We start from the raw sequence: 144179 nt of genomic DNA on the forward strand, positions 1-144179 counted from the left end.
TTTTCTAACCTGGGTGCCCAAAGTTAGGATCTAAATCTATATTTAGATACCTAAATAGCCGTCTTCCATGAAAAGAAAGTGTTCTCCAGAAAATGTAATGAATGGGCCAGATTGTTTCTCAAGGAAATGACAGAAACATCAGTGGGCCTGGGGCTGGCATCAGTGTGGTCTGAGGGAGTAGGGTGCTGTACTGTATGTCAGTATCCCTGAGTTCTGTTCCTGATTCTACCATTAACCTGGCAAGACCTTTCCTCTCTCTCGGTCTCAGTTTGCTCATCAGTAAAATGGGGATAATGATATTTATCTTCTTTTGCAAGGCACTTTGACAGAGTGGGAGTAGCCTAAGGCTGTAAGCTTCCCTGCAAGGGCTGAATTGGGGAGATAACTAATTAAGGACTGGGTGATTGGGGGAGGTTTAGGTTGGATATTAGGAAAAACTTTTTCACTAGGAGAGTGGTGAAGCACTGGAATGCATTACCTAGGGAGGTGGTGGAATCTCCTTCCTTTGAGGGTTTAAGGTCAGGCTGGACAAAGCCCTGGCTGCGATGATTTAGTTGAGGATTGTACTAGATGACCTCCTGAGGTCCCTTCCAACCCTGATATTCTATGATTCTATGATTAACCAGTTAATAAGGGGATTCTGCTCATCAGTTAGGGATGGTTGAAAGTGGGTGGGGGGGAGGTGTGAGGAAAAGGAAGGGAAAAGAAACCCAGGATCTCAGAGGGGTGAGGTCTCCCCACTATCTCTCACCCTGTACCTAGGGAATAGGAATAGGGTGAAGCTTGGGGAAAGACTTGGACTGTGGGGACAGAAAACTGCACAAAAAAAATTTGTAAATAAAGCACACTGTGGTGAACCTACATAGGTGTGAGCACTGCTTGCAAAGCGAGATGCAGGGTGTGGTAAAGCATACTCTGTGAAAAGTCAGGGCTTGTCTGGGATATTCCCCTTCTGGTGTAGGAGAAAGGCCAGAAAGGAAAGTCACCCAGAAGGCACAGCGGAGCGAGCACCATGGAAGAACTTGTGCACTGGATAGTTGAACAGCAAAAGGAGTTACAGAAAACTCTCCAGGAATTTCAACAGACCCAGCAGCAGGGGAGACCATCCTTGTTGTCCTGGCAAGTTGATTTTAGGCCAATTGCAGGTGCAATGACAGTTCTTGGAGAAAATGGTGTGCCCCCCAGTAAGGAATGATAACAGAATGATGGGCATGGGACAGTGCAAAATGAGCCCAACAGATGACCCCGATGCCTTTTTGTTAATGTTTAAGAAGGTGACTTCAGCAGTGGGCTGGGAGAAGAGGGTATTGGCCTTCTGATTGACTTCCTACCTCTGGAGAGAAGCGTAAGCTAATTATATGGCTGAGTATGATGCTGTAAAGGTGGCCATTTTCAGTGCTGCCAACCCCAAATGTTCAAAACTAATGTTAGGCTCCCCCAAAATCATGAGATTGGCTTTTAAATCATGAGATTATGTAAAATAATAGATCTGGTGTTCTTTGTATTTGCCTTCTGCTCTTTGAACCTTTAGGGTGCACTGCGGTCGCATTCTGAAGCTTTCTCCACAGCTGTGAGGGTTAGAAACATACTTTTTCTTTAAGAATGAAGACTGACATCATCACATTTCCATTTAATTGCAGGAGCTGGGGCTTTAAGAAAAACAATTATCAGGAGACTCATGACGAAATCATGAGAATTGGCAACACTGCATTTTAGATGGGATGGGTCTGTCTGAAGAACAATATAGGCAGAAGCTTCAAGCTGTAGAAGACCTACTGTAAATAGAGCACACTATGGTGAGCCTATGCAGAAATGCTTGTAAAGTGAGATGCAGGCTGTGGGAGCATGCTCTCTGACAACCACTTTGAGATCTTGGTGTGAAAAGTATTATGTAAGATTTTCGTAAGTATTGTTGTTGTTTATTAAACTCCATTCAACGCTTCCTAGCATAGTGCTTTGGAAACATAAAGCAAAAATTATACATATTATTTATATTCCAGAGCTGCTGCTATTTATTACGCACACCCCTAAGTGTTTCAACCCAGCCCCTACTCTCCCTTCCCCATGTTCCCTAATGATTCAGTCCAAATGATGGAACACTTGTGACCAGAGTTTCTGGGACAAGGCATACATGGTCACTTTGTTGCAGAATTCTGACTTGATTAACAGTAGAAAGACAGGAACCAGAAGAGACCCAGGACTGCTGAGCTGTTGCCCAGAATGCTGTGCTTGTGAAGGAAACAGTGAGAACGGCTTTAGTTGTAGCTCAGTTTAAATTAAAATCATAGGGGGATTGGGGTGGTGTTTAATATTTAAGAAGAGTCTATCCGGTTAATGTTTTAAGGCATCCGTGTGCTCCTAGGGACCTCACAAAATTAGCTGTGCAGAGCAGTTAAATGCCATCAGGCAGTGCAGCAACTTCACTTGGCTTCAGTGTTGCAAGGGGAGGCAGTTGTCACAGGAAACGGGCCTTTATTATAGTGACATTAGTATTTTAATGCAACTAAAGAGGAGCTAGATTGACTGTAATTTAGTATCTAGTTCCATGGCCTTGTGCAGTCTTCTCAACACTGCTCCATGGGGTCCAATTGTACTTACACAGTGCACTCTGGAATCTAATTGGATTTACATGCAGTAATGTTTTCATATCACAGTGATGACTGCTATGTAAGAGCCATAAAATTCCAGTGCAATTAGTTATTTATACAGTGGCTACAGTTACAGGATAATGAACGGGGCTGATGGCCCATGCAAGCGCCAATACTATCAAAATACCATATGGGTCACCTTTTTTTCGAAGCCTTCCTGTCAGGCAGAGTTAGTGAGGGTTTAAGATTAAACTGGGCCAGATCCACCAAAATATCTCCCCTTCCTTTTCCACCATAAAGATACTGACCTCTTGCAAACATCCAGAAGGGACATGACCCCTAGCTGCTGCCTGCCCCTCAAAGGGGCATGTGGACCTTGTGTGTGTATCCATTTCCCTACATCCTGCACAGACAGCGCACATGTGGGGGAAGGACTGGCAACAGCTGGTTGAACTGATGATCTGCTGTATCAGGATGCCTTGTCACTACATGACCCAAAAGCCAATCACCTGGCCTTTAACCCTGCTCTATGAAGTGTCTAGGAATCTATAGTGTGGGAGGGGGCTCAGGGTAGGGGGTTGGGGTGTAGGAGGGTGCGGGCTGTGGCAAGGGTTTAGGGGCCTCAGGGAAGGAGTTTGGGGTGCGGGGTGCAGGAGGGGTTCGGGGTGTGGGCTCTGGCCCGGCGCTGCTTACCTTGAGCAGCTCTGGAGTGGCAGCGGCACACAGCGGAGCTAAGGCAGGCTCCTTGCCTGCCCTGGCCCCGCGCCACTCCCAGAAGCGGCCAGCACCACGTTCCTATGGCCCCTGGGGGAGGGGGGGGCAGAGGGCTCCACACGCTGCCCTTGCCTGCAGGTACCTCTCCTGAAGCACCCATTGGCTGCGGTTCCCCAGCTCACTGTCCCCACCCCTGCCCACACACAGACACGGGGGCCGCAGGGACATGGTGCCAGCCGCGTCCAGGAGCGGCGCAGGGCCAGGCCAAGCAGGGAGCCTGCCTTAACCCCTCAGCGCCACAGCAGGTGGCAATCCCGCGGGCCGAATCCAAAGCCCTGACAGGCCAGATTCGGCCCACAGGCCATAGTTTGCCCACATCTGCCTTAATCAAAGACCCTTCCAGGGAACTGAGCTCAAAGCAAAGGTTTGGGAATGAGGAGGAAGCGGATCAGGAAAACTTGCTGCAGTGGTGTGAGGAGTTGTGTGACATGATAAGGCAGTGTGTCGAATGTGTACGTGCTTACCAAGACGAGGCAGGGTGGCCTTGGGATCGAGCCTTCCAAACAAGGAGGCGTGGCATCATCCATAACTCTGACACTCCCTGTGTTTCTCCCAGAAACACTAATTAAATCTCTTCCTGTTTGAGTCTCAGGCCCGGTAAGGTGACCAGATGTCCTGATTTTATAGGGACAGTCCCGATTTTGGGGGCTTTTTCTTATATAGGCACCTCTTACCCCCCACCACCGTCCCGATTTTTTACACTTGCTATCTGGTCACCCTAGGCCCTGTGGTTTTACACTTGCTATAATTTGCCTTCATGACTAAATCATAGTGATTAACCTGAAAGAGTCTGTTTCACAGGGACTTCCTGCCCTTCCAGACCACAGAGTGAAGGTGGAGCCTGCTCTTTTGTGTCATCTGTCACTTTCTTTCATCTCTAGTGCCACAACGCCTGCTGCTATCTACTGAAGCATCTCAGTTTTTCCTCTGTGTAGTATTGTAATTCCTTTAAAATATTGTGATTTAAGAAAATATAAAATTTCCCCTCCCACGCAGGCCTCTGAAGACTTACAGCGGTGTAATTATATGCATCCGCAGCAGGAATAGGAATCCTATCAGTCTCATTATTTTCTTAATAATAGGGTTATATAGCATAGCAACATCTCCAAACTAAAAGTTAGAGCCATCTTCCCTGCCAAGCGGCACCTACCCCTGTACTTCTGGCAACACATGGAGTGAGAGTGTGAAGAAATATGCCACTCAAACGGGCAACATTAAGGATGGAGCTTCGCAAGAAAAGAGAGAGAGTGTGTGAACCATTGAGGAACAGAGAGAGTGTGTGAAAGCAGAGGGAATAATGCAAAAGAATGTGAATATTAATTACATTTTAAAATGAATTTACTTCAATCACATTGAGCCCCTTTTGTGTTCACTTTCCACAAGTATTAAATGATAGAGTTTTACTAGCAGAAACCTTCACAGGAGGCAAATCTCAAAGTCATGTACACAAGTATTTGTGGAAAACAGATTTTAAATTTGCACATCTGAGTATGCACCTTCATCCAGTCAGGGAACAGGAAATAGCCCTGTATGATTTATCTGGCCACTCCCAGCTAAACAGCCCAGCTTGGGTTTAGAAAATCTGTGATCAAGCCACAGACTAAAAACGATTTTGAAAAGATTAATTTGAATTACAATGATGCCTAGAGGACCCAACTGAGGATCAGGGTCTTATTGCAGTAGGTGCTATCCAAACAGTTTTATAAAAGGCAACCCCTCCCACAAAGCGGCCACAGTCTCAGATTGTGACCAGATTAAACAAATGGATGCAACAGGTGAGAGGGTGAGCAGACAAAGAGGAAAGTAACTAGACTGTTTTCATAACTGTAGTCTCAGCTCACCCCCACCTGTGCAAAAGATGTTTACTTATATTTGAACAATTAAGATATCAGAGGAGTTGTGATCTGCTTCCAGATACTACTTGAGCAGAAATGAAAAGGTTAAATTCACTGAAGAAATTTAACTGTGAATTATTTGCACAGCTCTAGTATGTCAGTCTGAGTGTCTGCGTCTGTCTGACTAGGTCTATGTCTTTCTGCATACACTTGTTTTTATAAGGCCTTTTATTCAAGTATCTCAAAGCATTTAACAATAATTAGTAGTATCATTTATGCCCCTTTTATAGATGGTGAAACTGAGGTACAGAGAAGTGAAATAATTTGCCCAAGTACGCATGAAAAGTCATTTCCAGAATCAAGGCTAGACCCCAGGAATCCCAATCTGCTTCTCTAATAACTAGACCACACTTAATACAGAGACATTCTACAGCTGCTCCTCTGCCTCTTTCATTTTCCCAGTAAATGACCTGTAAAGTTACTGCAGATTCAAGTTTGCATAAATATCCTGTAAAATGCTGAAATGCTGCTGTTGTTAAATCTAATACTGTAGTAGGGTGGGTGTGTGTGTGTGTGTGTATAGATATATATAGATACGTAGATATGGTCTGTGGATATTTAAACCACTCTGAAGAAATTGGATGCTTTTCAGGGTGCTAAAACCTTTTCATTATTGCTAATGTGCACCAAATTAAGGACGCAATTAGACAAAGTGTATTCATCAGGATGGTATGTTTTTATAAATGGTTTATTCAACATAATTGTATTTTATTGACTGTTGCAGTAATTGAATATTTATTTCTTATAGGACAAGCTTGGCCAATAAAAGATACATGGAGTGCACCGCTCATTAGAGGTCAGAAAAGAAATCGTGCTTGAAGCCTCAAGAGCTACATAGGTGAAGTTTTTAAATTACTCTTCTGCAATCCAATAGGCTTTCTCCAGCATCTATTATGTATGTGTCTGCTGTTCTTCCGAGAGGAATATTTCTTTCTCATAAGGAGCTTCATGGGAGGTACGAACAGGTTGTAGTGTGTTTACTTGGTGAGAGATTCAATAGTCATAGGGCTGGATTCCCAAACTAAATCCAGCCCACTTCATGCTACTAAGGTGGCATAAATGGGCTGAAGCCAGGTAACAGAGAATTCCTATGTCAACGGGGAACTCCCTGCTGGGGCAGGTGTGCTGAATCCAGTCGCTGTGCCTTTGGGCCTGCCTGCCTCCCTCCCTCCTCCAGATACACCCACACACCTGGGTAAAGGGGGTATGCCTGGCCCGTTGTTGGGGTAGGGATATGTTGGAGCTACCCTATACTTCATCAGTCCTCCACTGATATAAAGTCCTTATCCTACCTTAGAGCTGCCTAGAAGCAACTCCAAGAGGCATCCAAGCCAGGGCTAGTTCTGGGAATTGGGGCACTGGCCCAGGAGAGGCACTGGCCCAAAATGTCCAATTCCCTTTAAAGGCTAAATGGCAACAGGAACAGGCTTGGAATATTCATTCCTGAACAGGCTGTTACACTTCAATATTTGTAGTCTCATAACACCTAGAGGGCACAATCAGTATCAAGACACCATTGTGATGGGTGCTGCACAAGCATATATGAAGGCAGAGGGCATACATGCTGCAGGGAGCTTATGATCTAAGGAGACAAGTGACACATGAAGAGTGGAGGACAGAGGGACTGATTTGTAGTTATATAGATACAACTGTAGTTTTTAAACGGAGTTCAAATATGTAAAATAGGTGTGAATTCTCAGGTACACCTTAAGCCATCAGTAATAGACTAATTTTTATTGGAGTCAGAGCAGATGAGATTCTTGAGGAGGAATTTGAAAGGAGGGGAAGAGTGGCCTTATGGAACAGTTCAAGGAGGGTATTCATGCTTGAGGAAGGTACAGAGATGTCTGCACAAGATGGGTGCACAACTCACGGGACAATGTGATAAGAGATGAGAAGAGAAGCAGGGAGAAATCAAGTTCCGAAGGACCTTAAGATGAGTGCACATACTTGAATTTATTTGAAGTAGTGAAACAGAGGGCGCCAGTAGAGAGATTAATGAGTGGAATGATCTACTAAATGATCTGTGCACGTGTGTTTTGAATGGACTTGCGGGGACGATGTGGAAGTTACAGTAATCAAGGCTGAAGATGATGAAAGCCTGAATAAGAATTCTGGCAGGTTGGCAGATCTTAGAGATGTTGTGGAGGAAGAAATAGCCAGAAGATTTGGACGTGGCCTGGATCTTCTGGGCAAGAGAGAATCATAGAATCATAGAATAACAGAGTTGGAAGGGACCTCTGGAGGCCATCTAGTCCAACCCTCTGCCCAGAGCAGGACCAATCCCAACTAAATCATCCCAGCCAGAGCTTTGTCAAGCCTGACCTTAAAAACTTCTAAGGAAGGGGATTCCACCACCTCCCTAGGTAATGCATTCCCGTGTTTCACCACCCTCCTAGTGAAAAAGTTTTTCCTAATATCCAACCTAAACCTCCCCCACTGCAACTTGAGACCATTACTCCTTATCCTGTCATCTACTATCACTGAGAATAGTCTAGATCCATCCTCTTTGGATCCACCTTTCCGGTAGTTAAAAGCAGCTATCAAATCCCCCCTCATTCTTCTCTTCTGTAGACTAAACAATCCCAGTTCCCTCAGCCTCTCCTCATAACTCATGTGTTCCAGTCCCCTAATCATTTTTGTTGCCCTTCGCTGGACTCTCTCCAATTTCTCCACATCCTTTTTGTAGTGTGGGGCCCAAAACTGGACACAGTACTCCAGATGAGGCCTCACCAATGTCGAATAGAGGGGAACGATCACGTCCCTCGATCTGCTGGCAATGCCCCTACTTATACACCCCAAAATGCCATTGGCCTTCTTGGCAACAAGGGCACACTGTTGACTCATATCCAGCTTCTCATCCACTGTCACCCCTAGGTCCTTCTCTGTAGAACTGCTGCCTAGCCATTCGGTCCCTAGTCTGTAGCGGTGCATTGGATTCTTCCGTCAAGAGCGGAAAGTCAAAGCTGAACACCAGACTACAGACATGAGTGATAGGGAGGATTGTGACAGTGAATGGGAGTGTGGAGGGAGATTTTCAGAGGAAGAGATAAGGAGCTGACTTTTGGTCATGTGGAAGTTTAAGGTGGTGGCTAGACATGCAAGAAGAGATGTGTGAGAGAGAGAGGGAGATGTAGAGCTGGAGGGAGGGAGATGGAACAAATTTCAGTATTTCAAATGCAGTGCATTTTTGTCTAAGGTTATTATAACACCTGGAGCACATCTCCTGGCTAGTCTGCTTCTTTGTGAGCTTCACCACCACATTGTAAGATACAATTCGTAGAGGGGGAGACAGGAAAAAAAAGTAGCATGCACAGAAAAGTAAAACACTTGGAAACCATGAATGAAGGCAAAAGTGTCATGTAAATGGGAGAGTTGGAGTTTGGACAAATTAAGGAAAGTTTACACTAACTTTTGGACTTCTGTCTGTTGCTTAATTAGAGGGTCATGTAATATGAACCCCTCTCCCACCCCGCAGAACTAAACCTGTTGTATATTTAGGACACTAAAGACATTTCTATGGGGTATAGTAAAACATGGGGCCAGATTCTGACTGCATTGGTGTAAATTTGGAATAATTCAAAAGGCATTGTGTGTGATTAAAAAATTAATGACTTTCAGTGAGTCAGAACTACCCTCAGTAATTTAATATCAGTGATTTTATCTTAGGAACCTATAATCAATTATCTTCTACTAAAAGCCTCTGCTTCAATCAATATACAGTAGTTGTCGTTAAAACGTCAGCAGTTACCACATGGAGTGATCAGAAATCCCTCACTTACTAAAATACAGCACAGTACAGCAGATACCACTGTGTTGTAACTCTGGGTAATTCAGTGGTGTGTTCTCTGGTGACACAAACCAGTTGTACACACATCTCACCTGTCTAGATAAACCAGGATTATGGTTGATTTACATGGCTGGAGCATTCCAAGCAGACAAGGCACCCTGGAGTTTTTAATGGTGAGCTCTTTTCAGATTGGTATCTGTAATAGAGATTTGAAAGGGCTCTGTAAGTGAGAGGTTGAGGCTCTCTGCAAACTGCAGGTTGTAGAACTGCAACCTGAACCCACCTCTGATCCTTTCACAAATCTGTTCAGTGGGGTGATGGTGTCTGCATTGCATTGATCTCAAATGACAGACAGACATGATGGCTCTGATATATTCTGTTCATGGCTTCACCAACAGAGACCTTGCATTGTTGCTGCTGATTTGTATGTGTTTGAACATGAGTTGAAGGATTTTTTGAATTTTTAAAGTCACACTGTGTCTGTTCCCCATCTTGCAGCAGTGCCAAGTTGGCCCTCTTGTTTTTTGTTGTTTTGCTTTGTCTGTAAAGCCAGGTGGAATTGAGTACTTGCAGAGGTGAGTTCAGAGCCCAGACTTGGCATCAGCTCTGAGGGTATTGGCTGCCTTAGTCAAACTAGAAAATAACCACCTGTCAGAGCTCAGTCACTAAACATTTTTGCTGCCGTTGGCTGACTTCATGTGACAGCCGTCCCTGGCAGTCATGTTTTCAAGTCTTGAATACTCATTAGATATGGAGTCTGGCTGCCCTACTCAGCAACAAATGCTATCGCGTGCAGAACAGGCATAAATATATTAGGAGCAAGGTATGGAATTGTCTATTTAGGTTTAAAAGAAGAATAAGCTAGATCCTGGCTGTAATAAATCAGCAGATCTCTGAAGAATTCACTTCTTGGGCAGTAGGTAAATATAGATGGGGAGAGTGAGACAGGGAGGTGGTGTGGCTTATGCAAGTCTATTCAACATGTCAATATTAGAACTGGCATTAGACTCAGGAGTTCCTGGTTCCAGTCCTGTGCTTAGACCACTAGGCCGTGCTTCTGATGGGGTCTGTGCTGTGACAGAGATGTTTGTAAAGTAGAGTGGCTGTGGCTACAATACAGCTAGGTTTGATATCCCCCTTATCTCTTTTTCCTCTGGAGTCGTCATAATTTAGAGGACATAGGTAGGCATTGAACTTGCAGGGTATTAAAGGGTTCCCTGGTAATTTTCAGGACCTGCATGATGTGATGATGATTCTTCATAACTTGTGTCACAGCATCATGACTTTGTGTTGTGAAGTATACTCCAGGGTGCCATTCAGTCTGGGGGCTGCTGAAGCACCAATGTCCTGTGGCAGGATAGCAAATCTGTCTAATCTATCCCTCATGTGGCCCTTACCACCATAATATCGGAGTACCTAGTTCAAGAGAATTGAAAGCTTACCTTCCTTCCTCATGAACCTAAGAATTCCCCTACTACCTTTCCTCCTACACTGCCCTTCACCTCTTCCCATGATATCTGGTGTAAGGGCTCTAACTCCCCTGGGAATCTTAAACCTCACCCCTGCAACCTTAGATGACCCACATGGACAGCTATCTTTGTCCCTGCCCGCTCCCCTCCCACACACACACACACACTTGTTCTCTGGATTAAGCCATTATTGTGCTAGGTGGTAAAACGTCTCCATGGTCCTGAGGGGAGCATTGTTGATATTAATAACTGGGTAGATGTTCGCATCCCCTGGCACAGATTGGTACGGTACTTTCAGTTTTCCCGTCAGTGTAGAATTGGATAAATACTCCTCTGTCAATGTCATGAAATGCATCCATAAGCACTGCCAGAAAAGAGATGGAAAAGAGTTTGGGAGCCAGCGTGCAATCTTGTTTGGTGCCACTGGTGACTGGAAAGGGGTCCGATATCTCACCATTTCCACTACTCTGGCCATCATCCCACCACGGACAGACCGAATGGCAGAAATAACATTTCGCAGAGCATCCAAAGATGAACAATAGAGTCCAGAGTCCCTCACAATTCACAAAGTCAAAAGCTTTAGCTAAGTCAATGAACCCCACGTTGAAGTTTTGCTACCTAGGGAATATGTGGTCACAGAATGCTACAATTGATGAGATTACCAATTACACAGCTACGGCCCAGCTCTGCATTTGGAATGCTGTCACACCTCCTATGGAATGGTAGGGGCGTTAAAATAAGTACTAAGCTAAATGTCTATCAGGCAGTCATGCTTACAACACGTTGCCACCACATTAGGAAACTTGATTAGTTCCATGTGCACTGTCTTTGGTCTGTTTGCAGGGTCAAATGATAGAACAAGACTGGCAATATCTAAATCCTTAATTGTTGTTGGATGTCTGGCATCCAAAGCATGTTCATAAAAGCTCAGCTAGGTTGGTCTGGATCTCATTCCTATGGCTGACTCAAGAATACCTAAGGCCATATTTCCTGGTCAGCTAAAGTAAGGCGCCCGTTCTCGTGGTAGCCGGTACAAACAATATAAAGACACACTGAAGTCAAACTTGAAAGCGTCTCAAGTTGACCCAAGCAACTGAGAAGCAACAGCCCATGACAGAGCAAGATGGCATCAGGTCTCCATTAACGGCTTTGACGCAAGGCCCATTAGCGCTTTATGGATAGCACAATGCAAAGAATACAACAGCCTGCAGCGGACGCAGGCAATCTTGTCTGTCCCACACGTAACTGTGTTCGCAGTTCTTGCGCTGGTCTGACTTTGCATATACGTGTTCACCTATAGCGGCTGCTGCATCCTTGTATGGCACAACTGATGTGAGGCTCTGTCAAGTCATTGTTGGGTGGAAGAGTCACTTTTCATAGCAGTCAGTAGATCAGTCTTTTAAGAAATACATAGCCCCTGATTTTCAGGGCCCCCACAGCTTCTGTGTGTTGCTCAAGCAGCACAAAGAGGCTATTAAGCTAACTTAATTAGTCTCCTGAAGATTCTCTCCCTGTAGGGGAAATCCCAGGGTGGTACAGAGCCACATGCATAGCAGGAATCCATAGCACCTTTGCTTTTTCAGGCATGCACGTGTGTATGTATATACGTACGTGTGAGAGTATGCTGCAGAAGCCCCTGTTTTACTACAAAGACACAGGAAGGGACTAGTTTAATTTTTTTAAGTGGTCAGATGCTGTGCAGCAAACAAAAACACTGTGAACTCTGTTGTTTACCTGAGGCAGCCCCTTGCTGGGAGAGCAGCCCGTCAAGGGCTTCTCTGAGCAGCTTTGCTATAGCAAATCAGTTACCATGGTCACGGAGGGAAGGACCATGGTGTGACAATACAGCAGCTTCAAGTTGTGTGGATTAGTAAAAACAACGAGGGAGCGAAAGGACAGGATTTATCGGGGTGCTCGGTGATGTACCCACCTATGTGGAGACACAGTCACCTTGTCACACTGTAAGACACTGGTCCCCAAACTGTGGGGCATGCCCCACTGTGAGAAATGTTCAGGGGACACAATGAGGCCAGCCGCTGGGGGAGCAGGAAGGGAGCCCCACCCAGCCCTGCTCTGCCCCCAGCTCTGCTCCGACCCAGCCGCAGCTTGGGCCCCAGCCATGGCCCTGCTCCCAGCCCTGACCATGGGCTGCGCTCCCAGCCCAGGTTCCAACCATGGCCCCCTCCTCACCATGGCTCCCGACTGCGGTTCCTGGTGGGTGGGGAGGTAAACAGGTTCCATTACGTATTTGGGGATCACTTCTGTAAGCTCTTTGGGGCAGGCGTGGTCTTCCTCTGTGTTCTAACAGCATAAGGGAGCCCTGGTTGGGCCTCTAGGTGCTGCAGTGTAAATGCTAAATTACTGCCAGGGGAGCTTGCAATCTACTTCACACATGGAGTTGCACAACCAATTCAGCTGCGTTTGTATTTTTCTTTACGAACAAATCCTGCCACATCTGTATCCATGGGCTGTTCCTGCAATAGGACTGTGCAGGATAGCGTGTGGGGCACCAGGACTGCAGTGGAACTATGGCAATTTACACTAACAGAGAATAAGGCCCTCTGCTCCCAGCCTGAGTAAATAGGCTGTAGGAAAGAATCAGTGGATGCCAGATCAGTTACTGCTGATCTGTGAATCCTGCAGGCTGATCCTCCTAGTCATGGAGCTAAAATCTCCACTCCCACTTCTCCTTTAGCTTCCAAAATCTGCCTGGAACATTTCTTCATCCCTGTTGCCTTTCCTCTGAAGAATGAGCCTGTACAGAATGGGGCTTCATGGGATACAGGCATTGTAAACCCTTTGAGTGGGCACCGCGCTCTCTGTGCTCCACTTCCATATGGTTGTGTTGAAGTCACCGGAGTGATGCGATTTATGCCTGAGCGGGATATGGCTGAGGATTTGCTGGTTAGTGCAGGATGCTTAGGCCATGTAGTCAAATGTGCACAGTGCCCCACATTTTGGTAGGGAGTCTGGCTGGACAAAGGGCTGAAGGGCACAAGGATTATTTGTGTTGCTCTGCTTTATGAGCAAGGGATTGTTTCAATCTGTTGCAATCTTTACCTTCTGTCCCCCATTCCAGTCCCCACACTCTGGGGAGAATATGCCGGATATTAGCAGTGATCATTACCTCCTATTATCCTGTATCATGATACCTTGTTCAGCTAAGAAATGAGCCCTTCTGTGTAATGAACTCCATAGGGCCTTGGGGAAATAGTAGGGGAAACTGGCTTATGTCACTCAGGTAACAGGAGTATGCACTAAGGAAGCATTGTTGTTTTGCAGGAATAATTGGATCGAGCAGCCTGGAGACCATGGAGGGGGATTGTCTGAGCTGCATGAAGTACCTGATGTTTGTTTTCAATTTCTTCATATTTGTAAGTGTTCTGGAAATCTCTACCCCTGCGTGCTCTCTGTCTCCCACTGCACCCCATCTCTAAGTTTCTGTCAGTCTCTAACTCCTTGGTGTTCCCCTTAGATGAGCTGACAGGATCTGCTGTGCTTTGGCAAAGTTGCCATGATGCAGAAAGATCCCTTCAGCTTTGTATTAACCCTGACTTAAAAGTGTACAGCTCCAGGTTCAGCTAGCCAGCGCAGAGTTTGACTCAGCTGGCAGTGAGCCCATGGAGAGGATACAACTGCTAGCAGCTAACAAGGCCGATGTTTGTAGCACCTAAGGAATAAGGTTCTAGTCCAGGCTGGTGTAATCACTGGCTGTTTCTTCCCATGTAGGGGAAGCACAATAGCTGTTGAGGGAGGGATTTCTTTCCCTTCCCCGCTGGAACCCTCTCCTGTACATCTAGGGAGTCAGGCTCTGCACAGAGATGAGGACTTGGGTGTGTGACTTTAGGCAGGGAATATACAGCTGGCACAGGTGACATGGTAATCTTAAGAAACAAAGACGCTGCTTGCTGTACATGTCCCCAGTAATGGGAAAATGAGGGGAAAGAGCTGTGGAGACTGCACTGTTCGTAAGCAGAGTTACATGCTTTACAGAGAACGTTTGCTGTGGAGCAAGAGCACTCAAAGGGAACTTCTTTGGACAAAATCTGCTGAAGAATCCAGTCTATCATCGGACTATTAACTCTCTGCTCTTCTCCTCTCCTCTCTCTCCCATGGTAGCTGGGAGGGGCCTGCCTGCTGGGCATTGGGATCTGGGTCATTGTAGATCCTACAGGATTTCGAGAGATTGTGGCTGCCAACCCTCTGCTCTTCACGGGGGCGTACATCATGCTGGCCATGGGAGCAATGCTGTTCCTGCTGGGCTTTCTCGGCTGCTGTGGTGCTGTCCGTGAGAACAAATGCCTCCTGCTTTTTGTAAGTGTCCCAGCATTTCCTCTGTCATTCTAGTGTCCTCGGAGAGCATGGGCTATGGTGTTTTGTTGGGGAGAGTTATCGTGTGATACTGGATCCATGTGACCATGTCTCATTGCAGCCTTTCTTCTGTTACATAGTTAGTAGTGTTTAAAGCACTTTAGTATACAGTCAGAAATGCAGACAGCTTGATTCTCCCCTGCACCCAGTCTCTGTGTGGGCCTAGTGGAAATGGGGGCCTGACTCTCTGTTGCCCAACTCTGGCATAAGTTAAAGGTGCAGGGGCCAGTTTTAACTTCTGTCACTGACGCACAGTCCCTCAAGAACCTTATGCTAGTCGCGAATCGGGTGTAGTGGAGTCTCACTCTACCACAGCCCTCCCTTTCCTTGCAACACCCTCTTCCTTCCTTTCCCCAGAAGGGAAGTACAGGAGATGGGGAGATGCCTCTGCCACTTTGTGCCAGCAGAGATTTTCCCTGTCCACAGGGGGAATTCTCCCATGTGAATCACTAAATGCCACATGACAAAATCCCAAATCTTCCGAGTGGAGGAGGAAGTCCTGTCACCACTATCACAAAAGGAAATAAGCAAAATTAGTTGTTAGTCATTTAGAACATGGCTATCTCTGGGGTTTGTTAGACTTGGGCATCGTCGGACCTGCAGGGGCAGTAAGTTCCAAAGAGCAGGGCCCCCAGCTGAGAAAGCAGTTCTGCCTGTTCCAGTGCATTCTGCTCCAGTGACCATCAGCAAGAGCATCCCTGCTAATCTTAATTGCTGTGATAGGATGTGAGGTAAAAAGCAGGCTTTCTAATAAACAGGTTCCACACTTTAATGATTGTCCCCAACACCTTAAATTGCACCTGGCAGCAAGCAGGGAGTGTGGACTGGAGTTTTGTGCGTATAGCATCAGGCCCAACTGAGGGCGCATGTCATTTTACACTTGTGTGTTAAGGACATATGCCTGTTTATCCTGAATGCACATTCATATTGTACCAAAACTGTGACCACCGAGCACTTTTAAGACCACTATGATCTCTCAGAACTTCATGGCAGCAGCAGAGGAAGAAGTCTAATCTTCCAACACCTACCGCTTGAGCTAGAGGAGAATCTCCTTCAGCTTTCTACAGTAATAGGGCCCATCACACACCGCTGAGGAGTTTTGATTCCTTCTAGCAGAAGGCCGTAGTGTGAGCACAGCCTTATACGAGCCAAATCATTGCAACACATACTCATGCACGTAGAACCACAGATTGCCCCCGCCCATTCCCTTCTGATGTAGAACATGAACATTTTCCTTACTCTGGGCATAGGAATCATTAAGCAGCCCTTACCAGTATTTTACAAGCCATGTAAGTAGATACTGGGCAAGTCATGAACTTGTGGGTAGATTTCCTACTGGGCCATTTCAAATAAAGAGAACGTGCAGAGTAGAGTATCTTAACAGGGTCCTATCAGTTGGTATAAACCTCCCAGCTCAGATCTGCTTGGTGGACTTTCCATTGCATCTTTAGATGGGTAGCTGATCCTATATACATCCTTCTCCACTTCTTACTAGTCCCAGATTTAAAAGTTTCATTGACCAATTTTCCCTTGAATTACAGGGTTAAACCTTAAACTCTGTGTGGGCATCATGCACTGTTTAGAAACTCTTAACCACTAAAATAACCATTTTTGACTTCTGCCGCAAGAACTGATCCTGCAGGGTTTCCTGCCATTATCTCTTACTGGAAAACATTCCCAGTTACGTGACTGAACACAGAGCTCTGTTGTTTTGTTTCTTGTTTTTATCAAGTACAAACTTCTGTTTCTCCCTCAGAGTTTGTTGGTTGTTTTTAAACCTTGGTTTTTCAGTGTGTTATGTAATCATATCTTACTCACAGAGCCTTGCAAAAGCACCAGCAGCTGCTGCCCCACAGCACAATTTACCAGAACACGAACATTAAACTGGCTGAAGGAGAAGCTGGCAGTATCCCTGGAGATCTGACAGACTCCACTGAGCTAAATTCTCCTTTCCTTTCCTTCCCCACCCCTTCCCAAATTCCTCCTTTGATGATAGCACATGCTTCCCTTCTGGGAGTCAACTGGTTTGAGCCTTCCCTCACTCACCCCTGGGGAAGACCAGGAATAAATCCATTGAAGTCAATGGTGCAACACCAGTATGAACTTGATGTAATGGAGTGGAGAATCAGGCCCCATAAGTATGAGACTAATTGAAATCCAGTCCTTATGAGAGTTAGAACTTCAGTCATGTGAGGAGATATCTTGGGCTATTTTTTGGTATATGAATGGTGCAATCTCTCTTTAATTTAGGACTTCCAGGCTGACCTCAGTGGAGTTGCACCAAGCCTGAATATTGTCTCTAGTGTTCTAGTTATATTGCAGTGCAGGCAATTTCATGGTTATTACTTTTCTGCTTCTCAAAGATAGTTCTAAGCCCGGCTGCTTTATTTATTTACTTTTATTATTATTTTATTTTACACTGGGAATCTGAAAAATAAATGGGGTGAAAGTAACATAGGGCTATGCAGCAGGGATAGTTAAGTGTAACCATCTAGTGAGGAATTAGCATGCTCCCTTGTTCAAGGCAATCCAGGATGTTTTGGTAGCAAAGTCAAATTGCTGTTTAAGAGGATGTGGTGACGTCCCATTCCCTATTATCCCAAGTCCACTGGCAATAAAACACCTGTTTAAGTGGGTATGGTGAGGTCCATATGGTATCAGATGCATTCCCAGCATGTACTTTGTTACAGACCACACCAGATGCACTTGGAAAATTTGAAAGTGTGGGAACCAAGAGTCTGGAGGGAGTTAGGCTTTAGTTGATGGAAATGCAAATAATCTGTAAATTTTTCCTTGTGAGGCTGGAATATCCATGCAGGAGTTGGGGAGTGGTGTGGTTCCCAAGGTAGTAGGATCGGGGGAAGGTGCTTGATAAAATCAAGTCCATGTACAAGTTGTTCAAAAATTGATGAGTCAGAGCTGCCTGAGAGAGATTTCACACTGATACATAATGCATGTCTGAAGCTTTTAGCTCAAATGTACACAGGAGGCAAGAGGGTCACAGAGACAAGGACAAGTAAGGGAGATGCTTCTGCAGACAGGTTCTAGATTCTGGCCATTGTTTTTGCAGAACCTTTTGTTTTTTTTGGTGCTGTTCTATTTTGGTAAGAAACCTCACTGTTGTATTCAACCTGTTGCCGCAAGCACCAGGCTGCCAAGTGCTTCCGGCCACCTCAGGCTATCCCAGCATTGGACACACAAAGCAGCACGCTCAGGCCTTTTGCACATTAGAAACAAACTAATTGGTGGAATGTCCTAGAGCTCTTAGCTACTGCTGCCCAAACTTCTCAGAGAGAATGTGTGTCTTACACAAGCACATGAACACACTTCAATTTTTTATGATTTTTTTTTTTTTTTGCTTGTGAATAACATTTCCCCATTGGTCCAAATTCAGCCCTGGCATAAGTGGTGCAACTTCTGTTCACTCCAGCTGGGTGGATTTAGCAAAATGTGGGTATGTATACATGCATAATTTTTAAGAAAGGGAAGAATGATATATCATCAGTCCCTCTTTCTCTCTGCTCCTGCTCCCAGCCCCTGAAATTGTCACCCTGAGGTTTGTGTCCTTTGAGAGAGAGTTGCTTTCTCTTTCAGGTGACTGGGGACTGTATTGCTGAAATTCTGGCAGAGCTAAAATGTCAACTGGCAGTTGAGATGCAGTGATAAGAGATTCAAACATGCCAATATGTCAAAATCAAAAGTGTTTATGGAAACGTATGACTTTAATTGGGAAGATTTCTCAGGTGGGATTTCTGGTCAAAACAAGATAGAGACTCACCACAGAATAGCCAACAACAAGCTGGCTTGGGTGGTCATCTGGGATGTAAATCATGCAGAGCAGGGATTTGAACCGGAGACTCCCACTGGGCTATGGGTTGTTCTGGGGTGAGTGGAGTGGCTGTTCTCTCTTAGTTTTAACACACAAATATTTAAAAAACTCTCCTTTTTGTTCTGATGCGAACAAAAACAAAATTCAAAACCTCAATTTTTTTTGCAAAATAGAATTCTTGTTTTCTTCCCCTAACAATCACTGTTGACATTTTTACAGTGAATATGGAAAGTCCAAGAGGTCTGCACTGTTCAAGTGCAAGCCAGTTTGGGGATGATAACTGATGCATTACGATCGCTTAGATAATCTATGAGCAGCTGCACCATTGCTATGCTGGCCCTGCATTAGTGTTTGGGTGAAAGTGTATCTGCCAGTAATCAATAAACGAACATGTAATTAATCCAACAACTCTGCTAATCACTGATCACCTTAGACGAAAAACATTGGAGATCCTTTGATGGATGGTGCTGTAGATTTGCATAGTATCTTTCATTCAAATCACTACCTCTCTGCCCTCCTCTTGTGAAACTAAAAATAGAAGCAATTTTTGAATGGGGGGAGTGAGCCATTTAGCAGTCTAAGGCAATGAGAACAGATTATAGTTCAATGGGCCAGTGGGTCAACGAACAGGAACTATTAAATTTAAAGCCCTGCTCCTCTAATCACTCCTGTTCTGTCATCTGACTCCAGGAGCTGTTTCTTTTGCTTCCCACTCAGGAGCAGGAAGGGAGATTTGAAAGGGCAGTGGATACAGCCCTCTAATAGGAAAAAGCATCTACAGCTTTAATAATTGACACAAAAAAAAGGTATCCTGTCCATTCCAAGGAGGGAGTTTGAATTCTCTTTCTATTGCTGAAAACTGTTGCTAAATCACAGGCAATATGTTCCAGACATCATTCATAACACATGGTCTAGGGATCAGAAAAATCCTTCTGGCCCCATCCAACTTACTGCTGTGTCAGAAAGGCCCTCACTGCTCTCCTTCCACAGAAACAATTCCAGGTGTATCTTGAGTTCATTTCTAGTTCTTGCTTAAGCCACCTGCATCAGTAACTTGTTCCATATGTTTATTATTCTCTGTGTCATGCAGTCCTGCCTGTGTCCTCTATTTACTCCTCATTTCCCCATATCAGGCCAATCCTAAATCATTACTGAGTTCTCACTCCAGTATTGAGAGCATCCTGAGGTTCTTAAATCTTGAAGGAATTACATTTATACTCCCTTTAAGGATGGAGCCATGTAAAGGGGCCATATTGTAATGAAAATCAGGCCTTCAAGTCTTTGAATCCTGTTCTCCTTCACGGTTATGGTTGTGTTTGCGAGTTAGGGCTGCGGGATTTAGCCTACTTAGGACTGGCCTTTCTACAGCATTTGTACAACTTTATATCAGTTTAGAAATCAATGTTGTTAAAGTGGTTCAACCCCTTAGTGTGGAAATAGTTCTAGCACTACAAAGATGCTCATATCAGCCTATATAAGTACCCCTACATTTACAGGAATAAGCTGAGCCATGTAAACACTTTTATACTGGTATAACTTCATCTGCACTAGGGAGTTGTACTGCTTTAATGATATCAGTTCCTAAACCAATACAGTTGCTGTTGTACAAATTCTGTGTGTAGACCAGCCTTAGACTGTCCCTAGTTTATGCCCTTTCACTGACCCACACACACACACACTCACTCTCTCTAAAAAAAAAAAAAAAAAAAGCTTCATTCTCCATTTTTTCCATTGCTTTGGTGATTCTGAAAACCTTTGTTCTTACTGTTTGTGACATATACCTAATGGCCGTCTGCCTCTTTTCTTTTTCTTCCAGTTCTTCATGTTTATTTTGTTAATCTTCCTGGCAGAGCTCTCAGCTGCAATCCTGGCTTTTATCTTCAGAGAACATGTAAGTACTATGTTGTGGACATGATGGAAGCACTCTGAGCCCCTGTGGGGTTTTGCTCAGGTGGAGCTCAGCTTCAGTTGGTGGTTTGTGTGTCTGCTGAGCAAGTGTTTGTTTAGAATATCATCCAACCAGACATGTTATTACCCTTGGCCTGAAGAATTTCCAGCCAGTGAATATAAACTAACCTAACTTGTGCTAGGTAGCTGGTTTATATACCTAAGAGAGATGCTGTGAGATACATAGGAGAACGGCTGAATTTTTCAGAGTCCAGATTCATGTGCAGGGACATCACTGTATCAGAAGTTACAAATATCCTTAAAAGTTAAAAATATCCTTAGATATTTTTAAGGTCAGGCTTGACAAAGCCCTGGCTGGGATGATTTAGTTGGGGATTGGTCCTGCTTTGAGCAGGGAGTTGGACTAGATCACCTCCTGATATCCCTTCCAACCCTGATATTCTATGATTCTATGATTCTAAGTTCATTTTGAGCCTGGGCATCAAAGTTTGGATTTCACTTCAGAGTTGTACACTTACTACTGAGCTGAGAAGTGACATTTTCCCAGATGCTACCTGAGGGAACAAGTAGAGCCCACAGAGTTATTAGTCATCTCTTCTCTCCCTGTTGTCACCATCTTGGATTCGACACTCAGGGGGCAAGAGCCCAAATAAACACACCAACTGAAAAGTGTGGGTGAAGCATAGGTGGAGAATTTGGAGTGTGTGGGAGTGTAGTTGAGTGTGGGAGCCCATCAAACTGCGTTGTCATTAGCTATCCTAGAATAACGATGCTATTTTAATATTTGTACCATATTTTGTTGTTTTAATTGTGCGGTGCACCTAGTGTGGCAGGTGGGCCCTATGGAATCTAAGTAAACAAATCCCAAATAGAACTAAGTCTGACCCTCAGTTGTAAGAACTGCTGCTGCAGTATATACTCCATCAGTGGGGAGGAGGCTGCCTTTCTTGCGTGCTCGAATGTGTAATCCATGGATTGGAAGGAGGCATATAATCTCTAGCCCTCCTGATCAGAAAGGCAAAGCACCAAGTTGAGGATGACCTTCAAGGAGTGTTATGAGAATCAGTTAGATAACGTAATTTCATTTCTTATTATATTTCCTATATAAATGTTTCAGTATATTGTATATTTACAAAAGAAGACAGGGAGCTTAGGGTGTATGTAAGGGGACCTAAAATCTAGAAGGTAATCAGATACCATGGTGATCACAGTGGTATAGTATGTGCTTGGAAGAATTTGGATTAATTGAAAACCCAGAATCCTCTCTCTAGGCTTGTGATGGGGTGGGACTCACCACTCTGGCGCCTCCCTGCTGGTTGTCATGGGAATTAGCTCTGCCCATCAGGGTGCCCTCCTCTGGTAGTGCCTCGCCACTGTCACTTTCATTCCAGGACCCACACTACTCCCAGGACTGCAGCATCCTCTTCAGTGACACTGCCCTCCAGCTGTGCCCCACTCTGTGTTCTCTCCCCCCGGGGGACTTGTATTCTCCATCCAGCCACTATCTCAGTGGCAATTACAGTTCTTTGTCCCAGGGCCACTTCCCATGTGGCTCCAGCATCCTTTTCTGCCCTTATCTCAGGGCCTCAGCCTGCAGGCCTTGGCAGCCTTCCAAGAGATCTCTCTAGCTCCCCTGGTCCCTGCTTGTAGCACTGAATTGTCCCAGGGGCTGGGTCTCCTTACTCCTGCTAGGAGACTGGTTTTCTCTGCTCAAACTCCAGTCAGCTACTGAACTCTGTTCTGCCCTGCAGCCCTTCTTATATGAGCCTGCCATGCCATGATTGGCTACTCCTCTCAGCCCCTTTCTAATTGGCTGCCTATTGTGAATATTCCTTGCGAAAAAAACCTCTAGTTTATCCAGAGAGCTAGTTGCTCATCCCTGTAGAAAGAAGTGACCCATGGAACTACAGCAGCATAGTGACTAGTTAAAGGGGATGCAGCGACCCATGGCTGCTATTCATAGGGTCCTTGGGCTGGGACCAGAGTAGTGGGTTGGATTGGGTCCCCCACCCCCTCACACACCCCCAAGCCACTAGGGAAGTGGCTTAAGCCCTGAGGAAGGGAGTTGAGAAGGTCCAGAGAAGGGGCTGCATATTGAATTGTGAAACACTCCCAGAAGGAGATCAGATGGTTTAGTGGCCGAGCTGGAGAGCTGGGGTCAGTGAAAGGCCCAGAGTAAATGAAGACAGTGTCTCCAGGGAGGAAGCCCTGTAGGTAGGGCCCCATACCAGGGCTGGGACAATTTAAAGATTGAGCCCAGGAGGGCTACAGAGATAGGGGTACTGAAATAGGCCCCAGCTGGATTGTATGCCCTGGGAGGGGTCTGTTTTGTTTCACATACAGGCTGTGTGTGAGAGACTTTGGGTGGGGGGGCTGAGTCATTGAAAACCCACCTGAGAAACCACCAACGGAGGTCACCGCAGACTCAGAAAGTGCAGGCATACACATCTGGCCAGCAGGCACTCGTGAGAGGTGGGTGCCATCCCATTACAGGATGTCTAATTTAAAATCCTTACGGCAATAAGGGAAGGGAGCTCCGAAAATTATCTTTCATTTTCCATTGTGACTGTAAATACAATGATACATCTGTCTGTGTAACTGCTGCCATTGGGGTGCCCCCTCCACACCCACAAAATGCCTGACCCTGATGAGGAGGAGAAAGAATAGGACTAGAGAGGGTATGTTCAGCAAGATCCTGCAAGCCAATGCTGTATTGGACTGTGAACAAGAGGGCCTGGAGGGTCAATATTGCAGAGAGTATGGAGAAGGAAAGAGCAGACAGAAGAGAGAATCCCAGCAGGAGAGGGAAATGCACCAGGACATAATGAGGCTTCTTTTAGGCAGCAAACACAGATGCTGCAGGCTCTGATTGACTTACAGGTCCAGCAATCATGTGCTTGCCTCCCTTTGTCATGACTGGAGAACTCCGTACTAGCACCTCTCTCTATATCCCCCAACGTTCCACCTGGCAAGAGGGGCTGCATCCCTACCCCTGCCACTCCAAGCTGGGGGACAGTAAGGGCAACTGCAGCTTCACATACACTGACCTGTGAGAGCCACGGTTGGTGTATGTGTAGCCAAAATGGACTGAAATGGCCAGGAATGTTTTCTACCTTTCTAATTGTAAAGTTCTGTTCCATTAATTTATTTTTTAGAGTTTGTATTGTACTTGTTTTTTAATTGCACATGATTGTTGCACTGTTTTTGGTACACAATACATTTCTATTTTATTTCAATCTTATGAATACATTCATGTTTATTACATCACAACATATACTGCAGAATGCCTGGTGCTACTCAAAGCACCCAGTACTTGTAATTGTACAGGACCACAGAACTCATAAGTTCAGTGAAAAGCACAGTGTAGTAATTATAAATGTACAGCAAGCACCGCATAACCCATAAGTGCATTTAAAGACTGTTATATTCATAAATGTACACGAAGCATTACACAATAACAGCTGCCAAAACTTCAGGGCCAGGTAGGGCACAGTCCACCACACCACATTACTGTGGATGATCATTAAAGTGCTCTTGCAAGGCATCCGTCTGCACGCTGAGCTCTTCTACTCACCTTTTTGTCTGGCTCTTTAAACTCAGCAGACAGCCATTCCACCTTCACCCCAGCAGCAACTTTCCCCCCTTTATCTACAGATACTGTGTAGGGAACAACCACTGGGATATTTTTCTCACTGAGATTGAATCTTGTGAGTAAACCACACCAGTGTCTCTTCAATCTATCAGAAGCAGATTCAGCTGTCATTCTGCACCCTGCTGAGTGGGTAGTTGAACCTTTCCTTGGTACTGTCCAGGTGGCCAGTGTATGACTTCACAAGCCTGGAATGCAAGAGGTAGGCGGGGTAGCATTTCAGCATCACAAAATCGCAATCCACCAATCATGAAAGAATATCCCTGCTTGCAGCTTTCCCAAACAGTCCTCTGTTCCTGATGATGCAAACGTCTTGCACTTTCCCTGACCAGCCCACACTGATATCTGTGCAATGTTCCTGATGATTAACCAATGCTTGCATAACTATAGAAAAGTAGCCCTTTCTACTGATGTACTGTGGCAAGCTGGGTAGGTGCGAAAATACGGATGGGTGCGCCGTCTATCACCCTGCCACACTTCAGGAACCTCATTGCTACAAATTCATCCACTATGTCCTGCACATTGGCCAAGAGTCACAGTCCTGCATAGCAGGAGACGATTAATGGCCTAAACATTTGCATGACAACGGTCCCCACTGTGGATTTTCCAACTCCAAAATGATTTCCCAGCAACCAGGCATTGCAGGTTTCCACAGTGTGGTCACCACTCGCTTCTCCACTGTCAGTGCAACTCTCAGTCTGGTGTCCATACACTAGAGTGCTAGGGTGAGCTTGGCACATGGATCTAGGAATGTGGCCTGTTGCCTATGAAAGTTCTGCAGCCACTACTCATTGTCCAAACCCGCATTATGATGCGATCCCACCAGTCACTGCTCATTTCTCAGACCCAGCAGCTATGCTCCATCATCTGCAGCTGTTCCATGAACTCCACCACCATCCTTGAATGGTTGTGGTGGTTTTTTGCTATGTCCTCAGAAAAATAGCCATGCCCCTATTGCTGAGGTTCTTCCTGCAGCTCTGCAACTACTGGAGGATTGTTCATCCTGTGTTTGCAACATTCATGACAATAGTGCTGAGCTGGGTGAGCTTCTTGCTTCTGTCAGAGATGATGGACAGTGAGAAGTGCCACGCAGGTTTGTGGGATCTTAAAAAAGGTGTGAAAATTATGAGATAAGAATGACATGGGATTGAGAAAGTTGCGTTGTTTGGAGCTTGACCCCTTGTGTCCAGTGACCCCTGCACAACTCATTTCTGCCCCCCCCCCCCCATGCATTGCCTAAATTTCTACAAAAGACAGTGTACCATAGGAGGTGGATGGCACAATGGGATGCCTACCTGTGGTGCACCATGCTGTGCATCAACACAGGCGCTCCTAGGGAGTATATGCAGCGCCAACGCAAGAAGCTGAGTGTGCGTGCACACAAGTGATCTACTAACTGCAGCAGCTTTATGCCTACATACCTTATATCGATCAGTTTGTCGTGTAGACAGAGTCTAAGGCTCGTCACAACTTAGCCTCTCCCTCGTTGTCTCTGGTGCTTCTTGTTGCTTTGCCCCCTGCCTACGTGTGATTGTAGTCTCCTTTACCCATTTGTCTCTCTAGGAGCCTTTGCATTTCCTTTCTTGTCTCCCTTGTGAATTAGTCCATAAAGGCAAAATCCTGTACCCCTTCAAGTCCCTCTTCAGATCAAGACTCACTGTAATGACCACAAGAAGCTGCCAACTAATAGTGAATAGCAGGCGGCTACTGGTGACTTCTTGTATTTATCTTATTTATTTGGCCTGTGCAGACTCATATTGTTGTTGGTGGTTTCTCATCTTCCTTCCCATTTCCCTTCCAGTTGTTTGTTACAACTATTTATTGTGTCTTGTCTGAGACTATAAGCCCGTTGTGGGCAGGGACCTTCTTTTACTCTGTCAACGCAGCACCTGTCATAGTGAGGCCCAATCCTGACTGGGGCCTCTGGGCACTAGTGCAATGGACATGTTAATAAAAATAATGTGTAAATTTGTCATAGCTCATACACTGAGTGTTGCAGAAACACGTGGGTGAGCAAGTATAGAAGGACCTTGTAATAAGGCAGATTTGATTTACTCCAGCCAGGCTACACTGTTGTTTGTATAACAGTTTTATAAACCCAGGAGAGAGGAAATAGTTGGAAAGCTGATAGCAAAATAATACTATATTTGTACAGTAGGATGGTCTGTAGGGATAGAGGGGAAGACTTTTTTTTGTTTTTGTTATAAGCGGGTGGTCTTTGTATCCTTGCTTCACAATTAAGCAGTAGGGAAAGAACAGTGCTTTGTAAACAATGGGGTTGCTCCATTCCGAATGAGAGTGAGACTGTGCCTTAGTGGGAATAGTTGCAGCTCTGTAAATAGAGGTTACAGCATGGGGGGTCTAGGATGGTCTGGTCAGTGGAGCTCTTGCGTTAAGAGTTCTTGAGAGGATTGCTCCAGCAAAGCACAAGAAGTGGGCCTCACACATAGAAGTGCTGCCCTTCCCCCCACACACACTGCTCTGCAGATTCAGGTATTTCTACACCAGGTTTATCTTTATAGGGGACAGATAACTAAACGTTAATGAATAGGCTCTTGGGGTACGAGGAGACAGCTTGTGGTGACTGACTGCACCTAGTTCTGGAACAGAGGCTAGGTAAACATATGGACCTGATGCTCCTTTCACTTACACCAGTATAATTCTGTTACGTCAGTGGAGTTTAGTCCCAATTTACAGGGGGTTAGTGAGAGAAGAATCAGGCCCAGTGGGGGTATGATCCAGCTGTCCTCATGCAGGAAAAGCTCCCACTAACCTCAGCGTGAGTTCCATGACTGCAGGAGCAGATTCTTAGCTCTGTTCTCTCTGGCTGTGCATATGTAATTTATTATCGCCAGTGAGAGTCACTGGATGGGAGCAGCCCCCTACTGTGGCTTGTCAGCATGTTTGTATTCCTCTAGGGCTCAACGTGGCCACGTACCAGTGCTTTCAACCCCCAATGAAGCCATCGGAAGTTGAGGATACTCACTACCTTGCAAGATCAGCCCATTAGCTGGTTATTTCAGATAGAGTTGGTTTTGAATTGGGTTATTGTGTTAAAATCTGTCTATGAAGTAACAAGAACCAGATGAAACCTCCATCAAAATGGCCAGCTGAGGCATGAAAAATCTTTTAGAAAACCTACAGTTTCTAGAGGTGGACATCTCCTACTGCAGCAAGTTAGTGGTTTATGAACAAGAAATTGGGAAGAACTTCAGAAATTCTACCCATTGCCCATTCACAGACACGGAGTCACTGGAGACAGCTGTACATGTGTTAAACTTAGCTTGCAAGGTCTCTTCGTTTGTTCCCTCCTCAGGCTTCTTCTCAAAAAAGCCTATTTTTCTGTTGTACTTTTTTAAACATCCCCACCTTGTGCATTCTGTGGTTTGGGAATTATTTGTGATTCGTTTGGCTTTTGTCTGTGGCAGTGGCTCTTAACCAGGAGTATGTATACCCCTGGGATACGCAGAGGTCTTCCAGGGGTACATCAACTCAACTGGATATTTGCCTAGTTTTACAGCAGGCTACATAGAAAGCACTAGCAAAGTCAGTACAAACTAAAATTTCATATAGACAATCACTTGTTTATCCTGCTCTATACAATGAAATGTATGTACAATATTTACGGTATATTCCAATCATTTTATTTTATAATTATATGGTAAAAATGAGAAAGTAAGCAATTTTTCAGTAGTAGTGTGCTGTGACACTTTTGTATTTTTATGTCTGATTTTGTAAAGCAAGTAGTTTTTAAGTGAGGTGAAACTAGGGGGTATGCAAGACAAATCAGACTCCTGAAAGGGATACAATAGTCTGGAAAGGTTGAGAACCAATGGTCTATGGATTAGCCCAAGGCTGGGTGGCTGGACAGCCTGCCTGCCAGAGGGACAAGGCTTGATCTCTGTTTGAAACTATGTCTGGAAGTAACTATTTGAACCGTTTCTATAAGATGGTGCTCAGACACCTTTTCTCTCTAGTACTGAAGCATGTACAAATGATGGGACAACCCAGACATGGTAGCAGAGATCTAGGAGTGAAGGTCAATGTTGTTAAAATAATTCATTTCAGAGACAAGTGGTTAAAAAGTTATCCTGGTTACTTTCCACACTGCAATGTGGAATGCAGATGCAAGCAAGTGGCTTTTCTTGGAAACTCCTTAAGTTGTGTGATGCTGTTGTAGTCAGCGTTCTACTCTGTATGAACACAGTCTCTAGGTGCATCCAGTGACACAGAAGTAATGGATAGACTCCCAACTGCTCACTTTCCAGACAGAGTGCAATACAACTTTATCTTGTATAGCATCTTGCCTGCAAACTAGCTCCCAGAACGCTCTACTGAGTTAAATAATACAGTTATAGTGTTAAATAATTAATAGCGGAGGGAGGAAAAGAAATGAAGAATCAAAGACGAGGGAGGAAAGAGTTGTTTTCTGCTGAGATTTGAGATGAGATGAAGAGTCAGTGAGGTGGGGAGAGAGGAGGGGGTGTTCCAGATAGCAGGAGTAGCAGAGGAGAAGGCTCTCACCTCACTAGCAATGAGAACTGTGTGAAGTGGACAGAGTGAACTGGGGCTAGAGGAGGAGAGAGGCTAGAGAGAGACATGGTCTGAGAGACAAGAAGGGGAGCTTTGAAGTGGACGCTGAAATGCATGGCAATCAGTCATGAGATTTGTTTCCCTCACCTGTTCCAGGTAGCCTCACGGTTTCCTCGGAGGGTAGTGGGGGAAGGAGGTTTGTGAAGATGCAGCACTCTGTTTCATCTGGGTGCTGGTTATATTACTCCATGCGATGATCAGTTCCTTCTATGAACAATAAATTGAGAGAGAAACACAGCCCAAACCAAAGGTGACTTGTCTTGGGCATAGGACCTGCTTCTTCTTTGCCCCTCTGAGGCCTTGGTGGGAGGAACACTGATGGAATTCTTGTTGTTTTTTTTTTTTTTAAAGACTGGGTTTAGTGTGTTTTGGGTAACAGCTCCACATGGAGCTTCTTTCATTCTCTGCAAGGTGCGTTTGTGTTTAGCGATAATATATTAGCACCCATATTAGAGAGTCAACAAATTCCCTCATTGGGCAAAAAGGCAATGCAGTAGGGACAGTGTGGGCTAGTGGATAAGGCACGCGGCTGGGAGTCAGGATCCCTAGGTTCTATTCCCTGCCACTGTACTGCTGTTTGACCTTGTGCAAGACACTTCAGCTCTTGGTGCCTCAGGTCCCTCAAATTGAAAAATGATGCTTACCTTCCTGTGCAAAGCACCTTGAGCTCCATGGAAGAAAAGCACTATGTAAGAGAGAAATCTTGTTGTTAGGGCCTTTGTTCCATCTGAATAGCTCATGGTATCATACACCGAGGTACAGAAACCTCATTGGCTCCTTTATTAGCCTCAGACAAAGGGGAAAATGAATATGGGGTTGAGAATATCTTGTTGACTTTTATTCTGTTTATTATGTTTTTATGTATTTATTTAAAGAAGAAAGTCACTCATGCAGCCCCATCTTTAACATTTATCTGAACTTCGGACATTTGAGACAAACTACAGTTTAACAGCCACAAAGGGGAATTGCTTATTTTTCTGGAAAACATGCCCCCAGTCTAGCCTTGGGCTTTGTTTTAGGCCAAGCCTCATAAAAATCACACACAAACTCTGAACAATTTCCTCTGGGATCACTCCTGTCAAACTAAAGGTTTCACTTTATATTCAAATGACTCTTTCATTTCAGACCCAGCCAAAGGCAGCCCGTTGGGATTATTACCAACTGTAATATTAGTTTCAAAGTCTGCACTTAAGAAACAGACAAGCCCCAATAAAAAGCTGGTGTTGCTGTCTCCCTAGGATAAGCGCCTGGGTGGGTAAATCATGCAAAAGAAGGGACGGCAAGCAGAGTGCTGAGCATATGGTTTCTGCACCTTCTAACCCAGCCATTCCCAATGTGCTGGTTTCTCAAGGGTGTGTGTGATTGGTGGCACTCAGATTTTCAAAAGCACATAAGTGTCTTAGCCTAAGTCCAGGAGTCAGATTCACAAGAGGGACTTAGATGCTGCAATGTCGAGACCTCTCTCATTTTTTCCTGTTGAAGCTGTTCAAGTAATGCAAATAATTACACAGTAATTGGGACGGGAACTGGAAGCTGGTCCTCACACCTCTTAGATGAAGCCTTAACAACTAGGCTACAGAATCATTCTTTATCTGGCCCAATGAATATTGGTTTATCCACAGAGGAACAGCTTCAACAGGAGAGACTGAGACCTGTGCCAGAGTACCCGGTAGCCCAGTGGTTAGGGGGGCACTCCTAGGAATGGGGGAGACCCAAGTTTAAATCCCTGCTCCACATCAAGTAGAGGGAATGGGGAGTTGAACCTGAGCTTCCCACATCCTGGATGCATGCTCTAACCACAAGGCTAAAGTGTATTGTGGAGGGTGATACCACCACTTCCTCCTCCTCCTGGTTATTTGGTGAGGGTTTAGCTGTGCTGACAGCATGCCTACCAGATCGGGCCCTACAGGCGAGACAGGCGGGGGACACCTAGTTGGTGAATCGTGCTGGAGTTTAGGCATAAGTTAGGCTCCAAGGTGTTGGGCGGTGTCAGGACTGACTGACTGGGCACACGCTCAGCTGCCAAAATTTAGGCACCTTGGAATTTTAATGGCAGAATTGTAGATGCCTATAGAGTTAGGCAGCAGCGGAGCAGGGGTTTTGTGAATGCCCGTGGCACCTCAGTGTTGGACTTTGGTGCCTAAAGTGGCAGTTAGGCAGCAAAGTCCCCCTTGGAATCCCATCTTGTGGAGCCTACAGGTCACAGAAAGTCAATGGGACTCTTAAATTTTAGAAAATGGTACTCAGAGTCAAGTTATATTTTAGTTCATCATTTAGATTTTTAAAACTGGCCTGTACAAAACCTGTCAGGGAACAAAAATAAAAGGGTGAAACTTTGGCCACACTGAAGACAATAGAAAAATTCCCACTGACTTCAGTGGGGTCAGAATTTCACTTAAAGTTTCCATTAAGTTTTGTCATAAAGTTCCAGTGAAACCATTGATTTTTTTTTAAAGAAATGCACACACCCCTACAATGTTTGGAACTTCCACACTGCATCACGTAGAACCTGAAAGCAAACTGACTTGTGCTATTTTTATTTATTATATTTACAATTGCTTGTTTCACGTCCACAGTGCATTTTGACACTGAATAGTGCACAAAACAAAGTGGTCCCTTTCCCAAAGGGCTTACAATCTTGGGCCCTGATCCTGTAGTATATGAGGCGGAGTCAGACAGCTGTACTTATGTGAGCCCTGTTGACATCAGTGGAGCTCTGGGCTGACAGACAGGTCTTGCCTGTGTGGATCACAATGCAGAATTGAGGTTTTAGAGAGAGAGAGAGCGAAGACAAGACTTAATGGTGCAAAAAAGATCCCTTAAAGTTTTTATTATGAAATGACAGCAGGATTATAAAATGCCTCAGAGTTTTCAGTTTAACCAGACTTTTAAAACTTTATTTTTACTGTTCCTCAGAAAAAAGGTGATAACTAAACATAGGATTTGATTGTTTCAAGGTCTCTGTTGTTGTTGTTTGTTTTACAGATACTTTGAGGGAAATTATTATTATAATTTTTCTGTTTTATGATCAACAAAAATAAACCTGATTTTACTAATTTTCATTGCCCAAGCTGAAGGAAATGTAAAAAATAAACATAAATAGTGGAAATGCAAAGTGGATTTTTAAAATTCTTTCTTTCTGGATCATTGTTAGTACAGTAGACAAAGAAATGCGTTTTCTAATATCTACTGTTAAAGTTGACAGTGACCCTTTCCGTTTTATTACCCGGATTTATATCCATCTTTGTTCACAGAAGGTACAATATTAGGGTGTCATTCTGATCTCACTCACACTGGAAAAATCTGGAGTAATTCCACTGAAGAAAAATGGAGAGTTATACTAGTGTAAATGAGAGGAGAATCATGCCTTTCAGATATGAATTTTCCAAGGTCTGGTAGATTTAACTGCTGTGTTTATGTGGCTTTTCAGATCTGTCTTTAGTGTCTTTAGTGTCTCTTTGTTATATGAAGCACTTTTAAATAGCTCCATATATAAAAAAATTAAAAGAGAATGTTAACTTAAAAATATATGTAGAAATCAATTTTTAACTTTTAATTTTAAACAAGTCCAGCTGGTTTTAGCGAACAAGTGCCATTCACCATGGATAATGCTAAGGTGCAGCCAGCATTTTATAGATGTCAGTGTTTCCCCTACATTTTATAAAAGCATGACCACTGACTGTAAAACTGAAGATGCAGAAGAATGCACAACAAAGGGAGCATTGGGTGCAAAATACTCACATGCCAATCAGTATCGTCAGGCATAAAGACCCTTCCACATGCACAACTGTCCAGCCCTTGCACACAACATGCACATAGTGTCATCTAAACCCTGCATGCATAATGGGCTTTCCACACAAACCATGAACTCTTTTCAGGCCTGATCCAGCCACCATGCAGGTCAATGTAAAGAAACCAGATTACTTAATGGGGCATTGCATTAGGCCAGTGGTGGGCAACTTGCGGCCCGCAGGCCTCACGCGGCCCATCAGGGTAATCTGCTGGTGGCCCATGAGACAGTGTTTACATTGACCATCCACATCACCGTTCCCGGCCAATAGGAGCTGCGGGAAGCAGCGTGGGCTGCAGGGACATGCTGGCTGCCACTTCCCGCAGCTCCCAATGGCCGGGAACGGCAAACCGTGACCACTGGGAGCTGCGGGCAGCCATGCCTGTGGACGGTCAATGTAAACACTGTCTCGCGGCCCACCAGCAGATTACCCTGACGGGCCACAGATTGCCCACCACTGCATTAGGCTCTTAATCCCTTGCAGGCTTCATCTTCATACTTGCCTGTAGTTGTGGTTTGAACTGAGGGGCAGATCTGTTACAGCTTGATCCTGCAAGAGCCTGCTGAAAGCTGGTGAGCATTGTTAACTCCCACTGAAGCCAATGGGAGTTGCAGGTGTTCAGCACCTTTACGGAGGTGTTAAGCACCACCACCTCACATTGGGCCCTTAGTTTCTAATTGGGCAGCAGATGCATTGTTCACTGTCAAAGGATGCCAAGCTGATGTCCATGCACCAAAGCAGGGAGTCCCTGGCTTATAAAATAATTTTAGTTTACTCTGTCAGGTGCTAACTGCACAGGATCTCGTATCTACACTTAGATTTGTAATGAATAATAGCATCACCAGAGTACTTTGAATTGAGGTGCTGGCAGTAATTTGTGTTCTGTGTATTTCAGCTGACCAGAGAATACTTCACCAAGGAGCTAAAGAAGCACTATCAGGGGAACAATGAGACTGATGTCTTCTCTTCCACCTGGAACTCGGTTATGATCACAGTAAGCTGATTTGCTCCTGAATCTCCTGGTGGCAGCTAGCTCTGTCACTAATATAAAGGGAAGCATTGCCCCCGTGCTGTAGCCTAAGCTTGTCTGCTGTGAAGCATACATTGCTGCATACAAACCAATCTGGACTGTATTTATCAATTAGGAGTTAGATTAAAATTCTACCAGCAACAACCCCTTGTAAAAGTGATGTAGTATTTGAGCTGCCCGCAGAAGGGGGAGAGTGCAGTATTGGAGACAGTCAGCTAGCTGGATGGTGGTGGGGATGGGCCATCACTGCAGACCCTTTCACCTCTAGGATTCTGCTTCAAATCCAGGTTAGGTCAGCTAGGGCCAAAAGTTGTTACTATCTCATGGTTTTTCAATGGCCCCGGTGAAATGAGTTGGTGGCTGATAGTTTGCAGTGTTGTTGTAGCCATATTGGTCCCAGGATATTAGAGAGACCAGATGGATGAGGTAATATCTTTTATTGGACCAATTTCTATGGGTTTGAGAGAGAAGCTTTTGAGCTGCACAGAGCTCTTCTTCAGGTGGCTTATAGTCTAATTACTAGTATGGAAGTACTGGCCATCTTAATTGGGACAGTAAGCGGGGAAGTCAAGGATTGCTGTAAAGTCTGAATTCCCCTCTCCTTTACTAGAAGTTGTCCCCCACTCTCTTCTCGCTTTGCAGGAAGTAAGAGCTGTGTTTGTGGAAAGTTTGCATTAGTACAACCCATTCTGTGCCTATTCGGCAGATAAATACATGACATCAGTCTCCACAGCTTTCAATTCAGTTTTAAAATGAAAGAAGAGAGCTGCCCTTAATGCTGATTCAGGAATTTAAAGAAGAAGTTTACATTTTATGCATGAAACGTTTAAACTTTTTGCAGCCTGAAAGGTGGTAGATGCAGCAAATCACTTGAGTGCGTGCAGTGGCCCTTCAGTGAATCGTCTAGTGCATTAGAGCTGGCATGGGAGGAAGCAGCAGCATCTTGGATATCAGCCACAGGGAGGACTGGGAAATAAGGAGCCTGGATTGTATTCTGTGCTCTGCTACTGATTCACTCTGTGATCTTGATCATGTAGCTTTGGCTATGATGCAGAGCCCATTGAAGTCAACAGCAAGACTTCCAGCGGGCTTTGGATCAGGCCCTTAATCTCTGTGTCTGTGTCCCCATCTCGGGATAATGATACTTTATAAAGTGGTTTGAGATCAACGGATGAAAGAGGTGCCAGGATAAAAACACAAATGCAGCCACATTGCCCTCACTCTCCCTTCACTGAACACCGACCCTTCACACCCCACAAAATCATGACTTGGAAAGGATTTGTGGTGGTTCCTTTCAGAAGTGACAATATGGAACCTATGGATTTCTGTCCTTCCTGTGTCCCTCCCTAGTTTGGCTGCTGTGGAGTGAATGGGCCAGAAGATTTTGAAACAGCTCCTCATTTTCGACTCCTCCATTCAGAATATGTGGTACCGGAAGCTTGTTGCCGGCGAGAGCTCCAGACCCGGGATGGGGCATTTGTCAGCAAGGAGGACTGCCTCCTGGGGAAAGACACGTACCAGAACCGACAGGTAAGGGGAAATAATCCCGGAGATGACAGGTGCTTCACCCTGAGCTTTAAACAGACAATGGTATGGAAGCTGATGGGGTTTATGGGTCCCTTTCATGGTGACCATAACTCAGATCTTAAACATTCCTAAATACCTAAATAAACAATGCATTTACACTGCCTGCCAGCTCTCGGTATCAGTGTACAGCCTGGGTCTTGTTTTGACAGTGTCCTTTCACTCCATGGGCTTTAAATATACTGCAGCAGCACGACTTTGTGTCATCAATAGCAATTTGCATATTTCCCCAAATCTAATGGATGAAGAGAGTTGGAGTCAAAGGATTATGTAGCTTTTTGTTGCATTTTCCAGCCTTAAATCTGCAGCTGAAACTTGATTCTTGTATTTGATTCTTTCACCTTCTCTCCTTGTTATTGCTATTTACATTGCACAGAGTCTGATGGGTCACAAAACTCAGGAAAGGGCCATTTATGCAGTTATTTGCTTAAAAATAAACCCCAAATCAATGCTCTTGAACATGATGCAGAATCAGGCGTTGCTCTTTTTGCATAGATGGCAAGACACCCAGAAATTAAATACAATCCTAACCTAGATCATTAGTGACTGAGCATCATTGCCATCTGTCAGCTGTTTAGTGACCCAGGTTTGGAATGAGTTTTGTTCCTACCAGGGGAATGCCAACACCACAAAGAAACCATGTCTACAATCAGAACTTATTGTCACTTGTTGGCCCTTTCAACAGAGAGGTGAAGATTGAATGGGCGATGGAGTTTCAAGTGCCCTCTCATCACTGGTGATGGTCCCTCCAATGCAGGAGATAAGCGCATTGGCAGAGTCGGGGGAGAGCAGCTTGCATTGTTGTGCCCTTATCATTCTGGTTCTGGAGATAAACAGACTATTTCACTCTCCCAGGCTCTCAGTCCAGCACTTTCCATCAGCCCAAATTTTAACAAGGACATTCAGTATAATGTCACTTTTTTCTGGCCTACACTTTACTGAGCCTTCTGGTTAGCCAAATCCAGACTCCCTACCCTGTCCCCACCCCTAAAGAAATATGCACCCTACACTTACCCAAAACCATCATGTTTCAAAAAACTTTCAGCAAAACGACTTGTACTTTGGCTGGCTCTTGCTGGTTTTCACCCAGCATCAATGGGACAATTGAACTGTATGAGAGACTGCCGCCACATCTCCCTCTTCTAAGCAGCACTGGTTCCATTTCCAGCACTTGACAGCAGATTGCAGATTAGTTTAGAACCAGTCTGTGAGCTGTTCCCCCGTCTGGGTGAGAGATCGTAGCAGACGCTGCAACGCTGCTTCTGCCAGATCTGATTGCCTCAAGCACACAAGGGAGAGAGAGAAGCAACAAACACTCGAGAGGGGAAAAGACATTAATCTTGACAAACAGGGCTAAAGAGGACAACAAAAATGTCTCTCTTCCTATTGTTGCATTTCGGTTTGTGGTGTCACTGGAGCATATTGAGTCCATACGTTCCCATCTCAATCCTTTGGAAAAGGAGATTCTTGTTACTCTGTGTGTGTTAGTGTAACATGTTGACTGGAGAAAGAGCACATGAGACAACTGTCAGAAATAGTCCTAACCAGTAAAGGAGGAGGGAGGTTCTTTGAATGTTGTTTGAGCTCAAACATTCCTGGACCAAAGTCAAGTTCTTGGCAAGCAGAGCTGCTAGGCGGATGCTGGCCTAGTCTGTGTTGAAAACTTTTCTTGGCATGCTGACCCTGCCGAGCAGCAGGGGCCGTTCAAAGGGCACTATGGGGATAGATGCTAGAGCGAGGGGTGCTGCCACACCCCCTGGTTTGAAGTGGTTTCCATCATATACAGGGCTTACCGTTTGGTTCAATGGCTCTCAGCATCCCCACTATACAAATTGTTTCGGCCTCCCTGGCTACGGGAGACCCTCAGGTCAAAGTTGGAGTTGTGTTTGAATAAGCACCCAAAAGGTTGGATGCTCAGTTCTGTGAGCTGGAAGTCAGACAAGAACTGTTCGTAGCACCTTGTCGGCTCTAGAAAAGTTGGCACCAGTAGCATAATAACTCCTGCACTAGTGTAGCTGCCATAGGTACTAGCTGCAGTGTAAAAATCAGTACAGTCCAGGCTGAGGAAATATAACACAGTGGTAAAAGACCTGAGCCCTGTTTACACTGCCACTTGCACTGCTGCTGATAAACCCGTTCTAATTCTCCCTGTATAGATGCATCTTTTGGCTCCAAGGTCTCTTAACAACTAATGTGTATAGAACGCCATCCAAAGCCCAGTAGGATGGAGTGGTCCAGTGGTTTCCTGACAGTGCCTTGTATTGTCGTATTGCAGAGATCTCATTCTGGGGCTTGCAGAATAGCTCTTTTGGCCAATGTAAGGAAGCACCATTGATGGACTCTGGAGAGAGCCACAGCAGGTGGTAGGCAAGGTCACAACAATATGAGGCCCTTGAGAGTCAGGGATACTGAAACGAGAGGATGGTGGAAGACTTTGTCCCTATCTCCAGAAGGGAGAAAGATCTCTCAGTTAACACACACTAAGTTATTTGCCACTAAAAATGATGTTCCCTGGCCTTTAGCCAAAGGACTTAATAAAGCACTTGAGCCCTTGTAGAGTGCTGTCAGATACAGCAATGCATGAAGACGCGCTCTATAAATGCATGTGTGCACTCCATCCACTGTCCCCAGTCTTTGACTTGCAAGTGTCTTTGCCGAACTATGGCTCATTGCACGGTTTCCCTTGAAAAGGACATGCAGCAGTTTTGCTTGCAATGTGCTCCCCATGGGTGTTTGAGATTTTTTCATTTTTCTTCACCCAGATGACCTTTACATCATCTCATTATTTCAGAAGGTCTGGTTGAGACCAGAATCCATGACATGCTCAGTAAGGCCACTGATTCTTTTTTTCCATTTCTGAAGAAGATAAAAATTAGGTGATTAAAACAGCCCAGGATTCTGTCTGTGTGCGTGCATGGAGAGCGAGGGAGGGTGTACTTGCGGGGATGTGTGGGTGGGTGTACACTGAGAGAGTATGTGTCCATGGATGAGTGCACATGTGAGTGTACATTTGTGTATGTGTTCAGTAGGAGGTATGGACATTTTTACGGAACAGACTCTGATGTCCCTGTTTCTTTTCACACAACCCATTTGCAGAAATTTGCTAGTTTGCTGAAGGATTTTGTGGGCTAGCACAACTGAGATTTGGATAAACTGGTGCCTCCCAGCAGAGTTCTTCTCTCTACTGGAGCTTTTACAGGTGCTTCCCATCGTACTAATAATTAATATGAATGACAATAAATAACTTTTAGGATGATAAGGTTTACTTTACACTTCAGTGTTCCCATTTATGCAAGGATCTCAAAGGTCTTAACAAGCATTAACTCTCTCAGGAGAATGTTAGGTAAGTATGATTTGACCCATGTTACAGATGGGAAAACTAAGGAACAGAGACAGTGACTGGCTCCAGGCTGCTCAGTGAATTATTGTCCAAGCTTGGAATAGAACCCAGGAACCTTGACTCCTGGTCCCCTCCTCTAATCGCTGCTGTAACATGAAACCTCAAGCAAACCAGCCTAAATAATGGAAGCCACCCAGTGTTGTACTATCTGATTTTGTCCATCCTCCCATCTCAACTTGTCCTATCCCCGCTGCAGTGTGAAGGCTTCTCCAGTGCTACTCTTGTCTGCCCTGCTGAAGGTTATGACCAGTGTTGGTTAGCGATGGGTTATGGCTCTGTTAGCCAAGCCCATCTCCCGTCAACTGCAGCCTCAGCCTCCAAGGGCTGTCCTCCCTAAAGGCCCCATGGAGTGGGTCTCTGTTATTCACTGTCTGTTGACTGGAGGTCATGTATCTGGTTTCTGGGTCTGACATGCATCAGGTACACAAACAAGGGTCATAAGCAAATGTCTGTAGAAGAAACGGGGCTGCTGCTTGTCTGTTTTTCACAATGGTTTATTCTTTCCTAGGGCTGTTACACTGTGATCCTGAACTCCTTCGAAACCTATGTGTACCTTGCAGGAGCTCTCACCATTGGCGTCTTGGCTATTGAGGTACCAGAGCTGTTAATGTGCTAAATATGCAGTATCTATACAAGTGCAGCCAGTAGCATGAACAGGAGCTGCACATTCGCCTTTCAACAGGACCCTTCCCCATCAAAATGCAGGGAGATTATAGTTCAGAGTAACTAGTAAGTAAGGGCTGGATTTTCTGTCCGTCTGCATGCAGGGCAGAGAAATCCCTTATCGTACAAGCCTGCACTGCCATCTGGCGTTATGCCTGGTATGAAATTACAGGCCCATAAGAAGCTTTAAGGAATCCAGCATTTTTCCCAGTAGTACCCAGAGGCCCCATTTCAGGCCCGGTTGTGTGTTTCTGCAGCACAGACACATAAAAGAGATGGTCCCTGCCCTTAAAACAAGATGAAATGAGTGAGTGTCACAGACCATTGGAGGAGAGGATAATAGTAACACAACCATGTGGTCCGAGGGGATAACTAGAAGCACATCTTGATTAATATGTTTCAAACTGTGCCTTTTTAAGGGGCATCTGTATAGAGTCTGAAACTATAGTGGCCTGAGATTATGAACATATACAGTATTGCCAACCCCAAATGTTCAAAAATCATGAGAATGGTTTTAAAATCATGTCAAAACAATAGATCTGGGGTTCTTTTTATTTGCCTTCTGCTTTTTGAACCTTTATGGTGAACTGGGGTCACATTTTGAAGCTTTCTCCACAGTCACAAGGGCTAGGAACTTACTTTTTCTTTAGGAATGAAGACAGAAATCATCACCTATCCACTTGACTCCAGGAGCTGGGACTTTAAGGAAAACAATAATGATCATGGGACTCATGACAAAATCATGAGAGTTGGCAACACTGCATATATCTCCATTATAGAAAGCATCCGTATTTGGCATTTTGGGGCTGACATAAGCAGAGCCAGGTTTCCATCAGAAAGTCTCCCCTACTTGAACATGACGCTGCTTTGGGACACTGTCACAGGGGCTCTGGCGTGTGGTTTCCTGATATGCTAGCAATGTGTGTGGGGCTGATGCACTTGGATCTCTAGAGGGGAGTTTCAGAGAGTGAGGGTGGCTTGCCTTCCTGCCGAAGGGAGCAGCAGCTACTGGGACCAGCAAAGCATTCCACCCCCTGGCTGGAGAGTGAGCTCCATGGCAGGCGAGGGTGTAGAGTGGGCCGTGGGAGCCCTGCAGATTAGCAGTGTACCCTACCCAGAACACTTGCAGACAATTTGGAAAGAGCCCAGGTTGGTGTGGTAGCCATCGTCCACGAGGGTGTTTTTGTTGATAGTGGGTGGGAATAGGGTTTAAAGTAATGGGAAGTGTGGAGAAGAGTGCAGCCCCTCCTCTGCTAAAAGCCTTTTCTCTCCCAGGCTTGGGTAAGCAATACCTTGCCTTCTCTTTCACCCTGGCTGGCGTGAGGAGAGCTCCCCCTCCTCATTCAGTCTATATTAAGTCAGGGCAGCCCTAGGCCTCAGTAAGGGTTTTTCACTGTTCTGTAAGATATGGCTGATGGCTGTGTTTTGTTTGTCCTTTTCTTTCTCATCCCTTTCCAGCTGTTTGCCATGATCTTTGCAATGTGTCTCTTTCGAGGGATCCAGTAGGAGATGCCCCCTGAGCAACTGCGATGCTCCTATGTACTTGGAAGAAAGACCGAAAAAAAGAGGGGGGGAAAACTTTATTTTTTTTTTTTTTTACAAAATGGAGACAAAAAAGGGTTGTAATATATGAATGACCAAAAGGATTGTACTTCAGGGGCGGGAACTTTGAGGTGCTGTGCACTACATTAAGCCACACCGACCTTCTCCCAGAGCAACCTGCACAGACATTGATCAGGAGCGAAGTGCAATGAATTGCATTAGAGACTGACGGCGCTTGCAGGGTGGGTGGGAGGGAAGGCAACTGAAATGGTCCCCATCAGAGCAGGACACTGCCTAGTATATTCACAACTTTATTGTTTTAGATAGTGAAGAAAGAGAAGAACGCCACAGGGGCTAGATTCAGTACCCAAAGGAAGCAGGTCAACCACAGCACATGGGTGTAAAGGTCAGGAAAGTTTCAAACAACCAGACAAAAAGGGCTTTTGATGCCCAGAAAACTGTGGCAGCCGTTGTTTACTAATTTCCATTTCTGGTCTAAAGTTTTAACTGCCAGCCAGGAAATGGCTGTAGGAAATGGCTCAGTAGAGGAGGGTCAACTACCATCACTTAACACCTCCAGGAGAACTCTTGGACCACTTGGAGTGGAGTATGCCTTTCCCTGGAGTCCCATCACAGGGGATGAGGTGACCCTGTGGGAAATGAGGAAGATCCTCCTCTAATAGGGGCTGGGAGAGGGCTGAGATACAATCAGAAGTTTGGTGCATACCTTTCCTTATTTACTCTGTCACTTTGATTTTTTGTTCAGTGTTTTATGAGAGGAGAGCAAGGGGTTCCCAAATCCTGATCTTACCCCTCTCTCCTTTAAAAATGATTGGTCTGGCCAAAAATAGCTGATGCTGCCAGCCTCAGGGCAAGGGCATATTGTTTTGTCTTCTAAATCTTGGCCACTCAATTCCGACATGCAAAATTGTAGTTTGTACTTTTGTAGTGCTCTGTTAGCTTAATTATCTGCACTGGGTTCCAATGTTCCTTCCAGCCAGGTGGGGAATTCCCAAACATGGTACTGGTGGCAAAGGGGCCCATTTGTAGTTGTCTCCCACGCTATTTGCTTTGTGAGTCTTGAGACTTCATTTATGATCTGAGTTTCCCTTTAGCTTGTCCCAGGGGGCTGAGAAGAGAGTGGAATCAACTAAAGTCATTTTAACGTAGCCTCCTGGATTATTAGGGTTTCCTCCGTTGAGATGCCACTTTGACATTTAAATAGTGTCATCCATTTAATCATTTAAAACCAAACCTGAGAAAAATGCATAAGGACCTTGATAGAGGGTTACAAAGGATAGAACTGAGGCTCCAAGACAAGTGAAGCATTTACAGTGATAGAAGTGGGCCCATGTCCTCGGGGATTTCCTAGAAGGGACCATGCAGATGTGATATAGGTAATGGTGAAGCAGGCCTGCCTACTACCTGGCAAAGGACCTTGACTTAATATGCACCAGGGTGAAGAATTAGGCTGCTGAAGGATAAGAATAGGACATTAGAACCTCACATACAGGGTTTCTGAGGACATGTGGAAATCGCTTGGAGATATGAGTCTAATCATCAGAGAGATCTGTGCATGGACATGAAGAAAATCAGTCCCCACCCACAAATGAAGTCAGCAGTGGAGAAATGATGGAATTGGGCAGAGCTATTGAACAGTGAAAGGCCTCAGATGCTGTGTTAAAACTTTTATTGAAAGGGCTTCTAGGTAATTACCCCTAGGAGCAGTTTTATTGATGCATTTTAGACTTAAATTCTGCTTCTATGTATAATGAAGGAAAGTGGCTTTGCTAACAAAACTGGCAGTATCTGCACCTGCTGGAAGGCTCTGTAATTTGTTCCTAAAACTTTAAAAAAAAAAAACAATCGGGTGCACTTAATGGTGTAGCGTGGGAGGAGTTTTTGAGTGGTCAACCCACCACGAGAGGTGTGTGCATAGGGGAAACTGAGCCATGACATTGTGCTAATCCACTGGGATGGGGACAGACTCAATAATTGATGTTCCTCTCTAGATACAGGCAGATGAAGGGAAAAGGCTGTGTGACCCTGCCCCAAGAGCTAGTCACTGTGCACACTGAAGAGAGTGATTCCCAAGGGAGGAAAAAAACTAAAAAGAACACAGTTGTTAGGGTGTGGGGGGAAGGGGAGGAAGTAGTAGCCAAAACAACCCCCATTACTCATCTTATAATAGCCAGAATCTGTAGCTGGCAATAGAATCTGAATAGCTAACATCCAAAACACCATAAACAGCAGGAAAGAGTGTTTGTTCTTGTCAGTTGGTGTCTGGATCTCTGGCTGGGTGCCTAACCTGTGACAGCTAGAATTCTTGGTGGCTGGAGGAGCAACCCATCTTCTTTGCTTTCAGAGTCCTCCCTTCAGTCCCCTTAATTATTCTATTGTGAAAGGTTCCCTTTGGCCCAGATCGCGTCTTGAAATTTAGCAGATGGAGGAGAAGGCCCTGCCTGGCCTAGGGTTGTGTAATTGAAAATGAAAAACGCAGCTCTGCTTACAAGCACAAAGAATCTGATTCAAACCTGGAAAGGACATCCTTCTGAGTGTGCCTTTTCCAGAGTGGAGTCTGTCAGCATGTGCACAGTCCAATAGAGGAACAGGGATAACTACAATAGCAAACCCTAAATTTTGCCTTTCCAGGCTTATTCCCCTTTCATTTTCCTATTTATCACTTTTTTTTATCTTTTTTTATTCCCTCTATTCTTTTTCTGTCATGGCTGTTCTCTCGCCTTCCCCCATTTATTTAGTCTCTTCCTGTGTCCCTTTTTCTCTCATAGAAAAGAACTTTTCTTTTTTCCATCTTGTCTTTCTCTCTTATCTCACCCATACACCCCTCTTGTCTCTTCTCCTTTCTTTCCCTTTTTCTGTCCTCCCTGCCTCTGTTATGCAGTTGTCATCTACCCCCATTCTCACCTTAGGCTACAGGGGATGGATCACTTGATGATGACCTGTTCTGTTCATTCCCTCCAAAGCACCTGGCATTAGCCACTGTCCGAAGACAGGATACTGGGCTAGATGGACCTTTGGTCTGACCCAGTATGGCTGTGCTGATGATCTTGCTGAAACCTTCATATCCTCTCTTTAAAGGGCTAGAATCACAGGAATGTAGGACTGGAAGGGACCTCAAGAGGTCATCTAATCCAGTCCCCTGCACTCATGGCAGGACTAAGTATTATCTAGACCATCCCTGACAGGTGTTTGTCTAACCTGTTCTTCCAAATCTCTAATGGCAGAGATTCCACAACCTCCCCAGGTCATTTTTTCCAGTGCTTAACCACCCTGACAGGAAGTTCTTCCTAATGTCTAAGCTAAATCGCCCTCGCTGCAATTTAAGACCATTACTTTTTGTCCTGTCCTCAGTTGATAAGGAGAAAATTTTTCACTTTCCTCTTTCTAACAACTTTTTACATATTTGAAGACTATTATCATGGCCTGTCTCCCCTCGCTTTCTCTTCATCAGATTAAACAAATCCCATTTTTTTCCATCTTTCCTTGTAGGTCATGTTTTCTAGAGCTCTAAATATTTTTGTTGCTCTCCTCTGGACTTTCTCCAATTTGTTGACATTTCCCGAAGTGTGGTGCCCTGAACTGGACACAGTACTTTAGAAGAGCCTTATCAGTACTGACTAGAGTGGAAGGATTACCTCTCCTGTCTGGCTTAAACGCTCTTCCTAATACATCCCAGAACGATGTTTGCTTTTTTGCAACACCATTACAGTGTTGGCTCATATTTAGTTTGTGATCCACTATAACCCCCAGATCCTTTTCTGCAGTACTCCTTCCTAGGCAGTCATTTCCCATTTTGTATTTGTGCAATTCATTAATCCTTCTTAAGTGGAGTACTTTGCATTTGTCCTTATTGAATTTCATCCTATTTACTTCAGAGTATTTCTCCAGTTTAAGATCATTTTGAATTCTCATCCTGCCCTGAGACACACTCGAGAATCCAGAAAGCAGCACCCTCCAATAAAGAAATTGAGACAGCTGTTAAGATATGCACAAACCCCTCATGTAGGTTCCAGCCATCTTGGGTCATCTGAAATGCTGGGGAGAGGTATGGCATTTTAATGAAAAGGAGACTCCAGAATGGGGGATCCTTTGTTACTGTGAGACACAAGTTTTGTTTTTTGATCACCATGATGTGTCACTGCCTTTGTCTGTGGTCTCATGCTGTATAATCAACAATGCTGGGTCTTGTTCTTCCCAGAGCTCTAGCCAGGAGGAACAAACAATTTTTTCCCTTTTGAGTTCTTTTGGGGGCAGGGTGTTGAGGTATAATCACTCCTCACTTGAGAGCTCTGTGTAGGAAAGCAACTTATATAGAGTCACCACAGTGTTAGCCCCCATGCTGTAGAATTATCTAGAGCAGTTTGTTTCTGTAAGTCCACCCCTCCGTGTTGATTATTTAACTCTTAAATTACTGTTGCGAGTGCCTGGGAAACAGCCTGTGTGTGAAAGAACGTTGAAATCTATTTTAAAAATTGTAAATGTTCCTTTTATTAGATAGTGGAGCTAATTTATCCTTTATTGCCTATTGTAATGCTTTTTATATTGAAAGGATTTTTTGTAATATAAACCAGAACATGAGCCTGAAGCATTCTGCAGAGGTTGTGTGCATTTCTTAAAAAAATAAATAAATAAATAAATAAATAAAGGTATTGTGACAGTGCTGTGGGACATCTTTAATTTTCACTATTCACATGATTGGGGGTTTTTTATGTTAAGTACAGTCACTTTTCTCACCAAAGGAGGAATAAACTCAGATAAGATGAGGTATAAACTGAATCCAAAAAACCTAAGAGACAGGAAAGGCTGGCTGGCCCAGGGAGTGGCAGTGGGACTAGAGAGCCTTTCTCCTCCCCAGTGCCAATGCTGGCTTGCCTTGAGGTCAGTAAGGAACCTGCTTGAATTTTTAGCCTCCCTCACCTTAAGTTTTGGGCTGTAAGAATCCAAGGTTTTGGTTCTGCCCATTGCAGACACAGGAACCATTTGGAGAAACCCACTCTGTAACTGCAGGCTCGTCTCTGTTCAGAACTCAGTCACCTGGAGAATACTTCTCTGCTGTGCAGAGGGCTGTACAAACACCTTGCAATGCTGTCCCCCCCTCTCCATCAAGGTAAGTCAGGTTCATTACCCTCATTTCATAGATGGGGAAACTGATGACTGGAAGGTGAAGTGACTTGGCCAAGATCATCTAGCTAGTCAGTGGCAGAGCCAGGATTTAAGCCTAATAATTTTTGCCTCCTAACTGTGTTCTTGACTGCTAGCCTGTGCTGCCACTTAGCAATTGTCCTCATGCTTCTAGGCCCAATCCCTGTGAAACTTCAGCAAGGTGGTGCTGCTGCTGCCTAACCTACCTTTAAAAGAGTGGAAGGAACCACCCAGCAGTGACTAATACCTGGTTCCTCTCTCCTGTAGGATTTAATTCTAATACAATTGTAAACTCTCCCAGTAAAGCCCAAAGTGAGGCAGCAACCCCCTGCTAGCTATAAGCTTCTGGCAGTGCTGTGTGGTATTGCCTGGATCCTTCCCTTAGAAATAGCCACAGTGCTCCACCCTGATCCCTCTCACTGTCCCTTGTAGAGTCAGCCATGGGTAACTAGTGATTGCTAGGGAGGATTGCATACACCTCTTCTCAGACAGGGTACATCTCTCTCTACATTAGAGCTGAGAGGTGTAAATTCCAGTACCCTGAGACAGCCCCACTGCAGCTTAGAGAGAGAGTTGATCAAGCTCATACTCTGACTGGAAGTGCAGCTACAGCGGCATGGGACCACCTGATGTTCCATATACTCTGTCCTCATCACTAGAGCATATTAATTTGCAAATGACTTCCCCCCCACTGTTCCCTCCTTTCCCCAGTCCCTAGGGCACCACTAGGACTTGTTTACAAGATTTAAAAAAAAAAAAAAAAAAATTGCTCTGAGCCTTGCAGAGTAGGTTGGTTTTAATGCTCCATTCTATCCATCTTCCTGGGAGCAGGCCTTAAGCATTGAATTACCTCTCAGCGCCAGCTGCCCCCCACCCACCCCACCCCTCTGCTCTCTCCAGCTCACTGAGGGGGTAACACACACGAGGACAGAATCATTGTGGCAGCTACCCATTTGCTCAAACACTTGAAATTAGAGCAGCAAAACCCTCTTCTGAACATTCCCATCCAGGAACCAGGGAAGGGGGCTGGGGCTTCAGATGCAGAGGTGGTTCACTGCCATGACAGGTTCACAGGTGGGGCCTTCTGACAGTGGTTCAGAGCTAAAGCCTATTGAGCTATGGTGCATTGATTAATTCAAGCTCAGCCCTGGTTGCCAGTGGTGTATGCTGGGGGCAGCACTTTTCTACCCCCCACAAAGAAAGATACTGTCCTCCTGCCTGCCTATTCCTGCTGAAATAAAATTAACCCAGGATCCACATAGTTACAGGTTCCATTCCAGACAGTACCCCTGAGGATCATGATGAATTTTAACTATATACATGCTCTTCTACTGGCCAGGCTGGAGAGTTAGAACACCTGCACCATTAGCAAGTAGCTTAGGGTCCAGAGTTTCGCCCCAGGCTAAGTGCAGCAAGAGGTATCAAGTTCTTTTTTTCCAGTCATCACATTCAGTAACTGCTCCAATATTTTCAGTATTCCCCCTTGACCCAGACATTGCAATACACACAGCAGACCAAGTTCATGCAGCTGTTTGTAAATGCCAGAAGCCGGTAAACAGGCTTTGGGGGAGAGCGGTAGTGAAAATGCACTAGGCTTTACTATGAATGCTCAGTGGATGTCCATGTTAACTTTAATCAGGGATTTTTTTTCTGGCTACTGGGGCCCTTAAAGCTAATGTTCTTCAGCAGCCACCTCAGTTCTGATTCTCAACAGCCAGGAGCCTGCCCATGCTCATTCCAGGGCTGTCAGCTCTACTCCTGTGCACATACTGGTTCAGCCCAATAGCTCCCCCTGTTGGTGCATAAATAAGTCCATGTCATCTAGCCAATCCTTCTGGTTTCAGTCCAGTGGAGAACAAGCAGCATGGTACTGGAAAGCGTGGGGGGCAAGGTACTTTCTTCTCCAGGATTGTCACTAGAAGTGTAGAAGAACCAGTCCTCCTCAGCCTCAAGAGCAATGGGAGGAAATGGTCAGGGAACAGCAAAGTCCTGTTGTGCCTTTCCAGGCATGCCAAGTACTTTTATCCCATCCAAATAGGATCCTGAAGACACAAGACCTCAGCATTTGGTCCTTTTTTCTGCTGAATCCAAAAGGAAATTGGTACCTGTACATTAGGAGTGGAGAAGACCAGCTGGCTCATCTAGTCCCTCACTTTACTAGAGTAGATTCACACAAGTAGCTACAGACAGTGATTTACCTCCTGCAGTCCTCATTGACACAAGCCTTTTAATAGTGATACAGCTCCACAAGCAGTAGCAAAGATAGGTGCTCTAGCATAGACAGGACATAAGGAGTATTTTAACCATGGCCTTATCTAGACCGAAGTAGGGGACTGGTTAAAGTGGCATTGGCTGATCTATGCTAGAGCACTCACTAGCGTTACCCACAGGGGAACTACTGCAATAGGAATTAAGGAAAAAAAATCAAGCAGCAGCAGACTATATACCAAACTTCCAAGACAATGAGGCTTGTTCATTCTTAGAGACTATTCAACAGCTCTTTACATTTCTCCCCTAATGCAACCCAAGTGTTCTTTCTCCATCCTTTTACACACTCTCCCTTGAAGAGATCCACACAAGATTTGGATGTAGCTTGGCTGTGTTTCACAGGACTGTGTTGGAAAAGGGAATAAAGATGCCACCCTCTTTTCTTGCTGTATTTAACTCCGTGTGTCCTGCATTCCTATAGGATCTGTCAGCACAGAGTAAATACATTGGGTGTTGTCTCTAAAAACCACAACACTACCTGATTGGAGCTGTGTCAGCAGCCCTGCCTTAGGGGGCTGGCCAGGATTAGTTCTGAAATCTGCTCACTAAAGGGAGAAAGGTTATAGGTGTGAGAGCAAGGCAAATGAACAGCTCCAAGCCTACAGGAGCTGGATTGAGTCCTTGGCTGGCTGCCTTTGCTTCCTCTCCCCTTTGGGATTCAGTTTGTGTGTGCTGCTATCATTTTGTGCTTTGCTGAAAAGGTTTCTGAGTTTGTGATTCCACTGGCCAGCTTCCTCCATTGTCCACGAGCCTGACTGGTCCTTACATCTTGTCAGCCTTCCCTGCTGCATTCACTTGCCTTTTCTAGGCAGAATATGGTAGGGGAGGGGCTGCAGAGGTCGGCTCTCCCCCTGCACTTCATGTGGCAATGGTGCCAGCACTGGGTTTGCACACGGATTCATGCTGGTAAGTGGAAAAGAAGGTAATTGCTTTAGAACAAGAAGGAACCACCAAAAAAAGAATGCAAAGTTACTAACAGAAACCCCGACTCCCCTCCCCCAGAAAGCCTCAGAGATTAGACTTTCTTGGGTCGCCGTCCAACTTGGTAATAATAGTAAACGGTGATAAGGATGAAGAAGATCCGGCTGGCGAGGAGGAGCATGGCACCTGTGGATATCCGGCCACTCTCAACAAGGGTGATGGTGGTAACTGAAGGAGAAGGAGGGAGACAAGGCACAGGTTGATAGTGAAATAACAGAGTACATTTAAATACAGTGCAGTTCTCTAGTGCCCTTTAGTGAAGATTCTCAAAGAGGATTTGAGAAAACTACAAGACAGCCTTGCAATTGCTATCCATCAATCTGTTTGTCTGCTTCTAACACTGCTGCCCCACTTCATCATTCACTGACTCATTAAGCAACTGATTATATAGCTTAAAGAAATAACACTGGGGCCACATTCAGCATTGGAGTAAGTTACATATGGGGCATGGACAGTGTCCCATGTACTGTGCAATTTCAGTCTCAGAATTTGCCATGGCATTTATCCCTTACCCTACACTAATAATCATTTAAAATTTCACTTAGGAAAAAGAAAACTATCTTCAGGCAGACAGCCTGAAATACCCTACTCTGGGTAGTTCTGAAACCTACCGCTGACCGCTTAAATAGTGAGCTTGTTAATTTCATTGCTTTTTTTTTTCAAAGCAGAAATATTAATAAAATGTGCTTCTCTCCACCCCTCCAGTAGGAAACAAGTTGCAGCTATGCCCTGCCAGAACCTGCCACTTTCCCCCATGGCCACTCTACAAAGCCGCCAATGCGCTGTCTATGCAAGAAACTGTGGCAGATTGGAAACCATGTGTGAACCATGTAAAAATTTAATATCAGAGCATGTTGTCCCATGTCTTATTCATGTAATAAAAATCCTCCATTTTAAAGTAAGTGAAGCTACCATAGAATTTCCAGTCTGCCACGCCAGAATGCCGCAGAATCAAGGGACCTAATTGTAGAACTTCGCTCCAGCTTGCTGTGGAGTGCCTGGAATAAGTGGGCTGGGAAGTGGGCGTTTGTGGCAAAATAGAGCTGGGTAGACCAATGGCATTCCATAGGTATGCACACAAATATAACTTCCGGCCCATGTAGAAGGAAGAGGGGGAGGGTGGTGGAAAAAGAAACAGCAAGAAGGATGTTTAAGATCCTGAGCCTGATTCTCCGCCGCCTCGTGCGGTCATTTATTTTGTTCCCACTTTCCACAGGCATGCTACTGTAGCAGCCTAGTCCACTCTTAAGAGCAACCAGGCCTATTCTGAGGCAGAGCCTATTTCAGAACAGCTGCTTGGGGCCTGTACCGGGTATTATCAGACCCGGCTGGGAAGGGGTCAGGTGAATGATGAGCAGCTGATGTCTGCCAAGGCTGAGAGAGACTGCTATAGAAAACAGGTTGCTTCCCAGGCAAATGGTCTATAGGCAACCTGGGGAAGAGCTGACTGGAGGCTCTGGCAAGGAAGTCCCTGGGTCAGGGAAAAGGTAGCTATTGGATTTATACTGAACTGTTTGAAAGTTGTTGGGACAATCAACAGTAGCCTGCAGAAAGGGCCTGAACAGATGCCGGGTGTGGCATTTAAACCCTTCCTGGGCTGGTCAGCGACCCCACTGGCCTATAGCTCCTCTTGTAGTGCTTTATGCCCTCTTTGCCCCCTTGCTGCACAGTTTGTGGATAACCACATAAGAAGCAAGGTGGCAGATGCTGTGCCCTGGAGGGCTGGGTATTATGGCGATGGTCACTCCACAAGTGTCAGACTGCATCGACGACTTTGCCTCCTCTACTGTATCCTCTCTCTTCAGCCCTCTGACTGGGTAAGTTTCACTCACGCTGAACACCAGAGGCTTAATTATGGTCTCTGCTGCACTACAGTAAGTCTAGAGACCACCGCTAAATTCAATGAGGGGACTCCAGATTTTCACCAATGTAAATAAGAGCAGAATCTTTCCCCCACTGAATGCCAGATCAGTGCAAGTTATACTGCTTTGCCATTTACAGGATTCCCTTCCTCCCAGGCCCTTGTGTGGGGAAGGGATATCCTATCACTTGGCCAATCCCCTCTGCTTTCCCCCCCACCACACCCTCCAGTAGAGCTACTCACCTAGGAACTGCACCCCAAAGTAACAGGCTTCTGTCAGCAGGGTCCAACGGATGACGACCTTCTCAGATGTGTACAGGGCATTCCACATGATAAGGGAGAGACCTGAGACAAGAGCACATAGAAAAACTGCTTCACAGGCCGAGAGATGTTGCAGGAGAAAGGGGCAGCTCAGAGACCCCTCTATGGGGAATCTCAGAAGTAACAACAACTAATTCACAGGGCTAACACTCATAGGCATGATAGTAGATTACTCAGTTCCATCAGCACAGCTCTGTGATGGCCCAAAGTTACAGATGGGGTTGCTGCAATGTATTTGGATGGATCCACCTTCCAGGCTTGACACTGCTAGAGTGCCCCAACCTGAATCCTATAACCAAGATTGTCTCCACCACACCTAGATAATATGGTAATGCATGCACTAGAAATGCAAACACTACAAACGTGATGGGATGGAGAGGGGGACTAGAGCGACTCATTGTGAACAATCCCAGTGTCAAAGAGGTTGTTTACTGGGACATAGGTATTCATGACATCCCAGTATGGAAGAACCACCTGCAGCTCCGTGCCTACCACTCCATGTGACTCACTAAACTGCCAAACTCCCTCTCCCAAAATCCAGATCTCAAATAGACCAACTCTAGTAATAAGCTTTTTGCCTTGCATGGCTCTGAGTCATGTTCATGCCTTTTCCAGAAAGCACCACTGTTCAGCAGCCCTGAGACAGAGAGAATGGAGAAGTCCTGTCCTGACCTTATGTTGGAGGAGACAAAGGGAAACCAGAGGCCAACAAAAGGGGAGCTGTATCACAGTACTGGGATTTTCAAGAGCAGGCTGTGCTTCCATTCTGCACCACCAGGTGCTGCTACAGGCTAAGGAGAGGAGATGGGCAGCGGATAAGCTGAGAACAGGTTTCCATATGTACCAGAACCCCTGATTCTGCTACCTACCAGGCACAGTACCCGTGGGTGATTCCTGCCACCATTTAAAAACAAAACAAAAAACACCACACAAGACCTTGCACTTGGACCCACTGTCATAAGCAGACGGGAGGGAGAGCTCAGTGGTTTGAGCATTGGCCTGCTAAACCCAGGGTTGAGAGTTCAATCCTTGAGGGGGCCATTGAGGGATCTGGGGCAAAATTTGGGGAGTGGTCCTGCTTTGAGCAGGGGGTTGGACTAGAGGACCTCCTGAGGTCCCTTCCAACCCTGATATTCTATGATTCTCTCTCCAGCCATCACTCCCTCTGTCCATTATCCTCAGCATCCCAGAGATAGATTCAAAGAGTGATCAGACGCTGTGGGCATGATCTGTGTTAGTTTAGTGCTAGTGAAAGGCAGTACGGCAGGCTTCTTCCCTCCCTACTATACACGCCACCCTGAGAGTCTGAACTTCCATAAAACCAATCTATTCATTGGGGTCACCGTGCTAGTCTGGATCTGTAAAAGCAGCAAAGAGTCCTGTGGCACCTTATAGACTAACAGCCTGCATCCGACGAAGTGGGTATTCACCCACGAAAGCTCATGCTCCAATACGTCTTGGTCTATAAGGTGCCACAGGACTCTTTGCCACTTCTAATCTATTCATTGCCATTCCCAAGAGAAATCTGCCTAAAGTCCTGTGGCACCTTATAGACCAAGACGTATTGGAGCATGAGCTTCCGCGGGTGAATACCCACTTCGTCGGATGCAGTCTGTTAGTCTATAAGGTGCCACAGGACTCTCTGCTGCTTTTAATCTATGCATTGTCATTCCCAAGAGAAAATCTGCCAGCACTATGTTTTCCCTAAGCCTCCCACCTTCAGCTCCTCCACCCTCCAGTTTTGCTGCTTCCGCCTCCTCCTCCCCACATGGCACTGAAAGAGGGCTGACTCATGTTCTGCATCTTTCCATGCTTGCTAAGGCTGGAGGTTGCAGAACATGGTGCTGGAGGAGACAGCCCTGCTTCCCCCAAAGACTCCAGCCTCAGAGGGACAAGGCAACTGCCACACTGGAACAGGCCAGTGCCTTGCCTAGCCCAGTACCCCCATGTTCTGCGTCAAGGCTAGATGGGCCATCTAGCCTTGTGTCCTCCACCCCCTCCTGCTGAACCAGTTCTGACTCATGGCCCTTCCAGTCTAGTATTCTATTTCTGGCAGCTTGCAATCTCCTCCCCTCACACTGTGCAATACAATGTTAGAGACCGTATGGAGGGAGGGGGCTTTCTTGATCCTAGAGCTAACAAAAAAATCCACTTGATGAAGGTGCATTTACCTGAACATTGCCTGGCTCTGTCCTACCCAGGTCTGACATTAGGTCTGGTACAGAGCTTTCCTTCATCCTCCCCATTAGGATTCTTCACTCAGAGCTTCTCAACATCTTCCCTGTTAGTCCCACAGACTGAATCTCTAAGCTCAGTCTCAGCATTACTTACTGAGGAGGGCTCCTCCATACAGCCTGATGGGAGTCTTGCTGTTGACGGATTCTTCTTCAAAGACGGCGTCATAGAGCTGATCAGGGAAAGTGAGAGCCTAAAAGGAGCAGGAAGGAAACTGAGGGAATCTCAGTTGCTCTACATGAGATCGGGTCACTTGAAGACAATAAAAGTAGAAGAGCAGCAGCTCCCCCTGGGTTAGAGAGACATACTGTAGAACAGGGGTGCTACCTGTGTTTCGGGTCACTTGGGGGGGGGGGGATTAGAGAAATGAGACCCCTGCTGCCAACTGTGGTTTTATGAACCTGCTACTAGAGGCTGGGACTCAAGTGTTAGGAGCAACCTGTCAGGGAAGCTGTTGGTAAAACCCATTACAAAGAGAGACAGCTGATCACAGGCCAGGAAGAGAAAGCGGCAGCAGCTTTTGGAGGGTAGTGATGATGCCTAGGGCCATGGAGGTTGCTAGGTGATGACTTTGGCAGCACCGGGTTGGGCTCTTTCTGGGAATGGTTCTCCCACTTACCATGATGGCGACCCCAGAGAATACGATGGCAGAGACGAATTGCCAGACCCTGCATGGGAAGAAACACAGATCAGAGGCACAGAGATTCCCCACACTCTCACTCTTCCATCTGCCCAAGCAGGGTGGCCCCAGGTATATCCCAGAGGACACCCCCACCCAGGATATAGGGCAAAGGGAATTCAGTTTGTGATCCTTTCTTTATGTGGATGGAGAAACGGTCTTTGATTAGAAGCAACCAGTATGGAATATAGATAACCACCAAGGGATTTCCTGGCTAGCTGGAACACAATCAGTTTGGGGCATCTGACTGAGGTAGATGGTAAAGGCCTCAAGTCAGCTGGGCATTTGGGGCATGATTGATTTCAGTGGTGCACAGTGGAGGAAGGACAGGTCTCCTTTGGGCATCAGTGGCTAGGTTAATGGGCTGGAGTATTGCACATTCAGTTTTTCTCCTCTTCTAGGCTTGTCTATAGTCACAACGTTTGATTTAGTAGCCAATAAGGGCTGGACACCTAACTGGACATTCCCATCAGCTATAGGACCAACCTAGAATCCCTGGCACACCGCAACTTACCCCCAAACTCATCAGCTCATACAGTCCCACTACTTACTTTTACTCATTCAAGACTCCCACCCTGACACATTTGGCAAACCTTTCCTACAAGTTTCTACTTGTAGCCAACAGGCTGCACAATCTCCCAAATCCTTGTAGTCTCTTAGCTTGTGTGCTCTTGAAGGAAGAAACCTGCTCACAGCTGCCTAAAAGTTTCTACAGCTTAAACAAACACCACACCGGCCTCCTCCCCCCCAACACACACACCCACCCACCAATCCCTCTCATAACAGAGGCCCCAATGCACCTTGGGACCCATGAATTAGACTCACCACATCCAGTCCACACCTGGGACACTGCCTTGTGACAGAATTCTCAGGTCCACAGCCAGCCCTGGAGATTTCTCACCCCCCCAGCAGTGGTTCAGCAATAGCTCAAAAGGCAGGGTTTGCCCCTTTGTATTTAAAAGGTGCTATATCCACATTCAGAGCCCAGAGATAATCACTGAGGCAGAGACCTAACATAAGATCCCAGATGATGTTTAATGCCAGGGGCTCTGTTCTAGAACACAGGGGAGACCCTCTTAGATACCATACAAGAGTACAAGTCCCCACTTGAAACCCCACAGATGAGTGACTCCTATGCCCAGATCCTCAAAGGAATTTAGGTGCCTACCTGCCCTTGATTTCAATGGAAGTTAGATGCCTAAGCACAGTTGAGTGATACCTTCACACCACCACATAGCATACAACTGGGACAGGCCCATCAAAGAGGTAGGGACGTCACCATGCCTCACACAAGTGAGAAATCTACTGTGCACACTGAAGTGTGATACTCTACCCACCCACCCAGCACAGGGGACACAAACCACCCATTGGCAAAGGGCACATCACCCAGTACACCCCCTACTGCAGAGGAGACATCCACACAAATACTGCACGGGTGAGTCACCTGTCCACCTGAGCCCCGCTTGTTCAGGGTCGTCATAGGAGTGCCTGTGCAGCCACCTGGGCTCATCAGCACAGGTGCCTTGTTATAAGAAGCATCTGCCTCCCTGACCATTGTGTTGACAAGAAGCCCCAAGGGCACCCTTCTGTGGCTAGTAAGGCTAAGGAGGATGCAAGGCTGCAAATGTGAATGGGGAGAAGGTATCAGCCCAGGTAAATATTTAAGCCCAAGACGACCCTTAATCTCACAAGCCTCATCACTCAGACTCTCCATGGAAACTTACCTGAGCCCCAAGGGTTCCCGCACAGCAAATTTTATTTCATTGCCCAGGACTTGACTGATCTGAAATTCAAATGAGAACACGTGAGGTGTCTGAACAGCCTATCCCCAAGCTCCTGCAGATAGTGTCCATCAGCCTGAGGAGAGGGCACATATCCAACCCTATGGGGAATCTTACCTCTGGGTGGAATCTCTTCCCCCTCATCGAGATCTGTTGGCCCCCTTTGGTAAGTTCCCAAAGGATCATTTGATTATTTGGAGCCCCACCCCCTAAGAAACTCCCCCCCCCCCCAATGGAGCGTCTCCTCTTACGGGTGGGAGGGAGTAGCTGTCTGTTTGCACAGATGGTGGCTGCTGGCTGTGGAGAAATATGCATGGGGCCATGATTCTCCAGCATGTCCATTCTGTAGATGCATTCCTTCACTAGAAGCAGAGCCCCTCATAGATCCCACTCCCCTTAAAGTGTTCTATTCTGTAGACCACCAGGAAGCATCCTCTGACCACGGTTCAAGAGCCACTCTTCTAGGGGTACCCCCAACCAGATATAAGGTATGGGGAGCTGTACACCCTTAGGAATTATGGATTAATGCAGGCAGACAAGACAGGCCACTCCCCCTGCCGCCAGCATTATCCCTATTCCCTCTGTGATTTCACACTATCAGACTCTGGCTAACCCCAATAAAATAACATTCTCTCTCTCTCTGTCCCAGGCAGGATGGGAGCTTAGCTGACTGCAAAATGGCAGCCATGTTTGCCTGCACAGTTACCAAGGTGCCTCCATCTCACTCAGTTGGGGAGGAAAAAACAGCTTTGTGTTCCATTCTGTGTCATTTCCTGCTTGTAGGGAAAGGCATGGGGGAGGCCCTCAGGGCCAGAGAGCTACTTACAGCTGTGACAAGTTTATGCAAGTACTCTTTCCCCACCCTCCAGGGCCAGACTAGTCCCAGATGGTGTTCAGGGACAACTCTCAGCAGGATAAAAACATTCCCAGGGAAGACTAGGCTGAGGTGGCCTTGCAGAAGAGCACAAAGCAGTTACCTAGATATGGGTTGTTTTTTTGTTTTTTTTAAAACTACTCCATTCATCCATTTGTAACCCAATCCTCCATGGGCACCAGGAGTGTCTTATAAATAATTGCACTAATTTCTGAGGTATCTGCATTAGATTATGCTGAGTGGATTGACTGGCTGTATGCATAAAGCACAAGCTTAAAGTCACCTAATGGGTGCCCTCACAATAAAATTCCAGCAGTGGTTTAATAGTTTAAAGACAGTGTTCATATCCATTAATGTGAAAGCAGTTTACAGCCAGCCTTAGCACATCAGAAGAGCATAGTGCACAGTGCTTAAATTGCTGCTTTATTTTTGCCATGATAGCTCATCTCCATGATTTACAGAAGTCTGAGGAAAACAGCCGCAGCATTCTCTGGCAAAGGGGTTCTAGAAATTAAAGTAGAGGTGGAAGGGGCTCAGAGTGAGAGGTCAGTGATCCCGTCCCATTATAGTCCAGCCGACTGTCAAATATTAAGTCTCCGTGAGCATTTTGGGCACATCTCACCCCCGGTCAATACACCAAGACTATCTTTTCCTTTTACATGCATAGATTTGTTTTCAGCCCCAGGCAAACTTATTTACACATCTCTGCACTGGACATACCAACGCATCAGACTTTTTTCTAAATACCCAATTCCAAGGGATCATTTCCTGTACAGGTTCCCACCCAAGGAAGTGTTGCCGTTCTGCCTCAAGAATTGACAAATGCTCATTTCCTTCCTTGCTACGTCTCACAATGATTCCAAAACACTTAGTTGAATTCAACTTGCAAAATTAGAATCAGGAACTGGCTTTGATCGGCTGCGTGAGTCAATCCAATGCATCTCTTCCAAAACAGAGGTCATTTGTGAAGTTCAGAGCTGGGTTTGAACTGTGAACACCCCCAAAGGTTTGGGTGGGTTTGTATCGGGGATTTTGATTTGCACCTGCCTCTCACATTAATGAGCTTCAACTGAGCAAGTCTGAACAGATATAACCAACTGGACAGGCCTTCCCTAGCTCCAACATTTTGAAACTTATTTAGATAAAGGGGGATCCAGATGGAATTAGAAGTGGACAATGATCTAATGAAAGTGACCTGATACCGTATGTCTTTTTCCATCTCTAACTCCTAAGACTATGGGCCTGATACTCGACCACAATTAAGTCCCCTTTGTGCAGCTCCAGTGACACTCCTAAAGGGGCAAGTTGGGGGTTCTTCTAATGGAGGGGAAGCTCCTAGTGATATAAAGTTACCCAAGGCCCCTTGACTTCCCCTCCATATATGGGGCATTGCAGGGCAGGCTTAGAAAGGAAATACGGAGTGATAGAGGTGAGAAGGGGTGGGGGTGAGTGTACCGCTCTGTCAATCCTGGACCAATGTTATGAGCCCCAGGGGGACCATTCCTGTGGCTGCTCTGACTTATGTCAGGCTGATTCAGCCCCATATGGCCCTGATATCGGGGAGATATCTTAAAGCCACCTGTATCTCCCCAACTCAGCTGAACCCAGCATGAGCTCAACTGAGAATCAAACCCAGTGACTAATTCCTTCAAGCGACTGTCAATCCCTGCTCTTCAGTGTCTTGCAGTCTCTGGCTTTTGCAATTCCCTGTCAAAAGCTTCTATGTTATTGCTCTTACACAGGCACTACTTACTATGGAGAACTCTGTTTCTGTATGAGCAATACAGTGTGTGTGTGATGAAGCTGTGTGTCAGCATGAGCAAGGGGGGGGACTGGGGGGGAGAAATGGATGGATGTTTGTGTCTGACTGTGTTCTCAAAGAGAATATAAACCACCCACAAAGTTATGTATATTCCTAAATTTATAAAGCATTATCTCTAATAAGATGAGAATAGCAGCTTGAAACTCCAGGCCCTGCCACCCCCAGAGGCCTGGCAATTCCACCCACAGCTTCGATTCTACTGTATGCCATACCAGATGTAGCTGCATCTCAGTTGCAAAGCACTTCCTGAAGTGTTTGCTGCACCAAAGGACAGTGAAAGATTCAAATGGTCACCGAGCCCCCACATACATGCTCTCACTGGATGTGGGTTCCAGTGATTATTATGGCACAAAGATCATATGCTGTGGTGATTTGGGTGATGGGCTATTCTAAATCTTGCAGCTAAGCAGATGCTAGGATTTCAGGGATCCCAGCCTAGTTTTTTACTGGTCCTCTGCCTTTCTGGACATCTCTATTTCCTCTTTTCTCTTGCCCTGAGCACATTTTCCCATTTCCCCTCCCCTAAACACACTTCTGTTGTCTTCCTCTTTCCTGCCCTCTTCATGTATCTTACTCCTTCCTCTCGCCCTATCACATTTCAGGTTGCTTCACTGATCAGGTTGTTATTCTACATTCACAAAAGTTTTTAGAAATAGGCATCTTTTTCCCACAGGACGGGGACCAAGCCCCACCATCCAAACCAATCTTCCTCTTAGTTCAACTTGCATCAGCTAGAGAGGTCTCAGCCTCAGAGTCCAAATACCAATCCAGAATTTTGGTTTGGTCCATCCTGCGTGGTTCACATTTGAATTTCCCCAAAGTTTAGGGTGTGTTTGGATGTGGGGATTTTGCTTTGGGTTCCTCCCTACCACCACCCACTTGTTTTTACCTCAGGCAGGGGAAGGGAGAACTGTCAGCTGAGCCTCATCCCATTATCTATCTGGTCTTTGCTATTTCTTCTTCTTTTGGACCACTCCTGGGCAATGAAACATCTCTTTAGTAACCTTTTCATTTAGCTGCATGCCACTAGAGATTCCTGATGCAGAACATCTCCCAACTTCTCACCTCCACAGGTCTCTCTGCAAGTCTTTGTTACCAGACCATTGCAAACATCTATCCTGCCACAAAGAACATCGGGTTCAGAGATGGGTTGCCAAGTTGTTCCCACACTGCCCTTTCCTCCTTCCCTTCCCATTAAAAACAGTTTGGCTCAAGTAAAACCAGCATGTTTGAGCCCCCTGCACTGCCTGGAACCAGTTTTCCCTTCTTTGTGTGGAGACAGGTCAATGACGGGCACAATGGGGGAGGGTGGTGCAAGTTCTCCAGTTCTCACTCTTCTCAGGGACACCCAATGTCTGACCCATTGTAAGAGGCTCTTTCAATCCCACTTTTCCCTGCTGTGGGGCAGCCAAGAACACCACCCCTGCTGTCTCTCTGTTTAGGACCATCCAATTTCCTCACCCCATACACCCAGAATAGTGTTATATTATTACAGTGCATGGGGGTGATTCTTACCTTAGACCTATGAACTTCCCCATCATCATCTTCCCCTCCAACTCCCAAGATCTTCCGTGTCTTGAGTCGGCTCACCAGGTCTGTCTGGCTATGCTTCTTCATTAGAGGTGGGGGTTGCTTGGTTGCCATGGTGACTCACGTGCAGTTGCTGACTTCGGAAGAAACTGAAAGGACAGAGGAAGTCAGAAGTGCTGACAAGAAGCATCTTTCATGGGGTTAAACCCCTTATGAGGGACTGAGCATCCTCCCATTAAAGATGCTGGAGACACTTAGCACCTGGCAGGATTGGGTCCAAAATTAGTTGTGTCCTCTGTGGACAAGAATGGGGCATTGCTGTTCTCATGACACGCCAGGCTAGATTTGTCCACAACTGTACAGAGGATTCTGAGTTCATTTTGAACTAATAAGGAGCATTTCTACCTGTTTGTTACCTCACTATCATTCCATATCCATTAACGTGAAAGCAGTTTACAGCCAGCCTTAGCACATCAGAAGAGCATAGTGCACAGTGCTTAAATTGCTGCTTTATTTTTGCCATGATAGCTCATCTCCATGATTTACAGAAGTCTGAGGAAAACAGCCACAGCATTCTCTGGCAAAGGGGTTCTAGCAATTAAAGTAGAGGTGGAAGGGGCTCAGAGTGAGAGGTCAGTGATCCCTTCCCATTATAGTCCAGCCGACTGTCAAATATTAAGTCTCCGTGAGCATTTTGGGCACATCTCACCCCCGGTCAATACACCAATTACCTCTGTACCCATTTGAAAGAAAGCATCAGAGCTCAAAAAAAGGGAGGTTCTGGGGCTTTAACGTAGTTACTTTAGGGCTGGTAACAGTGCCAGCCTGACAGTCTTAGGGACTGATGTCCTTTAGCCCCAGAACAAGTTAAGTACAGGCAGCAACAGTGCAAACTGGCTTCCCCTCTAATTCCCTGACCAGGAGCAACTCCTTCTAGAGCCCCAGGAAGTTCTGGAACCATGGTCCATTCACTTGTTGGCCTCTCCACAGTGTCTGTGTGCAAGGAGCACCACACGGCCCATTGTGCGAGTAGTTTTGTTTTTAAATTGTGGACATATGTCCCCACAGGAACAGAGACCCATCACCATCTCACAATGGTAACCTCCAGGGAACCATCCATTAAGGAGTTCCAGACAAGAGAGCAGTAGCAACTGCATCCACAGAGTTCCCTTCCTCTCTAACTGCATCAAAGACCCAAGGAAATTCTGTCCACAGAGAATAAATTCTACATTTTGAGTTTCCTCAGAAGCCACAAAACCATAGGCTCAAAAACCACAGAAGAAACCTCCAGCATAAACATTCTTTTCATGTTCTTTTACTGTTTCCACAGTATGCATCCGATGAAGTGAGCAGTAGCTCACGAAAGCTTATGCTCAAATAAATTGGTTAGTCTCTAAGGTGCCACAAGTCCTCCTATTCTTTTCATGGCTGCTCCAATTAAACCTCTGCTCAGTGTGCTTTTATCTTCCTAATTATAGTGGGTGGAAGAGCTTTGTTATCAGCTGGGAGTCTGTCTTCTCTCCAGAAGATAGAAGGAGGGGGAGCCCAGCCAATCTAAAACCTTCTGTTGGGCTAGCTGGTACTAAGTGCTCTTAAAGAGAAGTTGCCTGCAGCTTCACTCATCTGACCCCTCTGGACTGATCATGAAGAGACCACATTAGCAAGGTCCTGGGTATATCAGTCTCCTCTGAGATCTCACCATGTGGTCTGATGGCATAAATGAAGGACTATCTTTCTGTGATTTCTGAGGGGATCCCAGTGAGAGAATGTGTAAAGAGGATGGTAATGCAGAAGGCAGGGGTGCCTGAGCTTTAAGTGTCCATGGGGAGATGTGACAGACAGCTCTGGCAATATGACAGAGACTCTAGGACTTCACTTAACTTGTATCAAAGAGAGCAGATTTCAGCCACCCTCATCTTTAACAGACATGCAAGGTTCAGGCTATGGGGGCTAGAGAACCCAGGATGCAGTGCTCCATCTGGGTCGGTGTAGCATTGCGTGCTGGGATGGGTGGTGTCTTCCAGCTGTTCCTCTATATTAAAGAGGACAGCCATGAATTTCATGGAAAAAACTACAGGGTGCATTTGGCCTGTGAGCCTCACTTCGTCCATCCTGGTATAAAGGGATGTCTGAGGCAGGCTGAAGTCAGAAGCTTAGCATCTTCTCACAGTATTTCCCAACACAGAGGACACTAAATTACTCTAGGGGAACAGCTGGGGGTGAAGAAAGCTGTGGGGCCCCGTTTATTTACTTGCAGCATGGGTTATGGGGCAAATGGCAAGTAGCTCCTTGACAGCCATTCACCTTCCCTTCCTGCTTCTGCAGTGGTTCCTAATGGAGCCCATCCTTGGGAGCAACTCATGTAGAGGGCCACTGTCCACCAATCTTCTCTTTCCTTGGTTGAACTGAGTCCCACAGGAGCACAGTTCCATAAAGCACTAGAGACAAAACCCCCTGCCCTCCCAAAACTCAGGACTGGGAGAGAGAGAGAGACTCACACACGGCAATGGCTGCTCCAACTGAAGATTGCTTGGCACCTTCTCAGATCAGACAGTCCCGGTCTTACTTTCTTTCATTCCATCTTGGCTTGGTCTAGAAACAAACATGTGTTTCTGAGCAGGCATGGGACTCTAATCTGGCAAGTCCCTTGCATGGAACAGCTATGGAAAAATCTGGACTAAGCATGTGGAATCCGAGCTAGCGTATGTCTACACTGCAACTGGGAGATATGGTTCCAAGCGGGTAGATAGACATGCTAGCTGTGCTCAAGCTAGCATGCTAAAAACAGCAGCATGGCTCTGCAGGCATGGGTGGCAGCTCAGGCTAGCCACCCAAGTATGTACCCAGGCAGTCAGGTGGGTTTGGACTCTGGCAGCTAGCCCAAGCTGTCACAACCACACTGCTCTTTTTAGTGCATTAGCTTCAGCAAAGTTAGTGTCTGTCTAGCCATGTTGGGACCTGTTGTGGAGACATAACTCTAGTGTCAAAAAGGGACAAGGCTGTTCAGAATATCCCCGATGAAATGTGTTAGCTGAGGGAAACTATTCTGGTGTCAGGTGTGGAGAAAGCGCGTCAATTGTTTACACTGCATGCTAAGCACAGAGTAAGCATTCACAGGGTAAGTTAACACAGTAACATGATCAGGCTATCACAGGTTGTCACACCCTACAACTGTGCTGGATCTGGCCATGACAAGCAGTATACAGCGCCACAGCTCACTGTGAGGCTCTATGCTTTAGAAAGTTAAAGCAGGGGCTCTCAAACTGGGGGTTGGGACCCCTCAGGGGGTTGTGAGGTAATTACATGGGGGCAGGGGTCGCACACTGTCAGCCTCCACCCCAAAACCAGCTTTGCCTCCAGCATTTACAATGGTGTTAAAGTGTTTTTAATTTATAAAGCGGGGAGAGGGGGTGGGGTGTCTCACTCAGAGGCTTGCTATGTGAAAGGGGTCACCAGTACAAAAAAGTTAGAGAATCATTGAGTTAAAGGGTTTTGCTTGGTTCAGCCCAAAGCTGCACCGAGATTCAGGTACCTTCATACGGCCATTTGACTGTACACGAATGCATGGGTTTGTTAGTGGCCATTAAGCTGTATTACACATCTCCAGTGTTTGAACCTAGAGAAACTGACCTGCAAGTAGGAAGCTGAGCAAAGGTAGATTGATCACTCCTGGACTGGAAGTGGACTTACGGGAAGGGACTGGACATCATGTCTTGATTGTTGCAATTGTCAGTGTCACTTCAGGGGAGCAGTACGCACTAACAGCTACCTGAGGGTCTGCCCTAGGGCTCAGCAAGTGGTGGTTACCTTGCCATATAGCACTGCTGGCAAACAGATGTGTGAATGCAGAGCATGTTAAGGGGAAAACCCATGGTTGAGCCAGAGTTAAGGGTGCAGTGAAGAAAAGCCATCAGCTGAACAGTGTTCTCTAGCAGGGCCTATGCTGGTGTCAGACCAAGAGCTGACACTGTTGCTCTGGTCTCAGAATTCCTTAAGATTGCCAACTATTTCCATGACACAAACCCACAGGATCTTTGGACAAATGTCATGGCTGACTCCTGTACTCAAATGAATTACTGAAATGGCTCTGACCAGACTCTTAGAATTCTTTCCATCTAAACAGTTCTGCTGTTTACTTTCCAAACACTTCTTTTGCAAGGAAAGTACAATCCAAGGTTTTTGAGTTGTTGACTTGAGCCCAGCTCCCTTCCATCATCCTTGGGAATAGCTGCAGTACAGCCAATGGCAGCTGTCAGAACTTAGAGAGAGATTTAGCCAGTGAGGAGATGGCTATGGGAATTAGGATGCGGCCCCTTTTCCACACTGGAGCACAAGCCAAGTAGGTTAAAGCTAGAGACTAGGGAAGCAGTTTGGAATAGTTAATTCAAATTTTGTCCCCATATCGGATGCAAATTTTCCCACACAAAATCTGAACTAAATCTGTGCCCAAAACTTCAGCTGAACCTGAACCCCCAAGTCTGACCCCAAACTAGTCCCCCAAAATCAGTACCAAGGCTCCAGAAAGCTTGGCATACACTTTTATTATTCCCCTACACGCACACTTTCTGCTACCTCTACTTCCTGGCTGGACATTGAAGCACAAGGAATAGTTTGCTCCCATGGATTTCCAAGTTGGCTGGAATCAGGAAGCACCTGAGATGCCATTGGAAGGCCTGTTGTCATGCTATTCTAGTCCTCTTTTCTGATCCTATTGGGATCCAGGAAGTGGGCGGGCGGAAGCCCACCCACTGCTAAAAGGCCTCCCCTCAGCCCAAGGGGAGTGTCCACAGGTCCTGGAAACCAAATAGTTCCAGGGGACAACTAATGAAACAGGGACAGGAGTGAGATCAAAAGGATCAAACTAAGGGAACCTGACAGGGACATCGAGCAGAGAACCCCGGACAGTGCCCACTGTGCCTTGAAGGCATCAAGGGAGCCAGCGGATGCCACCCAGAGGAACTCTGTCTGGATTCAAAGGCACTTGGATCAGACTAAAAAGTGTCTGGGCTATCAGATGCTTCTCTTGCCCAATGGGAATCTAAGGACTGTTCAACGTTCATTCAGTGATGGATGAAATGAGGTAGGGAGAGAAAGCAAGACTCAGGGTTGTGGCTGGCTGGTGAAGAGCAACCACACAAGGATTGACTCACGTTACTGGGGCTCAAGCCGGAATCTTCACTTGACTTCTCCCTGAAACCTTCTCTCATAGTATTTGTCTGACAAGGCCAAACTGCCTCCTGGACGAAAGAATGAGGCGATAACTTACTGAGGATGGGCTGGATGCCAGAATCACTGGCACTGACTAATTAATGGCTGTTAACAATGTTAGGTTTCAGAGTAACAGCCGTGTTAGTCTGTATTCGCAAAAAGAAAAGGAGTCCTTGTGGCACCTTAGAGACTAACCAATTTATTTGAGCATGAGCTTTCGTGAGCTACAGCTCACTTCAAGTGCCTAATTCCAGCTCCTCAAAGCAGAGTTGTGGTTTCTGCTCCCAGCCCTGTTGCCCTTAGGATATGACTGGGAATAGCAGAGATAAGGGCTGTGCAAAGCCCTATGGCCCAGCCTCTCAGAGTGAGTATTGCTCGCCTCTGCAGAAGCGGAGCTGCACATTTAGCTGCAGGGCTGTAATATTCATCTCCTTCAATGTTTGCTGGGGGGGGGGGGGTGGGGAGAGAAAGAAGAGTGGAACTTGCTAAGAGACAAAATCTGCCACAAGGAGAGGAATTGAGCCTAAGCAGCAGCATCCCCTAGCTTCCAAACATATAGAAGCCCTTCCTTATGAACGTCATACATTTGGGGTTCAGTGGTTGTAGTGGCAGGGAAGGGATACACAGCTTGGGAGATTCACTCCACACAGCATCTCACCATACCACACTGGGGATATATCGCAGAGAAATAATGCTGATCCTGCCTCCTGCTCTAGCCCTCTTTTGGGCCAGAGGCTTCTGGTTTGTAAATTTTTTTTTTTTTTAAATAAAGTGAGGAAGGATATTCATCACCATGTTGTCTCCTGGGGAGAACAGGCAAGTCAGAGAAAGGGGGTGTGGTGGGACAACGGCTCAGGGGCTGAGCATGTGATACAGAGCCTTTTGTCTCTCTAGAGCACCAGTTCCACTCTGACCAAAGGCCAGTTGTAAACAAAATTCACTCCCATCTGATGGCTGGTGAAATGAGTTGCTGGGTCTCAGTCCAATTCTTAGTGGATGTTTGCTCACATCACCATTAGTATTACCCTGAGGCTGCTTGAAGGTATGCCAGGGACTGGCCAAATGCCAAGACAACACTGGAGTGGGCAGGTGGAATGTAAAGGTTACTTCAGGCCACTTGTGTGCCTAGACCCCAACCCCCAAACACAGCTTTGGTCCTGTTCCTCATGAGAAAAATTTCCACCTCCCAAAGGTGATGTGAGGATTAATTTTTTAGTGTGTGAGAGACAGACATACTGCAAGAGCTGCTCTAATTGAAGATTGCTTGACACCTTCTCAGATCAAACTTGATCAGCTGGCAAGAGCAAACAGGATGTGTGGAGGAACATTCAAGGGGGTGAAAGGCAATGCCAGCTCCACCATCAGGGGAAGGCAGGGCTCAGGCAGGGGAAAGAGGAGGATGGGGGGGCAATGCTTGGACGAGCAGCAAGGGCCAGCCCCACATTGTGTCCCGTTTTCCCTTTGGGAAATATGGTCACCCTAGTCTAATACCACCTCAGCACCCCTCTTGCCCAATCTACTTCTTTGTCCCAGCCTCATTGCCCCTTCCAGAACTAACTCAGCCGAGTTGTGGAACTGAAGAGGCAAATCTATTGGGAAGGAGAATGAAGCTTGGATGTGTGAGGGTCTTGGAAGCCAAATCTGTACTCAGACCACACAGGCTTGGAGGGTGTATATTGACTGATGAGAAGTGCCAAATTGACAACTGAAGTAGTCTGTTTAGCCACAGAACAGGTACATGTCAGGCAGCAGCAGGACAAACTTCCCCCTTAAACCAAAACACAGTCAGTCAGTCAGTCATTCTCCCTCCCCCTCAATCCCCAGGCATTACCCGGAAGCACAATTCTAGGAATGAGGGGGGCATGGAGTCTCCAAGGCTCATTCAGCCTTGACCTAATGAAACCATCAAGTACTGAGGTAACACCAGGACATCTGGGGCCTCCTTGATCCTGCTACATTGCCTTGATGTCCCTTTGTCTTTGCAGCATGTCCAAGTCAGTTCCAAAATCCCCTTCTCTCTCTGCATGAGCCCACTACGTCTCCTAAAGCCCACTCATAGCACTTTATTAGAAAGGCTGCAGAGCATCTCATACTCCATTATCCCACAAGACCCCCACAGTAACACCTCCCCAGTGTTACCCAGGTATCTCACAACATTTCCACTGAAGGCTACAAGGACATGAAATGCATTTGAGCCAGGATCTCTAGAGGAGCCTTATTAATCCAGCTTGTCCCCAATATGGTCATTTCTCCTACCTGGCCATACCCATGATGGGCAAAGGACTATTTCATCTGGCTCTGGTGTTGGCACATCAGCATGGGGAATCCCAACACAGTGAGCATGTATAAGTTCCCTCATAGCCCATAAGTAAAAGGCTGCCTGGGAACTTCTGCACGCTCACTGTGTACATTTATAAATCACTTGACAAATATTAGCTAATTAACCCTTTTACAAATGGGAAAACTAAAGCAAGTAACTTTGCTTCTCTAGGATTCAAGGTCACACAGTGAGTCAGAGCTAGAGCTGAAATTAAAACTAAGGTGTCCTGACTCCTAGCCCTATGGTCAGTCCACTAGACCCTGGACCATATGCCTTGCGTTTCCACTTGCCTTTGCCCTTTGTGCACTAAATCTTCGCTCAGCCCATCTGAAGTATCTCAATGGCATGAAGACGACTTCCCTGACACAAAAAGAAAAGGAGTACTTGTGGCACCTTAGAGACTAACCAATTTATTTGAGCATGAGCTTTCGTGAGCTACAGCTCACTTCATCAGATGCATACCGTGGAAACTGCAGCAGACTTTATATATACACAGAGAATATGAAACAATACCTCCTCCCACCCCACTGTCCTGCTGGGAAAGGAATATATAAGATACCCAAATGCAAAGCCATTTCTCCCTTGTACAAAGAGCCAGCATTGCATTCTATCTGCAAATAGCTCAAAGAGAAGAACAATCCACCCTTTTATTTCTTTGAGGGATAACATCATGCTGCCTTTGGTAGATTGAATCAGCTTAATTTTCATTTTAACCTGGGGAACTGGATGAATCAGGGGATCCTTTAGCTTCTAGATGGTCAGCTAAGAACTGACTCATATCAGCAGTCACCAAAAAGTTCAGATGGCTATTCAGTGACCTCTGTGAAACGAGTTTGGCAGTCTCAGTCTGATTCCTAGGGGACAGGTTTCACTATCCCAAGGAGCACTAATTTGTCCCCTTGTTGACAGTCTCAGCAAAGGGGTTGGGCTGAAGGGGCCAAGAGTCTGAACTCTGTTCTCTCAGTGCTCGAGATGGCCCCTCTCCAGTGTGGTATTTTCATTTGATACACTTCAGCTATTCTTTCAAAGATTCTGCAATGGGCAAGCTTCTGGTACCTGGATTCCATAGTGAGACACCTGTCAAACATGTTGGAATTAGTATTTCAGGACTACAGGCTATGATCATTTCTTTTTATTGTGATTTACGGTCTTACTACCAGGTCCTTCATCAGGGGTCAGCTTCAACACACTCAAGTCAACTGCCTACCATCTCTATACAAAGAAAGCTACCACATGGCATTCTTTTTCATGGGGCGGGATATGGAGATTTCCTCAATCTGTAATGAAGAAGTGCAAGGTAGATGCACCATTTGGGAGAAGTGACACCCTGCACAGCAGCTGTATTATACTCGGCTTGCATAAATGCGACTAATGTCCACAGCTTTTCTTTTGCTGCCTCTTCTTGTAAGGCTTCACAGAGAGTAATTCACTTGTCCAGCTCCTCCACTGCCTTTCCTAGGCTCTGGCTGTCCCTTCTGTAGTGTACAGCAAGCATGGGAATTACCAAGTTTAGGGAAGGTTGCCCTACACACTGAAGGCTAATCAGCATGGCTATGCTGGCTTCAAAAGGGACTGATTGGGCTTGGAAGCATGGGGTGATCAAAGGTAAGTTTGGGAGAGGGGTGCAGGATTAGGGTTTATTATATTCTAACAACAAGATGTGTTATAAAGAGGAAAGGGGATGGATCACTTGATAACTTGGTCCTGCTCTGTTCATTCCCTCTGAAGCACCTGGCATTGCCCACTGTCAGAAAAATGGATACTGACTAGATGGACCACTCATCTGACCCACTGTGGCTATTCTTATCATTAAAAAGATTTTAGGCCACAGCAACATGTCATGTATTTATATTCTCCCCCCACCCCACCCCACCCCCCAAACACTTTACCATAGTACTTGAGCACCTAACAATCCTTAGTGCATTTGTCCTCACAGCACCCCTAGAAGATAGCACTTCCCTATTATATCATTTCACAGACAGGGAACTGAGGCAGAGAGACTAAGTGCCTTGCCCACACTCACAGAGGAAGTGGATCTGGGTCTCCTAAACCACAAGCTAATGCCCTAACCACCAACTCTCTCTGGCATGCCAATGCACTGGAGATGCCAGAGAAACAGTCAGTCCCAAATCTCCACTCTGATTTGAGCTAACCCCTCTCCCTGGTTTCTTTGGCTGGGTCTTCACTGCAAAAAAAAAAAAAAAAAAAAAGGGGGGGGGGGAGGGGTTGGTTTTACAGCAGGATGGCTCATGCAGGCTGGCGATCCCACCTTAAAATCATAGTGGAGACAAGGCATGGGTTGTTTTTACCAGAACATAATGAGGTGAACTCTGCACTCTGCCTAGTTTACGTAGCAGTGAAATTACAGTGCCTGGTCACCACTAAGAGTTACAATGGGACAGTCAATCTGCATTCGTTAACCCAGGGTGGAGCAGCACCTTTTTTAGGAAGCAAAGACAAACCTTAAGTATCAACTTAAATATGTTGCAGTGGATGGGACAGAGATCTGAGCTGAGGTTTCCCTCCTATCTATTGATCGCTCTGCTTTCAGCCAACCAAACCAGGGTATCACTTACTATGCAGCCCCACAGGTGTGCCCTGTGGCCCAGTTGCAGCATATGGAACAGTACACTGTGGACAATTACATAGCTGTTCCTGGGATTTATGCTTTCTTAACTGCATACTCTGGATGAGAGGGGCCACTCTTTCCCTTGACTCTCTTTCCAAGCTGTCTCTGCAGGTGAGCATGTCCCATAAGGTCCAGGGAAATGAAATCAGATCCAGTTTGAACAGGACCAGCCTTTAGGGGTGGGAAAAATAATTAACTCTCAAACATTAGAGAGTCCTGTAGTGTGACCGCAAAGGTAGTACAGGATCAGTCTGCAATTCACACACAGTAAGAACTGGAGAGACAGCATTCTTCTCCCACTGTGGTAACAGGCTTTAGAATGGAAGAAGGAGCCCACATGATGCTGTCAAGAATGTCTCTTGCCAGAGAGACAATGTGGGTGAAGTAATATTGCACCATGACCCTCTTCTGACAACAAAAATTACTATATGACCCCAGGAGGGGGGGGGAACAAAGCTGAAGCCTGATCCCTGCCACACCGGACCGAAGTTCAAAAGGCTTAAGCCCCAGGTGGGGGGCCTGTAGCCTGAGCACACCACCCAGGGCTGAAGGCCTTGGGCTTTGGTGGGTGGTGGGGCTTGGACTTTGGCTTCAGCAACCACATTAAAACAGGGTCAGGACCCATTTTGGGGTTCTGACCCACAGTTTGACAATTGCTATGCAGTACTGTGTACAATTGGTGACTCACAGGGAGAGAACTGGAATGGTTTGTGTCTTTTCTAAGAGCACACTAGAAGGAGCTGCTAGTTAAATCCCAACAAGTAGGGTGGGTCTTCATTCTGTGGAGTGCTTTGCGGGGGATGGATAGCTCAGTGGTTTGAGCATTGGCCTGCTAAGCCCTGGGTTGAGTTCAGTCCTTTAGCGGGGCCGTTTAGGGATTGGTACTGCTTTGAGCAGGGGGTTGGACTAGATGACCTCCTGGCCTGATATTCTATGATAAGAGGAAATTCCTCTTATCAAGTCAAACTATCTAGTGGGTAAGGCACATTCATTGGGGCTCAAGCAGCACAAAGTAACAGCCAACAGGGCTCCATGCTATTGTCAGGTAAGCACTAGAGGGTCTGTATAAACTAGGCACTATTGTCATCTCTCCAGGAAGCTCTAGAAAAATAAAATCCAAGGTGCTTCTCATCACTTCTGAAGTCACCTCTGCTCTCCCCTTACACCCTGAACACTGCCCACACATGCATGCTTTCCATCCAGCCTGCTAGCTATGATTTTAGATGGCACTCAGCACCAGGACACTGTTCCCTGCACAACCTGAACTCTCATGTAACATCCCTTCTCTCCCATACTCTCCACGTGCCACCCATGCTCCCACGGATCCTTTGCTCTACCCGCTTTCCTTATGCTCCTTTTACTTCCCCCAGAGTCTTTCCTGTGCTCATGCTCCCCAGCAGAGCTACATGGCCATTTGCACATGTCATCGCTTTATAATTTGCCGCAAAAATCCCCTACGGGAGGAAAGCAGCAGAGAAAATGAATGCATCATTATTGCTATTATTAGCAAAACCAATGCCCACACCCCCATCTCCTTAGAAAAGCAAGCATGGGGAACTTTGCAGAGACAGTGCTGTAGTGAGGTTGCCCTAATTTGCACACTTGTTGCAAGGGACTTTAGGAGGTGCAAAACTACCCCCCCCCACTCCTGCCATTTTTCCCTACACTGGGGGCCCCCCTCCTATGGGGTCATAGTACAGGCATGTATTGCCTCCCATCTCCCTCCAACCAGCTGGGGCCCTGGGGGTGGGGGGCTGAGGGGAGGAGGGAAGGAAAGTTAAGTGACTAGAGGAATGGGGTTAGGGCTGGGGAACAAGATGGGGCCAAAAACATTGCAGAAGTGGAAGGGGCACAGGGGAATGTATGGAGAACATCCTATCTACACATCTCTAGCTGACATCAATTTCAGGCTGTGACAGGGTTTTGAGAGACACAAATTCAATTTTTAAAAAGCCATGGGAAGGAATTTCCCCACAGAATAAAACAATCCCCAACAGTCTGTCCTGGCACTTACTGGAAAAGATTGCCAGAGGCCCAGGTTCAGGGAGTCACCTCTTTTTTCTCTGGAGGGGAAGCTATTGAATCTCAATGTTATTGCTTGCCTGACTCTTTGTAGCCTTGCTCCCTTAGCTCCAAGCTGGAATTTTCAAATCCATTTTTCTTGTTTGGCACTCAAAATTGCAAGCCCATTAGCAAGAACTTTTAATGAATCTGTAAACTCAGGGGTTGTACCGTATGATTGGAGAATTGCTAACATAGTTCCTATTTTTAAGAAAGGAAAAAAAGGTGATCTGGGTAACTACAGGCCTGTTAGTTTGACATCTGTAGTATGCAAGGTCTTGGAAAAAATTTTGAAGGAGAAAGTAGTTAAGGACATTGAAGTCAATGGTAAATGGGACAAAATACAACATGGTTTAACAAAAGGTAGATCGTGCCAAACCAACCTGATCTCCTTCTTTGAGAAAGTAACAGATTTTTTAGACAAAGGAAACGCAGTGGATCTAATTTACCTAGATTTCAGTAAGGCGTTTGATACTGTGCCATATGGGGAATTAGTTAAATTGGAAAAGATGGGGCTCAATATGAAAATTGAAAGGTGGATAAGGAACTGGTTAAAGGGGAGACTACAATGGGTCCTACTGAAAGGTGACCTGTCAGGCTGGAGGGAGGTTACCAGTGGAGTTCCTCAAGGATCAGTTTTGGGACCAATCTTTTTATTATGGACCTCAGCACAAAAAGTGGGTGTGTGCTAATAAAGTTTGTGGATGATACAAAGCTGGGACGTATTGCCAATTTAGAGAAGGGCCGGGATATTATGCAGAAGGATTTGGATGACCTTGTAAACTGGAGTAATAGTAATAGGATGAAATTTAATAGTGGGAAGTGTAAGGTTATGCATTTAGGGATTAATAACAAGAATTTTAGTTATAAGCAGAGGACGTATCAATTAGAAGTAACAGAGGAGAAGGAGGACCTTGGAGTATTGGTTGATCATAGGATGACTATGAGCTGCCAATGTGATATGGCTGTGAAAAAAAGTTAATGCGGTCTTGGGATGCATCAGGAGAGGTATTTCCAGTAGAGATAAGGAGGTTTTAGTACTGTTATACAAGGCACTGGTGAGACCTCACCAGGAATACTGTGTGCAGTTCTGGTCTCCCATGTTTAAGAAGGATGAATTCAAACTGGAACAGGTACAGAGAATGGCTACTAGGAGATTCGAGGAATGGAAAATTTGTCTTATGAAAGGAGACTCAAGGAGCTTGGCTTGTTTAGCCTAACTAAAAGAAGGTCGAGGGGAGATATGATTGCTCTCTATAAATATATCAGAGGGATAAATACCAGAGAGGGAGAGGAATTATTTAAGCTCAGTACCAATGTGGACACAAGAACAAATGGATATAAACTGGTCATTGGGAAGTTTAGACTTGAAATTAGACGAAGGTTTCTAACCATCAGAGGAGTGAAGTTCTGGAATTACATTCCCAGGGAAGCAGTGGGGGCAAAAGATCTATCTGGCTTTAAGATTAAACTCGATAAGTTTATGGAGGAGATGGTATGATGGGATAACAATTTTGGTAATTAATTGATCTTTAAATATTCATGGTAAATAGGCCTAATGGCCTGTGATGGGATGTTAGATGGGGTGGGATCTGAGTTACCCAGGAAACAATTTTCTGTAGTATCTGGCTGGTGAATCTTGCCCATACACTCAGGGTTTAGCAGATTGCCATATTTGGGGTCGGGAAGGAATTTTCCTCCAGGGCAGACTGGAAGAGGCCCTGGAGGTTTTTCACCTCTCTCTAGCATGGGGCATGGGTCACTTGCTGGAGGATTCTCTGCTCCTTGAAGTCTTTAAACCATGATTTGAGGACTTCAATAGCTCAGACATAGGTGAGAGGTTTATAGCAGGAGTGGGTAGGTGAGATTCTGTGGCCTGCGTTGTGCAGGAGGTCAGACTAGATGATCATAATGGTCCCTTCTGACCTTAGTATCTATGAATCTGTGTGTTCTGGTTCAGGGATTTTATTTTCCAAGGGTTTCAGCTTTCTTATGAGGGAAGCCAGGAAGTTTCCTTCCGATTCTCTCTTATACTTCAAAGTTGAAAAGTTTCACACTGATTTTTTTTTTTAGAAAGGTGTTTAGTTTTCCAATAAAAGTTAAAAAGCTGTCCATTTTATTAGTGTCCTTAAATGTGAGCTATAATTAAACACAGCACCCACGCTGCTACATGGCTGATAATTGCCACCTGCAAAGATGCGACAAGCCTTCCAAAGATAGGACACAGATGCAACAAAGTGTTTGTTCATAATAGGAAAGGCATCTTATATCAGCTTTGCTGAACATGCTGTGTGGCACACTGCACATGCTGTATCATAGGTTGCATGTGCTCTGCCACATACACACATGCTGTCACATAACATGCTGTCAGACAGGTCATACAGTTTAGTCTGTACATTTTGCCACATCTTACTCATGCTGACACACACCATGACACATTGTTCATGCTCGGTCATGCCTGACAATATACATGTGCATGCTTATACATGCAATCACATACACCATATATGCTCTGTCACACTAACTTGCTTTTCAGAAAGATTGCCTGACTGCCCTGTGCTAGGGCCGAATGTTTTGGCTGTTATATAAAGTACGCAAGATGCAGTCTGCCAATTCAACGGCTCCCATTTCTAAGTATTATTTTCATAAGAGACTCAATTCCCTTTTATTTCTTCCACTGATAATGTGGTACCTCTTAGCACTGAGCCCACTGCAGCAATCCATCAGCAAGGAACTACTGTAGATCTGATGAGTCAACCTGCATTGCCAGTTTCAAAGTAGCTCCAGAATCTAGAGCATCACTTTAATAATTGATTGGACTGCCATGCCAAACAGCACAGGGATAACTGCCTCTCTTGATCCATCAGGCTTGGACTAAGAACTCCTACATGGACTGTAATTCTCCAGGGTTGCTAACAGATGATGATATGGAGAGACAGGTGGGATACAAGCTTCCATCATGCAAAAATGCATTTAAAATATACTTCTCTCCAGACACACTGAATGGTAATTAGATGACTCAGGTGTCATTAGCAGAATGCTCTGTGTTCCCCAGGGTACTAGGGAGGGGAGGAAGAGAGGAGAAAATATAATGGAATATTCACTGCACATGCCCTTCTCCTTTAAGAGGACTAAAAGGGCATGCATGTGTTCCTCTTTCATTTGTTTCCCATCTAGCCCTGCTGTGTGTTCCTAGAGTACATTCCTGGAATCTTAATGTATTACCTGTCCTGCAGGAGATTTCTATCATCATTATCTCCTCTCACACACACCTTACAGAATAAGAAGAATTTTAAAAGGGTCAGGACTGTAATTCCATCAAAATTCACTGAGAGAATCCTTTCAATTCTGCAGAAGAATCTAATATTGTCCAACATTGTCTTTTCTCACTTGAGGGAATACAAAGGATCAAATTCAAAGGAATAGCAGGGAAAAATTCCTTAAAGATACCTGTAATGGGTGAGTTGGGCTCAGACTCACCTGTGATAGATCAGTTGCACTCCCACCCCACCCAAACTGATCCTGATCAGCTGAGGATTAGATGGTGTGGGTCAATTATAGGGTGCAGTTGGGAAGGAGTTGGGTGATGTCCCTAAAAGGCTGGGAGAACTGTCTAGCCTTGAAAGGAGAGGGTAATTTGAGAGAAGATGATGTGGGTGGAGATGCAGTCTAGAGGAAGCATGCCAAGGAAGAAGCCCTGAGGGTCAGCAGGCTGAGAGGCAGTGCTCTGTAGAAAGTGGGGAAGAATTCTGCTGAGTGCAGGAGATGATGAACCTGCAGACAACCTAGCCCAGGAAGGGTAGAAGAGTTTGTTCCTTTGTTTTGTACTTTGGGAGAGACACCCCTAAGAAGAGCCCAGGAGGGCTGGAAGACCTTGTGTTTGTTACCTTTGACTTGTTGGACGTCATTGCTTTTGGACATTAGTTCTACCACCTTCTGGCATACCCAGTGAGTGACATGACTGGAAGACCAAGTCACCCTTCCCAACCACTAAGGCTTGAAGGTGGAATAGGGTGCAGTTGCAGGTCTTGCCACGAGAGGATGATTTCAGAATGGTGAGTCCCGTCACAATCTTTTAAAAAATTCCATAGAAAAAAATCTGAAATGGGTATTAACAGTATTGTAACTGTTTGGGTCATTACTGAAAAAGGTTGAGAACTCATTTTACAATTGGCACCCTCAAACTTGTTCACTTTTGCCTTCTGTGACCTGAAAACAATCCAGTTTTCTTCCCAGAATCCTTTATGCCCCATTTCCTAGAGTACTTTCTGGTGTTTCAATTTAAAAAAAACCTGGTGCAGAGAGCTCAGTTCATTGAGCCATATGTGATAAGTCTGCATATTCACTACACACACTTTTATATAGATAGATAATTTCACATTAAGTATAATTGATGCATCCTTATGAAGTTTTGACTTCTATATCTAGCTATAGTCAAATTAAGCTAATAATATCTGGCTTCCAGCATTCAGAAAGCTTTCTGGTTGTGAAGGAAGGCTAGAAAAAAAAAATTCTGATCTACCCTGGGGTCATGATCAGCACTGAACAGTGCTTCAGAATATTGTAGTGTCATTTAAAGGGATTCTCAGGTTCATTCTCCCATTTTGCTACCTCTAATGGAAAGAACTCTAGTGATATTTAGAAAGACTTGCCAATTCATAAACATTGAATTGTGATCTCTCTCTCCCATGTGTGCCCAACTCTGGGTGTTCTGACCAAAAAAATTTGGTTTAAACTTTTACTCCCTCTACCCAACTGTTACTTGAGTGTCAAGCTTGGTTGTTCTTTTGGGCCTCAAAGCCACAGGACTCCACCAAACACACAAGTTGATTTCACCAAAATGTCCCTGGTGATTTTGCATCACCCCATCACTTAAAGCAGAGGCTCTCAACCTTTCTGGTCTACTGTACCCTTTCTTGAGTCCAATTTGTCTTGCATACCCCCACGGTTCACCTGACTTAAGCTACTTGCTTACAAAAAAAAAATCAGACAAATACAAAAAAAGTGTCCCAGCACTGAAATTGCTTTCTCATTTTTACCACAAACATAAAAGAAACTATAAAATGTACTTATTTCAGTGTATTGTATATAGAGCAGTATAAACAAGTCATTGTCTGCTTGAAAATTTGGTTTGTACTGACTGCTAGGGCTTTTTATGTAGCCTGTTGTAAAACTAGGCAAATATCTAGAAGAGTTGATGCAGATCCTGGAAGACCTCTGAGTACCCCCAGGGGTACATGTACCCTTTGTTGAGAACCACTGAATGAAATAAAAATTTTTGTAGCCCTAATAGGTCCTGAGATCAGACCTTAAAAATCCTGTCTTATCCATAGGAAACTCGCTTGCATTACTCATGAATAGTGAGGGCACATCCATCCCAGATTAGTGTCAATAAAATAATCATGTATATGATGTATAGGAGATGGACCTGAGCCCCCTGGTTTGAATCCAGACCAAGCCTTTCCTCAAATTCTGGGGGTATTTGAATGTGGGGCTTTAATTTTGGCCCGTTTCTAATTACACATTTAGATAGTGTACTATGGTGAAAGCACATTAGCATCTTGCAGTTTCCACAGGCTGAATTGTTGCTCTACAACTAAGATTGATATCTATACCCAGATATGGCCCCTCAGTGTGGAAGACTGACTGGCATTAGCTTTTTGTTCCTGGCCCTATTAATTCCCCTGCGTGCCAAGTTTTGTTTTGGGGCGGGGGTCACCTGCAGTGTGGTAACATGCTCTTACCTCCTCCCTAGACCACTCAACAGTATTAACCACCAGTCATCACTCTCCACTACAGTTCCGAGGCTTATCGCTCCCTTGTGGCTTTTTCTGCACAAACGTGTCATTTATATACGCACACACAGCTACCCTCCGTGATCTGATTTGTAGAAAGCAGTCTGGAGGCAGCAGACTACAACTACTAACTGGGACCACAAGGTGTAACTCAGCCCCTCCTCCCCACCAAACATACCCACCCCCATCACTGCACCTGATCTGTAGCCTGTCCCCAGCTGGTGAAATCACCACCACATTTTTCTGACACCATCATGGTTTCTATGGCAACGGGCTGATGCAAGAGTTTCAAATCTGACATTTCTAGCTTGAGAGCACCCAATGAGGCAGGGCGGATTCCAGGACTGGGAGGGAAGATGACTTCTAACGGCGCAGAGAGCACTTTAATAATTCACAAGTGCAAGGAAGCAAAAAGAAGTGAAACTATTTGAAAGCAGGTTCCAGTCTATCCTTTTATTTGGGTTCTATGGGGGATGGGGAGGGGAGAAGTGGACTCAGCAGAACAGAGTCCTGCAATATCCAGTAGACCAGCAAAGTGTGACATGCAGTCATGCTCACTGAGGCCTTCTGAATGGACTAGTATTTACACAAAGACGTGTACTGTTTAGTGGATAGAGCAGGTCACTTGGAGACAGGAGACCTGGGTTTTATTTCTAGCTCTGCCACTGACTTGCCATGTGGCCATGGATAAAACACTTATCCTCCCCAGGCCTCTGTTTCCCCACCTTTAAATTGGAGATAATGTGATTGATTTGGCTCACATGGGTGCTATTAAGATTAAATATCTAAAGTTTTTGAACTGTTCAGAGTTAGAGATTGTACTACATTGGATTAATCATGTTATCTAGTTGATAGCCTGCTTATGGTATAAATCAGAGCTTCAGAGGAAGGCTATAAACCTCCATTGGAGTATCTGGCTAACTATACAATATTGATCAAAATCAGGGAAGTCACTTCTGGCCTCTGACAACCAGCTTATGCTCTGTAGCATGAGATTGGAGGTGTCTTTACTTGCTACGGGCAGAAAAATCAGAACTGACTTTTTGGTTCTTTGGCCATTCTAAAAGTTTTGCTGAAACCTTTTCTCTTTTTAGATTGACCCAAACAAATTTCATGTTGAGTAAAATGAAAGATAAATTCAAACAACGTTTCAGGTCTAAGTTGAACTGAAGTTTCAAGAGTTATTTTAAATTTGGGGGGGAGGGAGTGATGTGTGTTGAAAGTCTTAAAGCATTTTTTTTTTTGGGTGTGGGGAAAAAGAGTTCCAGGTGAAAGATTTTGCCCAGTTCTAGCTGTTATCTTGAAGTGCAAGTAGGAATACTTCACATCAATATTTACTTCAGATATTCAAGGAGCTCCTTTTTAAAAAAATCCCTGCTGTTTGGATACCACCTATAGTTGCCATAAAACTAACCAGGCCATACATAGGTCAAGGTGGTCATGTGTGACACAGGGATGGCATAGTGCACAAATACCTTTAACTCACTGGTGATACCATAAAAAATTGTCTTTCCCATTCAGCTCTTGACAGTCAGTCAGTTTAGAGGTCCCAGTGTCGCCTGTGCTCATGGTAATGCCCACTCAGCAGCTGATGCAGGACTGACTTTGCTTTTACTTGCTCTGCTAAATCAGGGAATATACATGGTGTATGCATGCACACCCCACAAACTGCTAACTCTAGAATTATACACAGATCAACAAGGCTCTGGCTTGAAATGTGACCCTTAATCTCACCTTTTTCAATTTCATAACATGCACCAGCAGCAATGGGTATTCAGCACACAAGCACCTTTTTAGAACAGTGTTCATCAGAAAAAGGGAATAAACGGAAGGCACCTGTACAGACTGAAAAGGGCAATGCTTCTTACACTTCCAGAGGGGTTTCCCAGATCTGCAAAAGGCTGATGCAAGGTCCATATATGGAATAGTCAAGAGTGGTTTCTTGTAGCAGCAGCATTTCAGATGTATATCATTACTGCCTAGAAGCCTCAGACATGTTGGGGGCCTGCTGTCCCATTCACTATGTTCTAATGGATGATCCTTGCATCATTGATGCATTTGTCAATATGGATTCACACAGCAGGATAAGAAGTGGAGTGGTCCTTTCTGTTCTACCGGATGTCAGTGTAGAACATGGCTCCTTAACAAGCCCTGTTTTTCCACATGTGGAAGGAATAAAATGTCTAGATCTAGGGAATAATATTTTAAAAAAAGCCAAGAGGGGAGGGGGGATGTGGACTCATTCCCAGGTCTGTCTCCCTTTTCAGACCCCATGGCTGGTGACATGCTCACATCTAAAAGTGATTTGGGAAATAATCCCTCATACTTGACCGGAAGTGCAGAGATCTCTCCACCCCACTCCTAATCCAGTTAGGACATCTGAAAGTTTAAAGTTTTAGTTCTGAGGAAAGGGATACATTACAAGAAAAGCCTCAGGTGAAGTGTGGCAATGACATGCACGCTTTTGACTTGTCCTTAGGACGCTAAAATGCCGATCTCTGAAATCACTGTCCTGAGGATGGCCCTTCCTCACAGGGATTTCAAGTGCCACCAGTTCCACATGGATGGTACAGAATCATCCTCGGAGCACTGTGGTATTGGAGGGGATTCTCCAATGGATCTCTACTAGCAGTGGAACTGACAGGTCATCAGACTCAAGGGTAGTAGTGGGGAAGATAGCAGTTGCTAGATGCCTCTTACACATCAGGGGTTATGGAAGCATCTTTCACATTTCCATGCCTGAAAACTCCACATGCTGAGAACACAAAGGCATGAAGGAAGTAGTATCAGCATACAGAAAACACAAATTCCTCATTGGCAGAATAACTCCAAGCAGGAGAAACGTGAGTCTCAAAGTAGGTCTATGCTACCACTTTCATTGAACTAATGTACGTTGCTTGGGGGGGGTGAAAGACCCCCTCTCTTCCCCCCAAGCAACACCAGTTTAGCACTGTCCACACCAGCGCCACCGACATGCTTCCGCTTCTCGCTGAGGTGGAGTAATTATGCAGGTGGGATCGTGTGCTCTCTCATCAGCATAGCGCGTCTTCACAGATGCGCCATATTGATGCAGCTGTACCAATGCAGCTCGGTCGTGTAAACTTGCCCTCAGACTTCAGTTAGTACTTCCCTTGCTACCTCTTCTGTGGCTTCAGATAACGACTCACAGGGCTGACACTGTTTTTCTCAGCTAGCTCCAAATACTTCCCAGGGATCAACAAAAAGGTGGAGATGTAGCAGCTGCATCACAATGCCATCCAGAACTGCCTGGTGAAAGTCATCGCACCGCATCTGGGGGAGGTTGCCATGAACTGCGCTATCGACAGCCAGTTGCGACCTGACGTGGTCGTCACCAGTGAGGCCCAGGAAAAGATCATCCTTGTCGACATCACGGTCTCCTTTGAGAACAGGACCCCAGCCTTCCGCAAAACCCGAGGTCGTAAAATAGAAAAATACACCCCCCCCGCGGCAGACACCTTGAGAGCAAAGGGCTACAAGGTGCAGATGGACACCCTGATAGTCAGAGCCCTGGGTGCCTGGGACCCCTGCAACGAGCGTGTGCTGCAGACCTGTGGGATCGGTCGACACTATGCAGGGCTCATGTGGCGCCTCATGGTCTTGGACACCATCCAATGGTCCAGGGACATCTACATTAATTACATCACCGGCCACCGACAGTACCAGGAGGTGTGAGCCGGAACAACATCATGCATCAAACTATGAGAAAGGGAATGAGAGATTTCTTCCATTGGACCATATGAACTGGAACCATAAACTCACTGAGTATTAAATCTCACCAAATGAGGTTAAATCCATCCTCATCATCGCATCCACTCATTATACTCCACACCTGAACATAGCCATTATATGAACATACCCTCATCTCAATGTCTGTACTTTTACCCCCAATTGGGGATATTGCAGATTATGTATTCCTTACACCAGCTGCTCCTAAACCAAACTTCATACCCCTTGATAATCTATACGTTATTCCCTGATAACCAGAAACTTCTACGCTTAAACTCTGTACTGTTTTCTTTTTATTTTAAGATCTTAATAAAATTCTTATCTTTGTTTGCTTTGTGCTGTAGATGGGGTGGTAACTTGATTTACTCAGGACATTTTAGCTCAGCTACTTCATTTATATCTCTGGAGAAGATCAACCTTTAATCCATCCCCATAGATTCATTGGCAACAGCTGGGACAGGAGTCAAAGGGGATCATCAAATCTGACATAGGGTGTGATGTGCAACAGGGTAGTGCCCAGGTTCTATCCAGCACACTAGAACAAGGGTATGTTCAGAATCTGCACAGTAGTGAATCAGCACAGCTGCATGTACGTTGGTGTTACAACTCTCCTGTGCTCAAAAGTATGTCATACCTGAGCAAGTGTGTCCTAAGCCCTATATTGTCATCACTTCCAGAGTCTCAACTTCAAGTGTTAAGGGCCTATGCTTTGGCAACGTCCTGTTCTCTCTATCTTAAAGTCCTGAGTAACTATAGATCTATTATTACAGAGTCAGATTAGTCCACCATATTAGGTGCAGCCCTTGAGTTCCTGGCAAGCTTCCAATGCAACCCACAGCAGGGCAAAGTTTGGGTGTTCCTCTATTATTAAGCATTTCCCATAGTAATTTCTGCTCCAGGGTGCACATATCCTGGACTTAGTATTTACTCACATGGCAAATCCCCAGGCTTTGCCAAGCAAACATTATCTGGCTCCTCAGGAATCTGCAACACAAGTTCCTGCACTTTTACTTTGGTCACTGGGGAGGACAGTCAGAGTCTTGTAGTTCACTGGTGTACACTGTGTATTACCCTTCAGCTGTAAGGCATGTAATTAAAGGGTGAGTGAAGCATATTCAAGCTCTTGCTAAGCCCTGGAACTCTGAAATAAACTGGTTTCATAACATGCCATGCTTTCTGGAATGCCTCGCTTTTTAGTGACTGACTTGTCTAACGCCTTTCACCCTTAAGGACCCCCAGAGCTCTTCAACCTTTATATACAGTATTGGAACGTCCAGCTCTACAGTGGAATATAGCAACTTCTAATGCTGTTTGAGAATGCTACCTGACTTACATGCCCCTCCCCCATTACTGTAATCTTTAATCCATTTATCCTCAAAACCCCTCTGAGGTAGGCTAATAGATTTCCAAGACCAGAGGGGACCATTATCACCTAGTCCAGGGATTCTCAAACTGGGGGTTGCAAGATGGTTACATGCAGGATGTGAGCAGACAGCCCTGACCCTGGCCATGCATGGGGCCCCAAGCCCCCATTAAGTTACCCTCCCCCATTTTTAGTTTATTTGGGGGCGGGAGAGATTGCAGTCAGAGGCAGACTGTGTGAAAGGGATCGCCAATACAAAATTTGAGAACCACTGATCTACTCTGGCCTCCTCTATAAACATAGCCATAGAACTTTCCCAAAACAATGCCTAGAGCAGAGCTTTCAGAATAACCTCCAATTCAGATTTAAAAGCTGTCAGTGATGGAGAATCCCCCACAGCCCATGGTCAATTGTTCCAGTGTCTACATCACTCAGTTATAATATTTCACCTTATTTCTAGTCTGAATTGGTCTAGTTTAAACTTAATCATTGGATCATGTTATACCTTCCTCTGTTAAATTTAAGAGCTCTTTATCAAGTATTTGTTCCCCCTGTGGATACTTAGGCTCATCAAGTCACATCCTAACCTTCCCCGTTAGGCTCAAGGAGCTCCATCTATTTTGCTCATCATGAAAAGGCATGTTTTCCTATCCACTAATCATTCTTATGGTTCTTCTCTGAACCCTCTCCAATCTATCAACATCCTTCTTGAATTGTTAACAGAACTGAACACGCTATTCCAGCAGCAATTGCACCAGTGCCAAATACAAAGGTAAAATAACCTCAATTTATGCATCCAAGGATCACATCAGCCCTTTTGACCAGCGTCTCACTGGGTGCTAATGTTCAACTGATTCTCTACCAGGACTCCCAAATCTTTTCTAGAGTCACTGCTTCCTAGGATAGAGTCTCCTCCCCCCATTGTAAAGTATGGCCTACATTCTTTGTTCCTACAAGTACACATTTATCCATATTAAAATGTAATTTGCTTGGTAAACTGGGCACAAGTAAATGTTCCAGAGTGCTCTGTATCAGTGACCTGTCCTCCTCATTCATCACTCCCCCAATTTTTGCATCAGCTGCAAATTTTAGTGATTACTTTCTTCCACGTGGTTAAGCATTAGAGCATAGAGCCAAGAACCAATCCCTGCGGAACCCCACTAGAAAGAAATCTGCTTGATTCCCTGTATACAATTACACTGAGACCTACCAGTTAGCCAGCTTTTAATCCACTTATGTGCCATGTTTTTTTTAACCAAAATGTTGTGTGGTATCAGGTCAAACACCTTACGTAAGTCTAATAACTACACTATCACCTTTATCAACCAAATTTGTAATCTCAAAGTTGTGTGACAGGATCTGTTTTCCATAAACCTACTTTGACTGGCATTAATTACCTTCAATTCTTTATTAAAGTGAGTCCCATATCAGTTGCTTCATTATCTTGCCAGCAATTGAGGTCAGGCTGACAGGCCTATGATTACCTAGGTCATCCCATTCACCCTTTTTAAATATTCACATAGATGAGGAACCGAGGCACAGAGTATATAAGTGACTGTCCTATGGTTACACAGGAAGTCTGGGGCAGAGCTGAATGTGACCCCAAATGAATAGTGTATCCAGCTGAATCTGCAGATGGATTTTGAGAAGCATGAAGTTAGAGTCAAAAAACATACCTGCTCCCTATACTCTTCCAACAAAGCACAAGGGGATCTTTTAGTGACAGTCAAGGCCTAGGATTATTATTTCATATACAAGCTGGCACCCCTAGCAACACTATGTCCCTTAATGCTACAGTGGTTCCTTGACAGAGCTGTCAGAGGCAAACGTACCAGCTGCTGAGTCACCAACATAATTTCTCAAGATCTGAGGGTTTTCTTTGTAGGCCTCTTACTCAGCTGCTGAGCTAGCCTCATACTGCTGTCTGAGGGCTGACAGGATTACAGCCTGAAATGGCATAGCTGCAAGCCCTGTGCCCATAGCAGGCACTAGGCCAGACTGCTGTCCCTGTCTGACTTTCCCCTTGCAGCTGTGCATGTCACAGTTTGAGATACCTTGCATGTGGTTTATATTTAAAACAGGAAGAAGGATTTCTTTAGAATGCAGCCGCCTTCTGTTCCTTAACACCATAAATCTCCCTCTTAGATGCATAACCCCTCAGTCAGGCTGCTGCTAGCAAGTCCAAAGGGACACACCTGTGTGCACAGCTGCATGCATTCACACTGTTGCTGACCCCACAGCAGAACATAGAACTGTTGCTCAATTTAGGATCAAACTCACTTGGACATACAAGAGTGAAAGAAATCTATAGTCCAGATTAAAATGCTAGGGACAACACCAATGAAGCCCATAATGATGATGTGGGTCCCAGTCTCCTTTCTGAGCTTGGCCCAGTAAATTCAGGAGCCAAAGTTCATCCCCCTACCTATACAATTGTTTTTTTTGTAGAAGAAACAGTTTGCACCTTTCCCAGACCATCTAAGGCTGCTAGTGGACATACAATTCACCACAGACATTCTTTTCTTGATCTCTCTCCAGCCCTTGCTGTGAAGCTTGCCCTTTCCCCTTCTCTTGGCAGATGTCACCAAGCTTCTACCCCACAGCCACATTGAAGAAAAAAATAAAAGGGGGAGCAGACACTGTTTTGGCACAATGAGCAGAGGGTTGGGACGCAGAAGGCCTTGAGAAAGTCCCTTTGCCTTTCTTCCTTGGTTTACCCCTTTGAAATGGGAATAAACCTGACTAATCCCTATTTTATGGATAAATTAGTCAATGTCAAGCACTGTAAAAATGTGCTAAGTAGGCAGTCCCACGTTATGGATATTTTCCCAAGGGGAAAGTTAATGATTCTTGTGACTGGAACACCCAGGTGTCATGGCTGGTCACATGAAGAATGGGAAAGATATGTATCTTCATTATGAAACATTACAGAGTTTGGTCTAGTGATTTGAAACAGAGATCTGGGAGTCAAGACTAGTGTTCTTATACTGACCCTCTTTGTCTGTGTCCTCCAGTAATGGGAAGTGATTTCCTGTGTCTCACTCTCCCACTCTAGAAAATGGGGATAATCCTAACTGGCTGGACAGAGGGGCTGAGACAATTAGTTTGTCTTTATAAAGTTCTTTTGAGATCTCAAAGTAGAAAGCACTGAAGACAAATGACTTCACATATTCAGTTATATTTGTAAGACAAAACCTTAAAGTTCCAGCTTGATTTTTAATTTTTACAGATAAGTTCACCCATAGTGCTAAAAGAGAACTCTGATGACCTGGGGAACCCTAGTTAGTTTGGCATCTAGGAACCAAGAAAAAAGCTTAACTTACAAAAGAAGTTACAAGATTCCATTTAACATCAGCTTGTATCTCTGGTCCGCTCCTAGGGCTATTTTTAAATCTGCTCTAGAGACACAAGCCTCCAAGTGCATCTGATGAAGTGAGCTGTAGCTCACGAAAGCTTATGCTCAAATTGGTTAGTCTCTAAGGTGCCACAAGTACTCCTTTTCTTTCCAAAGATTTGTTTTTATGCTACTATATTTGAAATGTGAAAATATCTGCTTTCTATAAATAGTATCCTCAAAGTGCCAAGACCTTGCCTGTTGGTTTAGGCCCCCCCTCCCAAAACCCCCCACACACACACACAACCCCAAACAATATAAATAATATTTGTTTGTGTGTATCTTCCAGTGAAAGGGAAAGAATTAAAACTACAACAGCAAAGGAAAAACACAGGCACAGAAGATGTGCAATACCATATCAAAATCTCAGTCTCACTGGTCTGGTATCAGCGTTTTTATGCGTGCTTTGAGTCTGTTCTAATCAGTTAAGTCACCTCCATAGCAAGTCTAAGGATTTTAATTTCTTTAGACTCCAGGGCTTTTCTGACAAGCTTCCTCTTTCTGGGGAAATCACCCTTTCTAAAGCATAGTGGTAATTTTGTGTTACTTTTCTTTACACAAGGATCTTGAACTTCATTATATTGCAGTCTCTTAGTAGTTCAGCTAGAAACAGTGTTACTACTTGAACCACTGCTTGAGTGTGTCTCTTTAGACCTAAGGCAAGAAAGGCTTCTCCCCTTGCCTGCTCTAAGGGCCCATTAACACTGCAATGAGACACCCATGACTGGCCCATGCCAGCTGATTTGGGGGCTTTTTAATTGCCATGTAGACAGTTGGACTCAGGCTACAGCCTGAGCTCTGGGACCCTTCCAGCTCACAGGATCCTAGAGCCTGGGCTCCAGCCCAATCTACACAACAATTCAACAGCCCCACAAGCCAGCTGCAGGTATAATTACAGCTTAGACATGCCCTAATGTCTCATCATACAGCAGCACTGGTGGTAGCTCTAGTGTAGAGGAAGCATTGGCAGCTGCTACCCTTTTTACTACCATATCCTTGAGGCCTGCTCTGTGCAGTTACAAATGACCCAGTGATTTAATAGGTGGGGACCAGTGGGAGTCATGTCTACCTTTAGCGCTCCCTATTGTTGAGATGGGGAGAAATTTTTCAGGGAAGGGGTGGGGGAGAATGCATGTGCACACACAGTCCTAGGGACTAAAAGAATAACCATCCCCCTCCACACACACACACACGTCAAGCCATCTTAACTTGATTGGAACCCCCACCAAACCCGCCATTAAACACAGTTTAACACTTTAACTCTCCCAGCTTGCCCTTCTGAGATAGAGCTAATGTTGAAGAGCTTCTACACGAGGGCAATGGGAGCCACATGAGCACCTGGAAAGATCTTTAAATCGAGCTGCATTCTTTCCACCTCTGACTTCATCCTTCCTTCAACCTCCTTCAGCGTAACAGATAATCCCATGATTTTTCCTGCTTTCAGGCACTCTCAACTCCTCTTTTCCTCACATGTGCTATTGTGATCTGCTGCTGCTGCTTCCTTTATAACAGCTTTGAAATCCATCCTTATCTGTCCCTGCCTCTCTCTTGCTCAGTGCTATAGGTTCCTTTTCCACAGGCTCCTTAACAGCCACATAGCTCTTCTACTACAGAGTATCCAAAATACCAATGCCAAAATTAACTTCTAGCTGTAACTAGATCACACAGACCCCAGCCTCATACAAGTCCCTCCACTGGTTCTATGTCCCCTACTGCATTTATTTCAAATTTCTGCTCTGCACAGCCAAGGCTCTGCCCCTGCCTACATCTCATCTGTGGTCACCTGCCACTTCCTTATTTGGATCCTGCACCTCCCTCTTTCCACCAATTCCAGTGTTTCCTGTTAACACTGGCTGAAGACAGTCTCTGCACCAAAGAGCTGACCACCTAGACATTGACAGGATACCGATTGCATCAGCCAAGCAATGCTCACACAGACTAAGGTGTTCCTTCTCCTTCCATCTGGCCATCCTGATGGAAATGTTCTTCAGCACCCTGTCTCATGATCAGTTCAGATTGTGTGGCAGTTACCAGGTTTTGCTTCCTATGTAAAGCACCATGCATACCTTCATTGTGCTCATGCAGATGTCAAATCATCAGTACCCACTATTAAGGGTTCTTTAGTTGATTAGGACAATTTCACCTATGTCAGCTCATGGCCAAATCCAGTTTATTCTCCCACAGCTGGGTGAACTGAGAAGCAAATGTGAGTGGACTTATAACTTTTTTGTTGTAAAAGCAGGCAGTGACTAAGATGCACAGGGAGCAAAAATACCAACAACAAAAACACAATTGATACAAGAGTAGTTTCAGAGTAGCAGCCGTGTTAGTCTGTATTTGCAAAAAGAAAAGGAGTACTTGTGGCACCTTAGAGACTAACCAATTTATTTGAGCATAAGCTTTCGTGAGCTACAGCTCACTTCATCGGATGCAGAGGAGTTGTATCTCTCCAAACACAAGGAGCTCCACTCCCTAACCCAGAGAAGAAAAAATAAAAATCAAATCACTGCCAGCCACAGTTGCCTTTGTCCACTTCAGGTCTACCCTGTGGCAGACCTATAGAGTGGAAGTGTTATAGGATGGAATATGCAAGTGGCAGCATGAGTCCAGAAAGGCCACATAGCCACTCACCTCTTGCCCTACCACTACTCATGCTTGGCAGAGACCGGAGAGGGTAACCTCTCCTACGTGCCTTTGCAAAGTTTTGCGTTGGGAAATTTGGAAGTGGCTTTAGGAGTAGAAGTTACCGATTTGCACTGAGACAGAGAATTGAGAGGCAAAATAAACCGTACGCTTGGATGTTCAGATTCTGCAGATGGGGAGTCTCAAAGTAATGCTATAGTTCACAGCCCTTTCTCTCACTGATGTTTCCTTGAGACAAACACACAGGCCATCATTCCTGTAACAAGCAGCACAATAACTAGAAGCAAAGGAAACCCCCTACAATTACAGGCAGATTACCTGCTTCCTCACCCACAAAGGGATCTCCTTTTCTGATGTATGTAGCACTGTCCCATAACAAAATGCAAAGACCCCTGCAAACACACACACGTGCATACAGGTTAAACAGCTGGAAGTGTTTTTCTGATACTCTTGTATAACGATTACTATACAACCCCCCAAACAATACAATACATTACCACACACATCCCCCCCCCAGCACCAATATTTGTCCGCTCACGTGAATTTCATGCCAATACTTTGAGCGGAAAAAAAAAGCACAAACTGCTTATTCATAACAAACAAAGATTAAGTGAGAAATCTCAAGGCATTTACCATTACAGCGGTTCCCCGAACTATTCGTTACCGGTGAGCAGGAAGTGGCTCTTAACACAAAACCACACCAGAAAGGATTTGCATTGCTTTACAACTTTCCATCTCCAAAGTCAATGCAAATACTGGGAACGTGGGAGGGGGAATCAGCAAATCCCTCAGTCCGCCAGCACACCACAAGCCAGCCAGAGGTGCAAAGAAACACAAGCGGCGCAGCAGAGAGACATCCGTGCAGTGCCTTCCCAAGGCATGAGCGGTTTCTGTGCAGCATCGTGGTACCTTTGTTTGTTCTGACTCCGGGAAACCCCTAAAAATAGTTTCTGCAACAGGGGCCCGCCAGACCAGCTCAAACTAGCGAGCAGCAAAGAAACATTTCCACAGAGAGAGACCGAGAAATGCTGGGCTAGAAATTGGGGGGGGGGGGGAGGGGGGAAGAGAGAGAAGTAATCGCACTGAAACCGAACACAAACTTACAGCCTTAGAGCATGTTCTCCCTGGAGTTGGAGGGGGGGTTGCGTGGTCTATCGAACGACACCCCCACGTGAAAAATAATTTCCAGAGACAAATTCACATCTTGCTGGTCAGTTGCAGAGACAGAAACTGACTAGACGGAGCGCTCTCTGCCGGGGGCCCTTTGTGTAATCTACACTTACCATAATACAAGAGCCAAACCTAGCACCTCCTCTACATTACCATATTACACCAATCCCACGTCGCACCGAAAAGCAAAACTGCTGTGCAGTTGCCACCCACACGCTGTGGTGATTAGCTTAAGCGACATCAGCAGGAACCGAGCGCCTAGAAATCAAGTCTGCAGGAGCACGTTTACCGTAATTAATAGAACACACCGTGCATACTTTTTCAATTGGCTGAGTTTAGCACCATACTAACCGTAATGCATAAATATTGCATCCACATTATTATACTGCTTAGTTTTAGAGAGACGCCCTGAGATTAGCCCATGCCGATTTAGTTTTTACCATAAGAGGAGGAATAATGTACCCTTAGCTATGCGTTATTTATGTGGCCGTAAATCCATTGGGGGACTTTGGGGATACAGTATATTAAAAAAGTAAGAATTATGCTCATGTCACTAAACCCCCCCAGACTAAATTGTAGCCTTTAGTGAATTAAAGTGAATTAAATCTCTCTCACACACACACCCCCCTCCCAAATGTGAATACAGAGTACAGCACTTGAACAAAGATCCAACTGCCCCAGTATGTCTCTCCTTCTCCTCACAGTCCCGTTCTGGATTTCAGGCCTCTTCTTTCTCCATCTTGTACCATCTTCTCCATCCCTGTCAGTATGTCTTCATTCTTCCTCTTGCTTTAGAACCTGTCCCTGTCCCTGTCCCATTTTGTAACCACACTGAGCACTTTCAAAACAAATAACAGCAGAACCTATTATGGCACAAAGCCAAGCTCAAAACACTCTGCAGACTACCAAAGAAACTCAAGCCCTGCATCAGACAAAAGCTTGTGTAAATGGACAAATCTTGCAATGTCCTTTGAAAGGTGTGTTTAAAACCCTTTCACTATGTATCAAACATACATTTTGAAATATCTTTAAAGCCAATGTGCCTTTGTCTTGACTTTGTAGCACCCCCAGTATAGATCTGTTGCCTGTCTGAATACTGCTCTTCTAATGTACCACAAACCTGAAAAGCAAAAACCCTAGTTATTCCAGTCTTGTTCTCCCTCCTGCCACCCTCTACTAGAACCTCATTCCTGATCTGCAAAGCCCCCTGTTATTCCAATCTTGGGTCCCCCTTCCTATAACTCTGTTGATGCACCTTATTTCTGACCTGTAGCAATCCTTGCTATTCCAGTCCTGAGCAAAGACTGAAAAGTCTGGCTGCTTGTATTGATTTATTTATTTTTTGTTAATTATGATGGATGTTAGTTCAGTTGAGATCAACAGACTGATTATATTTGCAATCCAAACAAGACTCAAGCCAAGGGCTCCAGACTAGTAACTAACCCACTGTTCTCCCATTCCCCTCCCCCCATTCATTAATGTCCAAATTATTTGTATGGAATGTCACACATCATAGACTATTTAGGATTCTAGCAAAAACACAAGGAACAAGAACAAAAAAGTGCATCAAAGGCCCAATTCCTGGGGGTGGCGGACAAACAACATGGTATCAATGTGAAAATAAATCATTTGTGGAGAATAACATAACTTGCGTCTTTGCTTATCCTTTGGTCCCATTTACAAAATCCACCAATGAGATTAAATTTTATTTGTGCATTTCTCTAAAAAGATTGTCAGCTCCAAACCATAGACTAAAAGCAGTTGCCTTTCAGATGGTTTCAAGAGCCCCTTGTAATAAAAGAGAAGAGGGAAGGAAGCTCCTCTTTGGGACTGTGGTTATCCTTTTCACATTTTGAACCCTATTATACAATTCCCTTCTTAAAAAAAAAATATCAGAAAAAAACAAAATTGTTTCAGTGGAATTCATGCAGGGGAAAAGGGCTGGACTGACCAGCCTAGAGACTGCAGCCCACAGAACACATGGAGCATGGGCAGCAGCTGGGTACACTTCCCCATGCTAACCACTACCAATGATCCTCAGTCCTGTCCTGGTGGAAGACTCCCACGATCATATCCAGCAATAGGGATGTCTGGGGAACTAGTCAGATGCTTTTTAATTCCATTGCAATACATTAGAGTAGGGGAGATTTGGGGGGGAGGGAGGGGGATGGACATAATGAGGAAATGATAAAAAGCGTTCTAACATTAGGGGCAGTTAGTATGTCGTCTCTAGGGATCAGTCAAAAGCTCCATTTCTATATGCCAAAGGAACTGGTAGCTTTTGTGATTTGCACACTTACTAGGAACCTTTTCATTTCACATAAGCCAAAGCTAGTTAGAACATGGAATTTCCATTCTATGGAAACTGACATTTTGAATCTTTTTTTAATTCTAAATTGAAGCAAAAATCTAAAATTTCCCCTGGAACAAATGCCAGAAAAAAGTCAAGTCAGAACCATCAAGATATTTCATTCTGATCAAGTCAAAACATCAGAATATAATACTATATATATATATATATATATATATATATATATAGTGTGTGTATATATTCAAAACAATATTCAAAACAAAATAAAACATTTTCACCTTATTGAAATGAAATGTTTTGACATTATCTAGACAAAATTAATTTATATTTTTATCACAAATTTAGCTTAAATCCACACATTCCAGGAAAGCATTTTGATTGCAAATCAATGGGCCCTAGGCTCCTAAGTGCCTAAATCTCTTTTAAAAATGGGAATTAGGTACTTTAGAAAATATTGTTCCTGTACTGGATTTGAATCCATAACCTAGAGGCCAGGTCTAAACCGAAAGTTAGGTCAACACAGCTACATCGCTCAGGGTGAGAAAAATCCACAACCTGAGTGATGTAGTTAAGCCAACCCTCACTGTAGACAGCGCTAGGACAAAGGAAGAATTCTTCCATCGACCTAGCTACCATCTGCTTGGGGAGGGGACTAACTACAGCACTGGGAGAACCCCTCCTGTTGCTGTAGTGAGTGTCTACACTGAAGCGGTAGAGCCGCGCAGCTGCAGTGCTCTAGCTGTACCGCAGCAACATGTCTTGTGAAGGCATAGCCAGTCAAAAGTCTCCAGCTCCTCTTCCTAACGCCTTGAACCATCCAATCCTCCCATCTACCTACTCCAGTATGAAACCAGGCTCAGGCACTTAAAAGGGCAAGCTCAGTTTGCATCAATATGGTTCAGTCTTTCAACTGTGCCACAACCATGTTTCAAAACCAAGTCCGAGTCACGCCGGTGGTTAGTCTCAAAAGCATCATCTATACTGGAGAAAAACCGTGTATAATTTAAATGTAAGTATTGACCAAGGAATGGCTGATACATTACAAATATCGCCACCAGCAAGTTAATTTCATTTGCCTTTAACTCTGTGTCCACATATAGCAGCATAGCACATTGCCTTCTGGAAGCCTATCCCATGATTTCTGTCCCAACGCAACTGTTCTATACAGTAGCTTGTGGAAGTGACCAAATAATTATGAGAAGACTAATGATAATAATGTGTAAACTAGTTTGCCAGTACTTCCCATCTGCTTAGCAGTGTAATATTATGAGGATTGTAGTGTTTAAATTTGTTCACAGCAAGATTAATTAGTATATGCAGTATAAAGTCCCCTTTACAACATTTGTATCAAATTTGTGTGACTAGGGGCTAACTGTGTGATTTATTATTGCTCTCCACTGTAAAGGAGACCACACACTATTCTGAGTTATCAGCTCACTGTTCCTCTGGGAACAGAATCAGAAGCATTAAATCAGGCAAGGGAGAGGAAGGAGTAAAACATAACATCCAAACTATGAGCCTGAGTCAAATAGAGGGTGGAGGTGTTGGAAACAGTGATGTAGAAGAAGGAAAAGGGAGAGCATTTGGGAGAGAAGATATGGATTTTGGTTTTGGCTGATGAAGATACTTGAGAGAGACAGGCTAAGATAGTGGATTGAAAGGAAAGAGGCTGCTGATCAAAGGTGGAGTGGGAGATGGTGTGATTCGTCATTATAGAGATGGTAGCTAAAGCCATATAAATGGGTGAGATTGCCCAGAGGTATAAAATAAAGTGTAAAAAGCAGAAGGCCAAGGACAGGTAGCCCTTGGTGTACAGCCACAGCAGGAAAGGGGAGTAGGAGGACCCACCATAAGAGACACTGAAAGAACAATCTGAAAGGTAGGAAGAAAAGCAGAGAGGAGAATGTAACTAAAGCCCAGAGACAAGATGTCTAGCAGGAGAGAGAATGATTAATAGCATGAAATGCACCAGAAAGGTATAAACCACTGGAGGACAACCTGCGGCCCATGGGCCGCAAGTGGCCCATCAGGGTAATCTGATTGTGGGTCGCAAGACATTTTGCTGTTGTTGACCGTCCGCAGGCATGGCTCCCTGCAGCTCCCAGTGGCCACGGTTAGCCATTGCCCTTCGCCCACCACTGGTCTAAACACATGCTTAGCCCTCCAAGGACTTACAGTGTGTACCTGCCCACTGATTAATCTTTTAATTACTACCACCAGCTGGGTCTAAGAGGTTACACCCCCTACACACCATGTGTTCTGCTGCAGTGGTTTCAGAACTGCTATCACAAAGAACTGGCTAAGGAGATTCTAGCATGGGAGAAAGGCAGCATAAACCCAATGGGAGAAAAAACGTATTTCACTTGTTTATAGAGTCTTTGTTCAAACATATGACACATACATTGTTTATACAATTCTTGGGTCACGTGCAAAACTGGCCTGATTTCAGATCGCCAGAAAATACAGCTTATTAAACATGATATATCTGAAATGTGTCAAGAAGACTACGCTAACAGGATCTGTTATATGTAATATTTAAAGATATAAAAATTTATGTCCCTGGAGGACATAGTTTAGCAGTCTAAGCATCAGATATTAAACACTTTTAGACCACATCTAGAATAAAACAACACTGAGGCAGAGCATATAGTCTCCCCCGAGGTTTCAGAAGCTTAAATTCTTTCATTTGATGCATTACAAATGTTGATTGATTAGATGTATAAACCATATTCCACTAGGCAGCACTTCCTCATGTGTCTGAGGATCTGAGGTTCTCAGGTTGGCTGAACTGGCCTGGTTAGCGATGTCATTTATTCACAGGCAATTGGATATGATGTTATCAATTAGTGGTGTCATTGGATGGTGCCTTTAGCTTTCATGATATGTACACAATGGATGTCAGCCTGCTTCTGAGAAAAAGTTCAATATACAGGATAGCTAACACAGTGCTCTAAGGAGTCTGCCTGTACAATACCTAGCACAATGGCCCTCTGTTCTTAACTGGCCCTTACGCACTACAATAATTAATAACAAACCACTCCAGACACAAACAATAAGAGCTCCTACTGAAGAGTACCAGGATTACTGGGAAAGGGGACAAAAGGAGAAAAACTAATCAATAGTTTATAAATCTGTCAGTTTTCCCATCAACACCTCCCACATTGCCAACCAGCCATGTCCCCAGGTCCCTGAGGCTTCAGAATGTGACCCTAGTGATCTTGCTAGAACATGCTTACATAGATAGCAGTTCTCAGGACTCTGCATTGAGCAGTTCTTCCAGAGGAGTCTGTCTGGAAAGTGCAGGCAGTAGATGGGGAACAGTCTTAACGCACGGTAAGAATCCGAACCCCCAAACATGATGGTAACAGCAAACTGAGTCTTTCATATATAAAAACACTAATATTCTGTGCAGAAGTGCTCGGAGTTTGAGCCTACTCGGACTGTTCCTCCCTTCAGGATTCCCTGATTCTAACTGGTCAACTGAGAGTCAACAAGATAGCTGTGGCAGAGCCATGACCTCAGAGATTCAAAAAAGTTGCCATTGTACAGCTGGATATCAACTGGGCATCACAGAAACATGCTCAGCAATCCACAGCAGGCAACTCACTTCCACTCCTCACAGGAGTTAAAACAGCACCGGTTGTCTCAACACTCACTGCTTCAATCTCAATAGACCAGGGGCACTGTCCATGGACTGCAACAGAGGGTCAGATCCTGGTACAGTGTAACACTGACAGACCCCAGTCATCAGGATCGAACCTGGGGCCTCTGGAGCTTAATGCATGAGCCTCTAGTCCATGAGCTAAAAGCAAACCAGCTGTTAGCTAAGACTGTACAGCAGACCCATTAATCTCTCTCTAAGTGGTCTTGGTGCCACTAGATGGGACAGAACACCTCACCTAGAAGGTGCGTGGGTTAGAATAGCAGGAACTTTTTCCTGTGGAACCCACTTTTCTCTGTTGCCTCCTGATCATATCATCCCTTCACCTTCACTGGCCTCCTATCCAACTCTGAATCCAAAGCGCCCACTTGATTTTCAAAACTCCACGATGGATTCCCCTCTCTGATCTGACATCCACCTCTTCCTCTGGCCACTTACTCCATTCCTCAGACTGGGGTCTCCTCTTTATCATGCTCTTCATAGCCAAGAGTCATTCACTTATTTTATGCTGTCTGAGACTCTCACTCTCTTTATAACATGCTGAATCACTTGCTCTTTCATTCTAACCCTGTGGCTCACCATTTCTTCTCTCAGGGAAGTATTCTGTGATATTTTCTTTGACAGTTTGTTTTTCTATAGTACCCAAGTTGCACATTTGGGGACTCAGATGGGAAATAGATATTTTTGCCTGTGAGAATAAGTGAAGACACATTCCCTTCACAACAGAGCTGATCTTACAGTGGTATTCACACCTCTCAGCATGTTCACTGTAATTTGAAGGCTAGACACGTCCCAGTTCCTGTACACTCTGTATTACAGTAATGTGTCTACACCAGACTTCACCTCCCTTTCTTGGTACTGAGATTCCTAATTCTTTAGCTCAAGGAGTGGCTTTTGGAGCCTGAAGTCCTAAATTCAGTCCCCATAGATGACCCACATGGGAGCATTGTCACAAAAACTGACTTACACACAGGACTCAGTGCATGAAATAAACACTTCACCCTTTTCTTGGGCCTTCCATCTGAGTATCTCAAAGTGCTTAATAAATATTAAATGATGCTCAGAATCCCACAGTGACACAGATTAATAGTATTATCTGCATTTTACAAATGGAGATACTGAGGCACAGAAAAGTTAGGTGACTTGACTAAGGTCACAGCACGTCAATGGCACATCCCGGGAATAGAACCCAGGATTGTTAATTCTCAGTCATCTTTGCTAACAGCTTGGCAGAAACTCCCCTCTCTGTGACAGCAGTGGGGTCAGAGGTTGTTCAATATGCCAATAAACTCAAATTTTAATACTCCTGCCACTCCTCACCTTCATGCTGTAACTGTTCTGAGGAATTCCCATGACTGTTCCAAGCTGGTGGGGCCACTCCTTCCGCTCTGAGCTCTGATGCCTCACTCATAAGTGCAGTCAGAAGGAGAAGGGCTTGCAAAGGGCCCTTAGAGCACAGCAACCAATGCACATCCCTATTCCCAAAATGTTAAAAAAAAAAAAAAAAAAAGATGCTTGCACAGGGGGAGGGCACATGAGCACAGACCCTCAGAGGAATTAGGGGAGGGAATCTCTGTCTTTGCAAAATGATTATTCTTGGCTACTTTAAGGAGAAGCAGACATACTACCGTGGCTTTTTGCAACCTGGATAATGACTGTGTCCTCAGGTGCTGCCTGTGACATAGGTACTATACTCACATCTGGAATTAGTTTTGTATTGTAGTCATTATACCTGGACTGTGATTATATGCTGTACTATATTTATTCTTCCCTGTGATTAGATCTGCTCCAGGCAGCCTTGCATGGAATTTGTAATGAAGTCAGCTCTGGAGACTGTAGGGGTCTGCGTAATTACTGAATATCAGCCCTTGTTCAAGTCCATTTCAGTGCAGCTCCAGAGCTACATCCACATTTTGCCAGATTTTTGCATTTCCAGTTTTCTTTGCCTTGATTCACAGCATGTGACTGAGATACACAATAGCCTGAATCTGAGATTACCTTTGCAGCGAAGCACGAAAGAGGGCAACAGTCACCTCCTCTTCAAGGGCAGAGAGGGATGGGAGAGACTGGCGGTGCAGGGCAGCACCTCCAGGGAGTCCCCTCAGACAGCTGTCCCTTTGGTGGTTTCTGCTGGCACCTAAGGCATTTAAGAAAATGAATGGTAAGGAGATGCCACATTGCAAGTGATTCAGGAAATAAGCTGCCTGGATGTTTTGATTTTCATTTACTGACAGAGACAGGGGGACACACATAGACTCCCTTCTCTGATTGCTATTTGAGTTTCTGCTCACAGCCCTGTGATGCACAGGAGGGTGGCTTCCAGCTGAGAGAGAATTGCTGCATGGGGAGGAGGAGTGGAACCTGACAGAGCTGCTGTCTGCATTTTTGAAATCTCTTTTCTAGCCCCATACAGTGGATGCCCTGCAGTGCCCTTCCCCTACCTACTGCACCTTCACTCACACTGAGGGGGACAGTCACTGTGATGGGGGGGCTCTACAGAAGGAAGATGGAGAGGTAACACGGGGAGGAAAAACAGGGAAATCCCCTGAGAGAACCTTCATCAGAGACAGATCACAAGCAGGGCTAGAGGTCATACTTCCCACAAACCAAGGGGACCTCAGGGATAATGCTGAGAACTCTGGGTAATCCTCTTGCCCAGCTGGAAGAGTGTGAATAATGCTGAGAATTCGTGGCAATAGGTGTTATCGAAACAAAGCAATAACACAAACAAACAGGGACAGACCTTCCTTCCAACCCACTCCCCTCTGATCTGACCTGGAAAAAGAAATAAGAAGCCTTGCTCCTAAATCCCCTTCCCAAGGCTGACTGTGCCAGGTGTTCCAGCCCAAGGCTGCAATGCTTTCCATCCCCAGCTGCAGACCAGCCTGCTGGCACCTCAGTGGAATTATTAATGATGTGGTGTTTGCCTCCCTGACTCTGAGCCCCTGTGTCACACAGAGATGCTGCCTGCTAGCATTCGGCTCCAGAGTCGTCTTTTAACGTCATTGTGTGGGCCTTAGGTATGGGTTCAGAGCAGTTGTTTTCAAATCATACACTTAAGAAGCTCTTAGTCCTGTCAACCTTCCTGGGTCTGATTACATGAACTTGCTTGCTCTGCTGAACTCTTTGGCCTCCCTTCCCCCCTCTCCCATCCTTAGCCGATGGCATTCTGTCTGCTTCAATATCTATGAGACATGGATTACCTAATGTCTGTAAATCGCTCTGAAGAGGAAAGGTGCTGTATAAATGCCATGTAGTAGAGCTGGATCTGGAGTGGCTTCTATACGGGCAGCTACATGGTCACCTGAGCATTTCCATTCTAAACCCCTATTTTCAGTTGCTTCTATGTTCCTCATCTTTCACTTTACAGGCTGACATTCCTAGGCCTAATCTCTGTTTGAAGATAACATGATTTTTCTTGGATTGATTCATTATGGGGAAGGTTCAGTTAAAAGGGTCCAGCCATATCTGAAGGGGGGGAAAAAGAAACATTTTCCACATTCTGGAAAGATTCTTTCAGCCTCTTTTTGAACAGGTCTAATCTCAAAGTGGCTGGGGAGAGAAGGTTGAAATTTGGCGGGAAAGTAGCCCTCAGCAAGGAGAAGTGCTTTAGCATGTTTCAGTGTAAATTGAGTTTAATTTGAAGGAATTATGTGTATGGTGCATAAACACTGTACAACTCACACCTTCTCTTGCTAAGTCTTCGGCTATCCCTTGATGCAAGGATGATGTCTGCCAAGGGGGTTCATTGGTGGGTTTTTAGGTGGCTGAGGAGCCCAATTTGTGTCCTGCAGATTTTCCCACAGAAATGGCAGGTGTAATATTGGAGGAGACATAGTTGTTGGCTGGACTATTGTGCCCTTTTTCTCCCCCTTTGTTGCTTCTCTGTCTCATGAGCATATCTGTTCTCCTCAAAGTGAGTTGTGGCTTGGTGTATGGCGTGGCACCACAGTGTTCTGTTCCGTGCCGAGCCCTCCCAGTTTGTTGGGTTTATACGTCCCTTTTTAAGGTGTCCTTTCAGTATGTCTTTGAAGAACTTCCGCTGCCTTCTGTGAGCCCTTCTTCCCTGACTTAACTGAGAGAAGAGTACTTGCTTCGGGAGGCGAGTGTCAGGCATACATACACAGTGGCCAGCCCAGTGGAGTTGGTGTTTCATGACCTGCGCTTCTATATTGCTGATGCTGACTGCAGGAAGAACACTGATGTTAGTGCGTTGGTCTTCCCAGCTGATCCTGAGAATCCTCCTGATGCAGCGCTGCTGGAACCACTCCAGCCACTTGAGACGTCATCTGTTGGTTACCCAGGTCTCACTTCCATAGAGAAGGGTGGAGAGGACAACTTCCTTGTAAACCAAGATCTTGGTACCTGTTTGCAGATCCCTGTCATTGAATACTCGTTTGAGTAGTCTTCCAAAGGATGTACTGGCAGAGCGGATCCTGTATTCGATTTCTGTGTCAACGCTGGCTGTTTAGGAGAAGTGGCTGCCAAGGCATGGAAAATGGTCCATATTTTCCAGGGATTCTCTCTTGCTAAGTGTGCAATTAAGGAAGGCCATTTTGTGCATATGCATCTATTCTAGTCTGTAGAGGTTCTTATACCATGCTCTTCACAGTCATATATCTGAGCACCTTGCAGCAGTGCATTAAATGATGTGACTAACATTTGTCATGTGTGGTTTGTTCTTTCTCTCACACTCTACCCACATGTGTGCGTAGCTAACAGTTGCATGCTGAAAACCTTAGTGCAGTTGCATGGGGAATGAAGCAAGCGGAATCCTTGCCTCACTGTGTGTCTTGTGAGCTGCACAGTGACTAAGGGAAGGTCCCTATGAACCTCATAAGGCATGAAAAGAAACAAGGGAGGATTCTTTTGCATTTTGTAATGTACTTCGGAGGGAGATCTGATCTGATGCACCTTAACAGCAGCTTCTAAGGTTCACAGAGTAGGATTTCCTGCTGCAGACATCCTAGGACAAATGAGACGGGGCATTTCAGTGGTCTCTATCTGAATGATTCCACACTTCGGCTTTTGCACACACTATTACCAGTTTTGGACTTACCAGCAGATCTCCAAAGTTCTGTAGAACGAGGGTGCTTTTTATGTTTTTTTCTTTTTTTCTTTCCTTTTTTTAATTTGGAAAAAATAACCTTGGGAATTCCATTCAAAAATCTTTGTTAAAAGAATGCTACAAGCTCATAATTAAGTGCACCAACACCAAGAGATGCAAATGCTAAATGTATCCCATAGCTCTGTTCCCTTGTGTATATGCTGCATGACAGCCCAGGCTTGAATTACATACTATTTCTCAAATACACTATATTATTATTTATTAATCACTTATTACCATAGTGACTAAGAGCCCACCAAAATGGAGCCCCACTGTGCTATGCATTAGAGTCAAAAAAAAAATTTTTTTTGCAACCTTAAATACACTTGGGAAGCATTTGTAGTACTGCGTATTATTCTGTATATGCCTGAGAGAATCCATGTATGTAGTTTATATGAGAAGTACAGTCAACCATACTTACACAGCATATTACAGATTAAGCATAAGATCAGAGAGTAATAGTGAAAATTACTTGGCATATATAGGCCACCTAATGTTGCAGCTAAATTATCTTTGCTGTTAACTGCTTCATCCCCTGAATTGCAACTAGGGACGGCTATGCTGCTGCACAAAAAAGGAAATGCATAGTACATAGTTGCTGCTGAAGGCCCCGCTGCTGCAATGAGAGAGCAGCTATCACAACCCCCTGAGCTCATGCAACAACTCTAGGGGCAATTAAAATATAGGTAACAGAGAGAAGAGAACTAATTTATCATGTAAACATTTTGTTCTTAAAGAGATAAAATATAGGAAACAAAGGGTAGGAATAAATGGTCAGCTTTCACAGTGGAGAAAGGTAAATAGTGGGGTCCTCCAAGGATCTCTACTGGGACCGGTGCTGTTCAACACATTCATAAATGATCTGGAAAAAAGGGTGAATTTTGGCAAAATTTTCAGAAGATACAAAATTACTCAAGCTAGTTGAGCCCAGATCAAACTGTGAAGAGTTACAAAAGGATCTCACAAAACTGGATGACTGGGCAAGAAAATGGCACATGAAATTCAATGTTGATAAATGCAAAGCAATGCACCTTTGAAAACATCATCCCACTTACATATACAAACTATGGGGTCCAAATTAGCTGTTACCACTCAAGAAAGAAATGTTCATATTATCATGGGTAGTTCTATGAAAACAGCTGCTCAATGTGCAGTGGCAGTCAAAAACGCTAACAGAATGTTAGGAACCATTAGGAAAGGGATAGATAAAGTCATAAAATATCATAATGTCACTATAGAAATCCACACTGTGAATACTGTGTGCAATTCTGGTCACCCCATCTCACAAAGGATCTATTAGAATTGAGGAGAGTTCAAAGGGCAACAAAAATAATTAGGGGAATGGCTTCCATATTAGGAGAAGTTAAAAAAAACTGAGATGGTACAACTTTAGAAAAGAAATGAGTAAAGGGTGATATGATCAGGGCCGGCTCCAGCTTTTTTGCTGCCCCAAGCAGCAAAGACAAAAAAAAAACAAAAAAAAAAGAAGCCGGGCCTGTTGCCGAATTGCTGCCGAAGAGGGAGTGAAGGGCCTGCCGCCAAATTGCCACCGAAGACGCGGACGTGCCATCCCAATCATGGACAGAGTGCTGCCCCATTCTATTGGCCGCCCCAGGCAACTGCTTTCTTCACTGGTGCCTGGAGCCGGCCCTGGATATGATAGGGGTCTATAAAATAATGAATGGTGAGGAGAAAATGAATGCAGAAGTGTTATTTACTACTTCACATAAGACAAGAACCAGCGGTCACCCAGTGACATTAATAGGCAACAGGTTTAGAACAAACATAAGGAAGTACTTCTTCACACATCGACCTGTGGAATTTGTTGCCAGGAGATGGTGTGAAGGCCAAAAGTATAACTGGGTTCAAAAAAGGATTAGATAAGTTCATGGAGGATAGGTCTATCACTAGCTATTAGCCAAGATGGTCAGGGTCAGGGACCATACTCTGGCTGTCCCGAAACCTCTGATTCCTACAAGCTGGGAGTGGATGTCGGGGGTGGCTCACTCAATGATGTCCTTACAGGATACTGGGCTTAATGGACCATTGGTCTGACTCAGTATGGCTGTTCTTATGTTCTTTGGGTTGGAGCTGGGGGAAATAATGGATCTTTCAGTTCACTGGCAATTCTGAAAATAAATTATTTAGGATCACACTGAAAACAAATTTTTTTCAAAATTTTTCGTGAATCAAAAAGTAAAAAAAATGTCTTGGGTTGAACAAAATGCTTTAATGTTTTTGATTTTTTTTAAATAAAATGAAGGAAATTTTGAAACAAATGTAGTTTTGACCCAAAATAGCAAAATGTTTCTATTTAGGAATTTTTAAAGGGGAGCGGTATTGGCCAGAACAATTTGGTAAAACAGACTCAAAGTTTGAAAATTTAACAGTGTTGCTGAATCTGCATTCTTCCCTGAAGAAGAAAAAAAAAGTTTCGGACAAAACATTTCAACCCAATCCATTCAGGGCCTGCTGGTTCTGAGACTGACAATTCAGCTTGTGGAGCAAAGAAGCTCCTGGCCCTTAGCCACAGTTCCAGGCTGCTTTCCTCCTGCTGTCCCTGCTCTGCACAAGACCCCCATTCCATTCAAACATTCATACTCCCACATGCAATCAGGATGCACAATCCACAGATTTCATCAAGATAATAAACATTTTATTGAATAGAAACATAGAAATAAATAATAAACAGTGAACAAAATTGGAGTGACTTCAGCTTCTGCAAAATGGAAAAGGACCAGAATTACTCATTAGGATTGCAAAAAGAAAAGGAGTACTTGTGGCACCTTAGAGACTAACAAATTTACTTGAGCATAAGCTAAGCATATAATAAATGTGTTAGTCTCTAAGGTGCCACAAGTACTCCTTTTCTTTTTGTGGATACAGACTAACATGGCTGCTACTCTGAAACCTGTCATTAGGATTGAAATTTTTACATTTAAATGAATAAAAGTGCTACTTCGTGCCCTTCAGCCTGCTGGGATCCAGTAGGGTCTCCTCACCGCTCCTGTCTGAAAACAAAATGATGTTGGTTAGCGAAAGGCTGCTAAAGATTTCTATGCAGTTATTAAAAACATCAGCTCAGGGTAAAGAAAAGATGCTTCCAGGAAAGATGTGGCAGGTTACCAAGAGGTGTTGTACCATCCCCCAGTACTTCCCCTCGCTGCCTTTGCAACCCATCTGTGCCCTGCTAGGCATATTGGACACACAGGTGATTGTCTGAGGAGAAGCTACCACCACTTCACTTGTGGGAACTAAGGCTAAGGGAAGTCTTGGGCTTTGATACTGTTCTGCTGGAGAAACTAAAGAAAGGGGAAGAAAGAAATCAGTAAAGATTAGAGGGCAGATTCTCTGAGGCAGTGTTTCCTTTGCACCGCTAGAATAGTGACTGGCCGAGAATTCGCTTGGCAGCCTAGGCAGAATCTCTCAGCAGTCACAAAGCCAACAACTGGTTTCTACACCAACCCCAACTTCCACAGCGTAGGCAGGGTATGTATGGAATGGGGCAGAGTGTAACATGCTCCGTCAGTTGCCACCGCGTGACGTGGTATAGGGACTTAGCCAGCTGTGGACCACAGCCAGATGTCACAAGTTTCATGTCTCCAATGTACGTCAAACTGAGGTTGGGACAGTTTAGGAATCAGAGAGCTGTAGCTGACTTCCTCCTGGCCCCCTCTTTCTCTGCCAAGCAGATCTTAACATAGGAGAGAATCTGGCCCTACAGCATGTAATAATAATAATATTGCATATCATCAACAAATCACACCTCATCCATAGATCTCAGAGCATATTTGAAAGGTGGATAAATATCATTATCCCAAGCTAACAGATGGAGAAAATGGTAGCTTTCTTTGTTCCATTCAGGACCTGTGATGTATCCTCCCCATAGCATCTGCAGCATTCACCGTGCCCAAAATTCACCTGGGGACTTCGCAACGCTCTCCTGCCACCTGGGACCTCCATAGCCTTCATCATCTTCAGCTCTCTGATTACATATTAATGCATATGTAACATGATTAATTAGAGTGTTATGTCCTTGTAACAGCCTACCACTGCTACTAGCTCATGGAAATCATTCTTTGGCTTAAGCGGTAGAGGTCTGTATGTCAGTGCACAAGGTCCTGGATTCAAATCCTGCTAATGATGTATCTTGGGGATCATTACACATAGCACTATGGAAGTTGAGGGCATTCAGCACCTTGCAGGACTGGGCCATAAAGACATCTCACCTTGGGATGACAGTGGGTTGACAATAATCCCAGCAGGGTGCAAATGCTCCCACTGCCTTTTAGCTTTATAAATACAATGTTGTTTGGTACATTTTATATATATATTTAAATGGCACAAAATGACTTTGCCAACTCCCATATTTTCCAGCATGTTGAGCTCTGTTCTCAGTATATTTTGCCAATCTACTAAACATGTTTTCATATCCACTAGAGTAAATAAAAGGCTTTCTGCATCTGGCCTCTTCATGTCTCTGGGTGCTCTGACAGCCGCTCTTAGATGAAATGTATTGCTTATTCCAAGTGACTATTCCAATATTCCAGTTTCCTTACTAGGAGGCAAGAAGAAACAATAGTATCTCTGGCAACAAATGGGGATTAGATGCTTAAAGTGAGAAGGATCCTTTAATTTAGGCTGCAAATTTAGGTTTACTTTAGGAAAAAGGGGGTTCAGAGAGGAGACTACAAATCGGGCTTTTATGGGCCTCTAGTGGAGACCTCTCTTCATTGACACTGGCCCTGTGGTCCAAGGCATCTTCTGTCCTCAAGGACAGTGATTTCCCTGGGATTCTCTTCCACAGTCAGGACACAATTTTTCTCCTTCTTTGTGGCCCAGAGCATGCAGCAGAAAATTAATGCTGCCTCAGGCAGCATTCATTCTTCATGATGTTTCCTACAGATCAGCTGCAGTCTTGGGGGCTGTGTGGACAGTACACAAGAACATGGTTAATGTTCACTGTGTGCATATATGAAATTTTCAAAAACACCATCTCAGCAATTTCCAGCCATTTGTGAGCAGGACAGGATTAGGCGTAATTGTACAAGCCATTAATCCACTTAGTTAATTAACCTGAGACTGTACAGATTCAGCAGCATGAATCTAGCCACAAACAGTGTTACATTAACAGAGAGGTCACTGTTAAAGGCAACTCATGCAAAACATTTCTTCTGGAACAGAAAGCCAAGTTTGATAAAGAGCCCAGTTGCATACAAAATACATGACAGGATGCACATTGAACTCTAAACTTTTTGGGTCACTTTGCAGTTTGGTTCTCTCCTCTTGTTTTTATCCAATGTTTGTATCACCCACAAATATGGTGCTGGTTGAATGTACACCAATGAAGCAACCAATGAATATTGTAGCGAGAAGCTTATTTTACTTAGTTTAATTGGACAAAAAAGCCTGTAGAAACTCTGAGAGTCTCTGACTGGGCTACAACTGGCAGCAACCATCGCTGTCTGAAGACACAGGGTAACATTCTTAAAAATGACAAAGATCATGTTTACGCTAGGATAAAAGGTGTGTCTTTAACACAGGTGAGCTAATATTTGTTAACTATCTGGTGGTAAAGCCATAGCGTAGACAAGGCAAGCTGCTCTTTTAACATGTGTTCTCTGGTTGAAGTAAACCTTGTGCCAAATGCGTGTGTGTTAGGGGGGCGGGGAGGGAGGACACCTGAGATGGAAGCTGGAATGCCAGGGGAGCATACAGTCTCAGCACACTCCCCCACAGTCACAAAGCCTGTGATGGCAAGATATTAAGACTGAATGGGTCTAACACCCAAACAAGGGAGCAACCACCACAGGGACACTTTCTTAGATGGCCTGACTGGGTAACTGGGGAAAAAACAAACTGAAAAACGAAGACTTTACACCGAGCCTGAAACAAAGGCTATTAAGGAATAGGGTAATAGAGCACACACAGGGAGGGTGAGGCTTTGGAAAAAGCAGTTCTCCTTGAGTGGGGAGCAGATAGGAGTGGAGGACACACTCCAAGGAAGGTAAACAGAGACAAGGCTGAGTCCCAAGAGCTCCTTGGCTTCCTTAGAGAATGAACATTGAGTCCAGTTTTTTCCCTCCTGTAACTCATGAGGGAAGCCCATTTACTTTAGCTTGTAGTGAAACATAAGATTAGATGAGTCTAACCATGCATGTAGATGGTTATTTTTTTAAAGCTCTTTCTCCACTGCTTTGTTTCATTTGCTAATAAACAGGCTATATAGCTATTCAGAGGCTCCCAAAAGGAAGAGACACAGATGTCCAGCCAGGCCTGCACAGCAATAAGCAGTTGGTACCTACCCCAGTCTAAGAGGGGGAGAATTGTGACATTCCACCCCAAGATAGGTAAGGGAACGAGGCCTGTCCCCTGTCAGATTCACTCAGACTAGAAAGGGGACAAAGATGCAATCATCCCAGTACCTCTCTCAGGCTGGTTCCTAGGAGGGTGACCAGATAGCAAATGTGAAATATCAGGACGGGGTGGTGGTGGTAATAGGCACCTATATAAGACAAAACCCCGATATTGGAACCATCCCTGTAAAATCGGGACATCTGGTCACTCTACCAGCTAAGGTATGTTAAACTACAAATTGCCTTTTCTATGCTAGGGTTTTAACATATGCCAGTTAACATATTCGCTAACATGTTAAAATCACCTTTTTATTGTAGTGAAGACCAAGCCTAAGTGACTTTGCAGCACAAGTTCTATGAAAAGTCAGTTTTTCCAAGGTCAGTGGGATTTGTGCTTCTAAGTCAGAAGGGGACAAACTACGGCCTGCTAGCCACATCCAGCCCGCGGGACCATCCTGCCCAGCCCTTGAGTTCCCGGCCAGGGAGGCTAGCCCCTGGCTCCTCCCCTGCAGCCTCAGCTCACCATGCCGCCAGCGCTCTGGGCAGCGGGGCTGCGAGCTCCTGCTGGTCAGCGCAACAGCATGGCTGGCTCTGGCTGGGCGGCACGGCTACCAGTCCTGGTGCTCTGAGCAGCATGGTAAGGGGGCGGGGAGTGTGTGTGGGGGGTTGATAAGGGGCAGAGGGTCCCAGGGGGCAGTCAGGGGACAGGGAGCAGGGGGCGGTTGGTTAGGTGTGGGAGTCCCGGGGGGCCTGTCAGGGGACGGGGATGTGGATAGGGGTCGGGGCAGACAGGGGGTGGGGTGGGGGGTTAGATAGGGGGTGGGGTCCCAGGGGGGCAGTTAGGGGCGGGGGGTCCTAGGAGGGGACAGTCAGGGGACAAGAAGCAGGGGGGGTTGGATGGGTCGGGGGTTCTGAGGGGGGCAGTCAGGGGGTGGGAAGTGGGAGGGGCAGATAGGGGGCGGAGGTCAGGCTGTTTGAGGAGGCACAGCCTTCCCTACCCGGCCCTCCATACAGTTTTGGAACCCTGATGTGGCCCTCAGGCCAAAAAGTTTGCCCACCCCTGTTCTAAGTCATGTCGATACTCTTGCAAATTCCACCTGGATAGCTCATTATTTGGAAGGGAGCAGATCAGTGGACTACCTAGCAGTGTAACAGTCTGCAGACCACAGTTTGAGAACCACAAGTCTAGATCTTTGAAGACAATTGGCAAATGGTCCTTATTCTGTAAGGACATAGCCAATAGTTGTCATATAAACACTGGAATTACTGCACGGCTGTTGGTATCACATGTAAAAACCAGCACTATTTCAGCCAAGCAGATGCCGTTCATTTGGGGGAGGGGCAGCCGCCCATGAATATATTTTAGCAGTCATCATTAGTACTTTGCCCCTCAGAGAACAGATGGCGCCAGGTAGAGACTGGGGCAGGTTTGGGGGGAGGGGAGGGCAGAACCAGAGAGGTAGGCAGAGCAGGCAAATCCACCCACCAACGAGAGAGGAGCCAGAAAGGTAGAAAGGGCAGGATAGGGTAGCTTGTTCTGCTTTTGTGAGGAATGTTGACCTGGGCCTTTGAATCTTGCTAAACATGACAACAAAACGGATCCCTTTACAGATGAGTGCTTATCACTGAGTGCCCCCATGGCACTTCCTCAAAGAAAACCTGCTGGACAACACAGTACAGATGAGAGGGTGATACAGGGAGACTGCATGCCAGGTGGGACGGTGTTATTAGAAGGAAGACTGGGCAATGGATGGAAGTTTGATAATGAATTGGGGTCAAGCCATGGTACTAGCTGTAGGTGATACTCAGCAGGCACTTGGCACTAGCTGGGATGGGATAAAGGCAGGTGGGTGCCTGGCACTTTACCATTAGGACATAATTATTTTACTGCATTCCAGCTGGTTCCCATTGAAGTTTATGGGAGTCTTTCCACTCACTGCAATGGGAATTGGTCAGGCTGGAGAGTTCTCACTGCATATTGTTAATTTAGAGTGTGCTGGAAGGGGTTTTATTCTCTAACAATGTTTCCAATTACTGCTGGTGAGAAACAGATTTAAGGCACTTAACAGAAGTCTATTGAGCTGACATGAATCAGATTCATTAAATTAATCTAAATAAATTGCCCCTCAAAGAAGGAAGGGAGACAGGTAGAGGCAAACCTGTCCCCAGAGAGAGATTTGGGCAACAGTGAATGCAAAACCTAGTTCATGAGTCTGAGTGCTGGCTCCAGAAAGTGAAGGTGTGTGTGTGTGTGAAGGGGCCTAGGGTTTTTTGCTGCATACATTGGCCTTGTGGTATCTCACTCTGCACAGAATGATTTTTCTGTCTCCATTCTGTGGATGGATGTGCAACAGCTAGTATTTTATCCCACAACCAGAAATGAATATTGCAGCTGTGTGAGCACCACCCACCCCCTTCTGTCTGGAATAAAAGGCTCGATTAAATGAAGGGAGGCTCCAAGAAGCAGACAAATTACATTATAGAGAAAGAGAGATTCTGGCTTCTCATGTTTGGTGCCAGTTCCTTTATGGACTGTTCATTAATTTAATCCTGCAATCTCTGAGGCTGGTTCACTGACTCAGCTGGTGTTAACCCTAAAATCTCTGGAGCTGGTTCACTGAATGAGTCAGTGTTAACTATTAACCTAATCTCTGGTGCTTCTACTTTGCATAGGTCACAATTAACTCTATAATCTCTGGTGCTAGCTCACTATTAAATCCGTGTTAACCCTATAATCTCCAGTGCTGGGAAAGACTGTTTTTCCCAGATACCATACCAAACCCAATTCTGAATCTAAAGAGGCATCAGATTGTGTGAAATCAAGTATGAAATGGATTACCATGAATTGGCAAACTCCATCTCTCCCTCTAGACTTTGGGTTTGATATGGCAGTCAGATTATGTGTGTCCTTCATGTATAGCTACTTGAATCTTTCATGGAGAAGCATTAAGGGCCAGCTTGGATAGAGCAGGAGAATCAGTCCTAGGCAGAGGGATCCAGTATTAGAGAGAAGAGAGACCCCCTCTTTCCTTACCATTGTGAGTCATAATTGAGTTCTTTCAGGATCTGTCTTAAAGACTCTCTGCATTCTGATCTTCTTTTGCTGGGAGATAATTTGTCATCTAGCACTTTCAATTATGTCATGGCTGCACAATGGAGTCTGAGACAATGTGTAAAGATTCATTAGATCACTCACTGGACTCTTCCACTGAATGCGTCTGATGAAGTGAGCTGTAGCTCACGAAAGCTTTTTATGCTCAAATAAATTGGTTAGTCTCTAAGGTGCCACAAGCACTCCTTTTCTTTTTGCGAATACAGACTAACACGGCTGCTACTCTGAAACCTGTCACTGGACATTGGTATTTCTGTAGGGGAAAGCTGGAAATGGGGTGAAAGTGTAAAGGATCAATGTCTGAAGGGCATATGACCTCCCAGATTTCTGAGTGGGGAATGTATAGGAATAATATTATCCTCAAGGGAATTAGATAATACGCATGTGCCAAAAAAGAAAAAAAAAAAAACACCCAAACTCAGAAGTGACACACAAATAGTGAGTGGTTAAAAGATAATTAAAATAGAAACTATGTAAGAGTCAAAAAATGAAAATAAGGATGCACTGTGGTTTTTAAAAACTGTATATAGGCAAGTTTTATCAAAATAAATAGAATGACGTAAGGCTTAAAAATAACTCAATACTGAACGAAGGAAATTAACATTTAAAAAATTATAAAGACAACAGGCAAGGATTAAAAACTAGGTAACAATAAAAGTAGAGGCTTTTAACAGAACAATAACCTCCCTAAAAAATCATAGCAATTAATAACAGGCAGGTAGTGGGATAATGGGAGATAGAGAAAAAAAGTTCATGATTCTTTAGCTGAAATTAACAAACTATATGCCTAGTATCACTCTGGACTAGACTGTGAAAGCATTACTCTCTGCTTTACTCTCTTTGGTGAGCAGCTGCTCAAACCAGGAGTCCCACTGAATTCAGTGTATGGATAACTACTCACCAGAGTGAGTAAGGGCTTCTCAATTTGTCCCTCTGCTTGTATGTTGTATCTGTTTCCTGGCACCTTACATGTGTGGAGCGTTTTTTTGTTTTTTGTATTGTGAGCTCTTCAGGACAGAGTCTTTCGTCTTACTTGTCTGTGCAACATCTACTACATTTTAGGCACTACTGTAATATAAATTGATGATTTATGATCATTATTGATGTTGGCCTCTTAATTTGCCCTCTTTTCTGGAATTTATATTAACATGTGCTATTAATATATGTTCATGTTATGTATTTATATACCTGTATGCAACAGGGCCAGATTATGCTCTTACTGAAACTGGTGAAAATCCATAGTAACAAGACTAAAATCAAGGAAATTAATCCGGATTATGACCTGTGTAAATGAGAGCAGGATTCTTAACTTTCAACTCCACCATGGCTCTCAAGCTCTTGGATAGGGTTGCCAGCTTTCTAATTACAGAAAACCGAACACCCTTGCCCCACTCCCTGTCCCTTATCCAAGGCCCCACCCCCACTCACTCCATCCCCCCTCCCTCCATTGCTCGCTCTCCACCACCCTTCCTCACTCACTCATTTTCACTGGGCTGGGGCAGGGTGCTCCAGCTGGGGGTATGGGCTCTGGGGAGGGGCCAGGGATGAGGGGTTTGGGCTGCAAGAAGGGGCTCTGGGTTGGGGGGTAGGGCTAAGGAGTTCAGAGTGTGGGAGGGGGTACAGGCTCTGGGCTGGGGGTACAGACTCTGGGATGGGGCCAGAAATGAGGGGTTCAGGATGCAGGAGGGGGCTCTGGGGTGGGGTTTGGGATGCGGGAGGGGATGAGGGCTCTGGGGTGGGGCTGAGGATGAGGGTTTTGGGGTGCAAGAGGGGGCTCCAGGCTGGGGCCAAGGAGTTCAGAGTGTGGAAGGGGGCTCAGGGCTGGGATGCGGGGTGGGGTGCAGGAGGGGGTGCAGGCTCTGGGGGGGAATTTGGTTGCAGGAGCAGGCTCAGGGCTGGGGCAGGGGGTTGGGGTGCGGGCTCCAGGTGGCTCCTGGGAAGTGGCAACATGTCCCTCTGGCTCTGCATGCTGCCCCTGCCCACAGGCGCTGCCCCTGCAGCTCTCATTGGCCATGGTTCCCAGTCAATGGGAACTGCAGAGCCAGTATCCCAGGCTGGGGCAGCATGTGGCGCCTCCCTGGCCGCCCCTCCACCTAGGAGCTGGACATGCCAGCTGCTTCCTGGGAGCCGTGTGGAGCCGGGCAGGGAGCCTGCCTTAGCCCCACTGCGCCGCCAACGGGACTTTTAACAGCCTGGTCAGCGGTGTTGACCGGAGCTGCCAGGGTCACTTTTCGAGCAGGTGTTCCGGTCAAAAATCAGATACCTGGCAACCCTAGTCTTGGATCTCCTTCAGGGGACCACTGAGATGGGAATAAGACCCTGCATCATCCTCTGGCATCTTTTGCAGAGTAGCAAAATTGTCTGACACTTAAAGATTACTGTGTGTCTACCTAAAAATATTGCAGAAAAGAAAAATAAAATCCAATCAACCTACTCCCCTCTCCCACAAATATAAGTTAAAGGATGTAAACAGGACAGGCTGATCATGGCTGTTTGTGATCTGCATGAATCAATGATGCCTGGGAGTCTGTGACTAACTGGATTACCATTGGGTCTTGCATCACCAGGCAAGAAAATGTACTAACTGTGATGCATCAGCCTGTTTCCTTGTTTTTGAACCCTCCAGACAGAGAAAACTGGAGTGATTTTGCTTTTAGTCCACCAGCTTGATAATTCTGCACCTGTAGCACGCTGTCTTCCACTAGGGATGGAGCAAGGCTTAACACAACTGACCTGGATCTATCCCCAAACTACTATCGGCAGGCAGCAGTGGGTACTGATAGAAAAGAAAAAACAACGAGGTGTCCTTATGGCACCTTAGAGACTAACAAATTTATTAGGGCATAAGTTTTCGTGGGCTAAAATCCACTTCATCAGATGCATGGAGTGGAAAATACAGTAGCAGGTATATATATACATAGTACATGAAAAGATGGGAGTTGCCTTACCAAGTGTGGGGGGAGGGGGTCAGTGCTAACGAGACAATTCAATTAACAGTAGAATACCAAGGGCGGAAAAATCACTTTTGTGGTGGTAATGAGGGTGGCCCATTTCAAACAGTTGACAAGAACGTGTAAGTAACAGTAGGGGGAAATTAGTATGGGGGAAATTAGTTTTTGGAGTGACCCATCCACTCCCAGTCTTTATTCAGGACTAATTTGATGGTGTCCAGTTTGCAAATTAATTCCAGTTCTGCAGTTTCTCGCTGGAGTCTGTTTTTGAAGTTTTTTTGTTAAAGAATTGCCAATTTTAAGTCTGGTATTGAGTGACCAGGGAGATTGAAGTGTTCTCCTACTGGTTTTTGAATGTTATAATTCCTGATGTCAGATTTGTGTCCATTTATTCTTTTACATAGAGACTGTCTGGAGAGGTATAGATCCAATGTACATGGCAGAGGGGCATTGCTGGCACATGATGGCATCTATCACATTGGTAGATGTGCAGGTGAATGAACCTCTGATGATGTGGCTGATGTGGTTAGGTTCTATGATGGTGTCCCTTGAATAGATATGCGGACAGAGTTGGCACCGGGGTTTGTTGCAGGGTTTGGTTTCTGGGTTAGTGTTTTTGTTGTGTGATGTGTAGTTGCTGGTGAGTATTTGCTTCAGGTTGGCAGGCTGCTGTAAGCGAGGACTGGCCTGTCTCCCAAGGTCTGTGAGAGTGAGGGATCATCCTTCAGGATAAGATCTGAATTGTCTTCTTAGCACTGACCCCCCACTTGGTAAGGTAATTCCCATCTTTTCATGTACTTTGTAAATATACACTTGCTCCTGTATTTTCCACTCCATGCATCTGATGAAGTGGGTTCTAGCCCACAAAAGCTTATGCCCAAATAAATTTGTTAGTCTCTAAGGTGCCACAAGGACTCCTCTTTGTTCTTTCTTAGGGGGACATCTTGCCACATGCCTTGGGATTCTGCGCTATGAGAATCACTGTTCGGCAACTCCAAATAGTTTCTAAATGTAAAGGGATCTTGGGAAAATGTAATAAAGGGAAAGATATTGGATTTTTCTTAGCAGCACCCAGGGAATTTCTATGTTGATCAAACTGTGTTCATGATGTAGTACCCCAGGATCCTGGCACAGTGCAGGTGGAAAGAAAAACACTCTGGTATATGCCTCTCCTGATTGCCTCTGCCTGGAGTTCAGCTACTGAGCATTGCTCTGTACCGCAAGTCCCACTCCCTATAACAATCGCCCCCCAAATCAGGCTGAATGCATTAACTCATGCAGCAGCTGTGGGACCTCAGGTTCAAGAGGGACTTCTAAAGCACCTTTCATGATGAGGTGAGCGTGGCAGAGTTGCCAGTGCCACCCAGGAGACTTTGAAAAATGTCTGATGGTATTTGAAAACCATTCTGTTTGTGTAGCACACAGCTGGTGCATTTCTCTTCACTCCACCTTTAATCCTAAAGAAATTTACTTGACAAATTAGGATTTGCATTTCTGAGGTGCTAATCCTCTCCTCCAGTTTATTTCACCTACCTGATGTCCTGACCCTCTGTTTGTGACATCATGATTGGTGCCATGGAGGCGATTGTTATGTCACAAGCAGAGGAGTAAGGGGCTCAGAATGGGGAATAACTAGCAGGAGTAACTAACTGAACTCCTAAGAAATGTGGATCCTCTTTTCATGAACATGCCTCGGTAATAAAGAACACAGCGAGAAGCATATAGGAAACACATACTGAACTGTGACTAAATAGGGTATTTTTTGAAAAATCCCATACAGCTTTAAATTCTGATCTCAGTGACAACCTCTCTGGAGCCAATGAAAACTGGTTAGAGGAGAACATTGCCCATCATGTCAAATATGAATCTATCTATTAACATTCACTCTTCCCCTCCCCGCCCCCCAGGATTCCGTGCTCCCTGAGCTTTCCAGGAGATTGGGATTCATGCAGGGGGAAAAAAGAGACTTGTCCCAAAACCACAGAAAGAGTGAGTTTTGGAGAAAAATGAACTGTTGAAGTCACACTTTGCATGAGCTGGCAAGGGCTTATGAAAGCTGAAGCTGGGTATCTGGCTTGGCATAAGTTCAGCTCTGCTCTGCCTCTGTGAGGGAGCTAAGTCCTGTAAAGCTAAAGGAAACATCCAGCAGAGCTTCCTTGTCCGCCGTGACTCATGAGACATGGATGCGTTGGGAAGGAAGGATGTATTTTAATTGCTTTCACAGGAATGCAATCCAGTGATTTGAAGATTCTACTCCAGCTCCTCTTGACTTGGCTTCATCAACATTATGGCTCTTTCATGTCTATTTTCAAAAGTGCGCAAACAATACCGAGTTCTGCTATCCCAAGCCAGACATGCAGTTCAGCAATCCAACACTTGACTGCACTGGTGAAGGTACTGAAGAGAACAATTCTGCATAAGGAAGGGAGATATAATTAGATGGGGTCAAATAGGTCTGTTCTAACCATGGCTGTCACCATCCGTTGATCAGTGTCATTCGTGGTGGTGGTAGGGAGCTAATGCTTTCCCCATTAGGTCACTACACAATGCATAAACATTTTGTACAGATGGATTTGTGGCTAAGGCACAGGGCTGGGACTCAGGAGACTGGATTAAATGATCAGCTTTATTACAGGCTTCCTGTGTCATCTGGGGCAAGTCCCTTAGTCTGGCCAAGCCTCAGTGTTCCATCTGTACAATGAGGAGACTAGTACACATCTATTTTCTAGGATGATTGTGAGGTAGAGCTGGTGAAAAAAAATGTTCACAGAAAATTTAAAAATAAAATATCCCCCTGCCCCCGCCCCGAATTTCCCATTGACAAACCAAAACTGAAAATTAGGCAATACGGATTTTTGAAAATTGTTGACTTTTTTTTTTTTAATTGTTTTTTCAGGAACAATCAGAAAATTTCTACCAAAATGAGAAATCCGGAACATTGAGCTCTCTCTAGTGTGAGGATAAACCCACTAGTGTTTGTGTGGTGCTCAGACACTACAGTGATGAGGGACATAGAAGTAACTAGAGCTCAATGGTGCAAGGTGATGGGCTCTCTGGCCCTGATCCAGCAAAGCACTTACACATGTGCTCAACTTTAAGCATGGACTTCAATGGGACGGCTTACAGGATTGAAGTTAAATGTGTTTGAGTGCTCAGGGAGGGCCACAATGCTCAGCACCTTCTAGGATTGAACCCCTAGAGAATGACAGAGGCCTGCTGTTATGTCCAGTATTTCCAACGGCCAGAGCACTGCAGCTTTAGAGGGGAGCCAGTGTGGTCTTTTTCAGTGCCTAGCTCCATGTGTGTTTGGTACAGATTAAAGCTTTCTGTACCATAGCCAACTGCCTGCTCCAATCAATCTAATCCAACTGTCTGTAGGAGCAATTAAGTGAGATCTATGACAGCACAGTTAGCACTTGGTGCCTCAGTCCTGATCATTTTCACAAACTCACGGATGGAAAATTATTAGTATATCATTTTTTTTTTTTTTTTGGCCATTAAAGTTGAGGCAAAGCTGCTGGTTTCTGCTCTGCTGTTCATTTCCTGTCATCTTAAAAAGCTTTAGCCTAGCAATTAATGAAATAAACAACCAGGGCCATCACAGTACTCAGCACCCAGCCCATCACTACAGTGTACCCATGTCCTGGCATATAAACAGCTGCCAGCTTCCCTTCCCCTGGCAGCAGGAGGCCCTGGAGGGCTTGGGGGAGGGACAGCGTCTGTATTTTACTCTCTAGAGTATGCTGGAGCTTTTCAGAAGCTTTTAATTACCCAGCCAGCAGCTGAAATAATGAAAGGACTTTCAAATGCAGCGGGTGGTGCTGTGAAATATGCAATATAATGGAATCTGTATAATTGTATCCAGGAGACTCAAACAACCCCTTCTCTTTCTTTCTTTTCTAAAGGCTGAGCATGTTCTTGGAAGGCAAGAGGGAAAAAGAGGTTCCTTAGGCTTTTGGATGACCTGGGTGGACAAGCCCAGCTACAGGACTTAGGAAGGCCAAGAGGACACTAAGCTTCTACCATTTACAGGTTAGAGAAACAACGTAACCTAGTGCTTAGAGCAACCGACTAGGAAGGAGTCAAGAATGTTGGGTACTATTCCACTAAGTCTCTGTGGAACCTCGGGCAAATCATATCACCTCTGTGGGCCTCAGTGTACCCGGCTATACAGTTGGTATAATACCTCCTTCTCAGGGATGTTATGAGGCTTAAACAGTGAATGAATACTGAAGAGTACTTGCAGAGTTTCATTAGAGCTAGGTGCATTTATGGCTCTATATAGATGATGATGACATATTTTTGTTATTGTTACAAATTCAGTTCAAGCTGCTGATAATTATTGTGGTTAAAGATAAACAAACAGCATCAGTTGGAGGCTTGAGGGGGAAATTATTTACAATGAATGGAACTGTTTGCTTTGTAATTTCTTTCTTCATGACTCCTCAGGAGATCTGGGTGCAATATGAGCCATATGTGTGACATGAGGAAAGCTGAGCTCCGAAGCAGTGTTACGTCTGTGGCGAGGTTCCTGTATCAGATGGGGGAAGGTTACTGAGGAAAAAGGGGTGACCTGGATCACTCAATGAATTTGATCTCCGTTTCCTTTTGACTCCCAGTCCTTTGCTGTAACTGCTAGACATGTGGTCTTGGAGCCCATGGGGCTGGAAAAGATCTCTGGGCCCATATTCCTCCAGGAGTGCAGGATTCTCTGCTACAATGAACCTCTCTACTTGTTTTCACCGATCAACTCATTAACTTCTCCAATAACAGAGCTTCCCCTCAGCACAATGTTCCATTGTCAATATGACCTACTAGACATCAAACCTATTTTCACTGGGGACCACACAGATTCTTAGGCCCATGTCTCCACATTTACTGTCAACACACAAAGTACCATTAGCCACCCTCTTTCTTACTTATGGGTTCCCACACTGTCCCCTCATTGAGCCGACTAAACCTACCCAGTCACTGCCAAAGCACTTGCCACCCACCAACAAGTACTGCCCTATAAACCACACGCAACCACTCCATCCTGTCATCTACAGCCCCAGTTTATGTTTATGTTCATTAGAGAGTGGCTTGAATCAAAACCTCAGATGAGCCTAAACCAATAACTTTATATCACTACAGTAGACTGCATCAAAATCTTGGATCTGAATGCTCTTAAATTTCAGGAATTTGGAGTGGATTATATAGATTATAAAGATATAAAGTTATATAGATTGAAAATCTGGATGCAGATTTCCCACAAAATCTGGAGTGGATAAAGTCAGTGTTTGGATTGTCTCATTAAACAGAGAGATTTGAGCTGTGAACCTAGATCTTCCCAAGGGACTAACTCACCATTTGTGGTGTTAACGATGCCATCAGAGACTGCAGAGTATTTTCAGTGGGTGGTGGTGGTTTTTTTTAAAGAAATGTGAAGTTATAATCTTTCTCTTTCCATGATGTTCAGGCTTATGAGGCCCATTATGCATGGTTAACTGCAAACTAAACAACACTGATTCAGCCTAGAGATTATCCTTGGTCTGTAAATAACAAGTCTGTCTCATTCTCTTATTTTGTGACATGTCTAAATCATTGGAACTGATGCAAAATAGAAAGCACAAGCTGATGACTGTAAATAAAATGGGAAATTTGAGTCAGATACTCCCTACAAGTCAGTGGAAACAAGCCAGATATATTCTGAATTATGACAGTGGAGATTGACAGGCCCTGGCAGCTTCAATGTTGGTTATGAGGCCAATAGAGCAGAAGATTGACTAATAGTGTCACACTGGGCATCCTCATCAATTTGCACACAGGCCAAGAGGGGGGAACTCCCAGCCAAATCGTCCAGTATGATGAACAGAAGAAGGCTTTGCCGTGCAGTGGAGCTGGGGATTGGTGGATGGATAGAAGGACAAGAACAGCGGTGAAATGGCTTTCGTCCCATAATGAGCTAATAATGAAAAAATAAACAGAATAATCCTTTCCCCCTCTCCCTACAAAATGACTGGCATGTAACAAGCAGCCATGAATTAATTGGCTTTGTCTCTAGGACAAAGATTTCCTTTGACAGGGATTTGTGACAGTTTCTAAACAAATGGCTCAATAAATATTTTGTAAAGCCTATAGATTTCTGGGGTGTGCCACGGGGAGCAGTAGCTACAGTGTTCTGCTGGTTAGCCCATTTAGCCTTGCAATTGTTTAGGGTATTAACAGGGTATTTCTTCTTAAGAGGAAACAATATGATGGGGCATTTTCATGAAGGGGAGACAATAGCCCACCTGGAATTGAAGCAAGATTCCACCATCATTTTAAACCAAAGAAGTGACCAGTGGCCAACTTGGCACCAACTTTCATGTGTGCAGGAAAGAGGTACTGTTGTCTGGAAACTGGCCAAATTCTGTACTGTCTATTCACAATGGTGTGAACATCTCTGGCAATTTACGGTCTTATTTTTCCGCTCCTTACTGAAACACTCAGAAATCTTTTTTCACCCCCGGGGTTAACTGAATTTTTCCTCCACTTGAACATTTTTTTTTCTTTTTAACAGTCTGGGTGGGGGTTGGGAGGGGGGAGTCTCCTGACAGCAGTTATTACTAGAGTTAACTCATAACAAGTTTGTAACCAGTAAATTGATCCAGGCTGGCTAATTGGTGCTATTTCTGTAGGTCTGCACATAAAACGCTTGCCATGGTTTCCCCTTCTGAATGAATGCAGCTAGAGTCATGTGGGTTTCAGCTGAACAACCGCACATGGATTCAAATCCAATTTATATCAAACAGACTTCAGGTTTAGTTGTGTTTTTCCCTCTTCTTCAGCTATTCATGTCAAGCCTAATTCTCCACCATCAACTTGTTAAGGGGGCATTATCTCAGGGATCGGTTTTATTCCTGTTGTTATTCTCTCTTACTTTTTTTCATCCTTGATTATATAAAGCACCAGATTACATCAGTTAATGGTTTGAGCCTACAGAATATGCACAGAAACAACATATTTCAAATGTAAGAAAATCTGTAAAATAAGCCAGAGGGCCTGATTCTCCCCTATCTTGCACCCTGTTGTGTCATTTTACACTTGTGCAAAGGGAACATACAGTGACTGTAAAATGCGCTCTGGTTTAGTATTATTTTACCCTCATTTTGGATTGGTGTGAATGCTAATACAAAGTGCAAGGCAATGAGGAACTGGGACCAAAGACTTCAGCTAAGCACCAAAGGGTTCCCAGCTGGCTCCTCTGATATCTCATGATTAGAAAGACTTTGGACTTATTCAAGTCAATAGTCCCTTTGACAGAACAGGGCTACTTGTTTGAGTAAGATGAGCACGGTTTTCCCCTAAATCTTGAACCAGCGGAACTTTGGTCCTTATGTGTTTTGTTTTAATCCATTCAGCTGTATTTCTATACTCAGCTGGAGCTGCTAATTGCTAAGACCTGTATGGAATGTGGGATGCTGCACCAGATCTTTCATTTCATGTAAAGGTGGAGGTCCTCCTGCACCCTGGTTTTACCTGTGATCGCGAACATGCTATTTGCCCTGCGGCACCAGGAGTCAAAGAGGCAAAATTGGATATTATGTGTCATTTTGTCTGCCTTTGTGTTATGATGTGGTCTAAGGAAGCTCATTTTGATGGGTACATTGAGCTATCTTGGCAATCATTCCCTATCTCTGGGTTTTGTCATTGTTTGTCTTTGTTGCAGAAGGGACGGAGTAGTCAAATTTTAGCGCATTATCCCTTTTCAACTGGGTAAGGATAGCCATCTGTTTTTGCACAGTGGCTGATAGCTATTCCTGACTCTGTAGGCAACGGTCCTGCTTTGGAAAAAAGCTGGACTGGATGATCTCATGGGTTTTTCCCCATCCCTAACTTTTTTGATTCTTGCATATTGATCTGCTACTAATTCTTCTGTAATTGCTTCTTCATATAGTATTTGTCTGTATTGGAAGTCAAGACCACCTATCTTGTGTGCTTCTCAGCCACAGTTAGATATTTTAAGAAAGCTTTTAATGATATATCAAGAAATTTTTGCATTTTTCTTTGAATTTGCTGCTGCTGTATTTGTCTTCCATGAATTCCACAGAATAAAATGCAACAAAATAGAAGTTTATGTAACTCCTTCTATACTCAAGACATCCCAAAATCTTAAAACAAAGCAAAGAGTTGTATACTAGAGCAACAAATCCAGGGGCTTCAGACAAGAGTCAAATTACTGGATAGAGGACCAACATGACCCTCACGTTGATGACAAAACAAAGTCCCTGAATCTTCAGCTTTGAAAACATAGACCTCACCTACTAGAGCTAAGTGCTGTCTGTCCAGTTCGAGGCATCTTCTCCATAGGATGCATACACACAAAGCCAATGTATTACAATAAGCGTGCAGAGACTGCTGTCATATTTGCTTACAATCTTGCACTGTCTATGTTGCAGAACTCACGTACATGTGCGTGTATGTGTAACTGGCTTAACATAGCTTCATGTCCCTTTTGTAATGGTGTTATCACCCCAGCAAGGAGTTCTGGCAGCCCCAGTTGGGAAAAGATACAGAAAAACAAAAGAAAATGCAAAGAGGGGCAAATAAAATAAAATAAAAAGCTCAGCAAGAAGGAATGAGACACATGAAGAGAGACTGAGAAAGCTAGATTTATATAATCTGCCAAAAAGAAGAGTTGGAAAGGGGGGAGGGAAATATTATTACAGTCTATATATACCCCGAAGACAACATTGTAAATCAGGGGTGGGCAAACTTTTTGGCCTGAGGGCCACATCGGGGTTCCAAAACTGTATGGAGGGCTGGATAGGGAAGGCTGTGCCTCCCCAAACAGCCTGGCGCCTGCCCCCTATCCGCCCCCTCCCACTTCCTGCCCGCTATCCCCCCGACTGCCTCCCTCAGAACCCCTGACACATCCAACCCCTCCCGCTTCTTGTCCCCTGACCGCCCCCTCCCGGGACCCCCCACCCCCTATCCAACCCACCCTGCTCCCTGTCCCCTGATTACCCTGACCTCTATCCACATCCCCGCCCCCTGACTCCCACGCCTATCCAACCCCCCCTATTCTCCGTCCCCTGACTGCCTGCTGGGACCCCCCTGCCCCTTATCCAACTCTCCTGCCCCCTTACCATCTCAGAGCAGCAGGACTGGCAGCCGTACCACCCGGCCGGAGCCAGCCATGCCGCCGTGCTGCCCGGCAGGAGCTCGCATTCCTGCTGCCCAGAGCACTGGTGGCACAGCAAGCTGAGGCTGCGGGGCAGGAGGGACAGCAGGGGAAGGGCCAGGGGCTAGCCTCCCTGGCTAGGAGCTCAAGGGCTGGGCAGGATGGTTCCGTGGGCCAGATGTGGCCCGTGGGCCGTAGTTTGCCCACCTCTGCTGTAAATGAAGGGAAGGGAATTAGTGGCAGTTGAACACGACAGTAGGACAAGGAAAAATGGCCTGCAGCTAAGGGCGGGGGGCGGAGGGGGTGGAGTTTAAGGTAGATGAGAAGAACAAACTTTTAACAGTAAGAACAACTGGGCAGTGGTATAGGCTCTTTGAAGGAGGTGGTCAGGACATTTGTATCACAGAGAGCCTGTCTGTAAGGTTTCAGAGTAACAGCCGTGTTAGTCTGTATCCGATGAAGTGAGCTGTAGCTCACGAAAGCTCATGCTCAAATAAATTGGTTAGTCTCTAAGGTGCCACAAGTACTCCTTTTCTTTTTGTCTGTAAGGTGTGTGTCTACCTACTGTGCTCATCCCTCTGGTACCTGAACACCTGAGATTCAGGTACAGGCAAGACACTAGTGGCAATTATGTTGAGAGGAACCCTGCAGATTGCACAGGACCCAACTAGACGAGACAAATGACCATTTCTGACTGGACTATCTGTGAGCAAAACAGGCTGCAGTGCCCCTTTCAAAGTCCCCTTCTGGGGAAAGCAAGTGAGGAGAAGGTCTGCTGCTTCACAACAGCTCAGAGCTTGTGGCTGTCTTTAACAATAAAAGGAGGAGTAGCGAATGCTTGTTTTCCTTCTATTTCCAGAATATTAAAGGTCCAAATCATGACTACTCCAGACTAGCAGGCTAAGCCCATCCTGCGTGGGGGAGTGCCACTAATAATGCCTGCAGTACTGAAAGGCTCAGAGGGGTCATGGGGAAATCACTGTGCCTGTGCACTGGACAGTCCCACTGCACCCAGTGGGAGTGGCCAGGTAGCACATGCTGTGGCTGAGCAGGCTACTCATTACCTGGCTTCCATTGGCAGAGTGCCACCTTTCCCAGGGTGCACCTTCTCGCCTCCAGGGTGCTACCCTAGGACCTCATTGCAGATGGAGGTGATGGACGAGCGTGTGACCTCTGCCAGGCTTCCCCATGCTTTCTCGCCGGTGAGCTGTTTCCAGGCTCTACAGTCTCACTGATATGACATTCATTCTTTCCTTGACAGCATGACAGAGCCCTGCTTACCTGCTTGTCAGAAATGGTAAGTGTGAATCCCCAGCATAAACCCAATGCAGCTCTGGGCAGCTCACTTCACTTTTAATGATTCTGGCAACTTGTGTTCCCCAGTCACTTGCATGGATTAATCAGAGGTACAAGAAACAATCCTCTCCTTAATTGCATTCTGCATGGAAAGGGAAACTAGTTTTCCTTGAATAAACCCAAGGGTTACAGTTCATATAACCCCCTGACATTCTGCCTAGAAAAGGCCAATCTGTCCATCAATTGTCTGTAGCATCACTTGGGGACGTTACCATGGAGTGACAGGGCACATAAGTCGCAAAAAATACATTGGTACTGTGAGCATGCTGTCTCTCTCGCTCCCTCCCCTTGACAAATGAATGCGCCACAAGATCTAGTACATGACTAAACTCAATCCCCTCTACCTAATTACCATTTTGTGGAAGATTGCACAGTATTTGCAGCTGTAAAACTGCCATTCAGAGCAGTCTCCTTTATTTTAATGGGAACAAGATCCTTCCCAGCTGGACAGTTTAAGCCAAATTATGATGATTATTTATATAATAACCCTACTCACCTTACTCACACAAAGCCTCTGATAGAATTGGCCTTATTAGTATCAACAATTGGCATAAACATCACATGCCACTAAAAACACACTCTCTCCTCTGTTTTAATGGGCCAGTAGTTACCTGGTTTATATTTTTACTCTATCTCAACAATGGCTCCTGCAGATCTCTTGGCAATTACACTAAGCACATACACGAGTAGTCATTACCATATTCTGAGTGCCCAGCACTGATTCCTAAAGGACCAAAATAAGCTCATTACTCTCCAAATGAAACAAGCAGCCTGCAATACATCCCTCCCGCCCACAGAAGTTGGTGGAAATATTCCATTGACTTCTATGGACTTTAATCAGGCACATAGTGAATTGCAGAAAGTTTCTTCTCTTACGGAATCTAACTTTACCAGTCAGCTGTCCATCATCCCAAGACAGTATTAACATCATCTTCTATATTAAACAGGGGAAACATTTTAATCTGTGTATGGGTCAGGCCGCATTACTTTTTCACAGTTTGAGATGTTTCCTAGCAGAATCTGGCTGCATACCAAGCTGACCATTTGCTTGTACTTTGCTCTCTAACACACTGGCTGCATTAACCACTTTCACGTTTATACATCTCCAGATCCCTGCAAAAATAACCCTGGAACATGGGTCAGTCAGAGCACAAAAATAATAATACCCGACCCTGCAAGTCTAGAGAAGCCAAAGAGAGAACCCCACAAAGCCTTATCTGGACAACCTGCCCATGCACTACATGAAAAATAAAGTGTACGGATTTGAACTTGTGTATGCAAGAGCACGACTTACACATTGGGGTTGATTCTTGCCTTGGATCATCATCACCAAGTTTTTAGGTTTCATTTTGTTTTGGTGGGGAAAAATCCCACTTTCTCTCACTTTGGGGGCTTTGTTTTTAATAAGTCCCCTTTATGATGTTTAAATCTGGCCCCCAAAGTGACTAGTCACTTCTTAAAATGTAGACCCATGTCTCTAAATCTGTGTCCATCAATATTTTGAGCCGTTTTTCTCTCGTAAACCCTTGGGGCAAATTCTGCCCTCATTTCCCCCCCACTGAGCCTGATTCCATTCCCTTTGAAGTTTATTGGCGTCTTTCCACTAACTTTAGTGGCAGTTGGATCAAGGCCATCAATCTCAGTGGGGAAGCAGTGGTGGATGTGAGAGCAGGTTTGGGATCATATCTTTTGAATAGACTTGTTAATAGCAATTCTGTTCTACTCCTAACAGTAATTTGAATTTACACAACTTCAAAGCCAGAATGTACATTGCTGTGTAAATCCCCTGTGGCTTTGAACTGAGGTTTGTAGACATTGAAACACCTGACAATTACATTCTATTACCAACAATGTACACACATCAGGAAATGACACCTTTCACATAGCGCTTTGCTCGTCATCTCTGAGTGGAGAACGTGTACTGAAGCTACACTTAATGAGCATGATCTTTGAGTCATCTCGCTTCATAAGTAAGTTTCCCTATTCTGAGGTGAAAGAGATAGTGACCCTTTTACAGAACTACCATTAAACAATATATTGATTTCCACCAGACAGCCCCATTCACACACCTGGTTTGTGTATTTTGTTCTCCTTGGAATTGGAGTCTGGCCTGCAGACATATCAAACTAAGCAATGCAAAATATTCCATGAATAGATAGCTACTAATTCCCTTTTGTCAGACATTGCTACAGGATAATGGGAAGTTGCCAGAGGCAGCAAATTATGCAAAATTTTTGAGCAACAATTATTAGACCTGCCCTCAAAATGATACTGTCACAGCAGGACTAACCCTTTAAGATGGGTCCAGCCCCACCTGTGACACACTTTGCTTATTTTCTTCACGTGGTGGATGAGCTAGTTACATGTCAGGCAGGTCAAGTGGCTAAAATCAGGCTGCCTGGGGTGCAGAGAAGATAGAAGCCTCTAGAGATCCAAGAGAAGAGCGGTACTGTGAGGTAGGGCTGGGACCTGGCTACAGTTTTAACCATTACACAGTGCCAGGAAGAAGAGCTGTGGAATCCCTTAATGAGGAGGTTTCAGAGTAGCAGCCGTGTTAGTCTGTATTCACAAAAAGAAAAGGAGTACTTGTGGCACCTCAGAGACTAACCAATTTATTTGAGCATAAGCTTTCGTGAGCTACAGCTCATTTCTTCGGACGCATTTTCCACTGAATGCATCCGATGAAGTGAGCTGTAGCTCACGAAAGCTTATGCTCAAATAAATTGGTTAGTCTCTAAGGAGCCACAAGTACTCCTTTTCTTTTTTTAATGAGGAGGAAGGTTTGGACATGAGGGGCCAAAGAAACTATATATTTATAAATACTTAATAAATTGGACTCCCAGGACGTGGGAGTATTATGTTAAGTAATTTAGGCTGTGAACAAATGATTATGGTAATAAGGGGAACGGAGGGCCGTGTGGCTGACACGCCAGGGATAGTGCCTTGCTGGGATATGTTCCAGGGATAGTGCCTTGCTGCAGATATACTGTTGTTTGCAGTCTTATTTCAATATAGAGTAATAATATAAGTCTTCTATAGCACCTTCCATTCTAGGATTTCAAAGTGCTTTCTAAATATTAGTGAGCTAAGCCTCACAACGCTCCTATGAAATGGGTTGATGCTATTGTCCTCATTACCCAGATAGGGCGCAGAGAGTTTCATTACTTGTTCACGGTCACAGAAGCAAGTCAGAAGAGAACCAGGAGTCTTCTACCCTCACCAGGGACAGCACTTTTTTTATAGTATTGTTGTTATTATTTATCAATAATGTGTTAGGTGCTTTATAGCCAGGTATGAAGAAATGGTATGTGCCCCAAATTGCTGACAATCTAACCAGACTTCCTTCCAGGCACTTACATGACCTCCTTCATTGGAGCACCTCACAAACATTAATGAATTTAGTCTCATAATACCCTTGTGAGGTGTTATCCTCATTTTATAGATGGGGACCTGTGCCATGCAGAGGGGATGGACTTGCCCAAGGTCACACACATCCGTTTATGGCAGAGCTGGGAATGGAACCTAGATCTGCTGTGTCCAAGTCCAGTGCCTTAATCACAAAACCAGCCTTCTTCCTTCGCCACAAATGTACAGCATAAGTAATGTGCTCTGCCTTTACTTCTCTCTGTGTGCTTAAAGCTACAGAACAGCTTCAGCTTTATTCATGTCCCTTTCTGGGCCTAAACCTGATCTTCTTCTTGAAGTTAAAGAGAGTGTTAAAAGATCTGTGATATAACAAGCCAGGCTAGAGGGATCGTTTCTTAATACTGAAGAATTCTTCCCTGAATGAATCACTTGGCAATCTCTGCTCCTCAGCTGCTCCCTGAGGCACCAGGGCTCACCACACCCAAGATGAGAACATTATCATGTGAAAAAGAAAATCCTGTGGCAAGAAATAAGGGCACCTGTTATTAGTGAAATAGTCATCATGCAGAGCTCTCCCTGAAGGTGAAATTCATCCTGTGCAGACGGCCAGCATGGGCTTACACAGGATAAACGTGATGCATAAACCTTGTGCTTACCCTTTGCTCCAAGTTGAATTTCACTCTGAAAGCATAATAATATCGATTGCTTTCTTGCTAACACTTTGGCATGTTCATTGTGACCAGAGGTTGCACCTCTGATCTGTCAAAGGACACAAAATGTTGGTCTGAATTATTAATAGTGATTTCATGGTTTATTTTATTTAGATCAAGTTCCTTTTCTCCCAAGGATGCAGTTAGCGCTGCTGGCTCTTCCCTTTATGGGTGTTATCCCTATGAAGACTGGACTCTTTGAATTATGGATCTGTCTCCAAAGAAAGATTTTTCCCATTGCTCTGAAACCAGATTTTCACTGAGTCAGTTGTGCTTTCCCTCCAGGGCTTGGTTAGGAAGTCCCAGCTGTAATTCACTATGCCAGCGATAGATGCAGGTAAAGCTGAAGAGGTTCCAAGGAGCAGGTCAGCAGGCGTCTATTGTCATCCACCTTTCATTTGGCTCTCAATAACTGATCAATATTTTCTGAAGATGTGTTTGTGATCTAGACCCAGGGCTGCTGATCTCTGGTATGATATTCATCTTTGCAAGTGATGGGAGAAGGGTGAGCACTAATGACTAATGCCAAAGGGGAATGGCCATCATATATTATATGTGTACAGGGTATTCAGAGCTTTGTTTTCCTCCCACTGTTCAGACTGTTCTGAGCAGCAGTTAAGGAGAATGGGAAGTGCTTGGCTGATTTGTGGAAGTCTAGAATGCTCTTTGAACGTACTGTTAGACCTATGGTGAGTTGGGATTTGTAATGACTGTGTTAAATAACGTGCTAAGGCAATCGAGAAACTATCACAGCTTTTGTAGGAGCAAATCATGTTTTCTCACTCACTAGAGTTCTTTGAAAGTGTTTACCTAAGAGACAATAAAGGGGAATTTGTGGACATAATTTTCTTCAATTGAAGTATAGGGGCATAGGACTGGAAATGGCAGGGATCTCCTGTGTCAAGTCCAGTCCCCTGCTATCACAGGCAAAACCTGTCATTTAATCCTGTTTGTAAATTAATCAAGCTCCATTTTAGAACTAGTTAGGCTGTTTGTCCCCACTACTTCCACTGGGAGGCTGTTCCAGAACCTTACTCCTCTGATGGTCAGAAACCTTCTTCCAATTTCCAGCATAAATTTATTCATGACCAGTTTATGCCCATTTGTCCTTGTGCCAACATTGTCCCTTAGCTTAAATAGCTCTTCTTCCGCCATGGTGTTTACCCCCTTGATGTGTTTTTATAGGATTTGTACTATTACTCCAATCCTCTAACACATACAGTTTTTCCTGTACAATATTCCAGTCCTCCTCTTTACTGGTAATACCTCCCAGCTTTGTGTCATTAGCAAATTTCATTAGCACACTCCTGCTTTTTGTGCCAAGGTTATAACTGAAAATGTTAAATAAGGTAGTTCCCAAGACCAGAGTTCCCAAGAACCTCCTCTCATAACCGCCCTCCTGCTTGAATTTTCTCCTTTCATCACAACCTGGTGTTGTCTCCGCTGTAGTCACTTCCTTACCAATGTTAAGACTCCTGTACTAATCTCCAGCTCCTCCATTTTGACTAATTATTTCCCATGTGGTACCATGTCAAATGCTATACCAAAGACCAGAGAGATTAGATCTACTGCATTTCCCTTGTCTAAGAAATCATATATTTTATCAAAGAAAGATATCAGGTTAGTCTGACATGATCTACCTTTGATAAACTCATGTTGCATTTTATCCCATTTTCCATTTAATTCCATGTCTTTAACTATTTTTCCTCCAATTTTTTTCTAACTTCTTGCATACAACTGAGGTCAGACTCATGGTTGTGTAGTTGTCCAGGTCACATATTTCCCTCAAAAGGTACTACATTTGCTACTCTCCAGTCATATGGAATCCCCCTCCTCACCCCAATTTGATGGATTTATTACTGCCATTGGACTTGCAATATTATGTGTCGATTCTTTCAATATTCTGGGATGGAGATTATCCAGTCCTTGGAATTTGACCACATTAAGATCTTTAAGTTCTCCTTCCACCTTGGATGTGATAACTGATATATCTACACAAAGAAAAGAAGTACTTGTGGCACCTTAGAGACTAACAAAGTGAGCTGTAGCTCATGAAAGCTTATGCTCAAATAAATTTGTTAGTCTCTAAGGTGCCACAAGTCCTCCTTTTCTTTTTGCGGATACAGACTAACACGGCTGCTACTCTGAAACCTGATATATTTATACACTCATTCCCAGAGCCATCTTGCCTTTGCCCCCAAATTCTACATTATTATTCTTACTGAAGACTGAGGCAAAGTATTTATATAGTTTTTGGACCATCTCTAGATTATCCATAATCTCTACCCCATCCTCGCTGCACAGTGGCCCGCTTCTTCTCTTCTTGTTTATATGGCTAAAGAACCAGGTAGTGATGATCACAATATAAACACCTAGAGCGATGAGAGGAGCAGAAACTGACCAGTTTGGGCAGCAACACTGCAAGGTTCTCTAACCCCACCCTATCAATATCCCTCAGCTCTGTCCTGGACACGCCACCTCTTGGAATGAGATGACATTTCTGACACCATTCTCCATTCAATCCTTGGACTTCCTGCTGACACTGCCAAAAAGGAGGCCAATATATGGGCATATGGACACTAAGAGTTGGACTGAGACCATCTAGGTCCTCTCACTCAGGCTACTGAACAGCTATTGGGCTATAAAAGCTTTTGGTGATTTTTTTTAATCTATTCTATTCAATATAAGGTCTTATACCACACTTATCACTGTGAAGTTATGTGAAAGACACAGTGTAGGATGGGATTGATTCTCTTTTCCTCACACCTTGGTCATGGACTTGAAGTCAACCACCACACCGCAGATACTGGAGTTATTTTTGTTATTAATAATACATTTATCAGTATGTTAAATCCCATGTTCTTTAATAAGGGAATTATTAAGTGCATGTGTGTCTGAGAAAGAGAATCTATGTATCTGGAAAACTTTGTCTTAGATATGATGTGCCCCAGTTATCCAAAAATAATTTGGTTAGTGCATGAACCCTGGTTTCTTTCAGGTCAACAGAACCTAGAAGATCAGAGTACTGGGGCTGCAAAATTACTTGTTCAGCATTGTGCTGTGCCACCCTATGTTACATTGTGTCATTCATATTATTTCTTGATGTGCCGTGACATGAAGAGACAGTGTAAACTGACCCATTTTTTGGATCATCATATATCTATAAATATGGGCAACAGAAGAAGTGGAGTGTTCTGGACTGCAGCAATTCCATCAAAGTAGGTCTGATGACTAGACCCGCTACCAGCAGAAGACGCCTGACTGCTGACTGGCTATGTCATTTCATACGACTATCAGGGCTATTAGTTACATCATATAACATCAGTGGTCATTAATTTGTTTTGTTTGGCATCTGTGATGTCAAACAACAGGACTGCAATATACAGCAGAACTAACTGCATTGAACAGCACACTCTGCCTACAGCCTATATTAACCTCTAAAGCTCTTAGACACAAAAATGAAATTCTATTGGCATCTATGTCAGAATTAATTATCTTAACATTAGTTAATGCTAATAGCAGCCCTTTGAAGATGCAAAATGCTAGAGAAGTGGTAAGTATTACTGTTAACTTGTGACAGAATCTGTATATCAAACAATATGAGCATCTGTTCTCTGAATTACAATACAGACACTGGACCAAATTCATTCCTGACATAAGGAGACACTAATGAGGGTTGTACTCGCTTTCAGTAGAGATGAATTTGGCTCCCAGAAACACACACAAAGTATATACAATTAGGGTGATTATTAACCTTTGGAACAAACTATTAAGGTAAGTGATGGATTCTCCATCTCCTGAATTATTCAGATCTAGACTGAATGCCTTTCTGGAGGATACGCTTTAGTTAAGTACAAGTTATTGAGCTCATTACAAGAGTAAATGGATTAAATTATATGGCCTGTGTTATGCAGGAAGACAAACTAGATGATCTAATGTGTCCCTTCTAGTCTTAATGTCAAATTAAATTGAATAATATTATTTGACATGACAAGCTTCCTTGCTTTTGACTTCATGGTATTTTTCACCATGTGTATTAAGCCTAATGGATTTGGTAAGAGTCTGCCTTTGCTTTGCACATTCCTCCTTTCACTAATATGCAAAGTGTGACCTCTCCCTGCAGGAATCTGCGGATGTCCACCTTGTTGTTTCTTCGCTTTTGGATAAGGTTGTTAGCTCCTGATGTTACATGCGAATAAATTATGTTTTCTGTTTGTTCATTTTTTGATCCTCTCCTGCTTTGCAGTGCAGGGAGTGTCTGCTGCTTCGGTTTATATTGGCACCAGAAGTTTAGTGTTCTCTGTTTGCTGATTTATGGGGGGGGATTGACCCAGTTCTGCCATTCAGCCATCGTTGCTGGAGTTCCTGTATACATGTAGTACTAGATTTGTTTGCAGAATTGAAGATGTAGAGTTTCTAGAGGAACATAGCAAGCACCATACTGGATCAGACAGTGGTCCTTCTAGTCCAGAATACTGCCTCTAACCATACCCAATGATGCTTCATAAAAAGGTGAACAGAACCATGCAATAAACAGATATGGAATAACCAGTCCACAGGGAAAGATTTCCCCCTCCCACTCCCCCTACCACCTCCATTTGTTAGTGTTTGGCTTATACCCTGAAGCATGGGGATTTATATCCCTGTCAAAACTCTTGGGTTTTTCAAATTGTGTTTTTTAAACCTTATTATTATATCTCTGGATGTTCTCATTCCATATATTAATATCCACTCCTCTTTGGTATTCTGCTAAGCTCTTGGCCTCAATACCTTGTGGCAGTGAATTCCACAGGCTTATTGTTCATTGTGTGGAAAAAAGCATTTCCTTGTATCCGTTTTATGTTTTCTGCTTTTGTTTCATTGAATGTCCTCTGGCTCTTGTATTATGAGACACGCAAAGAGAAGGATTTACTTTCTCCATCCCATTCATTATTTCATATAATGCTACCATGTCCTCTTTTATTAATCTTCTCTATAAAGTAGACAGTTCCTGTCTTTTCAATCTCTCTTCCAGTCAAGTTATTTCATGCTTCTAATCATTCTCATTGTGCATCTCTAAACTCGCTGTATTTCTGCTACGTTCTTTTTCAGACAGTGACCAGAACTGAACACAGTATTCCAGGTGGGGACATACTATTGATTTATATCATCATGACATTTCATTTTCAATATTATTCTCCAGCTCATTCCTTACACATATTAATTGTTTGTTTGTTTTACTACTGATGCATATTGAGCTGAGATTTTTATTGAGCTTTTGCCCACAATGATGGTCAGGTCTTTATCCTGAGCTATTGCAATTAATTTAGAACCCAGTAGTGTACGTGAGTAGAAAATTACTCCTTCCAGGGTGCATTACTTTGCATTTGTTTGTCCCAACTGATACAGTTGCTTGTTAAAGACGGGTCCCAGACTTCACTCCCATACAATAGCATGGGTTAAATTAATCAATTTCCTATTGAATAGTTTTGAAAGTAATTTTCTGAGCTGGTTGTATCAATATTGTGATTTCTTATAATGTTTTTGTCACCATTCTGAAATTTCCTGATGCATTTAATATGAGGCCTAGTTATGTATAATTAAGGGTGCATTTAATATTTATGATTGTAATAAAATGTTTTTGTTGTTTCCAGGTTGGTATATAGGATTCCTGTGTTGCAGTGTGGTTTTAGTAGATGAAAGCCCCTTCAGAGACCATTTTGCATAGGTGATAACATGATCAGGCCATCAGCATGGGGCTCAGATACCATGGTGATAGGCAACCTTTTAAAGTCCTAGACAGGTGTAGCATACAGTAGGCATTTTCTCTGAGTTGTTTAGTGAGCGTACACACAGAGAGACATACACACTGCAAGAAAAAATATATACCTTGTCTATTACAGAATCCCTCTGGCTTTCATCATGAACTCTATTTTGAGGCACAGAAGAATATTTTTTAGTATCTCTGTGATCATTTCTATTGTGTAGCAGGCAGAGCAAGCTCCGGAGTATTTGCTGCTCTGGATAAACTAGGAAAGCTCTGCTTGTCCCAGCCTGCAGTGATGTACACTGTAAACTTTTGCAGCTCTAAGTGACTTCCTATATGGTGCAGCCAGCTCTTTTCACAGAAAGGGGAAAGCCTGGGGGATTGACACTAGTAACTAAATCAAAGTGAGGGTGTTTGCTGTTCCACTCTGGCTGGGAAACTCAGAGCAGTTACCGGAGGATAGTTCCTACATTGGCAAGAGGGTACAGATCTGGGAGATTCACAGCTGATTTCTAAGGTTTGGAGATAGCATATTGCCTTAAACAGATGGAAAGAAGCTTCCCCTCTTACTACAGCTTAAAGTAAGGCCTGTGTTGAGGGGGAGGAATACTCAAGTTAATGACACAACTTGTGCAAAAGAGTCAGAGTTGATTTAGCTACTGTAGTCAGCAAAGTAAAATATCTGATAGACTTTAGTTCCCTTCAGCTATACTTAAAAATGGCTGGAATGCAAGCAGTTTATTAATAAAGGGGTCTGTTAATTAGCCTGGTCAACCTGGGTTGACTAATTTGCCTAATTATTCTAGCCTGGTTAGCTTAGAGCACTGAGGGGTAGAACTGATCATGTTTATAGTTGCCCATAACAATGAGAGAGATTATGGAGAGAGGGCTACAGGTGTGCTGGTTGGCAGCAAATGTATATTAAGCAGGAGAATGGTGTTTTCAGGTGCTTTGAAAACAGAGAAGGAAAGAGAAGCTGTGGGCTAGAGGGAGTAGAAGCTCTAAGTTAGGGGGAAAGGCAGACAGGCTGGCTGTGGACAGGGACTGCTCAGAAAATATAATGCTACCCTGGAGCTCTGCTGTCTACAGGTGCTTGTATGGGGGGAATGGCTGACCTATATGTGATCGGGTCCCTGGGGTCCAATCTGGACTGTGGGACTGTTGAGCCCTTCAAACCCACAAACCTGGGCTGTCTATCACAACGTGATGCTGATGCCCAGCTACAAACCTCTGGTAGGCACTACTGAGTTACACTGAATGATCTCCCAGCCATTCATGAACCATCAATAGGGAGACTCCAGACAATTCTCCCCAGCCTTGCACCCCAGAACTGTACCATCTTGAACTGGTCAGAAGCCTGGCCAGTGCAAGTTCATTAAGTAGTTTACCACTCCCTCAGTGTGGAATGGACATGCACTAGCCTTTGTAAACTGAGTTGACATTTCCCAAGCACTTCAACCAAAACGCACGGTTTTAGGTTAAATATATTAAAAAAGGTTTATTAACTACAGAAAGATTTTAGGTGATTATAAGTAGCAGGCATAGAGATCAGACTTGGTTACTTTAGACTGCAAATTTATTTTTGTTTCTTAGTTCTACAAACTAAGCAGGATTTGAATCAAGCAGCACCTCACCCTGACAGATGGTACAGACAGGTCACAAATTCTCAATATACAGACTGGACTCCATTTCCAGCCTGGAACAACCCTTCCCCATTTCAAAGTCTTTGTTCTCTAGATGTTCCTCTAGGTGCTGAATTGGGGTGGGGGAGGCCAAAGGATGATGTCACTTCCTGTCTTTTATATTTTCTTCCAGATTACTGGAAGGTTCTTTGCTGTGACATGGGAATCAGGCAGTCCCCACTGCTCAAGCCGTCTCCACTGCATACATGCTCTCTCTGAGAAGTCTCTAGGATGGTCGCTGCAAGATTGGATTCCCTTTAATGGGTCATCAGCATATCTGGCTGGTCCTTTCTTGCAGCTGAAAGGTTGGCTGTGAGCATCTCCCAACTTCACAACGTATTTCAGTAACACATATAGCAATGCCTCATATATAATGATAGCACATACAATCCAACAGGATATTAATTTTCAACAGATTAAGACTTTCAAAATGATACCTCACAAGGCATACTTTGTATAAAATATATCATAACTATAGGACAGTGGTGAATAGGGGGGTTCCAGAGTGCTACTTTGAGGTACAGCGTGTCTCAGTATCTATTTCTTTTCCCCTTTAAAGTGAAATCCTTTCCTGTTGCCCAGGAAGAAGGCAACAGAGGTGGCACTAGGCAAATTGAATTCTTTGAAGCTGCATTTTGCTGGAAAAGTTCATGCTTTTTTTTCCTGAAAAATCCTCTGATGATGTTAATAGCCTAGCACTGTACGCAGCTTGAGGAACGTGAAGCAGGGGGCAGGGAGGGAGAGGAACCAAGGGAATCCTGCAGGGAGATATTTATTTTTTTTAAAAACTACCTGCCATTTGATACCTTTCTAGAGGCCAAAAAATGGCTCTTTGTGAGTGTTTTAATGAGCCCATGGAACGGCTCTTCCCAAGGGTGGCTTAGTGCACCCTGAAGTAGAAAAACGTGCTCTAGTGGATAGGGCTGGGCAGAGGGAGTCAAACCTGGGTTCTGCGCCTAGCTTAGGGTGACCAGACAGCAAATGTGAAAAATCGAGACAGGAGGTGGGCGGTAATAGGAGCCTATATAAGAAAAAGTCCCAAAAATCAGGACTGCTCTATAAAATCGGAATATCGGGTCACCCTAAAGTAGCATTGCTATTGACCGGCTGTGTGAACTTGGGCAAATCACTTCATCTCCCACCCTCTGTCTGTCTTGGCTATTTAGACTGCAAGTTCTTCAGGGCAGGAGTTGTCTCACACCTATCTGTGTGCATAGCTCCTAGCACAATGGGACCTATGCAAATAATAGTCCAGAGAAAGAGAATTCATCACAACCCATCCTTTGGTTTGGTGGTGGAATTTTAACAAGGGGCCCCTCCTGCCCCTTCCTGCTTACCATCCATTTGTATATCCGTGATCAGCCAGCTCCACTTTAATGTTGCTCCCTTTAATTTCTAGAGCCTAGGAATTATTTTCCCCTTGAGCAACCACTACTTAACCACCCCCTCACTCCTCCTTCACAAAATTATAACTCCAAAGTTATGCAGGAGTCTTTCCTTGCCTCCATTGTATAATTAGGATTTTAATTAAATTTCTCAAGATGTATGTATGTATGTATGTATGTATGGTAGGCTGCTCAACCCCCCTTTGCTCCAAATGACAATTGTAAAAGCCGCTCATTCTCCTCCTACTGCATTTACGGCTTTTTTTGGCCCGGCAAGGACTTGCCTCTTCCTTTTCCTCTGATTGTGCTGGAGCCAGTAAGTGAATTTGACTGGGAAACAATTTCTCGGAAAGTCAAAAATCTGCTTCCCTCCCTGCTCAGGGGGCAGAGGCACTGGAAAAGATCAATAATAAAGTCACTGTGTCCTTCACACACATCAGAGCCCATAATAGCCATTATTTTCAGGTTTTCCACAGTCAACAGAAAATTCATGCCTGTTATGGTAACTGCAGAGCTCACATTGCAATGGTGTCCATGTCCCCCCCGCCCACCGCACGGGAATCATGAAGCAGGTGGAGGGAGTATCAATATTTCCTGGTTTTGCTTGTTTGTTTTTCCCCTGCCATTACACCTGTGTCATGAGGTTGTTATTGTAGGACTGGCAGCTCAGAGGACTAGTAAAGAGATATGGAGCTTTTCACCTTTAGGTCACTGAGAGAGTGACTGAAACTGTCATCCTTTCCTGGCCTCTATGAAATAGTTTGGGTGAGCTCACCCCAGTTCCTAATAGCCGGGTGTCTATACCACAAAGCTCCCATCATAAAGGGCATTAAATGCCCCTTTCTGGGAAGTTTCAGCAGAGAGGCCAAGGACAGAATGGGCATGGGGACTATATGATATATCTCCTCTAGCACTGATGCCAGCAAGGCAGGCTTTACTCCTGGAGAAATTCTGTGCCAAAAAATAAAAAATTCTGCACACAATATTTTAAAGTTTTGCAACATTCTGCATATTTTATTTTTCAAACTAATACAACATAATCATGATAGTTTCATTTATTTTGGTCATTTATTTCAAAATACCTGTCAGCAACTATGTCTGTAACAATACAGACAACAAAGATTCAGGAAATATTTTTTGACAAATAGATTCCTTACTAGGCATATAAATACAGAACTTTTGAGTAATAATTCATGTAAACTGCAATACAGAAGCAGAGCAAAGGCTCGGGGAGTCAGGGGTAACGGAGGAGCTGAGAGAGAGAAGGAGCCTGGGAGTGAACCTGGAGGGTTGTGGGTACATCTGCCCATCCCCACGTGTCCTTGCAACCTCATTCAACCACCCTCCATCCCACTATATGGCCCTGTACTTCCTTTTCCTCCATTCCCATGTGGCCCTGCACTCCCACTCAGCCCATACCCCAGTCTGTCCCCGCCCACTAGCTCTTCTGAACTACAGTCTTTGACCCTCCCCCAGCAGCCCCATATGCCCCACACTGTCTGTCCCCTCCCCCCACCATGCCTCCTGATCTGGCCCAAGGGGAAGGGTGCTGTGAGGAACACAGCCTCTTCTCTTCCTGATCTGCAGCTTCTGGTGCCACAACAGCCCTTTGTGGACGAAAGGCATAACTGCAACACTTCTCCAGCAGAATGTATTTTCTGCAGAGAAAACAAAAAATTCTGGGCAGGACATGAATTCTGCATGTGCGCCATGGCACTGAATTCCCCCAGGAGTAAGGGTTGAGACATATTATTAGGGCAGTGGGGGAAGGAATGCTTGCATTGGTGCTGCCTGCACTGTCATTTGCTTGTGTATAAAAAGAGGACTTCAGCCTCCAGCTCTATCAGAACAGTACCTGGCTAACATGCAGGGCTGGGAGTCATACTAGACCTGTGTTTTCAGTTCTACCACAGGCCCTCTGTATGACCTTGGGCCATTGTTTGACTTCTCTGGGGCAGATCCTCAGATGGTGTAAATTGTCATAGCTCCACTGACTTCTGTGTTTGTTTTCTAATCTGCAGTATGGGAGCTCGGAGGATCCATTCATGCTTGTAAGGTGCTTTATGAACCTTGAAGGGGAAGTTTTAGAGATGACCAAAACTAGTGACATATCTGATCATTATGAATCTTCTGAAAACATACCATCTACTACAGATGGTACTCCTAGGGATGCAGTTTATTCTGCTGTTGTGATGTAATTTGGTAGCAGTATTTTTGGCAATGATGGAAAGCAAGAGAGCAGTTTGAATGAGTGAAGTTTGTAGACTGGGAGAAGGTGGTGTTACCTCTCCTGACTTCCTTCCTTTTGATTGCCTTTGTATCAGGGAGTGTGGAGCTCTGCTGCTTCAGTTACTCCCCAGGAGCATTTTGGTCATGCTCCATCCATGAAACATCAGGGACAAGTGCAATAATACCTGTCAGATGATGAGATCTGATAGGAAATCAGTGTTCCATGCACAAAAGGAAACAGAATGTGACAAAGCCCATTGAAATGGAAATCAACTGAAGAAAATAAACCAGGAGGAAAGAATAACCTGCCAATGAACCCAAACCTAGTGGAAAAGCACCAGAGATGACCTACTAAGTGAGACCAATGCATCATCTGCACAGCCAAGTCCACATGGTGACCTTCTAAACTTTGGACTGCTCTAAATGCACGGGGTATGCCCAGCAAATGTTGCTCCAGCCCACTGTGATAGGCACACCCCATGTTCAGGCCACTATTCCATATATGTCTGGAGAACATCAGCTTAAAACAGCAGTGTGAACATTGCGGACTGAGGAATGTAATGGAATGTGCAGTGACTGGAATGCCCAGCAAGAATGCAAGCAAGCACAAGGGAGGAAAGAGAGTGAGAAGCTGGTGTGGCTTGAAGGAATAGATACATCAAGTCTAACGCTGGAAGAGGCACTCCCCTTATCTCAGGCTGCCAGTTTCAGGTGAAAGTCTGAATTTAGCTGCACCAGTTTCAAACCTGAGAAAGCTGAAGATTGTGTTTGGTAGACATTGCATCACAGAGCAAACCCCATCCCATTGCAATTGGACTAGAAGCATGGAGAGGGGTGACCATTAGGCGCTCCACGTATGTTGTGGTTAGAACCCAGACCCAAACTTTTGAGGGATTATCCAGCCTACTGACTACCCCCAAGGAGCTGACAATCATGCTGTGTAAAATGGATGAATTGGCATCCCTTACTGAGGGAAGGGGAATCTTTATATGCTTTCTCATCAACTGGGCAGGAGGGAAGCAGACTGTAGAGTCTTTCTAAGCGTGATCACACTTCCCTGTCCAGTCCTCCACCCTTGCTCTGGGAATTCTTGCCTCAAGGCCATTATTTAACATTCCCTGTTTAATGTAAGTTTTGGGTTAAGTTCTACCTTTGGATGAACATGGACTCTGATGTCATGAACTAAATTTCTTGCTATTATAGCTAACTTCCCCGGAGGTTTCTGAGGACTTCCTGTTGGCTTGGATTCTGTTTCACTGTTTTTATTGTTCTATATGTATTTCTTTTACAGTCTGAGCCCCTTTTTGGTAGAAATGCCTGTTTCTCCATCTGTAAGACGGGAATGTTGTGAGAAGTTATTAGAGTTTGTAAAGTTCTTTAAAGACGCAAAGCCCTAAGTAACAGCATATCCTGTTTGTTATGGCTTCCTCCTCTATGACTGATCCCTGCCTTGTGTCTCTACCCAACTCCGTATAACTCATCTTCCCTTTTACTTGGCATAATGAGCATTTTTCATATACCCTTTCTTGTGCCCAGTTACAGAATTTCTCTACTTATCTCACATTCTCTATCCTCCATGTGCGTTTCTAAGCGCCTTGGTGTGGCGTGTGACATTGTCCTTCAGTGATGTTGCCTAGACACTGGATCATGTCAGCTTTCAGACAGTTACCTAACATTTTAAAAGCCTGACCTGCCATACTGGTACAGGTTCCAGGAAGTTAGGTTTTGTATCAAGCTTAGAAATACTGTAATCCTGGGAAGATTCCAGACCCAGGACTTTGGAACAATAGGAGAAGAAACACTCCCCAAGAGAATCCAATTTCTATTTAAACTAGAGCTGGTAAGAAAATGGGGATACATTTCTTGTGCAAATTTCATCCTTTTATTTTTATTTTTTTGGTCAAAATTTGAAAATTTCAGTTCAACCATTTTTAACTAGCTCTAGTTTAAACTTAGCCTGGTGCCTGCTGGATCAGGCCTTTGGGAGTTTAACCAGTACTCTGTAGGACACCCATGCTCAATAAAACTGTATCCTATTGTCAGCATTATTATCCTCCAAATCTGTAAAACCTCTGAGTTCACAGTCAGTTCTTTGTGTTCCTCGCCTGTCACTAAGGCCAAGTCTACAGTATAAACTTACATTGGTATAACTACATCACTCAGGGGTGTGAAAAATCCACACCCCTACGCAATGTAGTTCTATGGTCCTAATGCCCTGTGTAAACAGCGCTGTCAATGGGCAGGCTTATTCCATCAACCTAGCTACCACTTAGGTGGAGTACCTCCACTGATGGGAGAAGTACCCCCATCGGCATTAGCAGCATCTTCACTGAAGCACTGCATCACTGCAGCGTTTTTGTGTAGACCCTCCCTCAGAGCGAGGAACCCATGAGATGCTGTAGTGTTCTGTTTATTTCACTTTGCAATCGCTTCTTATTGCCATCTGTCCCCTCCAAAATAAAGGCCACTACGGCAGCTTCTTGGGAGGTTTAATTTTTCTTTCTGCCCTGGTTCCTATGGAGACACATAGCTTGATTTACAAGAGACTGGAAATATCATCCAAGGATTACTGGGCATGATACAGTTTCTAAAACAACTCCAAGCCCACCCCTTCCCACCTGCAAAAACTGAATGGTGGTAGAGAGACAGGCTGCCTGCTTAACCAGCTGTGCTCTTCTCTGGCCTCATTCAGAAGGACTCTGCTCTCTGTTTACTCAAAGGCTCACTTCCCCATGTCTTTCCATTATTGCTCTAAACAGTAACAGGCTGTCTGATCACTAGTCCTTGGCGGATGTGTGATGAGTAAGCGGATCTACGTCTAAACAGTGGTTTTCCTGGCCTGTGGGTTTAATTGTATAAACCCAATCAATGCCTGACAGCCTTAGCAAGGCGAGGAACAATGTTGGGTGTGTGTGGAACAGCTTTGCAAGATGCCAATCACTTTTACTGGTTTATTTAAATGTTTGATGTAAAGTGGATTTTATGGCTGATGAAGTGTATCAGATTTTCAGCCCCGGAGATGGACATCCTCTTTTTCCAGAGAACATGCACAGCACAGGCCAAGGCAGGACAGAGCATCTCCCACAGCTCTCCGAGTGTGTCTGGCCCCTGATCTGGAAAAGTCCCTGAAGGAATGAGGGGGTGTATATGTTCTCATTCATTCATTAGCCTTTAGGCTGAGCGTGCCAGCAAGTGGACAGTGAAATGACAAAGATGATGGTGGGGTGGGGAGTTACAGTATGGACAGCTGCCCATGGGAACTGGATGCAGGTCCACATACTCCTCACACACCAGCCAGTGAATAGTGATCAGACAGCCTGATACTGTTTTGACAATAGCCTTTTTTACTCAAAATTTCCCACTGTTCCCCTACCATTGGTGCAGCTGCACTGGCAGTATCAGTGGTGGGAATGCTAGTGTTGCCAGGGTAACGGCCTTTTAATCATGGTGGTGTTATTCAACCAGGCCCAGATGGTTTGGTGGTGAAAACAGCAGCAGCCATGGACATGGGTTCAGACCTGGGATGCTAGAGCTTTATAGTCACTTGGTGCCCATGGTTCTACTGCCAAACCAGAATATAAAAGTATGTGTCCACAGCGATGGCATGGGCTACAGTCTGCAACTTGGCATTACTGCACGGAAGTCTGTGTGATTCTCCATTTGGCCAGCTCTAATCCACATCTGTGTCTTCCCAGCCCAAGCTCTAATGCTGTCAGCTCAGTTCAAGCTCAAAGGCATCTCTGTGTTTTCCTTCCATTAGGAAGCTGTGTCTGGTACAGGTTCTGAAATGGACATTAATAATACAAGCTTTTAATGATGCACAGTGTAAGTGGGGCAGAGGATAAATGTACACAAAGGAGAGGGAAATGGGGCAGCACTGCAAGGGTCTGAGATTCATGGACAGTTCTTTCTCAGGGGAGGACAGGTGGAGAGAGATCAGAACAGAAAAGGGAGTGATTGGAGCCTAGCTCAGTGCCCCACAACTACTGGGAAAAACACACACGAATGGATTTTGCCATCAAAGTAGATCAGAATACTTGCCCCAGGTCAGAGAGAGAAAATAGGAAAAAGAGTAGACACATCTCCCATACGACAAGATGCAATAAAAGCACACTGCCTGTCAGTGCAGACCTCATTCATCATGCTCTGAAAAACTTCAAATGTTATCACATTCAGACAGCTCTGATTTTGGGTGGTGGTGGGTTTGTTTTTTGTTTTTTTTTTTCCTTTCCCTTATTTCACTTACTGTTCAGTTGGATCATGGACTGCTTGATCTGAATGTCCCCAAGAGGTTCCTGAAGAGGACTATTTAATCAGAGAAACAGAGGGGAATTTGTTGAG

General features: G+C 44.7%; 2 protein-coding genes across 2 annotated transcripts; one reads left to right on the forward strand and one right to left on the reverse strand.

The window, feature by feature from the left end:
- The first annotated feature begins 13827 nt into the window (after positions 1-13827).
- TSPAN18 (tetraspanin 18) lies at positions 13828-40840 on the forward strand. Its single transcript, XM_077820195.1, has 7 exons — positions 13828-13890; positions 14636-14830; positions 20533-20607; positions 33553-33651; positions 35038-35217; positions 39180-39263; positions 40793-40840. Exons 1-7 carry the CDS (start codon positions 13828-13830, stop codon positions 40838-40840), a joined length of 744 nt encoding a protein of 247 aa, XP_077676321.1.
- An 8306-nt stretch (positions 40841-49146) lies between these two features.
- TP53I11 (tumor protein p53 inducible protein 11) lies at positions 49147-60505 on the reverse strand. The gene is made up of 6 exons (XM_077820196.1): positions 60377-60505; positions 56109-56167; positions 54325-54373; positions 53802-53898; positions 51393-51494; positions 49147-49456 (listed from the first exon to the last, which is right to left on the reverse strand). The coding sequence occupies exons 1-6, from the start codon at positions 60503-60505 to the stop codon at positions 49323-49325; spliced, it is 570 nt and encodes a 189-aa protein (XP_077676322.1). The 3' UTR covers positions 49147-49322.
- Between the last annotated feature and the right edge of the window lie 83674 nt (positions 60506-144179).

This window comes from Eretmochelys imbricata, chromosome 6 (assembly GCF_965152235.1).
Source record: "Eretmochelys imbricata isolate rEreImb1 chromosome 6, rEreImb1.hap1, whole genome shotgun sequence".
Classification (NCBI taxonomy): domain Eukaryota; kingdom Metazoa; phylum Chordata; order Testudines; family Cheloniidae; genus Eretmochelys; species Eretmochelys imbricata.

Excerpts from the sequence above, each read along its gene's own strand:
- TSPAN18 (XM_077820195.1), top strand. The coding sequence starts at position 13,828 with ATGGAGGGGGATTGTCTGAGCTGCATGAAGTACCTGATGTTTGTTTTC. Across the intron at positions 20,608-33,552 it reads CTTTTATCTTCAGAGAACAT|CTGACCAGAGAATACTTCAC; the intron begins GTAAGTACTATG and ends TGTGTATTTCAG. Across the intron at positions 33,652-35,037 it reads GGAACTCGGTTATGATCACA|TTTGGCTGCTGTGGAGTGAA; the intron begins GTAAGCTGATTT and ends GTCCCTCCCTAG.
- TP53I11 (XM_077820196.1), bottom strand. The coding sequence starts at position 60,505 with ATGGCAACCAAGCAACCCCCACCTCTAATGAAGAAGCATAGCCAGACA. Across the intron at positions 54,374-56,108 it reads CGGGAACCCTTGGGGCTCAG|GGTCTGGCAATTCGTCTCTG; the intron begins GTAAGTTTCCAT and ends CTTCCCATGCAG. Across the intron at positions 51,495-53,801 it reads GTATGGAGGAGCCCTCCTCA|GTCTCTCCCTTATCATGTGG; the intron begins GTAAGTAATGCT and ends CTCTTGTCTCAG.